This window comes from Periplaneta americana, chromosome 5 (assembly GCF_040183065.1).
Source record: "Periplaneta americana isolate PAMFEO1 chromosome 5, P.americana_PAMFEO1_priV1, whole genome shotgun sequence".
Lineage (NCBI taxonomy): Eukaryota > Metazoa > Arthropoda > Insecta > Blattodea > Blattidae > Periplaneta > Periplaneta americana.
In genome coordinates, this window is record NC_091121.1 from 41,129,416 (window position 1) to 41,273,594 (window position 144,179).

The 144,179-nt window shown below is 35.5% G+C and overlaps 3 protein-coding genes across 11 annotated transcripts in view; all 3 read left to right on the top strand.

The window, feature by feature from the left end:
• grh (grainy head) overlaps positions 1–7,437 on the top strand; it is a 564,970-nt gene extending 557,533 nt beyond the window's left edge. For 5 of the 6 annotated variants that reach the window (XM_069825497.1, XM_069825500.1, XM_069825496.1 and 2 more), the window contains 2 exons: positions 308–372; positions 1,152–7,437. In XM_069825497.1, coding sequence (XP_069681598.1) covers positions 308–372; positions 1,152–1,281 — 195 coding nt within the window. In that variant the 3' untranslated portion in view covers positions 1,282–7,437. The remainder of the gene's footprint in view (positions 1–307; positions 373–1,151) is intronic. The other variant, XM_069825501.1, reaches the window with a different exon arrangement.
• An 8,348-nt stretch (positions 7,438–15,785) lies between these two features.
• On the top strand, positions 15,786–60,809 carry LOC138699536 (store-operated calcium entry regulator STIMATE-like). 3 transcript variants are annotated; one of them, XM_069825506.1, is made up of 6 exons: positions 15,786–15,910; positions 16,118–16,289; positions 19,067–19,211; positions 24,181–24,302; positions 25,958–26,154; positions 32,537–60,809. In XM_069825506.1, the coding sequence occupies exons 2-6, from the start codon at positions 16,172–16,174 to the stop codon at positions 32,759–32,761; spliced, it is 807 nt and encodes a 268-aa protein (XP_069681607.1). In that variant the 5' UTR covers positions 15,786–15,910; positions 16,118–16,171; the 3' UTR covers positions 32,762–60,809. The 3 variants fall into 3 exon arrangements, with proteins under 3 accessions (XP_069681607.1, XP_069681608.1, XP_069681606.1); XM_069825507.1 differs by having other exon boundaries at positions 15,787–16,018; XM_069825505.1 differs by having other exon boundaries at positions 15,793–16,036.
• Positions 60,810–75,713: 14,904 nt separating this feature from the next.
• On the top strand, positions 75,714–108,532 carry LOC138699535 (UDP-glucose 4-epimerase-like). 2 transcript variants are annotated; one of them, XM_069825503.1, is made up of 8 exons: positions 75,714–75,851; positions 79,628–79,878; positions 81,192–81,305; positions 83,397–83,573; positions 86,503–86,683; positions 89,861–89,949; positions 95,862–96,054; positions 107,901–108,532. In XM_069825503.1, exons 2-8 carry the CDS (start codon positions 79,636–79,638, stop codon positions 108,044–108,046), a joined length of 1,143 nt encoding a protein of 380 aa, XP_069681604.1. In that variant the 5' UTR covers positions 75,714–75,851; positions 79,628–79,635; the 3' UTR covers positions 108,047–108,532. The 2 variants fall into 2 exon arrangements, with proteins under 2 accessions (XP_069681604.1, XP_069681603.1); XM_069825502.1 differs by lacking the exon at positions 95,862–96,054 and adding an exon at positions 96,074–96,266.
• Positions 108,533–144,179: the final 35,647 nt, after the last annotated feature.

The window sequence follows — 144,179 nt, forward strand, 5'->3', positions numbered from 1 at the left end:
TCCCTCTTGATACATTTGCATGTGTGTGTGTGGATGGCCAATGTATGTTCGTGACTAACACCAGCAGAATTTGCATGCGTCTACTAGGTTTCATTACTGGGGACCCAGTCAATGGCTTTGGCAATTCCATCATGCTCTGGAAAACAAATAGGAACGACATAAAATTTCACTTGATTTAAAGTAAAAGAAAGAAAATTCAAATATCCAAATTCAATGTGAAAAAAGTAGGCCCATCCTTTGCCTTTATCAAATCCTGTTGCCTAAATTCATTACCAGTAACTATTAATCTGTTTTCCTTATTTTCCAGATTGAGAATAAGTACAAAATTTCTACTTCAAGCATTAGTAACTTGTATCGAAAAAACAAAAAAGGGTAAGTTTACTCTGAGGAATTGTCTATTTGTTTTCCCCTTCGTAGTTAAGTTATTGTAACTTATACAACAATATCACAGCACCGTATTCATAAGAAAAATGAACAACTATTCTTCAAGTAGAAATTTTGGACATCCAGGATGTACTAATATAATTAGGGTGACCATATGTCCCACTTAAATTGGAGCAGCCCTGCTTTAGAACTGCAACATGTACACCTTCTTGTTCTACTCCAGAATATCATTTGTTCCTAATGTTCGAACAAAGACAGCTTTTGCTTTACTGTCGATTGGGTTCCTTACCATTCATCTTATAACATAAATATTACTTGTATTACTTAATTTTCTACTACTTACTCGTAAATAAAAATGAAACTTTCTGTAATGCACCATAACCTGTTAATTTTTAGACAAACGGTATTATAGATGTTATTTTCGGAAGATATAAGAATGAAATTCGTCACTACTGTTCTCATTGTCAAAAATTATGGTCACCCTAAGACAATTATTTAACTTACCGTTAGACAAATAACAGCTTCTACTAACTTTTTAACAAAGCATTTGCACTAATCATTCATATGGTAGTTAGAGTGTAGAAATAAGTGATAGATGTTAGAATAGTCTTTGGAGCCTTATCACTTGGGCTTGTTGATATGCCGTAAAAGTAAATTAATTAAACTCATTTGCCTTAAATGGAATGATCTGCAAAACAAGAGTAGTGTAGTATTTGGATTAGCATTTTCGTGTAAGTTATTAAATCCTCTTTTACTTTCACTTTCAGGATTATAGCCAAAATTGATGATGATATGCTCAAGTACTACTGCAACGAAGACCTCTTTCTTCTGGAGATAAAGCAGGTGGAGGGAGATGATGCTTTTGAAGTCACGCTCATTGAAGTTTTGGATCACTAGCAGCAACATCTATTGCTGCTTCATCTATATCAGTCTTTCATTGCGATGCCATGGGGGCAAGTGTGTCATTGTATTCTCATTGTTCATTTGAGTATAACTACTACTATTACTACCACTATTATTACTATTACTACTACTGCTATATCATAATAATAATAATTATTGTTATCTTATGTTAGAGTGAAGAATAAAATATATGTTCTATTAAATTTATCATATTTGTCCTCTAGTAAGCAAGTGAATAAATGTGTTTTATTGACAACATTTAAGAGTGATGGTTATTGTTTATATTTATTTTTTATACAATGAAACCGTTATCAAAATACTGTAACAGTGTATATGAGACCAAGTTCAAGAAATGGATTTGAACAGCATCAAGTGCGTGAGTGAATGGTGAAAGAGTGAGCGAGCGTGTGTTATACATCTCCATTTCAGTGATGACTCAACTCTTCTGCAGTTTTGACTCTGTGAAGATAAGCGGATAAATGGACAACATGAAGTAATAATATGGGAACAGGTGTCGAGAAGAAATTCGTGAAATGGAGAGAGAATGTTTTGTAAAAAAAGAAAAACGAAAAAAATATGATAAAGATATATATACATATATAGATAAACTGCCCTGTTTGTAAAATTAGATCACATCTACTGCATTTGAATCTAAATTCATCTAACATTATCATCTTTCTGGGATGAGGATATAGTTATAGAATCATTGTGAGGTTTATGTTATATTTGTTGTGTTTTTAGTTTAAAAAGGACCTGTTTCAGGGTTTGTTGATCTCAAAATGTCAGAGAACATTAAAAAAAACGGAAGAAAGGCACAAATGAATACAGTTGAGTGTTACTCCCTGTTGATCAGACAAGAAAACGCCTTGTCTAGAGGTGAATAATAAAAACAGTCCTGCACAAGAATTGTGTGACGACATATGACACACCATCTTGAACACATTAGTTCTTTACAATATTGCGACATGAGAAGATAGAAGGTATATTTATTGTTAGGATGACCATTACATTCAAAACTTACTTTGGAATGATCAGACTTAACCTCACCCAAAAACATTCCCTTTTTTTATTTTTTGTCAAAATATTGATTCTCGATGAATACTCATGTAACTTCCTTTAATAATCTAAATAAGTTTAAAGTAGTGAATAATTCTCATGTTGAATTAAATAAACAATTTGAGAATCTATTGGAAGTGAAATGAAAGTTTTACTACCGGTACTTATTCAATAATTTCTAATTTTGAATTAGAACAAAAGAAAACTTTTATAGAAGAAAACCTATGGAATGAGTATAAACTGGACAGCTTTATTTAAAGTATAAGGGATGGTCATCCTACGTAGAATCTTTGTCCTGTCTGCAGCTGAAAATGAACCCCATTGTGACCAAGTTGCTATCATCACTTAAATGCAGAACTCTTGTAAGTAATCAACTATATATTACAGTTCACAAAGTGAAAAAATTATTGTTTTAGCAACTTGTTCACCATCCCCAAAAACTAGAGCTGGCGTTTTTAAAAGTGGCTGTATTATAAGTTACGTTTTTGAGTGACTACAGAAAACAACATTTAACTATAGCAGAGTTGGCAAACCTTATCACCACTTGGTACCAAAACAAGAACAGAAGTTATTTGAAATATGATCAGCCATATCTACTGCTGGTTACATAATATCAGTCGTAATTGTACCCTCTGTAAAGGGGGGGGTTTCTTAAATTGCATTTTCACTATATTCATACATGTGCAATCAAAAGTACTTGTACTTGTGAATATCAAACTTGATTAACTGCTTCACATGCAGTGAAGATTTATATAATTGCAGTTTACGGGAAAATATATCAGGTGCCAAGCTTGGCATAAATGCCAATGGTTTGCTATCCCTGTCCTATGGTAATTAATTACCTCCAACTGTTAAAATGTGTTGAGAAACACTTAATTAGCACAGAAGAAGTCATCATTTCAATGCAACATTATTGTCTGATAGTAAAAGCCATATACTTTTGACTGCTTGACGAAAAAAAGACTAACTCTGTCTTCCACTAATTATGTAATAGTTATTAGTAGGATATTGTTGTTATTTTAGAAGGTAGTTTCATAGATTGTTAATATACTAATAGGGAACCTTGTACTGGAGAAAATTTTGTGTGTTGTTACGTCACAATTTGATTTCTATTCAATAAAAGTAACACACAACATAAAGCAGACAATAATGTCACCAGTACGTAGGTCACTGTGATACACAAAAGACATTAAAATTACTATCAGAGCGATAGTGTTTGTTGCTAAATGGATGTAATCTTTTCCTCTTTGTAATAAGAGGAAATTGGGTTATGAAATGGGTACTTAAAACATAAACCAGGTATGAAGCTCAATACTTCAAGATAAATAAACGAAGAATTACATAAATGCTATGCTTAATTACTACTGGAACAACGACGTGTAACTTCCTTAATTCAAAATATTTAGATAAGAAGAGAAAAAGCATTTAATCTGGAACTTTGCATGTGTAATTAATTTTGGAAAGAGAAAAGAGCAGAACATCCATTTAAACCCCACTGATTGATTATTGCGTACCTGAGTTTCTGTTGTGTTTATTATAATCTTTTTAATTAAAATATCATTCAGTAGCATAAAAATAATTTCAAATAAAATAATGAAGAAAAACAATTTTTCTCAGAGGATTACCAAGTACGTAATAACAGTAATTTTCGTCATTTTATTGCTTTTTGTTTCTGTGTATTAACTAACAGCAAAACCTCAACATTATATGAATTTTAAAAGTGAAACTTTAAGATGTCATCATTTAAATATATATTTATATATTCTAGTGGTGATGGTGAAGGTTGTTGTGAACAAGGCCGGTCTCCAAAATCCGCGTTTGTGTTTTATATAAGTATAATAATATAAAGTTGTGCGAGTGCATGTGTTTTGTATATTAATTGTGCGTGCCCTAATTTATTGAGTAGTATTTTTGTTCCTCTTTGTGTGTTGCCCATTTTTAATTATTATAATAATTATTATTATTGTTATAAACATTTTGATACATTTATATGTCATTTAAGAAATCTTAGTATCAAGTATTTTCATGGGTAACATCAGAGATGTGATTGTATGTAATGTAATGTATCTCTCAAAAATATATTATTTAAGCGTATGGTATATTAAACTCAAGATTGTAGTGTAGACTCTTTGCTGATTATTTAAAACAACATGGCCTTGGCCTTTGCTTCTGAGCTGATGGAAGAACGTCAAAATTGTATAATTTAGTAGTTTAACAAATGGTGAAAATAAATTAAATAAGTAAATGGAACTTGATTGCAATATTTATGTGCCAAAAATAAATATTTGTGGTAGTGTTAGGTTTAAAAATAGACTAGAGCTATACAAAATTCCTGTATAAGTTTTGAAGATGGAAAGTCATGTTATGAGATATGTATTTGTTTTATCACATTTTGGTTAGATTTTTGAGAGGTGCATTGCTACTAATAATTGATCACTGTACATGGTATCAAATAAGTAAGTTTATTAACAATAGAAATGAATTCTCCCAGGGCTCTTTGTTTAATCCAGTTCTCTACCATTTTAGAGAAGTACCTGCCTTATGGCAGAATCTACCTACTAGCTGTTCCCTTTCCTATTGGTAGCAAAAGCCTAAAAATACTGAAAAAACATTTATTACTCAGGATCTTAGAGGAAGAGGATGGCATCTTATAAGGAAGAATTTGTTGCCACGTCTGTGCCTCCAAGCCTCTGATTTTTTTACATGATCCTGAAGCATAGAAAGCAGAGTTTGTAACGAGAATTGAATTACAGAAGAGACAATATAGAATATAGAGTTTTATTGTCATTAATAAAGATATTACAAAATTTTGTTAGAAACAGTCACTAAAAAGTAATCTCTACCATCCATTTTCATTTAATGAGCATATAATTTCTATGATACTTATAGATTAAAGAAAAACGCTATACCATAAAATAAATATACATACCAAGACTTGTTTCAGGTTGATAAAAATTAGTTGAGAACTTTTGAGGCATGTTAGTGTTATGTGATGTAGTTCTCTTTCAGAGATGATGAAATAAATGTCACTACCATATCATCTCTTTAACCTCTCGTGCATACGAACATTTTCTAATAATTTAGAAATTTTTTAACGCTGATAAAATAGTTTAATCTTTATTTTAAGTTGCATTTATAATACCTAAGTAATTTTATATTGAACGAACAAAGCATGTATGAGTTATTAAACACATTATTTCTCAATAATAAATACTGTATTTGTATAAAACTTTTTCCTTTTATCTATATAAAAATTATTGGCAACTTACTTTGATCATAAATTGAATAGGATGACCATATTAATTAGAACATAAAAACCACAACAAATTTTATTTCTTAAACATTTTCAAATAGTACAGTACTTGAATTGCAATACAGTTTTGCAACTAACATGGAATTTATGCAAATTACAGTTATTCCAGTGTTCCGGGATCTTTTTCTTGTATTTTTCATCATGGAACCGAGAAATGTGTTAATAATTATGTTTTTAATAACATTTTTCCTTGAATTTCACTTAGGCCTGGAAAGTCTTAAAGTTGGACGAAAATGAAATTAAAAACGACAAAATTCCCATGCTTTGGACAGCAATCATCTTCCTGTCTGCTATAATATACGTACAGAGTTCCACCACTCTTTCCTCCAGAAGAAAAGCACTGGATACTTTCATATTCTTTGCATTATTGTTAAAATATCCTCAGTAAATCTACATAATTTTCTTTTCTTATAACGTATGTATCAAAACTTTTATTAATGAGATTAGTTTAGTATTACAGAAATTACAGTTTTGCTCTTTGGTATTTTACAGAGGTAAATTTCAAACTATGGTTGGGGGATTGTTAATTCCAATAATTGGACATACCCTACCGGTAATCCAAAAGTAGACACATAGTGTACAAGATTTATCCAGACAAAAAGTTCAATTAATACATATCAATAAATTAATGTGAAACAATGTACCTTGCATTATGCAAAACGAGACACCCAGTCACCCTAGACATGAAAATTTAATACAAAATAGTACCACTATTACCCGTCAGAATACATTTAGTATTTATAAAATGCATTTGTTGTGTCATGATCTAGAAGTAGCATGTTATTTGGATACAATAATTCAATTCTCTATACAAACTCAGGACGTAATAACCATACTATAATATTCTGAACTATCTTCAATAATTTTAACTGCTCACGTTGAGTAATATCACATGACAGCAAAGAATTAGTTTAGGTTAAAAATCACTGTTTTGTACTATTGTAAATATTTCAACTTCTGCTCATATTATCTTCTTTGAATTTTAAAATAACCCAACAAAAGAACATGTAAACTTATGTGCCATCATGGTAGAATGCAAGTCAAGATCAAGCAATATAGAACAAAATTGCGAACGATCAGGGCTGCCAAGCAGCAAATGGATGTTCACCATGATGTTTGTTTCTTTAACGTTGAAAACAAAGTAATGTACAAATTTTTTTTCGTATGGAAATGAAACTATTTTTATAAAGTACGTATCAAAAGATATCTGTTACACTAAGTGATTCATCATTCAACAACAATCACTTCCATTATGTTTACATTTAGTAAGTTCTTGCATTAGAGCTAGTGTAATGACATCAATTCTTCCAAATATAAATGTCTTGCCATTGCCAGAGAAATTAACACTATCAAGCATCAAAATGTTTCCATGTGATAGAAAGAGGATATGTGAAAATTGTGTGCTGTGAATAATCTGTTTTCTTTTATGCATAATATGTGCCCCTCATGTACACGCTTTTTTCATTCATTAACGAGGCCTGTGTTATTAATATACAGTGTGAGACGAAATTATGTGAGCTTAACGAGACCTGTCGTGCTTTTTGATATACGGTACAGTACATACAATTTTATTATATAAACAATGTTTCTAGAATAAGGACCCATAATTTTGGCTCCACACAAATCAATCAAATGATTATGGGTTAATTTCATATGAAGGACTCAATCAAATTGTAATTACATGTTATGGTATTGTGGAAACCTTCGGTTGCTTTTTTTTTTTTTATTATAGTTATTTTTGTACCATGCTTAGGTGCAAAATAAAAAGTATATTAAACAGATTTATTGTGTAATCCTCATTTCTAATTAGCCTACTTTTATCCTTAAATTGAAATAATGTGTACATATAGCAGTGGCATAGCTAAAAAGCTCAGCTTCCCCAGTTAATAATAATTTCATAAAAAACCTGGAGTGTATGGACAAAATTATTTATTAATTTTAATAGAATTTATATATTGTGATGCGGCAGCTCAGGATGATTTGTGATGCAGCAGTAAACAAGAAGTCTGCACACACCAGCTTCCAAGCAGACTGGTTTCTTACTCTCATTCTTCTGTGTAACCCACCCCGCAGATTTTCCATCCCTTTCTAACTAAACTATCCTGGTCGTAAGGCTCGCAAGAAGCTAGCTTTGACATTGAAAATAAGTAGTTTCCGAGTTATCCCTTTTCATCAGTTATGTTCAGTTGAAGTGTTAGTGTGCATTGTAGCTGATATAATAAATAATGAGTGAAATAACAGTTCCTGACACCAATTTACTTGAATTTTTTAGGACAATTCTATTATCAAGACTGACTTACGAACAAAAGTGTGATCTAAAAAACAAATGACCGACTCCCTTGCTGTCAATGAAGGACACAACTGAGACAGACGCATACTTATGTAATGATACTAATACTGTATCTATTGACAGTTAATACTGTGATTACTCTAACTATGACAGGGAGTGAGCTAATGTTATACGTATACGTGTCTATTTGTTAGAGATATGTGTAAACCGTGAAATCGTATTTTACTATGTACCATTTGAGGTCATGCCTTATTGGTGTTACAAGGTTCCAACCAATCTTCGACTGCTGACTTGACATTGACTACTATTTATTTCAAGACTATATTTTTGTAATACGTTTTCTCATATTGCATGAAAGACAACTTGAATTAGCTTCCCCCGCTCAAAATTTCATGCTATGCCACTGACATATAGCAGTTTCAATTATACTGGAAGAATAAAGGAGAAAAGAAAAGGAGATCGAATATAGATTTTGGCCCCATTATTTTAAGTATTATAATGCTGGAGCAGCAAAAGGATCAAGCATCTACAAGGTGAAACAGGTAGAAGAGACAACCCTGCTAGTAGCATTTGGCTGTGGCTCAAGTGTTGTTACAGCAAGCATTTGATATGTGTGCGATTATTACTTGTGGGGAACTCTAAAATATAAGAATCTAGATGAGTAATCTCCACACTAAAAATGAGCTGCATGCAGTGCAAGGAATAACACAATGTGGACCGTAAAGACTGGCGAACATTAAGAAGCTATTAAAAATTCTATTCCTTTTTAAAATCCGTTTGAAAGGGATGAGAGCACTACTCAATTTACTGTAGGAGCACTGAAGGGCTACTACTAGTAGTAGTAGTAGTTGTTGTTGTTGCTATTGTCATTTAGTCCAGTGTTCCGCAATCTTTTTTTTACTCACGGCACACCCTAGACCAGCCTAGACTCAATATGGCGCACCAAAATGTTAATCCCCTCAAAAATAAAATATATGATGTGACTCTCTTAATATAATTATGTAATGCAATCACATTTACTATTATTATTATTATTATTATCATCATCATCATCATCATCATCGTCCTTGCAGGTATTAGGCCTAGTGGTCTGTTACGGTCTCCATCCATCTTTTCAGGGGGCGTCCCAAAGATCGTCTTCCATGTGGTATATAGCAGAGAATTTGTCTTGGGAATCTGGAACGGTCCATTCTATTGGCATGGTTAAGCCATTTTTGTCTATAGTAGTTGAGATGTTCATAAATAGGTGTAATTTTCAATTCTTTTGAAATTAGTTCATTCCTTTTGTGGTCAAGCAAGCTGTAGCTGGCAGTCCTCCTTAGAAATCTCATTTCCGCAGTTGTTAGGCGTTGAACATCTGAGTTTCGGACAGTCCAGGCCTCACTACCATACATGAGGACAGGTCTTGCTAGAACTTTATATGTTTTTAACCTGGTATGTTTTTGGGTTTTCGTGGTTGTGAAAACCTGGTTGATGGTTCTTAAGGCTCCATTAAAATGTTGAATATTTTCAGATACAGTATATCAGTAACAGGTAAATATGTCGAATTATAACCTAAATATTTAAATGAATTTACCTGTTCTAACATATGGTTTCCAAAGCAAATTTTACTCCTAACTGGCTGTTTACCCTTGGAACGCCATAATTTTTGTTTTGTTTGGGGAAATTTTCATACTGAAATTTTGTGCTATTATTAGTATTATTATTATTATTATTATTATTATTATTATTATTATTATTATCATCATTATTATAAAACAGAAATCGACTCTTGCATTTATTAACAGTTTGTGAACTTTAATTCACTGTAGAAAGTACACATTTCTATTACTAATATTAAAGTAAATAACTCTAGTCACACTTTCAATGTGATATTTGTACCTGCTTAGCTGCACATAAGTGGCTGATCCACGGCGGAATTGTTGACAGTGCAAGCCTGATTTCTTCATCTTCATTTCTTCATCATTTCTCCCTCTTTAATGTTTTAATTTCAGTTAACGTCAAGAAGCCCAGTCCACACATATATGTAGTTGAAAATGACAACATACTAACTTTCACTACTTCGTGGATCACAATTTTCAGAGGACATGGCAAAGACTCGCGGTGAATGAGACAGTGGTCGCTCCGTATGCTAGAATATACTTCACGTAATTTAGCCACGAATCCTTTCTTAGAAGCGGTTCCATCTGTAAAACGCTAATGCAATCCTCCAATGTAAATACATTACGGACCACATATTCATTAGTTTTACGAAATATTTCTTCACTGGTTGCTCGCTCAGGCACTTCTTTGCACAAAAAGAAAAAATGCAATTACATCCCCATAAATGTAACGAATGTAGGAAAGAAGTTGTGCGTGACTGTTAATATCGGTGGACTCGTCTATCTGAAGTGAGAACTCCTGACTGGTCTTTATTTTCTCCTCCGTAATGTCTTGGATGTCATTGGACATGTCACTAACTCGGCGGCTGAGAGAGGAATTTAATTTTATTAATTTTTTACAATAATAGGTAAAAGTTCACGTCACACCTTTCACCTTGAGGAGGCACACCCGTTGCGGAACACTGGTTTAGTCGACTGTCCGAAGAGAGGACTGAACCTCACAAGTGATACCAAGAAGGCACCACTTTTAAGGCGACTAGGCCAGGAGATAATGGGATAGAGTGGCCAGTTCCTTTCCCCCTCCATTGCATACATCGCCAATTAGCCACATATTATATTAGTCAGACTAAAGATGCACACGAACAAATGTTCTTCCTCTGGGTCCACACCTGTGGAGTAACAGTCAGCACGTCTGGCCGTGAAACCAGGTGGCCCGAGTTCGAATCCCGGTCAGGGCAAGTTACCTGGTTGAGGTTTTTTCCGGGGTTTTCCCTCAACCCAATACGAGCAAATGCTGGGTAACTTTCGGTGCTGGACCCCGGACTCATTTCACCGGCATTATCACCTTCATTTCATTCAGACGCTAAATAACCTGGATGTTGATACAGCATCATAAATAACCCAATAAAATAAAAAATAATAAAACAAATAAAATAAATCTTCCTCTGACACAAATTGTCATGTGAGATGATGCCTGATAATAGATGTACATATCAGCCAGAATCTCAATCAGAGAATGGGCTACTAGTAACCAGCAAAAATATTGAGCTCCTTCGTTGCCTCTAACAATATTTATGTGAGATCAAAATTTTTAAGTCTATCAAAACTGGCCGGAAATACTATTATAATTGTGTAATCCATTAGTGAGGCATGGTGCTGAATTAGATATTGTCAAAATGGATGACAAAGGTTCAACTTCTGAAAATCTTTACAAATGAAGTAATAAGTTACTGTAGCAACAATGCTAGTGCAATTATAAATACAGATTGATCTTTTGCCACATACTTTCAGAAAGGAAATTCAGAAATTGTAATAATGTCGAGCATATGCCATTCGGCTCATCTAAATTAGGATTAGTGGCAGTGATAGCATAAGGTTAGTTACATTGACAGTAATTAGAGTAACTGGACATCACATTATAACTGCAGACATTTCTAATATATAAATATCAGGAACTAACAGCATTGTAGATGTTTTCTTTCTTTAAAAATATGTTACCCGTATCCCATTCTATTGTGTTAATCATGTCGCTATCGTCACTAATTTCAATAACCCTCAGGGGAGCCTGTAACCCCTTGCGTCCCCAGGGGCCTGTTTCTCAAAAATACTAGTTTAGTAGTTCACCAGTTACTAGTTACCAGAGTATATTTCATCAGCTCTAGTAGATTCTGTTTCTCAAACTATTTTACCAGTCTAGTAACTTGTGACAATTTTTCACTAGTCACATGATCTATTTCACTAGTCAGCTGATTGAGTTCATTTGTTTATAGCCATTGGTAGGTATTGTTATTTGAGTTTAGAAGGCTAAGTTGTTTGTGTTTTGGTTCTTACTTCTCTCTTCTCTTGAAATTCCATCAATTGAAAGCAAATTAACTATACTCAATATGATTAATGAATCAAAGGATATATTATTTGGTGCTTTTTCAAGCATAATAACAAAAAATGATAAAGTAAACGAATGGACAAAAAAATTTGTAATATGTGAGGCTATGGAACTGATACCTCAGAACAAAGATTATGCTTACGTTAGGGACACTTATTGGCCCAACATTAAGAAAGCAACTTTGATGAGTACCAATTCAAGTTCACAGTATCATAATATGAACACATTATGTAGCTAGTGGGTCTACTGGCGACATGAATGCTACTTATGACTTGAAAAATTCGCAATTTTTTTTTTTTCAGTTTTACATTTGATCTACTCGTAAATTGGTGTCGTTTTGTACTTAATTTGTAGGCTAAAGTTGACAATGTCAGAAGAACTGGCAGTGGAGGAGGAAAGCCAGCAAAAATTACTGCAGTTGATGAATTGGTATCAGATTATTAGGAAAAAAATTCTGCATGTGTTGCTGGTCTAGGGCAGAAAAACCAGATGGCATTGGAAAATAATCAACATCCCGATTTGTAGAGCAATTTGTATTTGAAGCTTTGCTGACAATGCATGACTTCTATTTGTTTGTCTTGTTTTGGCAGGTCCCACTATATTGAACAACTCTCCAAGCTTTTCAGCACTTTATTTAAACAATGCTCCCGTAAAGGAATAATAATTGTTCTTTCTCGATATAGTTTTAGCTCTTCTCACAACAACTTCTTTACTACTTCAATCGGTATCACTAAACCACATATTAAAAAAATAACTACAATATTTTGTTTTGATTATCTGAGAAAGATTGCCACTGGTAACTGATAATATAGAAATCACCAGTCTTTAGAGTCTTGTAGGAATATTCCTGTTGAATACTAGTATAATCAACTAGATTAGCATTTTGAGAAACAGAATCTCTTATGAACTGGTGAAATCGACCAATATTACTAGTCTGTGAACTGGTAACTACTACTTAACCCTTGTAGTTTCTAGAAACACAGACTTGTAAAACAAACTATTATTACTACTGTACAGACTAGTATTACTAGTCCGTGAGTTTTGAGAAACAGGCCCCAGGTGGCAGTTGGGGAATACTTCTCAGAAATGGGTGGTAGGAGGAAAATGAAATACCTCCTGTGGACCAATAGATCATTGTCTACACTGGCCTGTCACGACACAGGAGTGTCCCACAGGTGACAGAGGTGGGAATAGTTGATGGATACAATGAAGTCCTCTCAGCTAGGTCCTATGGACCAGCGGACCAAAGACAGGGGTTACCCTCAATCCTTATCAGGAGTTGAGTCTGAACATACAACCGCCAACTCTTAAAACCAGTATGTCCTCAAATAAAATGGTTGTAATTTGCTCATGCATGTTGCGTTAATCTAGCAAATTGCGAATCTCTTGAGACTTGCGTGGATCTTACGTCCAAATATTGGGAAGCAAGAAGGAAGATAACTTGATTGTTAAATCCTTAGCATTACAAACACACACACCAGTTTCAATAAACAAAATACAGTTGCAGAATTATTTACCTATAACATTCCATATTCTAACAGTGCACGATATTAAACAGATTTATCTTAAGGAATTCTGACAAGGTGAGTATGCCTGAATGCATAGCATTTAATGATAATTAATGATCATGTGCTCATTGTCACCTTATATGAAAAAGGTCTAACACAAAAGTATATTACTCTTCATGTTATTGTTAGACCTTTCCTAGAGGGACCCCCCCTCGCTGTTTGATAAAATTTTCCCGCCAAAAAAGACTATATATATTCACACACACTATATGCGTCTTATATAGTGACAGCAGAGGTGATGGTGCTTCATAAATTGCAAGTTGATCAATGAGTGCCTTTATTTCTAAGTCCTGCTTATAGCGAACTCTGGTGTAGAAAGTATACACTATATAAGCAACATTGCAGAACTCTGTAATGGCATTGGAACTTCGGACTACCCATTTTACGATATAGGTCTATGGGAAATAGTTCATTTGTGATGAAGTAGGGAGGGAATAAGTCACACAATGTGTAAAGTCTACCCTAAAAAAAATTGTGCTCTCCTCCCAAGCAAAAACTGAAATAATACCCCTATTAAATTCTCTTATAGGTTTTAAGTGGCTTAATTGCTGCCTCTCCTTTTTCTAACATTGCCACTTACCTGTGTCTAAAATTTATTTCCATTTCGCAGTTTGTATTTTGTTTAACATTAGAATTACGTTTTTACAGATCTTCCTGGAGAGGAGAAAAGATTTTTTAAACAGTTTCCTAGGTTGAAACAGCTAGAAAATGCAGCAATTAAAATGAATAACATCGAGAAATGTTTCTACACAATTATTCACCCAAGAAACACACTAACACAAATTAATTATGCACAAAGTATTTAAATTAATTAAAAATTATAAAATGTCTGCTGTTTTCCTCGCTTACAACAATGGAATCTGCATTTTCTTAATGACAGGCAATAGAATGTGTTTGCATAACAACTACAATTAGTTACTATCATTGCTACTAAGATTTATTTAAATTTATCCTTCCTCAAGAGAAGTTGACCACTGGGATCCGGAATTATAAGCAGCAAAAAATAAAGAGAAATGAAACAAGTAAAACAATTATTCGATTTGTACATTAAAACAAAAATTGATGTGTTAAATGTAAATGATAGTGTAGAATTTGAAGAGAGGCCTTCAGAATTTCCATCACTATCTTCTGAACCTCATAAAAGGGAAGTTTAAAAGATTTAAGGATATTACTTGTAAATTTTGGTAAACAACCCTTCACTCCAAATAGTAAGCTGTAACATCCCAATTGTAAAGCAAAATGCTATATTTTTCACCAAGGTAAGGAAGACAAGGTACATATTTAGCTCGCTTGTCATCATTTATCTGCATTGCCTGATTCGTGCCTTGCTCAAAGCATATCATAGGGTCTAAGACCATTGCTTTCTGAGTTCTTCTATTGATGGCAATTATATCCACCCTTCTATGAGAATCATCTTCAGACACACAATGAATCTCCTCATGTAGTTCCCATCCTCTGTTTCTTAGTAGGTTGGCAATTGCTGTATGGCTGTGGGAGCTGGCAACATGACTGGAATGATTGCTTTCTGAGAATGTCTCTGAGATGTTTTCCTGGAGTTTGAGGATCAATCTTCAGGCACATGAGAGATGTTTTCTTTTCCTCTTTAGATTTCTCATGTGATGTAGATGTGCATCACTCATCAGTGCCAGTTGCCTACAGATGTTATAGTGTTGAATACTGGCTTTCCATTCAACTTTCAGAATTCCAAGACCTCTTACGTTATTCGATGCATACAGCATAGCATCTGGGAGGGACAATATTTCCTTGATTACACCTACACGAACACTTACATATACACAGAACAAGACATAACACTCCACAGATATACATCATGTACAGCATGGCCTGCCGGAGTGGTGTGCAACTACAAAAATGGGTCACAGTCCTGCCATCTATCCGCAACATGCGGAACCAGAACATAATAGTGCAGTCAGGGACCCAAGAAGTCCGATACTGCATCAAAATCAAAGAAGAATTTGAAAAAAAAAGTGGGTGATACATACATACATACATACATTAGAATGCGTTTGATACGATAGTGCCTATTTCAGTCTGAGTTAGCCAGAAATGTGTAACAATATGGCTGATTTAATATCTATACTTCTATCTAATTAATTTACGAAACTTACCACCAGAGCTCCCTGCCTACCTATCTACCAACCTGAGAGGATAAAAAGAACGAACTCTACTCTAGGACTCTCTAGTTTCGGTGTAACATCTTTGATTGTGTATCGTCAGTGTTTGTGACATACATACTTCTTTTCTTTTCCCAGCCGCTTGAGTGACATCTGTTGGAGTGTTCCGATACTGTTACGGTGTAAACTGCAGTGTTTTCTCATGGGAAGCGATTGACATAATTATAATTATATTGTATATGTGTTTGTCGAGACGTCAGTTCTTCGTACTTCGTTCGTGAGTCAGAGTACTTTCCCCATGGGAAACCACTTGTTATAATTTTATAATATAAACTAGTTTTTGTAGTGGAACATATGATACATATATCGCACAACGAAATTAGCGGTATGATAATGTGTCAAGGTGTGAAATTTAATATATGATATATTTATTGCAAGACGAGAGTACGTATATTGATGACACGGAAATAAAATTGTTTTTCAGGGTCATGTGAGATGTCTGTTTCTACTTTGAAGTAATATAATTTACATTGCCTCGATGAATTCATCTATTTTTGAGGGCCATAGACACGATGGATTCCCTTGTAATATTACTGATATGTTTGGATGGTTCTTGCAAGTCTTGCTGGCCGCTTTGGCATTTACTTGCCTAATATGTAAGTAGTAGGATAAATTCATTGCAGTCATTTTTTCAATTTGATATAAGAAGTTAAATGTTATAATTTTACTCTCAATTCTCGTAATCTTTTGGTGATATTAAAGCTTTTCGTATAATTAACTTCCTAGTACAATGCTAAAAGAGCTCGGAAGATCTGGCTGATTATCTGGTTGTTAGGTATCCTTATTAAATTAGTTACTATTAGAAAGTACTTGGAATAAACACCAATTTAGCCCTTACAAATTTTGTTATGTAACAATACGTGGAGTTTATTGCCCAAAGATAATTTAATTAATTGACCAATATTTTATTTACACTAAGTTTTTAATGGTTAAGTTCTGAATTTGAAAAGCAAATGATTTGCAGGCTTATACCAGTAGTTAGATTGAGGTATCTATATTTATAGGCCTAGTTGTGTAAGACTAATATTTTATTACACTTGAGATTATATATGCAACACTCACATGAAATTAAATTAAGATTCAAGTAAAGATGTTCAATTCGCTTTTTTTGTATATATATAAAATATTTCGGGATGAATAAACTAGTTCGTGTGGTTTTATGAGAAGAGCATAAATGTAAGAAGTAATTTTGTAGGTGACCCACAATCGTTTGGAAACGAGGTAGCATACTGACCCATATTTGTTTTTCTAAGTGAATTTTGTTTTATTATCGCCTTAGAACAACTTTTTAAGGATAGGCAAAATCATAACTGAGGTAAATTCACTCCTGTGCATAAGTAGTGACAGTTTTCATGCAAGCTCCATAGGTCGTGGGCAACCTCTGGTGATTTCGTGGAATATTGACGGTTACCAGCCTTCTGTATTGGTCATCACGTAAAGCACCCATCCCTCCTTAAAGTGGGTAGAATAAGCCAATTTTATTTATTATTTTTAAATAAAACTTCAGTGGTAAACGAAAATAAAAAATAAGTTGCAGTTCACGTTGTCAATCTGTATAATATATCAGCATTAAGTGATATAATGCTTGGACATAAATTTATTCTCGCCACTTATTAAATAATTTAACAACACACTGTTTCTGTAATTGTGTAGCATCTGGAAAACGCTGCCAAAACTTGTGTAAACACAACTTGTACTACTACTTCTTCAGTATCAGTAGATACGTTTTAATGAGGAAAATGTGTTGTTGTACTGTACCAGTAGGCCTGTATCTACTGTGGTTAAAAATAATTCTTACTCATCCTGCTCCTCCCTGAATTTATAACTTGTCTTGGGCAAGTCTATTGTTCAGACAATAGAGAGGTTTTCTCCAGGTAGTCCGGTTTTCCTTGATGTTATTAAACTTTGCAGGGAAAGTAATAGCACACAATAGAAATGCTGTATACAAATAATGATGTAAGTTATTGGAAAGAATATAAGTATGTAGCTCCATGTGTGAATGCAACGTTTATTCTGATATAGAGTTCCAGTTATTATTAACTTCTTTTAAAAAAATAATAGCTGTCTGTGGCGAAATTCAAACGTTCTCCCTGTTACTTCAGCATTAAGGATACAGTCAGATGAAATTTAAATATTCTTAACCCTTTGAGCTAGACCTTTGAAAATGTATAGGCTACACACATCATGCTGTATTTAAATAGCCACTGTACAAAAATTTCATATCATTTGGTTCAAAATTAATTATATGAAGTATTAATATTTTTGTAAATTTAAATTATATTTTGAAAATCACTACTACTCCTACAAATTTGAACATTTTTACCCGGAATTTGCTCCACATATCTTCCAAACTCCTTGAAACATAACTTGCTGTTTACTTTATTCTTCAAGAGCTATGAAAAAACTATTTTGTATAGTATTTTTTTTTTGTAATGGCAGGTACCGGTACTTGATTGTTCGTCATTCATTTATATGAAGCCAGTTGTGTAGACCAATTTACCGACAGAGTCATTGCCCAGGTTGCACTATAGGAGACTGGTCTATGCTACAGCCACAATGAGATGAGATGACGATGGAGAGTTCTTAGGAATTACCACAGGGAAATCAGAGCTCTTAGAGAAAACCCCTTTGTTACATGGATCATGGCTTGCCCAACACAAGATATAAATCGGGGGTATGCTGGGAATCGAACATGGACCACAGAATTATAAGTACCATAAACTTGATCACTGGGGTAAATTTGACCACAAAAGAAATTTAAATCATGATATCAAGCCCTAATTATGACTTAGAATTATAAAAAAAAATACTTGAGAAATGGAGGAAAAAATACTGAACTTTAAAAATATATTCAGTGCATTTGATATCACGATATTTTTTTTCCTTTGTGGTTAAGTTTATCCCAGTTTACAGTGTATAGTTTAATATAAAAACAGGTGAAAATTGTGAAGTCTAGAAAAAAAAAAAAAAAAAAAAAAGAAATTCTCCCGAAAATGTTGAGGTTTAAGGAAAACCCTGAGACGTTTTCTTAAGCACATCTTTAAGGAGACCTACAAAAATCATGGACGTAGCAGAAAATTTGGAGGAGTAGCATTTTTAGTAAAGCTGTATGTAAGAAAAATGCAAATGGAGAAAATTGAGTTTAAAAGTTTAAAGGGCCACTCAGAGTGTGCAATGTTTTAATTAAATGTCAGCCGATTGAAGGGGCCTAATCTGCATGAACATTTGTGGAGAGATTCTATGAACCATACATAAAATTTTTAGTGGTATTAAAAACGAAATGGAATTTTTAAAATCAAATGTCACCTCATTGTATCATTATATTTGATCATTGAAATACAATCTTAATTTTTTTTTTCTGGATGTTTTTCAGTGAAAAGGTTCTGTGAGCCTCGGTATGAACGCCGGCCATGGCTGATATGGTTCTATGATACCTCTAAGCAAGGCATGGGAGCTCTAGTTATTCATTTAGCAAATGTTTACTTGGCTACAACATTTCAGGGAGATCCATGCACTTGGTGAGTGTCAGAACGCCTTGCATTGTTTTAGTACGGTAACGATTAAAATGTGTTATAATTTTACATTATTAATAGTAAATTATGTTAAACATTGTTTTAAATTAAGGTTATTGTATGAAAACACAGAGGGTTTGGAATTGAACGGGTTACATCATCTGCCTGCTTATGCGGATGACATGAATATGTTAGGAGAAATCCACAAACATTTAGGGAAAACACGGGAATTTTACTTGAAGCAAGTAAGGAGATAGGTTTGAAATTAAACCCCGAAAAAACAAAGTCGGTATATGATGTCTCGTGACCAGAACTTAGTATGAAGTGGAAATATAAAAATTGGAAATTTATCCTTTGAAGAGAAGGAAATATTCAAGTACCTTGTAGCAATAGTAACAAATATAAATGACACTCGAGAGGAAATTAAACACAGAATAAATATGGGAAATGTCTGTTATTATTTGGTTGAGAACCTTTTATCATCCTGTCTGCTCTCGAAAAAATTGAAAGTTAGAATTTATAAAACAGTTATATTACCAGCTGTTCTGTATGGTTGTGAAACTTGGACTCTTACTTTGAGAGAGGAACAGAGGTTAAGGGTGTTTGAGAATAAGATGCTTAGGAAAATATTTGGGGCTGAGAGGGATGAAGTTACAGAAGAATGGAGAAAGTTACATAATGCAGAATTGCACGCATTGTATTCTTCACCTAACATAATTAAATCCACACATTTGAGATGGGCAGGGCATGTACCACATATGAGTAATCCAGATATGCATATAAAGTGTTAATTGGAAGACCAGAGGGAAAAAGACCTTTGGAGAGGCCAAGACGTAGATGGAAGGATAATATTAAAATGAATTTGAGGGAGATGGGATAAGATGGTAGGGACTGAATTAATCTTGCTCAGGATAGAGACCGATGGCTTATATGAGGGTGGCAATGAACCTCCGGGTTATTTAAAAGCCATTTGTATGTAAGTATAGGTGATGAATCGGCGTTTATATTCAAAGGTGGAAGGACAGTTGGAAGAAGAGCAGTTTAGCTTCAGGAAAGGAAAAAGTCAGAGATATGCAATTGGACTGTTGTGGACAATTGGCGATAGATATCTCGAGAAGAATAAAGAAGTTTATGTAGTATTTGTGGACCTTGAAAAGGCATTTGACATAGTGGATTGGAATAAACTGATGGGGATCTTGAAGAAAATTGATGTGGATTAGAAAGAGAGAAGGCTGTAACCTTTATATGAAACGAGTCAAAGTCAGGATAGGAGAAGAAATGTGAGAAGGAAGTAAAATAGGGAGAGGAGCATGACGAGGATGCCTTTATCACCTACCCTGTTCAACATCTACTTGGAAGATTTAATGAAGAACTGTTTTCAGAATGTAGGAGGAGTCATAGGAGGAAGAAGAATAAAGTGCATAAGATTTGCTGGTGATATGGCGTTGTTAGCAGAAGAGGAGATGATACTAAGAGATATGCTGCTGGAGCTAAATGACAGCTGTGAGCAGTGTGGGATGAAGATAAATGCAAACAAGACGAAGACCATGGTTATCGCAAGAAAACCAAAGAAGGTAAACTTGCGAATTCGAAATGAGGCAGTGAAACAAGTGGACAGCTTGAAATACTTGGGTGTGCTGTAAATAGTAACATGAGCTGTTGCCAGGAAGTCAAAAGTAGGATAGTAGTGGCAAGGGAAGCTTTTAATAGAGAAAGGAGCATCTTCTGCGGACCTCTGGAAAAAGAACTAAGAAAGAAACTAGTGAAGTGCTTTATGTGGAGTGTGATATTGTATGGAGCAGAAACATGGACAATACGACGAAGTGAAGAGAAACGACTAAAAGGATTTGAAATGTGGATATGGAAAAGAATGCCCTGCACCGTGGCATCGTGGTCTAAGGCATCCTGTCTAGGACTTGCGTTAAGGAATGTGCGCTGATTCGAATCCCCATGGAGAAGAAATTTTCTCATGAAATTTCGGCCAGTGTATGGGACCCAGCATCGTGATGCACTTGGGAACCTGCAATAAGTAGCTAAAATCCAGTTTCGCAAACCAGCTATAACAGTTGGGGGGGGGGGGATCATCGTGCTAACCACACGATACCTCCATTCTGGTTGGATGATCGTCCACGTTGCTTCGGTATGTGGACATGAGGCCAGCAGCCGGCTGGTCAGTCTTGGCCCTTCATGGGCTGTAGTGCCATGGATATGGAAAAGAATGGAGCATGGGAAATGGACAGACAGAATAAGAAATGAAGCTGTGTTGTAAAAACAATGGGTGAATAGTTCTACATTATTCTGTGGAAGGTATTGGGTACTTAAAAGTACAGTCACATGTTTAGTACTTTATATGCAATTGTAAAAGAAAGAATGGTGCTTCCTTTGGTCTAGTTCTTCTGTAGAATTACCTATTTTTATCATAACCACCTTTAATTAATGATCATCATTATTGTTTCTTGTTCTTTTCGATGTCCTTCAATATATTATGAATTATGATTGTTTACATAGTTAATTTTAAAAACATTATTGCTGTTGATTTATAAATTTTCACTTTGTGAACTATCGCTCCTTTATTCAAATTTTGGTTTGATTGAATTTCATTAATAAATTTATAAATTTTACTACTATCTTTCTGTGGTCTGTTTATAGATATAAGTCTTGAAATTATTTGTTTTAGTTGCAGTGCATTTTTTTTTTTTTTTTAGAGTTACTGCTCTCCTTCTCCAGTCCTGAATATCTTATTCTTATTCATTTTTGATTACACTATTCTAACACTTGTATATCAATAAAAAACTGTTAAGTTATTTAAATACCGTAAACAAATTTCAATGTGATTTGCATCATTTCTGAATTCTAGTAATTAAGGTAAAATACCAACATAGTTTAATATTAACATAGTGAAGTAGTTGATTAATGAAATAACTTAAGCGTTTTGTAGTGATCTTATTGCTGTTTTGATGTTCCCAAATTCTTCTTCTTGCTTCATTTAGACCTATTATCTTATCACACCTAGATATTTGAATGCATTCCTGGTAATGAAGCAGCAGATGTTGCAGCAAGAGATGGTGCTATGAATGGCTCTCAAGTGATTGACGCAAGATGTGGCAAGACATTCAAAATTACTTGAAATATAAAATATGGTGACAGTGGGAAGAAGAATGATCTGCACAAGAGGGAAATATCAAGAATACTGTTCGAGTTTGGGATTCGTCCACAAGTGTGTCATGACACGAAAAAGTTTTACTAACCTGGTTGAGGGTTGGCCGCTGTTGTCTGACACATGGCCATCTCCTATGTGGCAAGCTTCAACTGTAGTGTGAGATATGTTATGTACCACTTACGGTCGAACATATTTTACTGCATTGCAGGAAATATGACTGTGTCCGTGGACAATACACAATTCAGCCAAATCTATGTAACACGTTTGGAAATGATTTTAATTCTGCAAATACAGTTCTGAGATTTTTATCCAGTAGAGGACTTGACAGGGTGATTTAGTTTTTATTGACCCATTGTTGCTTACCCTCCGGACCCTTTACATCCGGAGGTTATTACCAGGCTTCAAGACTTTGGACCCAATAGAGCAGTTCAGTGGGAAATCCGCATAACAATGTACTGAGTATAGTGGTAAAGCGTACAGTGGGTGGGGGTACTGTAGAACGAATGCCAACAAATACGCAAAGAAAAATGCTCTGAATATGAAGGTTTTGACGAATAATTTGGTTTTCATACAAATCCATTGTCAAACTGTGTCTGAAACTATTACACGGTTAGATAAGTCAGAGCAAGAGATGCCGGAAGCCCTCAAAATTAGTTTAGGAAATTACATAGAGAATTAATGAGACACCAAGTACACCGGTTACTTAACATGTAAAACAGAAGTGGAAATCAATTTTATGTAAAAATAACGGATATGGAACATTGTGTAATATAAACAGCAAATTATTGGACATAGAGTCACCCGAGAATAAAGGAATGTCTCTTAGAGACTGCAATGATGTTAGGTTTTTTCGTTTTGTTCCTATCACGTCATGCGACGTAGAATGTAGCTTTTCACAGTACCGAAAAAGATTTACGTTTGAGACACTGAAAATGTATATTGTAGTACATTGCAATTCGGTACTGTCACTGCAATTCCTAAAGACGATCAATAGGATAAATGAAGAAATTAAAATTGCTACATGTTTATTTCCACCATTAACACTGTGTATAATTAAACAAAAATGCTTATAAAAGACAGGAGAATAAATGCTTTCCACATTCTTTTGACATTATCATTGTGTAATGTATATTTACTTTCAGAATGTACATACTTATGTGTGTTTCCCTGTACTACCGTACTCTACTCTAAATAGCAACGTTGTTACCTCAACACATCTTTACCTTTCACTACCTGTAGCGAGTCATCAACCTATAGTACATGCACAGTAAACTTATTGTATCAGGTCCAAAGTCTCGAAGCCTGGTTATTACTTATACTTGACATTTCGGACCTTGGACCTTATACATCCGATTATTTTATAGAATTTTATTGTTTTGAATTCCGCCAAATAATTTCTTTCTGGTGGTATTTGTTGTATTATTTTATTGTTTCTTTTTTAAACACTGCCTTGGGTCAAAGAACTGCTCATTTTTTATAATCTTTTTACGAATTGCCTTGTTGCTAATGTATTTGTGTACCTCTGATTTTTAATGTGGCAACATTTTTAGTTCATATTTAAATTCAGCTTATGGTATTGTGTTTTTTAAAAAATGTTAGATAAGGGCGCAAATAGCCATAGTAGTTGACGCACCCTTTTTTTAAACTCCATTAACTAATTATTTGAATGCTACATTTGAGATAGTCACTGATGAAAATTAAGATTTTCCTTGGTCTAGTCATGAATTAAATCTTTGCTCTGCAATAATATGCTTGAATATAGGTATATAGTAAATTTGGAGAATGTTTCTTAATTCCATCCGTTTTCATTTGCAGGTACATTATAAATTTCTTATTAGATTCGTCGATTGGTCTTGGCATCATTTATGTAGGGATCCGACTATCTCAGTATTTATCTAGGGTGAAGAGGTGGGAAGCAATCAACTTTGGTGAATATGGTTAGTATTGCAGACAGTGAGTTTCTGTTACCACTCCACTATCTTTGTTACAGCTTTCATTTGACAGCCAGTCCCTGACCTTGTCTCCAGTCACTTGCTGATTGTACTTCTTATCAACTGGTGATTAGATTTTACTTTGTGTCACGACAGCAGAGGATAGACGTTGAAATGAGTTGCTATTGTTGTATTTGAGGGCACTTAAACACAAACATGAATAATGTAATGTTTTCCTAAAATCATTCTATGCTCTGTATATTGAAAAGTATAGCTTGAATGGAAATATTGGATACAGATTAAATCTTTATAGCTTAAGAATTTCATTTATACTAACTGAAAAGTTCTGTAAAATTGTTTTTGTGTGTGTGTGCGTGCATGTGTGTTGTTTTTTTTTTTTGATACTAATATGATATGATATGATATGATATGATATATATTTCTCAAAATCTTCGGTCCTGCTGGCCCTTCACATTTCTGTATTTGGGCCAGCATTCCCTTACTTGCACTATTTACAATTTTAAACAAGACGTATTTTGACCCTTGAAGCCTGTTCTTACCGTGTCTTTCATGTCCCTTCACTTTTACTTGACCATCCTTTTACTTTATCCACTATTATTCTACTTCCCTTCTCTTATTCTCAATTCCCTTAAAAATAATTTCTCCCTCCATAACTAACTTAATACTTTAAATAACAATGCACATAACTTATTTAATATATAAGACCTAACCCTTGTTGACTATTTCACTACAAACTTGAACTAATATTATATTCACTGTCTAAACTCTTCTCACAGCACACATTAGCGCTCGTATCCTAGCAACATTGCTTTCACTTTATTTATAACACTATGTAACACTGAAAAAAAAAGAACAACAGCTCACCTCCATTTATCCATTACCTAGCTAACCTACTATTATTTCATCCCACTGATGCACCATTTCCTCAGATTATTATAGACAGGTTTTTCTCCACTATTGCTCCCTCTTTTCTCACTCCTGGCACGCTTTACACACTCACTACTTCCTCTTCTATTCCCCGCACTTATTTCGCTTCCTCGTTCACCAGTCTCTTCTTTCGTCGGTTCAGCATTCCTCTCTCTCCCCTTCTACCTTTCTCCACTTCTGTTGCCATCTGATACTATGCTTGTTCCGCTGGCTTGGCCTTGGGGTGACGTCATTGCTGGTCGTCTACCAGATGGTGCAGCCGCTGCCTTTAGAGTTCATCGCCTGAATGGAATTTGTTGATGCTGGGTTCTTTCGACATTCTTCCCTTGCAATAACCTGAGTCACTGCCCTCATGTCTTCCGCAACTTTACCTTTTCTATTTCTTCCATTATTATTAACAATCTTTCTAACTCTCTCCTTTATCTCTAATCTTTTACTTTCGTCAATATTCTCTCCATTTTCCGATGCATTCAAGTTTTCCGCTAATGATACTAATATGACACTGCATAGGGCCATAGGAACACTGCTATTGATCTCATTTTCTGTCTTCTACTCACTTGGTAATGTTTTTGTTGAATAACCCTTCAGCATAGACATGTTTACTTCTGTGATAATATGTCACCTATAAATGGCTTAACCGAACTTATTTTCCTGTATAATTACATTTTTGTTTATGGTGTTTTAATGGAATACAAACATGTTTTTATTAACAGGTAAACCACCATCAGTGAACGCCTGGCTGGCACAATGCTGCCTATATGTATTGCTCATGGTTATTGTAAAGATTTGCATCACATTGCTCATCCAGCTGGATTTCTGGGATGAAGTCAGAGACTTCATTCTTTCGCCTATTACAGATCCGAAAGTTGAAGTAGTCATAGTCATGCTTATCATTCCATTCTTCATAAACGTGAGTATAAATGAATGTTATTAAAACGGTGTGTTGCTTCTCAGAACTTTGTATGTCATGATTAGACCTTGGATTTTTAGGCACTTCAAAACTAACTTTTAGACACCTACTTTAATGTATTCTATTGCAGTGGTGTTCAATCTTTTTTGTTGATGTACCCCCAAAGTACATTTTTTTTTTTTACTTTGTACCCCAAACTGCATTGCAATTATGTAAGAAATAACAAGAGACTATGATGTTGTATGCAAAAGAAATTATCATCATCATCGTCATCGTCATCATCATTGTTATACATACAGTACTTAGCTGATGCAATAATAATAGTAATGAATTACGTAAAATGTTACTGAAGCAAGGAAAAACAAGAGTTGATATTGTAGAAGTTCCCGTGTGGTGACCGAGATTAAAGAATTGTCCCACTGTATCCCTTGCATGTCGTAAAAGGTGACTAAATGGGAACCCAGTGCCTGGGGGTATAGCTGGGCCACCCAGTCCCTGGGGTTATAAATGAGGGACCTGGTCCTCCAGGTTGGGGGTTGGGCGTGGGGTTGACGGCCCCACACCGTAAAAAACATCTTGTTACGGAACCTGAAGAAGTAATTGCCGGACGGACATATTCAAGACGACATAGTAAACGACTAAAGGATTTAAGATTTGGATCGTGGAATGTGCTGTCATTATACCAACCTGGTGCCTTGAAGAAACTTTTGGAACAGCTGGATTGTTATAAATTAGATGTTACCGCTATTCAGGAACTGAGATGGACGGGATCTGGAGTTATGGAGAAGAAGAAACGTGATTTTTTATAGTTGTCAGAAGAAAATCCATATGTTTGGAACAGGTTTCGTTGTAAATAAAAGACAGAAACATTTGATTATGGATTTTCATGCAAAATCTTATAGAATATGCAGACTATGTCTCAGAGGGCGTTTTTTTCAATTATAGTATTATTTGTGCACATGCACGACTGAAGAAAAAAGTGAAGAAGAGAAAGATTCCTTTTATGACGAATTAGACGAAATTTATAATGAATGCTCAAGAGCAGATTGTAAGATTATTATGGGAGAGATGCATGCAAAAATTGGTAGAGAAGATATGTATGTATGTATGTATTTATTCACACTGCAATGGGTATATACCTGGTGGCAGTGGTAACTAATTACACTCAATAATGACAATAATAAACTTGTTAATTAAAAATACACTTAATAATAATAATACCAATAATTAATACAAATAATTAATACTAACAATAATTTATAATAATAATAATAATAATAATAATAATAATAATAATAATAATAATAATAATAATAGGGAATATCCTAAATTAAATGAAGCATGATCACTTAAAATAACATTTAAAATAAATCTAATTTGTATCTTAAATCTAAGTTCGAACTAAAACCCACGAGTATGATATGTTCATATCTGCACAAGTACCTTTCCACATTACACTCATTTCGCTGTCAACTCACTCACTGCACTGGAACTGCGATACATTTCACTGATTCTATCCTGATTTCACTAACAGTTCAAAAACATTTCACTGTTCAAATACTTTGCACTGCCACTATAAACTATAAAGCTTCCCTAACAGGAACACGTTTCACTGACACAACATAATTCTTCACTGATACAACACTTAAATAACAGAATATCATTTACATCCTTTACATACTGTGTATAATTATCGTCTATTATAAAGTCATTAAGCCTATTTTTAAATACGTTTTTGGTTGTTGGTAAAGCCTTTAGTAAGTCTGCAGGTAAAGCATTCCAGTCCCTGATAGTACGATTGAGAAAAGAAAACTTTCCAGTGTCCGTCCTCTGTCTTCTTTCCCTCAATTTATATGAGTGGTCGTTCATTGAAGAGTAATTTGGCAGTTGCAACCTATTTTTTATTTCTCTCCAGGCAGGCTCACCTCTATATAGATCAGTTATTGGAAGTAATAGTTTGCACAGCGAATCGGACGATAATGGAATCAGACTGATTAATTTTGCCTCTTCAAGAAATATGATAGTTGGAAGTACAATTTTTGAGCATAAGGACATCCATAAAATGACGTGGAAATCTCCTAATGAAAACACTTTTAATCAAATTGACCACCTCGTTATTGATGCAAGGCATGGATCTAATTTAATGGACCTCAGGAGTTATCATGGTGCCAATATTGACTCTGATCACTATTTAATTATAGCTAAAATCAGAAGTCGTATATCGAACATATGTAAGTTAACTGGAGTCAAGATTAGGAAGTTTGATTTGGATGGATTGAAGAACTCTGAGAATGCAGCTAGATATAGAAGTATTATTGATAAACACTTGACAGACCTTTCTAACAGTGAGAGGGTTGGTCAGGTCTGGAAGGACTTGAAGGAGGTAGTAACTAATGCTGCAAATGAGGCCCTGGGAAGGGTGGGTAACTCAGAATATGTTGTTGTTTTCTAATGCCAGGCGTTTGACAATAAAGTCATTTGACCTCTTGCACTCCAATATTTTTCAAAGATATTATCATGGTCAGCCACTGAAGCACAGATTTTGAGGTGTTCCGAATCCATTTCTTGGTTTGAGTTGCACAATGGGCAGTTAGGGGACTGATATATTCCAATTCTATGCAGGTGTTTGGCCAAACAATCATGGCCTGTTGCCAATCTAAATGCAGCTACAGACGATTTTCGTGGTAAATCGGGAATTAACTGTGGATTATGATGCAGAGAGTTCCATTTTTTCCCTTGTGATTGTGTTATCAAATTTTGTTTGTTGAAGTCTAAGTATAACTGGTTTGACTAGGAGTGTGAACTAATGACAATGGAAAAAAATAAAGCTTACAGGAAAATACTGCAAAAGAATCATACTAGAAGGGCAGTAGAAGAATATCGTGAAGCCAGAAGAGAAGAAAAGAATGTGCATAAAAAGAAGAAACGAGAATTTGCTCAGGCAAGACTGGTAGAACTGGAACAGTTAAGGGATATGAACGAGACCAGAGCCTTCTTCAAAAAATTAAATAACATGCGGAAAGATTTCCAACCCAGAACGACAATGTGTAAGGATAAAAAGAGTGTTATTTTAGGTGATGACAAATTAATACTTGAAAGATGGGCTCAACATTTTGATGAGTTATGGAATATTGAAGCCTTTGGTAATCTGGATGGAGGGAATGAGGTGGAATCTTCTGAAACACATCTGCTATCAGTGAAGTGGAATGGCGGTAGAAAAACTAAAAAAAATAATAAGGCACTTGGTTTGGATCTTATTCAGTCTGAGTTGGTGAAGCATGGAGGCTCAGAATTTATTAAACACTTGCATCAATTGATTAGGATATGGACAGAAGAAACTATACCTGAGGAATGGAATTTAAGTGTTATTTGCCCCATACATAAAAAGGGGGATACTATGGTATGTTCAAATTATAGAGGAATTAGCCTGTTGTGTACTGCATATAAAATCTTTTCCAATACTTTATTTGATAGACTTGTCCCATTTGTAGAGGACACTATTGGTGATTATCAGTGCGGATTCCGTTGGGGTAGATCCACTAACGATCAAATTTTTACAATACGACAGTTGAGTAGCTTAATATCAAAGACGGACATCTGTCATCTCCATAGTTTTGATTTAGAGGCAATTTTTTAATTCACAGTTTTCTTTGTAATATTTAACACAATTTATTTTATAAATTTAGTGTTAGAGTTTCCATATGGTTTCACTATAACTGGAAAGAGCATGAAAAATTGTATAAAAACCACAGCTATCTAAATTTCGAGTGAGGTCATATGTCCGTCTTTGATATTAAGCTAATCAGTTACTTGAAAAGTGCAAAGAGTTTGGAATCGAGACCCATCATGTTTTTGTTGATTTTGAGCAGCCTATGATACCATAAATAGAGAAAAACTCTATGCTGCAATGGAGGAATTGAAGATCCCAAGAAAATTGATCTCTCTGGTGAAAGCTACGATGACAAATACCAAGTGCATAATTAAAATTCAAAACATGATGTCTAACCCTGTTTCTACTAGGTGTGGCGTCCGACAAGGAGATTCACTAGCTTGTCTCCTTTTTAATATAGCACTGATTCTAAAGCAGCATTATATGCAATAAATTCATATAAAATGATGTCAATCCAAATTAAAGAATGTCACAAAATGATCCAACAACTTCAAAAACTACAGAAAAGAATTCAATTGCAATGGATACCTGCACATTGCGGAATTGCTGGAAGTGAAACTGCTGACTTTCTTCCCAAAAAAGGATCCAATTTAATTCAGAATACAAATACAAGCCTACCTTTTACATCCATCAAAAGACTAATTAAAAATAAATATAAAATCAAGCAAAACCAAGCACTATGTACTAAAGCCAAAGATAAAAAATGGAGCATTTTAATAAAAAAACCAGAAATTGTTCCAGAAATCCCACGTAAATCTGCAGTAGCAAAATTCAGATTGCTTACAGAACACGATTATTTGGCCAAACACTTGAATAAAATAGGAATTTACACAAATCCAAATTGCCCTCTATCCAACAAAGAAGAAGAAATGACTGAAGATCATCTCATAACCTGTGAAGTTCTACCTGATGGATCCACCACAGAGAAATATTGGAGTGCAAGAACGCTAATGGCTTCGTTGCCAAAAGCCCGGCATTAGATAACAACAACAACATATAGCACTGGAGAAAGTCATGAGGGATTCACGTATTAATACTAGGGGAACTATTTTCTATAAGTCGATTCAGGTGCTGGCTTAAGCTGACGACTTAGATATCATAGGAAGAAGTCAGGCAGCAATGAAAGAGGCCTTTATTAAGCTGGAAAAGGCAGCAAGAAGGGTGCATTACAAGTTAATGAAGAAAAAACAAAGTATATGCCAGTCACGAGAGCTAATATAAATGGACCCCCTTACTTGGAAATAGGCTCTTTTAAATTTGAAACTGTCCATAGTTTTATCTATCTTGGCTCTGAAATTAATAACAAAAATAATGTTAGTTCTGAAATAAAAAAAACTAATATTATCTGCCAATAGGTGCTTTTATGGTCTTAGAAGACATATGAAATCTCAAATTATATTTAGGAATACAAAAATTATGATGTATAAAATTCTTATAAGGTCTGTACTATCTTACGCATCTGAGACTTGGCCATTGTCAAGTCAGATGCGACATTATTATGTACGTTTTGTAGTTATTCTACAACATCTACATAATAAAATGCAAACCCAACAAACACACTTGCTGCCAGTTCCTTGTGTACAGGGAGTTTCTTCTCTTGCCTTATATTCTTTGGAGAAAATACTGAATGGCGATGTTCAAGGAAGCAAAGAAACGAGGAAAACAAATCTTTTACAGAAAGGTGTCATGGTAATTTCCGAATTATAATATTCATTAGGGTCGACCAGCCTCATGGTCTAGTAGTCAGAGCTTCTGGCTATAGTTCATGAGGTCCCGGGTTCGATTCCCGGTTAGAGCACAGGAATTTTTCCTCGTCCATGGTCTGGAATTTAGGTTAGGTTTAGATTTAAGACCTCTCCTGGCACCACATTATCATACTCATCCTATCACATCATCGGGGTAATGTAACTCCGCCTTCCAGGCGCCCCAACCTCAGAAGTGGGTTACAACTAAGCCACGGCCAGGAGAGAAGACCAGAAATGTCGAAAGACAACCTGGTGGCATTGGATTAAAACATTTGAAAGAAAGATTCTTAGGCAAATCTTTGGACCAGTTAGAGAAAACGGAACATGGAGAAGAAGATATAATTTCGAACTGTACAGATTATATAATGAGCCAGACATTGTTAAATTCATAAAAATAAGAAGATTGGATTGGGCCGGGCATGTTGTGAGAATGCAAGATGATAGAGTTGCGAAGAGAATTTTTAAATTTATTCCGGAGGAAAGAAGGAAGATTGGGAGACCAAGATTGAGATGGGAAGACTGTGTGATGGATGACATCAAGACTTTGGGTGTTAGAAATTGGAGAAGTTTGGCATTGGATAGGGAGGAATGGCGAAAACTTCTGAAGAAGGCCAGGGCCCATGAAGGGCTGTCGTGCCATTGATAATGATGATGATGATATTGTAAAAGAAATAAACTGCAATAATTATCAAAAATAGCAATAAAATAAATATGTCAACATTTTTACATATGTGGTCAGTGGGATGCTTACCTCTTGAGATAACCCTGTGTATCCCCGGAGGTATGCACACCATACATTGAATATCACTGTTCTATTGCCCCCTTCAGTCTGCACAGTTATATCACTTCCACCCTTTATAATGTCAAGGGTATTTCTGTATACTCTAGATTTTTTTTTTTTTTTAATTCAGATTAATAGTTTGTTAGTCACCTAACATGTTGAATAACTATGATTTGTGTTGAACAGGCGCTCATGTTCTGGGTCACCGACAACTTCCTCATGAGGAAAAGCAGTCGTAAGGTTCGGCCTGCAGATGCCAGTCTCTTACAGCGAGTTAAGGTTCGCTATCGGAAGATCAAACGAGAGAAACGTGATGACTCAGAGTCTGATGTTCTTCTGTCTGCTGACGAGGAGTTGCTTGGAACAAATGAAAGTCTGCAGCAGAGACTGCCGGGCGTGATGATCACATAGGGTTTTGTATCCTTTGTAAAGGCCTCGTTATAAACTGTACTTGTGAAATCTTTGTATAGAAATATCATATCTTCATTTCCAACACTCCATCCATTTGTAATTTTTTATAAAATGGATTGTGACATATTTATAAAACTTGTGTAAGTTCATTTTGATAGGAATAGCTATTTTTTTAACATGGTTTGATATGAGAAGAGTGTTCACTGCTACAGATTACATGAACAGTAGTAATAATAATACTCATGTGCACTCTCCAAGCAAGGCTGATGATGTTTCGGAATTTTGAAATTGTGTTCTCAATATTTAGTCATGTATTTGGATGAGTATTTCACTTTCAGGGCTGTAATAATTGTATATACCTGAAAAATTAATAGTTTAAATGACTGATAATTTATTGTTATTATTTATGACAACAGTATTTCCTTGCTGTTAGATATAGTCTTATAGGTTTCTGAATTAATATAAAAATAAAAAGGTCATCTTAATTTTGCTGATGTGAACATTGTGAAAGTAAAAGGAATGAAAAATAAGTCTGTAATTTTACAAATATCTGATTTGAAGTTAAATGTGTGATTATACGAGTATTAAGAAAATAATTAAGATTTGCCTCATTGTTAGTTAATGAGAAAGTGAGAAGAGAATTAAAAATTTCGTACTTCCTGATCATTAAATTGCTGATACTCACTTCCGGTGTTGGTATTCCAGTACCTTTCCAGATATGAGAATTTATATTTTCCCTCCTTTAACCTGCCATGAAATATGTTTTTGTATATTCGTCCATGTTTTACATCCTTCCATTTGCAAGTAAGAATTTTTGTTATGGTAAATTGAAGTGAATTGAGACATAAATGACAAAAATGAGGAATCTTAATGAGAGAATTGGAACAATGTATGAACTTATATATAAATATTGGAATTTGTATGTTCTTAATTTCAAAGAAACAAAATTTAATTGTACAGGGTGATTCACGACTAATGACCTGCGTTTTAGGACTCAGTTCTGTAGGCTCTTTTGAGCATAAAATATCATGAACATTGGTCCGATTGTCAACCGTTAAGGAGTTACAGCTGATTGAATTCTGCGAAAGTAGCAGTGGTTTTGAGCAGAACTGAGAATTACTCAAAATATACATACATATTAATTCAAAATACTATATTATTCATAAAATAAAACATGTCTCAGTTTGGAAGCAGATTTTAAATATTACACTTTCAATGTACTTGGCTGCATGGATGTGAATGGCGCACCCGTACCTCATCACGGCTGTCTCTGATGAGCACAGCAGTGAACACAATATGGGCAGGCCTATCTTCCCCATATTTCATGTCACAGTGCAACCCTCTTTTTGGTTTACATTCCAGTGTTTGTATGATATGATATATTTGATGTCAGCATTTACAACCATGTAATGTGGACTCACAATTTTTGTATCCGGTGCCGCAACTACATTCGTTACAGATATACCTTATGTAGACTCTCTTATACTTGACTTTCGACCCCATTTATATTGATCAGTATTCTTCCTTTAAATCCTAACAACTTAATTTAGATCATTCAAAATTTACACTTTTATGACCCTGTTCTTGATTTTCAGTAAACTTATATCGTATACACACTGTTTCAATAATACTTGATACTAAAACGTACTGGGCGGCCAGGTAGCTCAGAGCTCAGTTGGTAGAGCAGCTGGCTACGGACTGGAAGGTCCGGGGTTCGATCCCAGGTGGTGACAGGATTTTTTTCTCGTTGCCAAACTTTCAGAACGGCCCCAAGGTTCACTCAGCCTCCTATAAAATTGAGTACCGGGTCCTTCCCGGGGGTAAAAGGTGGTCAGAGCGTGGTGCTGACCACACCACCTCATTCTAGTGCCGAGGTCATGGAAAGCATGGTGCTCTACCTCCATGCCCCCCAAGTGCCTTCATGGCATGTTACGGGGATACCTTTACCTTTACCTTTTACTAAAACGTACTATACCATTGTCCAATAAGTTCGTTATTATGTCTGTTTCTTGTGTACATTTCATTTTCAGATTCCACTAGTTTTCTACATATTATACTTCGCTATCCTAGCTAGCCTCCCCCGCCATACTCCTCACCTATTTTCATTATCTCTATCGTTTTACTTAATTCCTATTACTCTACTCTAGTTCATTCACAATTGACACTTTATCACTCTGTTCTTGATTTTCAGTTCACTCAGACTATATCGAGGACACCCTGTTTCTAATAATACTTGTTACTAAAACACAGTGTTTGTATTGTGATGCAAGCAATTGCAAAGCCTGATTCACAGTATGACATTTGGATTTTTACGAATAATATACAGACTAATGATAATGGAACACATGTTCATATGACTTTTGTGCTCGAAGTGGCCTATAGAACTGATTCCTAAAGTATGGGTTGTTAGTTGTGACTCACCCTGTATAATTCTTATAACATTTCAACGAGTTTCATCTATGCTTGCAGACCATTTTGACTTCCTTGTCAGCAAGACATGTTGAAATTTATTGAGTCATGTAGTAACAATAATCTTAAGGTTATATATTCTTGATATAAATTATGTTGAAAGTATCTTGTTTACATATGTCCAGTGAAGAAGATCTGTAATCTTATTAAAATTAGGAGGTTAGCTATTTAATGTTGCCAACATTTTTCTTTAAAAATATTTAACAGTATTAAAATATGTTACCAATAATAAAATGTATCATTGTATTTCGTTCTTGTAAGAACAATTATGTAGAAGAGCTAAGTTTCAGCATGTATGTGACAAAACAGAAAATTGAATTGTAACGTGTAATTAAGATAGTTTTATTTTTTCTTTTACACATAATTTATATTTTAGTGCCATCTTCACTCCATACTTTCATTCATCTGCCTGCCTCTTGTTTAATGTACTACTGCACGCCAATATTATTTTCTTATCTGGCAGTTAAAAATACTTTCAAGATCCCTTTGTTCGTGTTTGAATTTCCTAAACCAATATTTATAATTAGTCATTTAAACATTTAAATAATAGTACCACAGTCTAGTACATACAGTCACGAAGCTTGAGGTAATTTTTTGCATTTCTCGTGATACAATGCTCCAAGCGGTTAGCAACTGAGAGTACTAGGAACAATAGACTGTGCGATAGTAGCAATCCTAGTGGCTAGCAACTGTCATTGGATGCATATTCCCTACGTATTGAGCTTCGTGACTGTATGTACTAGACTGTAGTAGTACTGTTAACAGAACATTATTGGTGAAGTTGTTATGCAACTCCTGTTTTTAGTTTGTAAATATAATAAAATCTAAATATACTCAAAATTCTATCAGATATTTCAATCCCAATTTAAGTCGAAGACTGTAGAATAAAATTAACTCATCTTGTGCCTTTTGAGAATAACTTACGAAAATGTGGTAAAATTTTTCCTGAAATTTGAGAAAATGAACGAGGTAATCATTATTATGTGCTATTGTTTATAACTTTGAAATATGGAAATTTAAGCCCTTAGTGTTATTTAAAGTGAACTTGTTGGCAACTTTAATAGGTATGTGGACTGAAATTTTTTTTCTGATTTGGTTGACTGTTCTGCAGTTATTAGATTTATGACACCTCCAGATGTGCCTAAGGGAAGAACCAAATGTGCATTTTGTTGCTTTATCAAATGGAATTTATTTAATATATGTTACATTAGTACTATATTTACCTGAACCAGACATGTTAAGTTTCTTAATAGACGAGCAATTCAGATTTGAACTGCAGGTTGTTTGTGAACTCTAATTAATATACTTATATTTATAGTTCTGTCGTCTGGCTGAAGCAATTATTATGTAACAGAAGATAAATGGATAATATTAACTTGTCATTTCCTTCAAAGAAGTATATATATCTTAGTTTTATATTAAGATAATTGAGGGTATTACTCCTTTCACCTTTACTGAGGCATGTAGACGTGAGTCAGCAGTCTGCTAATCAGCCTTGACCCTCTGTGTGTTGTACTAACTAACAAAATAAAACAATTAATATTTATATTCCCATCCATATAATCATCACTATACAAAATAACCAAAGAAGAAATAAAAAATACAAATCCTATAAATATTAAAGATATTCAATCAAATAATGCTATAATAATAGATCTTGAACTGAAACAAATTTAATTTTAATTTTATAGGATAACACTGGTTTGATTTAATGTTATTTCTATAGCATAACATGATATTAATTAATACCAAACTTCACGAATTTTGGCTAATGCAATATGAAGAAACAAAGATTTTGGATCTCCAACTTTCTATGAGAAAGAGGAGTTTGTTTTTACTATCTTTCTAGTGTTTAATTTTTTAATTGAATTAGCCAAACTTGTATGTAACTTATAATTTATGGTACAGTTTTGTACAGTTTGGGCGGCCGGGTAGCTCAGTTGGTAGAGCAGCTGGCTACAGACTGAAAGGTCCGGGGTTCGATCCCCGGTGGTGACAGGATTTTTTCTCGTTGCCAAACTTTCAGAACGGCCCCAAGGTTCACTCAGCCTTCTATAAAATTGAGTACCGGGTCTTTCCTGGGGGTAAAAGGCGGTCAGAGCGTGGTGCCGACCACACCACCTCATTCTAGTGCCGAGGTCATGGAAAGCATGGGGCTCTACCTCCATGCCCCCCCCAAGTGCCTTCATGGCATGTTACGGGGATACCTTTACCTTTTTACCTTTACAGTTTTGTTAGAATTGTTTCATTACTTAATGAATTAATTTGGTGCTCATTAAAACATACACGAGCATCCTCTGGTGTGTTTTCAGGAAAGGGGCTTGATTCTTTTCTTTTTCTTTTTTCAATTATGTAGCGCTAGTATTATTTTATTTATCATTATGTTACATATATTTTTAAAAAATGAAACATAACAGACTCTTTTTCTTCATTAATTTTTTGGCCTAAACTTGTGTATTTATTCCTGCAGAATTTCGCATTGAGTTTTAATCAAATGTGAAACATCTGTTACAAGACTTCACTTACAATTCCGTATTTACAAATATGTGTAGACATTGTAAAACATGAGAAAAAAAATTGTACCCATTTATCGCCTCTTTACAATTTTTAAATGTCTCTTCTCCCTCTGTTCCCCACCAAGTTTTTGGAGCGATTTGGTTGCATTATATACTCTACTACATTCATTTGTTTGTGTTTGACATTCTGATGCGTCATGTATTTACCATTCATCTGCCCCACTAACACTGATCACTGCCTAAGTAATATTAATTCTTAGTTTGCTTTTCAGTGTTTGTTGACATTTCTGTGTTCTGGAAACTTTTTAGATATTCTGCTATCATTTTTCACATTTTCTAATTTAACGAGTTGTTTTGAAATGCCCAAGATTTGGTTGGTGTTGCAGCCATTAACATTCATTTTAATGATTAGCCTTCCTGCTTTGTTGTTATTTTACGTCAATATTCATACATTGCGTTGCCATAGAAGCTGATGCTGGATTTTTTATTTTTACTAAATTTGTGTTCCATACTTGTCATTTATTTACAGAAATATGACAGCTAACAGAAATGGCATTTTTCTAAAGAATTCACAATGTTATTAATATGGAACTCTGTTTCTCGTCACGATTTTTCATGTATTTTCAGAACTTTCAGACAATAATGTGATCTGTGTTTGCTAAGGTAAATATAGTACAGATTTTTATGGATTGTGTAATTGTGATAGTAAAAGTAAGTAAAGAATTCTCATAGATATGACGGGAAAAACCTACTATAATATAACAACCAATAAAGCATGGACTCAGGACCGACCAAAGGAACAGTAGCATCAGTGTTTTTTCTTTTGATGGTTAGGTGCCACAAATGTTTAAAATTCTCAGAGTTTAATTTCAAAGTAATAATACTGGTAAATAAAAATTATTTGATTTTTGTACAGGTAGAATTAATGAATAGCCTATATTTTTTACGTGTAGCACATGACTATAAAGAGTAAATTTGACAGTGATTTATTACATATATGTATTAATACAAAATACTCAAATTATATAATAAAATTTATGACATTTTTAATTAATTAAAATTTGTCAGAATGCTGCCAAAGCAAATTTTGCAACTAAAACTTCTACTTTTGGTCGGTACTGCATAAAAGAGTAACTTTTATCCATGCTACTGAACATTTTTTTGCATAGGTTGTAATGGTCACCACAGAACTTACGTTGTTATATACAGGATGTTTCATAATATGTTAGCTCCATTACAAGGGATGGATTCAGACTAAAACAATTTTAAAAATTGATACAAAACTATGTCTGATATTGCTTCAATTCAAGTTATATTTGCTTTTATGTTCTAGCAACAATATGTTTCCTTACAAGAAAAGTCTTTCTCCATGTTGCAGAGTTGGCAGTAAACTGCAATAGTGCGTCTCTTTGATAATAACATGAAAGCTGAGAAATCCAGTATATTTATATGAACATTAAAAAAATGAGTCCATGTGTTACAACTTCATCCCATGAGAAACACAGGTGAACAAAATTGATCTCCAGCACATTTACTGAAAGATGACCAATACTATTAATCGAAATTAATATGCTTGTAGTGGAAAGAGCAGATATGTAGAATATATATTTTTTTTTCGTCTATTTCTAGCAATGATAGTAACGTAAGCAATGGTTTATATAACATCAAAATTAATTGAAATGACTCATAGACTGAGTCGCCATAACAAATAGCAAGATCTTACACAAACTCTATCCTTCTTTATCTTCCTTTTTGAGCTAAAAGTTTTGGTCTTCCCAACAGTATCCTTCCATTTCTCTGTCCTTCATTCAGCTCTTAACTTTCATGTCCTTAGGTCATTTATTATGTCGCCCTCCATCTCTTTCGATCTCCCTTGTCGTTATGTATCCATTTGTAAATCTTCTTAACTATCCTTCATTCTGGCATTGTATGGCCAAACCATCTTAAGGCGCATCTCCACTATTAAACATTTAACAACAACATGTTGAATTTAACATGTATATGGACATTTCAAGTCTCCATTGACTTAACATGTTAACTAAGTATGTTGAATTTAACACTTTTAACATGTTGGCGTGTTTTCCAGCAGAAATGGAAAACATGTCAAGTCAATTCATTTGCTCGTGCAGCATCGGTACTGTTCGGCAAAGTTCGTACAGTTTCCATAGCAACAACTATAAGTTCCGATTTTGTGGCGTGTATCTTGATCGTTTTTATACTATCATTGGTCCTTTGTGTTGGCTGTAATTTGTTCGAAGTAATGGAGTGGACGAAAGAAAATACATTAGAATAAAATTAATGCACTGATGGAAAGGCCTTGTTTGTGGGATGTGTCTGCAAAAGAATACACGGGCAAAACTAAGAAGGCCGACTGTTTTAGAGAACTGGAATTATTATTTAACTGTTCTCGAGAATGCAATAGAGAGTTTTCGCACTCTCATCATACGCTAAACGTTAATGCTATGTTCACGTCAGTAATGATCGTATTTGGTAATGTATGTTAACGTTTGTAAAACTTCGGAAAGAATAATTATACGATATTACCTGCTCCTTTAACATCTATCATGTCGTAGGTCCTATGATGGTCAGTCAATCGTGCTGTAATGTTTTTAATTGAGATGAAATGGCTGCTCTTAAATTGTGTATTTCTTTGATGTAACAGGAAGTATTTTTGCAGCACTATATTAAAATCGTGTTCTGACATTCTCAGCAAGTTTTTGAATCCTAATTGATACTGTATTCAACTTCAAGTTCATTTAGAATGTATCCTGCATAGTGTCTTTTACTAAGATTTTGCCACATCCACATTCTCATTTTCTTCCTTTTCAAAGCCTTGTAACAAGCAATAGAGGCAATTACAAAAGTCATATCATCATCTGAGTCCATTCTCCAAGGTTTGAAAATAAAACACTATCTATATTAAAATCTCATAGACTGTTTATGGTGCACTACGCAAAGAAAGTCAAGTTTAACATGTTTAACAGTGTGGACAAAGTGTTAAATGAAATTAGCATTAAAATGTTCAATCAACATGTTAGGATGTTAACGGTAAACAATTTAACATTTAACATGTTGTTGTTAAATGTTTAATAGCGGATACGAGCCTTTAGTCTTGGAACTTGATAAAGTTTATCATGTTTTTATTTCGAAATATTCTGCAGGTGCCATTTATTTCTTTAGTGGATCCAGATATTCATAATATTGTCCTTTTAAATACAATAATTTTTGTTGTGTAGCTCCTTTAAATACCTATGTTTTGTGACCATAAGTTACAGCTAGTCTATCACTGCTAAGCAGTTTTCATTTTCTCATGTTTGGAGAATAATTTGCCTAGAGTAATTCTCTGTTTTGTTTCATCCTCTTATTGAATTATTACCATTTATGATTGAACCAATCTTGTTAAAGCAGTAAATTTGTTTCATACAAGTACACATAATTAATATCAACTCAACTCATTTCTTGATATTCACATTCATGCATTAGTTGTTAATAGACTTGTATGTAAGTTTCTGACACTGTCAAAGTCTTAAAGCTACATAAAATCTTACAATTAAAATTTAGTAACACTACATTAAAACTATACACAATAACTACTACTACTACTACTACTACTACTACTACTACTACTACTACTACTACTACTTACTGGCTTTTAAGGAACCTGAAGATTCATTGCCGCCCTCACATAAGCCCGCCATTGGTCCCTATCCTGAGCAAGATTAATCCCTTCTTCACCTCCCTCAAATCCATTTTAATATCTTCCCATCTACGTCTCGGCCTCCCCAAAGGTCAATTTCCCTCCGGCCTTCCATCTAACACACTATATGCATTTCTGGATTCGCCCATACGTGCTATATGCCCTGCCCATCTCAAACGTCTGGATTTAATGTTCCTAATTATGTCAGGTGAAGAATACAATGCGTGCAGTTCTGTGTTGTGTAACTTCCTCCGTTCTCCTGTAACTTCATCCCTTTTAGCTCCTAATATTTTCCTACGAACCTTATTCTCAAACACGCTTTACCTATGTTCCTCTCTCAAAGTGAGAGTTCAAGTTTCACAACCATACAGAACAGCTGGTAATATAACTGTTTTATGAATTCTAACTTTCAGATTTTTTTGACAGCAGACTGGATGATAAAAGCTTCTCAACCGAATAATAACAGGCATTTCCCATATTTATTCTGTGTTTAATTTCCTCCAGAGTATCATTCATATTTGTTACTGTTGCTCCAAGATATTTGAACTTCTCCACCTCTTCAAAAGACAAATTTCCAATTTTTATATTTCAATTTCGTACAATATTCTCGTCACGAGACATCATATATTTTGTCTTTTCGGGATTTACTTCCAAACCTATTTCTTTACTTGCTTCCAGTAAAATTCCCGTGTTTTCCCTAATCGTTGTGGATTTTCTCCTAACATATTCACGTCATCCGCATAGACAAGCAGCTGATGTAACCCATTCAATTCCAAACCCTCACTGTTATCTTGGACTTTCCTAATGGCATACTCTAGAGCAAAGTTAAAAAGTAAAGGTGATAGTGCATCTCCTTGCTTTAGCCCACAGTGAATTGGAAATGCATCTGACAGAAACTCACCTATACGAACTCTGCTGTACGTTTCACTGAGACACATTTTAATTAATCGAACTAGTTTCTTTGGAATACCAAATTTAATAAGAATATCATATAAAACTTCTCTCTTAACCGAGTCCATATTACATTGAATAACAATGACTGAGAATCATAACTATTTACAGTGAACTATACATATATTGGTATTTTACATGATAACTGAAAGTAATAATTCATGTCCGCTTATTGCGTCCTGTAGTCATAGATAGGGGTGTAAATTCTAACGACGGAATTCTTCATACTCCAGACAATGACGTGCAACATGCAGGAACACCACCCCTGAATTTAGTGTTCATTTAAATACTCCTGTAATGAATAATAACATTTTTGCTGTAAATTTCGAATAACTGCAATTTGAAGCCAGTACATGTAAAACTTTTTTCATACAGTAAAGTTTTATGTGAGAAAGAGAACAGGTCGTTTTTTTGTTTTTTGTGTTGTATGAATGTATTCTAGAATTTTTCTGGAAGCCAGACAGGTTTGTTTTTATGTAGACAAGGGTCTCTAAGATGTAAACACAAGAAAGTGGTAGAATATGTAATTTTTTTTAAATTTGCCTGTAACTGCTTGCTTTCATAAGTATTCTCAAAGTAATTAATTGATGAACTAGTGGACTTACTCGTGTTAAATATGTAATATTTGTCCGGCTTACAGCTGTTTCAGTGCTACGCGCACCATCATCAGAGCCTGCTAGATCACGACGTCATCTCGAACTTCTCTGCCTGTTAAGAGGGTGTGTTTTATTGTTGGAAGGTGTTGAAGTGTGGAGTCGAATAGTGTGTGTGTACTGAAATTGATCTGTGTGTTGAGGATTTGATCGGGGTGTGTTTTAGTGTGTTTGTATATTTCATATTGTTCTAGTGTGTTGAGTTTTTGGTTCTTGGGTTGTGTGTGTAGGATTTCCATGTCCGTATTTATGTTATTGTATGTATGGTTAGTATTGGTTATGTGATCGGCGCATGTAGATATATTGTGTCCTCCGGTTATAGCTTTAATGTGTTCTTTGTAGTGTGTTTGGAATGATCTGCCTGTCTGTCCTATGTAGAACTTGTCGCAACTATTATTCTTGTGATGTGTTGTTATCTGTGAGCATTTGTTTTAGTATCTGTAATGTGTCCTGTATTGGTATATTAGTGTATAAGTTGTTGATATCGAATGATGCTAGTGTTGCACAGTGCGGTATGTGTTGTTGTTTTGTTTTGTTTTGTTGACGAGGTCTATAGTGTTCTTTATGAATTTTATGTTGTTTCTGATGATTTTGTCCATGTGTGTGGCTAGTTTGTGTGCTGGTGCCTGTCTGTAGTTGATATAAAACACACCCTCTTAACAGGCAGAGAAGTTCGAGATGACGCCGCGATCTAGTAGGCTCTGATGATGGTGCGCATAGCACTGAAACAGCTGTAAGCCGGACAAATATTATATATTTAACACGAGTAAGTCCACTAGTTCATCAATTAATTATATTCAAGTGTTAAAAGTGGTGTACGCAAGATTCAAAATGGATTATTCTCAAAGTCCTCTTCTGTAATTTTGGTTGAGTTCCCCCAGAATATCATGAGGGAATGAAAGCAGACATAATAGAGAGATTGAGCAGAATTTAGACCTGTATTTTAGTTACTGAACGTGAAGCAAAACATATTTAATTTTTTTTTTTTTTTGGGCCAATAGTTCTATATGTTTTTGCCAATTTAAATGTTGATCTACCCAAACATTCAGGAATTTAGTTTCATGTATGTATTCTATTGTTGTATCCTGGTAAATGATGCTATATTGATTTATATTTTTGTTTTGAGGCAATTGAAAAGAGATTGCTACAGTTTTTGTCTTTGTTTACTATTAGACTATTTGTTTTGTACCACTTAACTAATTTCATCATCATCCTTAGCTCGACAACCCATCATGGGTCCTGGCTGTCCATAGGAGTTTCTGCCATTCATCCCTATTTCTAGCAACACTCATCCAGTTTTTAACTCCAATAGTTCTGGCATCCTCCCTGATGCCATCCTCCCATCTGACCTTTGGTCTTCCTCTTCATCTACTTTCCCTGGTTCATATCAGAGGACTCTGATGGCTGGTCTCAAGTCCTCTAATCTCATTATATGACCAGCCCATCTCAGGCGTTCCATTTTTATAAATGATGTTATATTGGGTTCGCTGAATAGTTCATATAATTCATGATTATACCGGGCTCTCCAATCATTATCTACATTGACTGGCGCAAAGATCGACCTTAAAACCTTCCGTTCAAAAATGTTTAATCTATGTATATCCTTTTTTGTCAATGTCCAGGCTTCTGAGGCATAAGTGAGGACTGGTCTTATCAAAGTTTTATATATCCTAATTTTGCTTTGGGGGGTTAATATTTTAGATCTAATATGTCTCATGAGACCATAGTAGCATCTATTAGCGAGGAAGATTCTTTTACCAATTTCAAGGCTCATATCATTATCCTGAACTTAACTGATTTATCCATCATATATTTTATGTTGAATTCAGTATTATTTTTATTTTCTCCAGTCATGAAAATACTATTGTCATCAGCAAAAAAAAAAAGTTAATTTTGTATGAGTGGAATGGAAGTCTAAATAATTTATATATATTAAGAACATTATTGGTCCATTTTTAATGACGCTGTTTGTCATCAGTTGAATAATCATAGTTGGTAACTGAATTCATTGAAAGAATTGCTGGAACATAATTATAATTTGAAATGAAAGCAACTTGTGTATGAGTTTATATTAACTTTTTTTATCATCCTTCATTCCTGAGTCCCACGTGTTGTGAAACACCCTGTGTTTGTATATGTGTATTCAGGAAAATATGACATCTCTTGTCATCACATCACCAACAATGCAGAGAAATGGGAATTAATAATAAAGGATTAGGAGTTCAAAGATGCGATAATGACACATTGATCTTACTTACAAGGTCATTTACAATGCAAAATATTATTTATTGATATTTTTGTAGGCATTGTGAACTTAAATATGAAAATTCAATCTTAATGAAAGGTTAATATTACTTATTGTTGGAAAGTCCTGGTTCCTTTAGAGTATTGCTGTTAATATTTTCTGAGTTTTACATTTTCCCATCTTGCAGCTGTAATTTACTATTTCATTTTTTCTCATTAATATGAGCTGAACCGTTTATTCTTTCCCATTTGAGTATTGTACTTGGTGGTGTTCTTTCTTATATCAAGAACAATGAACAATGATACAGACTTAATAACAGATATGTACAGATTGTATAAATACAGAAAGCGAATGTATTGTCATGTGAAGTACATAGATTTTAACATAATGTTGCACTGAAGACTGTATGGTTAATTTCGAGAGGAGTAAATAATGCAGTACTGTCTGGCACAGGTTATAAGAGGTCACTTACTATGTCATAGTGTTGACTTTATAGATTTTTTAAATTCAAATCTTGAGAATGTGACCAAACTGAACACTACTGTATGTTGATAAACTGGAGACCTTAATTTTAAGAACTTGCCCTTGAATCTACTCGAATCATTTATGTAATGAAAATAATTTTTAAAATGTAAGTGAATAATATAGAAGTGGATACTATTTATAATAATCCAAGTGTGACGTGGAGGTAAAGTATATTTCATAAACATATGTTATTTCACTCTTACAGTAGGTACTGAATACCCAGAATTTAAAGGAATAAGAGGACGAACTTTAGAGAAACTGCCATTTCAATTTGATAAAATATTAAATTCAACTGATGGAATATTGTGAACTTCAGAGGACCATGCTACTGTCCTGAGGACAGGAATCAAGTGCCTGATGCAATACAATTGTTAGGATTAGAAATTACATTTCGTGGAATTAATCAGAGATACCGATTTTCGTTGTGAAAAGGGATAAGAATTAACAGTTCGTCTGTCAGCACTTCAGTTCTCAATAAAACTGTATTTATGCACATGTAAGGTAGTCATACCTGTATTTTCATCAAATGGCTTTTGAAGGAAATAATGAACTGTAAGAATGTTGGTGGTGCTAGGTTTTCTAATTTTCTCACCGTGTCATAGATGCAAAACATTAATTTTGAAGCTACTTATGGGCTCCATTGCCAAAATCTGTTCTTCAGGGCAGTCCGAAAATGTCGCACGAAGCTGAACAAGTGAAAGTCTAAAATATGTTTTATGAATGAGTCACCAGGAGCTCTACTTATTGAAAAGAGAACAACTTTCGTAATCCTTTTTTTGTAAGAAGGCTATTCAAAAGCAGAACATTTTAAAAAAAGTTGGGACACCGGGACATAGGATCAGAAAATGGGACTGTCACGGGGAAAAATGGGATGAATGGGAATCCTACACAATTGTCACATGTTGGTTGGGGTTCGGGCAATATTTAGCCCAATGACCAAATTTGAAACATTGTATACACTGACTAATAGGTGGGGTATATAACTCTACATTAGAAGAAGTATAAAAGACAAATACTTTAGTAGGTAACTGTTGTGCCACGAACGTCATTTTAACCGTTTGTGTAGGGACGTATTTCACCGTGTCCGATTCTGTAAAATCGATAGGCCTGAATAATTTTGAACCCTTCTATAGTTTTTCCATGACAAGTAATGTCTTCATTAGAAATCTCCACGGGAATGCCTCGAATTACTCCAATAACCTGAACATACAGCCATGGGATCACTGCCTTAATATCCAAGGTTTTCAATATATCGTGATTTGAGAAATTTATTTGCCTCAGTTGCCAATTATTCCTATTAACTTTCTGCATTTGGTTGATTTGAAACTCTCTGGTCTGATAAAGCTGCTTTCCTAGCTTCATAGGATGAAGATTGCCTGTGTTCTTGTTATTTCCCATATGGCTCCAAATGCCAACTCGAATATTCTGCTGGAGGAATATCAATTGGTCTTTCTTTTTGAGGCTCAGATTGGTTGGAATCTATGACGGGGGAGAGGGCTACTGTCGACTTTTCTCAAGTCTATATTATCCAGATCCATGTTCTCACTATTGAAAAAACGGATAAATCGCAATATAGCGAACGCCAGTAGGAGAAGTTATCCCCATCCACATGAAATGTGCATTCTACACAACACTCGCCCATCACGTAGAGTGTCTGTTGAGCTAGTAGGGGAAAAGTGGAAGGGGTCATGGGCAGAGCTTCTACGTTCGCTATATTGCGATTTGCCCGAAAAAACAAAACACTTCACCAACTAGGAACATATATGGATAACTTAACAAATTGAAATAATTCACAGAAAAAGAAAAAACTATATACCTGAATATAAACTGATCTAACATCCATAAGAACAAACACTCAGTCACAACAATTTATGTCTTTTTTTCACTCGCTATTAGTGAAGAATTGCGATATCCATTCCATAAAACATAGACCTTACATAGACTATAGACAGTGTTTCCAACCTCTTTAGACTAAAATCCCTCGTACTTTTTTTCCCTAGATTCCAATAAAAAAATCCCTAAATTCAAAATAGAATTTCAAATAATTGATATAATTGGCGATCTCCGGATACGCCGCACTCGCCAGGAAGCTCCCACAGTTGCGGACACACTCAAGTCGAACTCCGATCTCGAAGCTGGCTTCACTGCTGCTACACAAGACTGACTGGCTTGCTGTCCAAAAACTGAACTCGCTTCTCTTCGCGTCCTCTATTTATTACTAAATTACACGCTCTCGTCTTTTCGATTTCTAGACGTTTCATTACCAATCGGCTCATGTAACTTTTCGAAACTTCTAGCTTCCCCTCTTGCTTCGCGCCGGCCAGTCTTCCTTCACATCCATCGCTGTCAGTTTTCTCCCACCTCTCGGCATGCAGATGTTCCCCTTACGTCCGTCCCCTCCAGACCTGCGCGGCTGCAGCCTCCTTACCCTTTCACCACACCTCCTGCGCTCCCTCGCGCCCTGCCCCCCGTGGGACGCGTGATCGATTCCTGGCTGTCACAATATATATAAAAATTAAAATAGGAGATAAAATGAAAGAAAAGATTTAATTTAAGAGGAAAATCAATTAATCCCTAGAAACAATGAATTTAGCATAAATTATCTCTGTATACCCAGAAGACGCTAACATTTTCTAGAACTAGGGATAAATCCCAGGGTTCGCAACACTGATTACAGACAAAACACCAATTATTCTCAAGGTAAGAAGCAGGAGGATTCAGATTTAGACAGTGATCATAAGAGCAGGTTGTAATTTTTTGTGTCTACTAATTTCTTTACAGTGGCGTGGTTCTCCGTCATTTTCACAGAAGGCACGTTTTCGAGAGATGATCCCTCCACGGACAGATGACAGGCCTGTCACAGTAGATGTTATGACAGTGTATGAGAAATGATGGTGAAGGAGGTGGATCAGGCCTTTCTATTGGCATTATCAAATCGTTCACCTGGAGGGACTTACAGAAATTCGTTTCTGTTTAGTAGTAAGATTTTCTCAGGAAGGAATAATCAAATTGTTTTATATGTCTCAGAGGTTGGTACACCACCTGATCAAAAGTAACCAGAAACTTGCCCATTCACCTCTACTTTATAATACAAAAGGGGTGTAGAACCATGAAAGAAAAAATATTCTAAAATGGGAGTACTGTTGAAGAAATCTTATACACATTATTGTTTGCATATGGGTGGGATGATAGTAGGAGGAAGAAGAATAATGTGCATAAGATTTGCTGATGATATGGCACTGTTAGCAGAAGAGGAAATGATACCAAGGAATGTGCTACTGGAGCTAAATGACAGTTGTGAGCAGTATGGGATGAAGATAAATGCAAACAAGACGAAGACCATGGTTATCAGAAGAAAAATAAAAAAGGTAAACATGCGAATTCTAAATGAGACAGTAGAATAAGTGGACAGCTTCAAATACTTTGGGTTGCTGTAATCAGTAACATGAGTTGCTGCCAGGAAGTCAAAAGGGGGCTAGCAATGACAAAGCTTTTAATAGAAAAAGGATCATCTGCGGACCTCTGGAAAAGAAACTAAGGAAGATACTAGTGAAGTGCTTTGTGTGGAGTGTGGCATTGTAAGGAGCAGAAACATGGACATTACAACGAAGCGAAGAGAAGCATTTGAAATGTGGATATGGAGAAGGATGAAGCGTGTGAAATGGATAGACAGAATAAGAAATGAAGATATGTTGGAAAGAGTTGGTGAAGAAATAATGATGCTGAAACTGATCAGGAAGATAAAAAAAAGAATTGGTTGGGTCACTGACTGAGAAGAAACTGCCTACTGAAGGATGCACTGGAAGGGAGAAGAGTCCAAGGCAGAAGAAGATATCAGATGATAGACGACATTGAGATATATGGGTCATATGCGGAGGCTGAGAGGAAGGCAGAAAATAGGAAAGATTGGAGAATGCTGGGTTTGCAGTGAAAGACCTGCCTTTGAGCAGAAAACTATGAATGAAAGGAATGATGAAAGTAGTAATAGCACTAGAATATGAAGATACAGAATTTATGATTAGAAAATCGTTAGAAGAATATGACAAATGGGGATTAACAGTAAACTTGATAAAAAAAATTATATAGGATATGGTGAAAATACTAGTGTTTTATTTTTGCAAGATGGAAAAGGTCTCATTAAAGGATGTAAGCTAGTCAAGATTATATTAAACAGGGTAAATAAAGGTATAAATAAATAGATAAGTTTAGAAACAGACAAATAAATTGTATATATAATTAATAGTTAATCACAGAGCTTATCTGATGTTCCCAATATTAATTGTAAAATAAATAAAGGGAGCTCAGAAACAGTGATGTTAAATGGGATATTATGGTACAAAAATATATTTGAAGACCAAAACTGGGAGATAAGAGGTTGTCAAAGCGAGTACCAGTACTAGAATGGATTCTGTATGGAAGAAGAGGAAGAAGTAGACCTCGAAATAAAGGATGAAGGAAGTCGAGAAAGCAGTGTGTGAAAAGAGGTTACAGGAACGAAAATGAAGAGCTAGGAAGGTTGGAGGAAGAACACAAGAGAGTAGATTTTAGACAGAGGAAGATGCTGTTAGTGCATTATAAACGTGTATAATAATAATAATAATAATTATTATTATTATTATTATTATTATTATTATTATTATTATTATTATTATTATTATTAACATGAACTTAATCCATTTTTTGGTGGTGTAACAGTCATAATTCAAGAAAGCTTGCTACTAGATGTTGATGGGTTACTGTGAGAACACCATTCTATTCTTCCCTGAGTTGTAATGAGATCTGATGTTCGTGTATGCAATTCGTCCTGACTTGAATTTGCTTTCCATGTGATCCCAAACGTGTTCAATTGAGTTGAGGTCAGGACTGTGGAGCTTGGTCTAACCACTCCTGTACAAACCTCTTACTTTGTGGATAAGGCATTGTCTTGTTGATAGGGAAGAGAGTTCTCACAGAACTGTTCCCATGAAGTTGGTTAAGCAGAATTGTGTAAAATGTCATTGCAGGCCACAGTGTTAAGGTTTCCCATCCTAATCCACGAAAAACATTACTAGACCATGATGCCTCCTCCATTAAACTTCACACTGCCCAAATAGGTACTTATTATTAGGGAGCGGATTTTTATGTGCTAAAAAATGTAAATATATTTATTTTTTATGTGCTAAAAAGTATGAAAATATTTGCTAAAAATAAAAAAATATTCCTTTCAAATATGACAAAAATACCTTACTTAGCTTGAAAAAAAAAAATGTTACTAGGTACTCACCTACCACACTTGAGTGCTAGTAGTTGGCCGAGAATTGCAGTGAACAACAAAGGTCATCTCCAAATTCTCCATCACAAATGCTTCCGATTATCTCTGAACAACGACTTATACTGTGAAAACGATCTTTCCACATCACAGGACGTCAGACATGTATATTTAAAGAGAGGAATGTCACAAACACAAAAACCGTCAATTTCACCTACAGGCACACCCTCCAATACTTGAGCAACTTTACACATTTTTTTATATCCACTGTTTTTCCCAAACACATTCTGGAATTTGTCCCTTAGTACTTGTACTTCTGAACCTGGTAGCGAGTCTAGTTTAATTTCCACGGCATGCACCTCCTTGTTTCAGACAACAGGTTTTTGGATGTTTCGAGTTTTTTTTTATGGTGTCACACAAACAGCTTAGATTTTCTAATAGGCAAGGCAAATCGTTTTTTAAACAACCATCTTTCAGTATATCTTGAAGGATATCGATTGATGAAGCCAATAACAGGGAATCACAACAAGATATATTGCCATACTCGATAGACATGAGCGAGAGATGAGAGATATGTTTAAATTAAATAATGTTCATACCCGAGCTCTTATCTGTTGTGTTGCACAAACAAAGCATGGAATGAAATCATCTTCAGCAACAATAAACATTCCTAATTATGTGTTGCAAGATCTCTCCTCCTTGTCCATGTTAATTTATTCTCTAATAATAACACTGATATGCTGCCTAGCAGTTCTCAGAACTTGAGGCGATACTATTACAAAAATGGATCACGGATACACCACACAGCGCTTAGAAACACGAAGCAACCAAGAATTCTTAAAAAGATAACGTACTTCTGAGTGACATAATTTGTTTTAGTTTTAAAATATTTAAAAGTTCTTGTAAAAAAATTATTTAAGTAAAAAAACTCCAAGATTTGTGTGTTTATAATAGATTTCCTGAAAATATGTATTTACATAATTTTTTGTGAAAATATGTGTTTTTATGTGAAATAAAATTCGGGTTTTAAACTTGAAACTTCATGTTCGGAATTCTTAACTTTGTTTTATCACACTCACTCAAAAATAATATTTAATTACATAGGAATCCGCTCCTTACTTATTATCAGGCAGTTCATTCTTGAAGTTTAAAAGTAACGTTGTTACATCTCTCAGTATTGGTACTTTTTTAAAATGAATAATGTGTTGCGTAATTTTACGTAATTAATGAGTGGTTACCTCTGATTGAGCCTCTGGCTGATATGTACATCTATTATCAGGCAGTACATCTCACTTGACAATATGTGTCAGAGGAAGAACTTATTGTTTGTGTGCCTCTGAAGTCTGATTAGTGTAATATATTACTAGTCAGTGATGTATGCAATGGAGGGGAAAAGGAACTGGCCACCCTACCCCATTATCTCCTCGCTTAGTTGCGTCATAATTGATGTCTTATTGGTGTCACTTATGAGGTTCCAGCCAGTCTTCGAACTGTTGACTAAACTTACAAAAACCAGTGGCGAAACTCATGAGACTTAGCCTATCCAAAAAATGTGAGTTATTATTCCTAGTAACAGCAGGCCTATAAGTTTGTAATAACGATATATTGTAACACTTGGTTTCACTACGATCCTTCCATATATTAAGCTCACTGTTGATAGTCATTCCAGTATGGAGAGAGCAGTATGAGCAGCAAGGCTTAAGGCAAAAAGCCTCTAAAGGCATGGCTACGACCTTGACTCGCAAGCTTGAGGGGGGACCGGGGAGTGGGAATCGATTCTCTACATCTCTATACAGAATGAAGCTAGCCTTCCATCACAAAATTATGTCGCGCTATATTATTGGTGTTCTCTGAAAATGCTGTGTTGTTGAGTTTACTTTCATTAAAAGTGTGTGTGTGTGCGTGCGTGCGTGCGCGCGCGCGTGTTTTTTTTTTTTACATATTAATTTTGTGTAAAATGGATCTTGCTGAGAGAACATTGAGGTCATTATTTGTAGAATTAAAAGAGAAACCATTTTCAAGTTGGACATATGAAACAAAATGTGCTTACAAATATAGGAGATCAACACCACATTTACGTATTAAAATAGTGGATCAAGGAAGACAAAATAGGAAATTTCAGTTTACATGTCATAAGAAATATCTTTGGCTAACAGGGTGCTCTGAGACAAATAAGTTATATTGTTTTACCTGTATTCTGTTTGGGGATGAAAATGAGTGATCATCATCTTCTTGTGGAGGTCTGTGTCACAAAAAATTGTAATAGAAAATCTAATAAACATTTGCTGTTTAAAAAGATACAAGGTAAGCAGAATTTTTCAGCCTACCCAGTATTTACACCTTAGCTTCGCCACTGATAAAAGCAGTGAGTTGTTAGGTTATTTTTAGTGGGTTATTTAAAACGCATGTATATTACATCTGCATCTTAAGGAAGAGGAAACTTATTAAATTGCTATCTCTCACTGTTTTAGGAGTTAGTTTGTAATTCTCTATTTCTAACTGGAGGTGTGGAATGTTTGGTCGCAAGAAATCTAGATTATTGTGTTGTCATGTTCTTGAATATTTTAGCCAATTACATGACATGCTAAGTGACCTTGTCTGTATATATGTATGCACAGATGAGAATTGTTAATTTTATATGCAGGGAGCACTGGAACCAGTTCAGATTAACTCTTTGCTGTCACTGGGATAATGCTTGCTTGGCACTGATCTAGAAGATATTTGTGGCAGTTACGTTAACAGTGTTGATTTAAAGATCCAGGAGAATGTTTAAGATCAGAAAAGTTTTATTTTCCTTCTTTGAATGCAGAAAGCTGAATATTATAACTGTGAAGCAAAATTAATATTAATACATTACGATTGAATAGACAAAATGTTATGAAGGTTGCAGTAGTATTGTTTTCATGGTTTTAAATAGTTTCAACTGCAGAAGGGTGTTGGTTTATAAAGAATACATTTTATTCGAATAACTAGGAAGAAAGTAACAGGTTACTTGTAAATCCGTTTTTAAAGTTCTTGAATAAAATTTATGAAGTATTCTAAAAGACTTGACCAAATATTTGGTCAAAATTCTGTTCGACACATAATATTCACAAAAGATGGAAGTTTTGTTATACATTTTTCACATGTACACCATTTGTTGCTACGACAATAACCTGCTGATACTCGATTTCTGTCTGTATGCACATCAGTATGTCTCTGTAGCTATGGCATCTGTGATTCTGTGACAGAAGTCCAGGAGATTTCTAAGAGGTTTCTGTAAGCCAGGTTTTTACATAACTACAAAGCTCCTTCTTGTTGAAAGATGTATCTGAAACTGAGATCGAACGAATTTTCATCTTTTATGAATATTATTTAGCAAACAGAGACACATCTCTGAATATTATAATGTTTTGTGAACTCAACACCCTGTTGTAATTGAATTGCTTTTAAACGTACATGAACAAGAACTGTGGAATAACTTGTGTTGTCTGTTACCTTCTGATGATCCTGTTGAAAGCGGTGTTGTTTAGTTTCATCAAACTTAGGAAGGGATTTTAGTAATAATTAATTGTATTACCCATACATCTACAAAACTTCTTCAGTTACCATTACTGTATGAAAGAGTATGTAGTTTAATATATACTGTATATTAACTTACAGCAAAATATTTATTTTTATAAGATCTGTTATATGGATTATCACATTTATATCTGACTATTTTCCTTTAGAGTAACCTACAAGTACAAATGTATAGCCATCATGTTCAGTCATGGCACTAATTAATTTTACATTATTACGTAGATGTTTCACGCCATTTGGAAACTGTTTCTTCTGTAACTGTGAAACAGTATCAATATTTAAAATACACAGGTGCTTGTGAAAATTTGGTACAATATAACGTAGAATTCAAAACTCCCTTAGAAATAATAATGCAAGGATGATTTAGATTTATTAAAAATTTCAGACTTTTCTATACTCTTATATAAAGATGATTTTTTTTACTTAACTCACTTTCACATGCATCTGGAGATATTGTATCCAGTTTTAATTGGATGTATGTAATCAATTTTTATAAAGTAGACATATGCTATGTTTTCTGGGTAATAACCATCGTGGTGAGTCAGTCATACAAGTTACAAGGTCACAAGGCTCATTTTTAATGGTATTATTGGTAGAGAATTTTTAAATCCACAATTTCTTAGTTGCACATATCCCACTGGTTCAGAATGACTTTGCAGTAGAACAGGCTAAATTAAGTAACAGATTTGAGCAGCTGGAGGAGAGTGTAGAAAATTATCCATTTATTTTAATCTTCATTCATTCATAGTTTTCTGCCCAAGGGCAGTTCTTTCACTGCAAATTCATCCAGCATTCTCCAATCTTTCCTATTTTCTATCTTCCTCTTACTCTCCACATTTGAGCGATGTATCTTCTTCTGTCCCAAGCTTTTCTCTCGTCGCCATTCTTTCTAATGCATCCTTTAGTAGGTAGTGTCTTCTTAGCCAGTGACCCAGCAAATTCCCCTCTTCTCTTCCTGATCAGTTGTAGTATTATTCTTTCTTCACCCACTCTTTTTAACATTGCATAATTTCTAACTCTGCCTGTCCATTTCACACACTCCATTCTTTTCTGTATCCACATTTCAAATGCTTCTAGTCGTTTCTCTTCACTTCGTCGTAAAGTTCATCTTTCTACTCCATACAATGTTTAAAATATGTAGGTGCTTACGAAAATTTGGCGCAATGTAAAGTTTAATGTCGTAATGACAGTCAAGTCTAACCTCACATGTGTTTGTCACTGATTAAAGAAAATTAAATATTAGTGGTTGAAGTTTAACTGTCAGTTTTGACGAACTAATACATACTCATGATAAGTAAAATGTCAAGTGTTTAATAGAATGTAATAACAGTTGACAGAATGTGCAATTTCCTTTATCTGTCCACTTTTATTTTGTGGCAATCAATGGATATATCATATTATCTGATATGAGGTTTTTTTACATTAAAACCGCCATTTGAAAACTGTACTCGTATTGTAATAATAGCCCTTTTCAATGTAAAGGAAGTCTACTTTATAGGATGAGTGGATTGTACCAGCTGATCACATCCTCTTCTAACACTAGGACGTAATTGCTCTTTAGGAAGATCTTTTTTTTCTTCCTGTATAAGGGTGTAGTCTTCTATTAAAGCACTTAGGCATGAATGACCCATTGTGCTCCCCATAAACTGAACCAACTTTGCGATTCTACTAGTTTTTACTCGTATTTCCTGAAATTCTTTGAGAGAAAACATGTGTTCTCCAAGATAACAATGCCTGATGTGGCTTAGACTTGGACAATTCAGCAAAATGTGAGGAGATGACTGAACATCCATCCCACATTTTCTACAAGTTGGGTCATCAGTGAGGGCCAATGTATGTAGCTGCTTATCTTAGGAAGGATATGCTCTGACCCCAACAGAAAAATAAAAGAAGAAGAAGAAGAAATGTTCTGGGAGGATTACTAGTCTGAAGAAGAATTCAGTTCCTGTTCAGAAGATGAAGTTCTTCCATTCTACAACATTTGCAACCAATCTGTCAGTTACAAGTAAAGAAATAACTGATAGAAAATTATACAACACGTGATGAAACTTAACAAAAGGGTAGGTTTTTCAGTGGGTACCAGCACACTGTGGCTTATCTGATAATGAAGCTGCTGACCATCTTATGATAAAAAAAAAGAGAAGTAATTTCTTACAAAACCCCATATTTCCAATATTTAAAAGATTCTTACAAGTGCATCTGCAAGGGACCAAAGTCCTATAACACAAAGCAGTTGTCGTAATTTTAAAATATCCTCAGCTTTTTTCATAATGGAAAACAGTGTTCTATAAAGTGCAAATTGATGTTTTACCTCATATAGTAATGTTAGAAAACAACGTGATATAGCTATATTTAGTAATGATGCATCATTTTGGAAGTCAGACATTGTGGTGCGGTAGAAACTCTTCGTCATGTGTTAGGGAACTGTTCTCAGGGAGAATTCCTAAGAATAAAACGCCACATCATCATCTGAAGTACTCAGGCAAATTTTCTACTTGATAAAGGTCTAGAGGTGTATGAAGAAGTGTTTTGTCTCTGTGAGGTGGATAGCAACAGAAGAATTGATATAATAGCTATCACCAGAAAGAAATAATTGCTCCTACAGTCAGATTTGAGATCTCGACTAAACAACTACATGAGGTAGATGTAGAGAAGAAGAAAATATACAAGTCAACAAATTACAAATTATTTTTTGGAAAAATATAAACTAAAACTATGGAAAGTCACTGGCTTATTCTTTGGTGCATGCGGTACAATTACAAAATTGTTTGTACAATGGAGAGGAACATACAAAATTAGTAAAGATGTGCAAGAACAAATTTTTATTGTCCACACCTGTGGAGTAACGGTCAGCGCGTCTGACCGCGAAACCAGGTGGCCCAGGTTCGAATCCCAGTCGGGGCAAGTTACCTGGTTGAGGTTTTTTCCGGGGTTTTCCCTCAACCCAATACGAGCAAATGCTGGGTAACTTTCAGTGCTGGACCCCGGACTCATTTCACCGGCATTATCACCTTCATTTCATTCAGACGCTAAATAACCTAGATGTTGATACAGCATCATAAAATAACCCAATAAAATAAAAACAAATTATTATTAATGTAATTAAATACTCGACAGTTAACCTAAAAAACCATTTATACAGAATCAACAACAATTTAATCTGAATATAATCATAATATAATTATATTATAAATTCGTATTATATTATTGTTTAATTCATCATTTTACGCTTACATATGTTGAACGATATGTATATACTATACACTATATGTTATACATATTCTTCCTTCCTTTTCCTGTCTTAACAATTGAAACATTTTCCAATGATGTACTTTATTTTGTATAATATTCAGTGTTCTAGCAAGCTTAATGTGAGTATAGAAAGTTACTTCCCGAATAAAACCTTAAGTTGTCACAGATCTTAATTTTGAATGAAAGTTTTGATCATTTTCATAATTTCAAAACTTTTAAAGTTTTCATATTACGCATGCAGCCACCTGAGATTTCACATCATTCACAAATTAAATTGCTTCAATCAAGTTAACGTTCCACTACAATGAGGGAAAGTATGTTGTACGAATTCCCTGAATTGCCCCTATTGCAGATTTTAATAATTCGTTACATAATGAGCCTAGTGAACTTGACTTTAAAGTGGCAGTTCATACTCGTAGATATGTGTGCAACTCTGGCAGACGATCTCGTGGCTTTTTCTAGTCACTTCGAACAAGTGAACTGGTTGCAAGATGCTCTCCTGCAAGGTACCTAAGGTGTAAAATAGTCTTATTAATGTTTGTGTCCAGAAAGAAAGTTGAGAAAGATGAAACCACTTTATTTTATTTGACAAAGATTTGTACATGTTACATCACTACTTCATCCATGATGACTAGAATTGATACACGTTTATATTTTCGAGGAAGGTAAACAAGTCTCTGGCAGTTTCTTGACGTCTTATTTGTGTAATAATTTAATTTACTCTGTAACCAAATAAACTTTTATCCTGCAGAAGGACAGCCGTACCATGTGTGTCAAGTAATTCAAGGTCAGTTTAACTCACAGTCTTAATATGATGCAGGGATGCCCAACCTTGTAAGCAGATGTTCTAGTTCAATGTAAAACATATTTATGTGAACTTTGTATATATAAATAATGTGACCAGAATTTCTGAAACTAAAACTAGACACTTAATACAGCTTCACAGGGAACTCCCTCTCCTATTCATACATCATTTGGTACAGGAAATAGAAATTTAATTATTTAATTTTACAATAATTTGAAGACAATGTAGACATTAACTGTGTAAACAACATTACAAAAAGGAAGAAAATTACGTCACTTATAACACACAATTACAGCTTACTCTCAACACTCCTATTGGGCGTAATATGTTTTTGGTGAATAAATTTCCATAAGAAGTTTATTATTTTTCTTCAAAAAATTGAAGAAGTCAAAGAAACTGTAGCTTATTTGAAATGAACTGTGGTAATTAATAATGCCTTCAATGTGTCAACCTTCAATTTTGTTCTTTCTGACATCCATATTTTGTTCATTCTGACAAAAATTCTTCCTACAGGAGCATTGGTTCCAGGGAGGGATAAACCAAATTCTATAATTTAGCAATGATTGTGAATGACAATTGTTGATAGAAGAAATGCTGGAACATTGCTACGCATCTCATATGGACTTTTTTCTCTTCTATATTCCATTGAGTGACTTTATCTGCATAGAAAATTGCTTCACATACAGAATCTCACTGAGCATAGCTTTGTCATCAATGTTTGAATTACCAGAAACGTTTTTAATGGTATCTATACACATTTCAACATCATTCCTTACAGGATATTGTTCAGCAAGACTTCCCCCCCCCCCCAACAAAACCGGGACTAATAGGTGTTTCAAGAAAAACTGTCGGGACACCGGGATGGAATGTCTAAAAATGGAACATCTGGTCACATTAAAATAAACAGAATAGCATGAAGATGAGCTTAAGGAGCTAGGCATTTGTTATGTTTTTATGTTTTAGTAATATATCCCCGTCTTCCAGGAAGACACTGCCTCTAGAATATAATGTAATGTTGAACATAATTACTGCTTTCATATATTTTGCAAACGCCTGGATTATAATGTACATTTTTAAAAGGAAAGTTAGAGAGGGTGTGTTTTTATAACTGTGTTATTACTATTAGTTAGGCCTACTTTATATTATGTTGCCTTCATACTGTTATGATATTGGTTTGTTGGCTACATCGAACCATGTATGTTGATGATTTGTCTGATTTTAATTTTTTAAAACTAGAGTAATAATATACAGGAATTCTTGAATTTAAAAAATGTTAAAAACATAAAATTGTTTAGTCACACGTTAAAAAGTGTTAAAATTTTTAAAAAAGGTATATACCTTGGACAGAAGGCCTGTTTCGACGTGATGTTACGTCTTCATCAGTGTCTCCTGAACTACTGGTGATTTTGAATTCTGCGATGTACATTTGTCATTTGTAGGGGTGGGGGTGTGTTGCTCTTATGGTGGGGGCTGGTTGTTTGTGTGTTATGACGTATACAAGATTAATGAACATATTAAAGCTATAACCACACCCTACATCGCATCAAATTACTCAGAACACATTATCAACAATAATCATGGCTACAATAATATAGAAACAGATATGGAAATTTTACACATCACACCAAAAAGTTCACAGTTAAATATCTTAGAACAATACGAAATATATAAACATACAATAACATACTCACAACATATACTTAATACACAATTACAGTTCAATACCCACACATTATTCGATGTCATGATACGTCATAACACACAAACAACCAGCCCCCACTATAAGAGCTACACACCCCCACCCCTACAACCGACAAATGCACATCACAGAATTCAAGATCACCAGTAGTTCAGGAGACACTGATGAAGACGTAACATCACGTCGAAACGGGCCTTCTGTCCAAGGTATATACCTTTTTTAAAAATTTTAACACTTTTTAACGTATGACTAAACAATTTTATGTTTTTAACAAACAAAGTGTTAACGTGAACTATAATCAGTGTAAAAAATGTCATACAATACATGTGCTAAGAAGAGCAATGCTGTTAAAATACTAAGACGTCTAAAAGTCCATATTGTGAATAATCCATTATTGTATAAATTTCAGAACATTATTTTTTTTTTTTCCATTTGAAATTACTGTGGTTCACTAGATCTAATTGCAAGCAGAAGATAGCCAAAATTATTTTTTATATTCTTTCTATTTCCCTTTCGATTCTAATTTCTATATTGGTAATAATTTATAACACTTTCTCGCATGCATTATTTCAAATTCTAGAGTGTACACAACAGAAATTGTAAGAGTTATTTTTTGTCATTTTTTATGGTTGTCGAAACAGGTTGTAGGTATAAAGCCTGATGACCTGCAACAATCATATGTTGAAATTCGAAGTGGAAATAGGCCCTAGTTAAAGTATGCAAATTACATGTCATCTGTAGTAGATGATTTGGATGGAGAAAAATGTTTTTTTGCCGTTCCTGAAAAATTTTGTTCTGTAGATTTACAACTTTTGTTGTATACACTCTTCAGTTACGTTTCTGTATTGATATAGAGAGACTGTATACTTCCCTTTACCTCGATTTTCATATTCGGAGGGAATGTTTTTATTTCGCTTGTTTAGTTCCACTTTCCATCTGTGTAGGCTACTCCTGATTACAGATTCTAGTGACATCACTGTTGTGGGCTGACTTTATAATAGGTTTGTAATTGTGAAGAAATACCAACATAAGAGTCTATAAGTATTATCTTCTGTATTACTTAAATATGATTTCATTTCTAAGTTACCGGTACTGCTCCTGCATTTAATCACATTTCCCGGTGAAACAGATAGTATTTCTCTGGTTTACCTACGTCGTCTTTGATGGCCTAATGCTTATCATTCTTTCATCCGAGATTTTCGGGTTTAAACCCGACATGACAATGGAGATGTTTTAAAGAATAATGTAAGTCTGAACATGACTTCCTTTAGAAAGGAAATAAACTTGACAGGCTTGTATGGTACATCAAAGAACCCTGTCCCCCAAATGAGAGGGCTTCAGCAAAATTTACCTATCATTTCTCACACACATCCTGTATATAATGTGTTTCATGTTTTGTAGGGCCATTCAATTCATCTGCCCAGTCATGCTATTCACTGTAATGTATTATATTAATCTATGTAATGTGCTGCATGGTTGTAGATTGCAGACTTAAAAAGATGAGATGAGAAAACAATTACAAAGTCCAGTTCATTGTACATTATATTCCAGGGTTTTACTTAAATTACCAGAGCATTTGTTTACCTTTCATGCCTAGATTTTGATCATCATCAGCATTCTACCTTAGTTGTCCGTGTAATGCACATTTGCACCTGTCAACATACGTATTTATTCCAAAAAGACTGCAGAAAGTAGAAAAAAATTAAGCTCCAGATGTGGCAGTTCTTTCTGATGAATGTTTGTACATTTATGGCAATAATCCTGCCAGATATTTATACACTTAAGCTAGTGATAGTTCCTACTTCCCCATGACAAGTGTGTTATAATGATCTCTACATTTTGTAAATGGCCAGTTATAACAACCAAAATATGGGTGCAGATGAAGGAACATATCTGTAATAGGCCTCAGTTTTATTGTATTTACATGTATGTGTGAAGGTGGAGGAAAGCACTGTTCTTACATTAAAGAAATTTAAAGAAAATATCAGTTTCTTATTTAAGACCAAGACTATTTTGTATCCATACGAACATATCTCTTTGATAACATGTGAAGAACCTCAGTGCTCTTTATTTAGTAGGTACAAAGATATTCCTTGAACCTTGGGAACCAGTGTGTGTGTTTGCCAGTACAGCCGTAAGTCTCTTAACATAGTGTATTTATTATGGAGAGAGCATATTATACTTGTTTTTTTGAAAGATGGGCCATGATAGGAGCGTTGCGATCGGAAAAACAACTGAATGTCACATAGCGTGGTAGGCCTGTTGCTATGGTAACAACAGTTGAGTTGCCAAACTTAGTTTCCACGTGGCAAGTGCTTAATAGGTCTCTCGGCGACATTTATTATAGGTAGGTAGGTAGGTAGGTAGATAGATAGATATTTTATTAACCGTTGGAATACAATTATTCATGGCATCGTCAACATTGATACAATAAATATTACAGTCATCTTAATCTATGGTAACATGTCACATGCTTATTCAATAGAATACTAGTTACTTAGAATATAATGTATTTAATTACTAAGCAAATAACGTACTACTAATACTACTGATTCAGTCAGTAATGCATAACACACTAGAATAGTTACTTGTAAATAAGATGTTGAATTTATTTTAAGAGATACATAATTAATATTGTGCACATAGTGTTAGCATTGGTACGTTTCGTCTGTGATCCTCTGTCAATTTTTCTATTGTTTTCTTACCTTCGCGTCAATTGTCAATGAATGTTTTAACGTCTGCCATCTTAACTACAACTGCTAGCTTCCATCAGCTGGCAGCGTGGTAATCCATATTGGCAACATGGCACTGTAGTTCCAAGCTCGGCCGCTAAACTGTCATGTCCCATCTTTAAAAAAAAAACAAGTATAGTAAGCACATTTTTTTTACATTGTATGACCTACACAAAGTAAATAGAGTTTCCTACATATTGCATAATTATATTTCCTGACAACTTAGTCTTTATATATAACCAGTTATATTCCTGCTTATATATTTTTTTCTTTGTAATTCAGAAGATATAAATATTTACTCTGCACTCAGATGAAAAGTTGCACATCATACCCTGGATTACAAGAAAAATAGTTATTTACAATACAAGTGTTAAAAATGACATTTTATTTCGAGTTGTTTGCAAAACGAGGTCACAGGCCAAGTGAAGCAACCCTACGAACAATTACACTGATTTTAGACAGCCATTTGTCTGTGCTGATATAGAGATAATTTCCCCGATTTGTTCATTGCTGTATTCCCCCTCATTATAATAGTGAAACTATGTCACATTAAAACCAAGTGGTGGTAAGTATAGCTCAATGGTAGAGCATTTCACTGGTTCAAATCCAAATGCCCCCTAATTTTTATAATTAAATTTAATTCTTAATTTGTTTCATATAGTTATCAATAAAATAACTGAAGCAATGTATTTAATTTGTATACATTTCATACCTTAAGACAGTAATTTTTAAAAGTAGGTCTGTAATTGTTTTAACCACGTTATTGATTGGTTGTGATTGCTAATCTGTTATATCTGGTGGGAAACAATTGACATTAGGCGCAAACTGTTGAAAATCAATCTTAAAAATTCTTTTTGCTTGCTTCACATGTTAATTTTAACATGCTTGCCTAGTATTAAAAGATAAATTTTTTGGAATAGCTGTCTAAAAAGCATTTTATAGTCCATAATAGTAAGACATGTACCTACTCCACTTATAAATTGTATTGCTTAAGTAGTTGTATGTAATGTAATTAATTTTGCTATTTATTATTGTAAATATGACAATGATATGATAATATTATTGTCATCAGTATCTATACCAGTTGTGATGTACCACCACATTCCTGTATATTATAAATGCAAACTGTTGAAAATCAGTCTTAAAAATTCTTTTTTGCATGCTTCACATGTCAATTTTTAACATGCTTGCCTAGTATTAAAAGATAAATTTTTAGGATTAGCTGTCTAAATAGTATTTTATAGTGCATAATAGTAAGACATGGACTCACTTATAAATTATTTTGCTTAAGTAGATGTATGTAATGTAACATTAATTTTGCTGTTTCTTATTGTAAATATGATAATGATATGATAATATTATTGTCATCAATATCAATACCAGTTATGATATACTACCACATTCTTGTATATTATAAATGCAGCACATTGTTAGCCAAATGCCTAGAGCATCAGCTTTCCACGCTGGTAAGCCAGGTTCAAATGCCAGTAGGTCCAAATGGAATTTTTTTATGAACAAAGGCAGTGCTTGGTAATAGTTTTCGTGGGGAACTCCTGATCCTTCTGCCAGGTTTAGATCGTTAACCCATTAATATTATCATACTGATGCACTGTAGACCATTCCCCATGGTGCACAACAGGTAGTGCTTTACAGTGACAAAAAATAATATCATGTAGGCCTACAATATTGTTAAAACTTAGTCTCTGGTATTCATGTGTTGCTAAGCAAGAGAAATAGTTTTTGTGCAAGTAAAGGTTTATACAGGGTGTTCGCAACTTAATGCCCGACAATGCAGGAGGGTATTCCTTGATTCATTCTACAGCGATATTACCTAACATGTCCTAATCAAAAATCTAATAATTTCCGAGTTACAAGAACTTATAAGTCGGAACTTTGGACAACATTTTTGTAAGTAGTAAATGTGTCATTAAGGAAATAAAAGCAGAAGACATTGAGAACTAATCTGTTCTTTTATTACACGTACAAATCCTACACAGATCTGCTTACTTGGACGTGAAAATATCATTACAAACTTAACCAACACAGTCAGGTCTTCATAAGGTTCCATCAATTTGTTGCATTACAAGAGACAAAAAAAAAGTAAATAAATACAAAATTGCATTATACTGTACCAAACTACAGGTGAATCTGTGCACTGTTATTGCAGGTGGGGCTCGAAATGCATTCCTTGAGCATCCCTACACCAGACAGTTCTACGTAATAGTGAATGTGTGGCATTCGCAATAATGGCGGGATGAAGTCTGATGTGGTCTGCAGCACCATTGATGCTGATTAGTTGTGGATGGGCTATCGGCCAGTTACAGAGGAGGATCTCCGGGTTCTAGGTTCTGCACAAAATTATCATGATATCTCGTAGTATGTGCCAAACTGTGGTGTGCAGCAATTCGTCGTGTACTTATCCGTGGAGTTTCATTTATGATGTCAATAACTGCAGGCCTTAGGTCTTCAATTCAGTCTGGCTGCACTTCTTCGTGTTGTGCATGTAGGCTTGGGACATTTCCACGTTCAGCTAAATGGTGATATGTACGTGCAAATAATCCTGGATCTGGCTGTCTACGATCTGGAAACCATATCCGATATTCTCGCAACATTACCGACGCACAATCCATAAATGAACACAATATCAGCGTATTCTTGATGAGAATACACGAACGGCATTTTCACGATCACTGGGCACTGATAGCCCTGCACGACAAACTGCACTGCGAGCTGTTTACTGTCTCTAGTGGACCTTTTGCGATCGCTGCCTCACATAGTCTGATGTTCATAGTGCTTGGTGCCGCAAGAAGAGCCGGATATTCACAAGCCATTAACTTCTTAATGCTTCAATTTAATATAGGGGTATGCTAGGTTATATCGCTGTGGAATGAATCGAGGAATATGCTCCTGCATTGTCGGGCATTAAGTTGCGAATGCCCTGTATATATTCTACCTTCTCTAAAGCCAACACTAAAAATTATGAATATAACTGTGAACTTTTTTATGCTGCAGATCTATTTTTTGCTGTAATTGGAGACTAACTCCACGACTCTGACTACGAAACTATTGGGCCTGAGTTTAAATTCTGGTTGTGATAAGTTGCCTGATTTGTTTTTTCCTCAAGCAATGCGAAACAAATACCAAACAACTTTCAGCATTGAACTGTCGCCATCATTAAATTAAACTACATTTATCATTATGCAATAGTTTCAGGTCAACAAAGGATGCAGCAGGACATAGCACTGTTGACTTGTACACAGATGACATCATTCTGAGAATGTTGCAGAGCTCTCAGGGAAACGAGGAGTGTTAAACGCGGACTTTGTCCAAACTGAGTGCTGTGTAAACTGGATTGATAAATGGTACCAAATAATGAATCACTATACTCACAGGAATGCAGTCCTACAGACTAGAAACAATCATCCCTGCGATAGGAGTGGTAAACGCAATAAGCTTCGGCCTGTGATGTTAGTCTTCAGGGTCCTCCCGCATAGGGAGGAAGTGGGAAATTGGATACTAAGTATTATATATCTATCTATTTTCTTTATTTTAAAGAACTATAATCATTTGGGCGGCCGGGTAGCTCAGTTGGTAGAGCAGCTGGCTACGGACTGGAAGGTCCGGAGTTCGATCCCAGGTGGTGACAGGATTTTTTCTCGTTGCCAAACTTTCAAAACGGCCCCAAGGTTCACTCAGCCTTCTATAAAATTGAGTACCGGGTCTTTCCCGGGGGTAAAAGGCGGTCAGAGCATGGTGCCAACCACACCACCTCATTCTAGTGCCAAGGTCATGGAAAGCATGGGGCTCTACCTCCATGCCCCCCAAGTGCCTTCATGGCATGTTACGGGGATACCTTTTTACTATAATCATTATTAATTTAACTTTATTCTTGAGATGCAATGAATGCAATTTATCTATCCTATATCAAAATCATTAACTTCTTTCGGTATTGAAGATTGTATTATATATTTTTCAAAATCTTTTACATTCTATCCATTGATCATATATGATTTATTGTCCACACCTGTGGAGTAACGGTTAGCACGTCTAGCCGCGAAACCAGGTGGCCCGGGTTCGATTCCCGGTCGGGGCAAGTTGCCTGGTTGAGGTTTTTTCCGGGGTTTTCCCTCAACCCAATATGAGCAAATGCTGGGTAACTTTCGGTGTTGGACCCCGGAATCATTTCACCGGTATTATCACCTTCATCTCATTCAGACGCTAAATAACCTAAGCTGTTGATAAAGCGTCGTAAAATAACCTACTAAAAAAATATATGATTTATTCCCGGATTTGTTTATTCTTTTAGGCATATATATATATATATATATATATATATATATATATATATATATATACGTGTCAGTACATAAAATAATGTAATAGAAATATACAGCAATAACTTTGAAATCAATGAACATATTTTTATTGTTTGTTTTGTGAGAATTGTGTTGGAGTTTAGTTAACATAGTTACACAGTCTAGTATATACAGTCGCGAAGCTCTATACGTAGTAAATATGGAAACATTAGATAGTTGCTCACCCCTAGGATCGCTAATATCGCCTCATTACAGGCAATGCAAAATAGTACCGTCACAGTCTATTGTTCCTAGCACCCTCAAAACTCAAGCTTCGTGACTGTATATAGTAGACTGTGATAGTTACATAGTTTCCATAGTGTCTTTTGTTGGTCTCATGATGTCTAATCAGTATTCAGTTTTGGTCCAATTTTTTAAGCATACCTTGTCTGACTCTTTATATTATATTTCTGTTTCTTTCATGTAAGACCTGAAGATTCCTTACAGGCATTCTGTAGTCATTATCCTTTAGATATTCCCATGTAAAAAAATTAGCAGTGTTAAATCTGATGACCGCAGGGAGCAAGAAATCTCGCTTCATCAGAAAACAGCACTTGGCAAGAAATTGTTGTGTTGGTCCGGTCTAATCAACACATCCACGAGAAAATTAATTATTTTTTTCTTATCCTCTGCTTTTAAAGTCTACAAAGTTTCCACTGTGTATGGATAAAATTTAAGTGGATGGTTGATTGTGGAATTTGCAACTTGAGCTTCAGGTACACTGGATCTTCCTGGGCATGATGCCTTTTCTAAGCTACCAGTACCAGTTTCCATAAAACACTCATACCATAGTTTAATATGACGTCTAGAGGGTGCATGTAGACTCTTCTGAAGTTTCGTTGCACCTGTGTTATGGAGTTTGTCTGAATTAGTCACTCTATACAACGAGGATTTTGTTTCATACCTGTAATTTTTAAAATTGAAAATGACGCATACAGTTGACAGCAATGCTTAATTACCGCCAATTCATAAAATTTCCCAGCTTTTGTTGGCATGCTACAAAAAACAGAATTAAATTATTCTTATTAGCTTATTAGATTGTATTATTTTGTTACATTATTTTATGTATGCTGTATAAATCAGTATACCATTATGTTTAATCTTCACCTCAAACATACTTTTATATACTGTACCAATAAACACATTTACTATAAGATGTCGAACCTAATAAATCCCACTTTTTACACAGTCTTAAGCACTTTGCTATGAATTAAGTATAATATTCAAACCAATTTTATTATTTTCTTTACAGAGTTGAAATGCGCTTGAAGACTGAAAGAAAAACTGCATACTTGACTGATGCTATAAAAGGTATTTCTCTTTAAAAAAAATAGAAACAAACAGAATCTTACAAGTTCCACATACTGGATTTGGATTGTATAGGTCTGTTTTAATCATTTATTAACTATATCATTTGCTTAGTTATGTAGCACTTATGGAATTATAGTAAGATGTTTTTTATTTTACTTGGTTATCAACTACTAGGTTATTTAGCGTCGATAGAATTAGTGATAGCGGCGAGATTGTATTTGGCGAGATGAGGCCGAGGTATTGCCATAGATTACCTGACATATGCTTTACGGTTGGGAGAAACCTCAGAAAAAACCCAACCAGAATCAGCCCAAGTGGGAATCAAACCCATGCCCGAGTACAACTCTGGATCAGGAGGCAAACACTCTACTGCCTGAGCTACGCCAGTTGCTAGTAAGATGATATTTTTGTGGGATGAGCTCGCGGATTTGCCTAACATCTTCCGCAATTGGGAAAAATCTCGGAAAAAAACCCACCAGGTCAGGGGTTCCCAACTTTTTCAGACTATGCCACTCTTCACATGTCACATTTTCCATGCAATGCCTCTGTACTCAAAATTTAAAATTAAAAAAAATAATCTATTTTTAATTGTCGTTTACATTACAGGTTTTTAATCTTTTAAATGTAAACAAAATAGGAATAAAATTATATAACTGACAGAACTTAACAAATAACAAGAAATTGATGAAATAGGCTCTTTTTTTTTTGACCTCATGTGTACCATTTTTTCATAATGGCGAAACATTTTATCGTGTATTTATGATTTCATTTTCACTTTTTCACTAATATTTAAAAATGAGACATATAATAATAATAATAATAATAATAATAATAATAATAATAATAATAATAATAAATAATCTGTGGCGCTACAGCCCGTGAAGGGCCTAGACCGACCAGACGGCTTCTGGCCTCACGCCCACATGCCGAAGCAGAGGTGGACGATCATCCAACCAGAATGGAGGTATCGTGTGGTTAGCACGATGATCCCCCCCCAGCCGTTATAGCTGGTATTCACAACCGGATTTCGCTACCTATCGTAGCTCCCCAAGTGCATCACGATGCTGGGTGGGCACCGGTCCCATACACTGGCCGAAATTTCATGAGAAAATTTCTTCCTCCATGAGGAACCGAACCAACGCGCATTCTGTAACGCGAGTCCTAGGCGGGATGCCTTAGACCGCGACGCCACGGCGTGGGACAAATGAGACATATTCATACATGAAACCTGTTCTGGATTTTGTTTTATCTCCTCTGTTGTAGGACTTACACACCAGTTTCTGTAGGGGAAGGGTTGATTCTATGGACCACAAACATTAGACATGGACATGAGCCTCCCCTAGCCTGGAGTTAACAGAGTGTAGGGGTCTCCACATACACACACAGGACAGAATATTAACGAAAGACATCCATCCATGTCCGAGGTAGGATTCGAACTCACGAGCCTTCAGACCATGTCGCCTATTGGGATACTCCTTCGTTCTGAAAGTGTCATTAAATAAAATAAATGCTGCTACCACCATCATCACCTCTCTCTCTCTCTCTCTCTCTCTCTCTCTCTCTCTCTCTCTCTCTCTCTCTCTCTCTCTCTCTCTCTGTTTCTTGCAGCTCAAGTCAGACGAATTCGAATTTCGCATAATGAGGATTGATATTCCCAACCAAAAGTAAACAAGTTATAGAATAACCTCGAGAGTAGGGATGGCAACACGAGGGTTGGAGCTTTGGTGGCCTAGTGCGCATTCTTCTGCCTTTCTCCTTTATTCAACGTAAATATTCATAGTGCAATTAAAACTCATTTCAAAACACTACAAACCCAATTTACTCATCATTTTATTATTTCGGAATATGTATGATAAGAACTTTCTGTGTTAAATTTTTACATACATACTAATACTATACAAAGGAATCAAAAGACAGATCCAAAACCTACATCAACACATAAACAAAATACATCCAAAGCTACACTACACATTAGAAATTGAAAACAACAAATCCATAAATTTTCTAGACATCACAGTAACAAAAGTAGACAACAAACACACATTCAAAGTATATAGAAAACCCACAACAACAACAACACACATACACAACAAATCCAACCACCCCACACAACGCAAACAAGCTGCATTCCGAACAATGGTACACAGACTACTCAACATACCAATGAACCAACAGGATTACAACGAAGAACTAAACACAATCAAATACATAGCACAAGAAAACGGATACAACCCTAACATAATAGACAACATAATACGTAAGACAAAACAAAACCACAAAAAAAAACAGAAGAATACAACACAAACACAAGAACACAAAAAATACATCATACTAACATACGAAAACAAAAACACACATAAAATTGCAACCTCATTCAAGAAATTAAATTACAACATCGCATACAGAACAAATAACACTCTACAAAAATATCTCAACACACAAACAACACAAACAAACAAATACAACCACACAGGCGTATACAAACTCAAATGTAACACCTGCAACAACTTCTACATAGGACAGACAGGCAGATCATTTCAAACACGTTACAAAGAACACATCACAGCCATAACAAAATTACAAAACACCTCCACATATGCAGAACACATCACAAATGCCAACCACACCTACAGAGACATCAACACAGACATGGAAATACTGAACATCCAACCAAAAAGCCAGAAACTCAACACACTAGAATAATATGAAATTTACAGACACACGAAAACACACCCCAACGAAATTCTCAACACACAACTCAATTTCAAAACACATACACTCTTTGGCTATACACTAAGAACGCACCCTCACAGGAAACAAGAGGCGCCAAGACCAACAACGACCATTTCTGAAGATGACCCAAAATAGGTCGAAACATGTTAACAAGGTACGTTAAAATTTAACACAGAAAGTTCTTATCATACATATTCCGAAGTGATACAGTGTTAAAAGTTGTGTAATCAAGTTGTATTTTATTATTCTTATACTTAGCTCAAATTTTCTTTAGCAAAGCATTTGTTATTGCTATGCATAAACTAACAATACTCACGTTTTAATTTGTTAAATCTGGCGTGTTTTAACTTCGCGTATAGGTTAATCAGTATGCCTACTGTTATTCGAATTAGAAGTATGTTATCTGTGATAACAGAACAGTTCTAGTGCTGTGGGACACAAACAAGGAGGGTTCCCCACCTGACTGCCCTCAAATTTAAATTCCTAGTGCCGCTACTATTTCGTACTTGTTAAAAATGGAAATGGGCGTAATTTGTACCAAAGAATCTGAACTGTGAGCATTGTCGTTTACTCAACCAGTTAGGCTAATTATAAGATTGATAAATGAAGGAAAGAGTTTTGAATTCATTAATCACCTGTCTGTAACACCTGAACAAATTGTGACTTGTATTTCATTGTGATGTATAGCCTATTTTTCTTCACCTTCAGAAGGTCAAAGTAAAGGAAAAGTGTTCCTGAAACTGTTTCTTGTTTCATCTTTAGGAGGAATGTCATGCCTTCCTAGAAGAAAATTTATAGCTGTGATATTACCAGTATTGCAATTTTTGTCCACTCTTAATTTCGACGAATAGATTGGCAATATGAACTATGTACTCTTCAAGATATTTAGCCTGCAAAGATTTAAATAAAAACGGGTTTAATCACAACTACACTTTCTATTGTTACTATGGCCGAACCAATTTTGGGTTCTTTCTTCGGAAATGTTATTATCGAACTTAATTCCTTTATTGCTAAATTGAATTCCTAATATAAATTTTGTCAATTATTTTTTGGCGTCTCAGCATACATAATAATGTGTTTCTTCGCTTAGGTCTAAATTTCAGCGTTACTAATGCGGGAAAAGTTGTTTTTTTTTGGGGGGGGGGGCTTTTGGCGTGTTGTCTTCTGCCTATACTCGTTAGATGCTGCTGCTGCAGTTCCCGCAAAATGGAAAGGCACCTTTTTAAAAGGATCTCGAAATTTCCTGATTTAATTAATTTATATTTTAGTTCTCACTTTATTGTATTCTGGGATTGTTGTTGCAGTGACTTAGACATATATATACATTAGTGATTCAAAATACTCCAAGAGATGACTGTAGGAAGGGTAAATCCCTTTTTTTTCCTCCGGCCTCCAACTACCACTCTATATACATTTCTGGATTCATCCATAAGTGCTACATGCCCTGCCCATCTCAAACATCTGGATTTAATGTTTCTAATTTTCAGGTAAAGAATACACTGTGTGCAGTCCTGCATTGTGTAACTTTCTCCATTCTCCTGTAACTTCATCCTGTTTAGCCCCAAATATTTTCCTAAGCACCTTATTCTCATACACTCTTAGCCTCTGTTTCTCTCTCAAAGTGAGAGTTCAAGTTTCACAACCATACAGAACAACCGGTAATATAACTTTTATAAATTCTAACTTTCAATTTTTTTTAGAGCAAACTGGATGACAAAAGCTTCTCAGTTGAATAATAACAGGCATTTCCTGTATTTATTCTGCGTTTAATTTCTTCTCGATTGTCATTTATATTTGTTACTGTTATTCCAAGATATTTGAATTTTTCCACCTTTTCGAATGATAAATTTCCAATTGTTATATTTTCATTTTGTACTATGTTCTGGTCACGAGACATAATCATATACTTTGTCTTTTCGGGATTTACTTCCACTCCTATATCATTACTTGCTTCAAGTAAAATTCCCGTGTTTTGCCAAATCGTGTGTGGATTTTCTCCTAACATATTCACGTCATCCGCATAAACCTGTGTATGAATATTACAACCATATGAAAAACTGAATTTGAGAAAAATTTGACTTGTGAGGTTTCTGCAATTCACGATTAAAATATTATCGAGAGATAAACAAACGCAGATGAGTTGTAAGGATTAAAATAAATCCTCAATTCAGCCAATGTCAGAAGTAACAGCGAGAAAGTTAAAGAAACCCAAAACATGTGACATGAATAAAGGCGCCGCGTAAAATAATAGAGACTGATTGAATTTCAATTGATCTGGATTGGTTGAATGAAAGTGAAAATGACCAGTACTCTCAAATAAGTAGGTAGCAAAAGTAGTGCGCACAGCTGACAGAGGAGGAGGATTAAGATGAATCAGTGACAAACGCAATGTTCGTGAATGAATTTATACTTCCATACCCATGTTATATACAGGATGTTTAAAAAATAGAGGGCATAATTTCAGGTATGTATTCCCCATATCTAGATAATACAAAAAGTTCATTACAACATGTGTCCGGAAATGCTTGGTTCCCGAGTTATGCATGGCCTTCAAAACAGTGATATTCATCAGAATGTTTTTCTTCCCGCAGGCAGTTGCCTTTACAGCAGATGTCCAAAATGTCCACCTCCTGCTTGAATACAGGCTTCACATCGATGTCCCATGGACTTGCGAACACGATCCCAAATTGCAGGAGTATTGCGTATTTCCTCACAACCTGCCACAATTCGATTCCGAAGGGATTCCATGCCAAACACTGGAGACGAATACACCAAAATGGCCCCACAAGTAGAAATCGATAGGGTTGAAATCAGGTGAGTATGGAGGCCAAGCAATTGGACCACCTCTACCTATCCATCGATCAGGGTACCTCTCCTGGTACAAACGACGAGCCAGCGCAGCATTGCCGTCCGCCTTACCGTACATGAAGTTCACTTCTGTCAGCTTCTGATTTGAGTACATGTCGCACAGTACAACGCCAAACACAACACTCAATGTACCCTTTTCCTCGGAATTAACTGTCAGAGTGTCCTCTGTTAATACCTGCTGTAAAGGCAATTATCTGCAGGTAGAAAAACGTTCCGACGAATATCACTGTTTTGAAGGCCATAACTCGGAAACCAACCATTTCCGGACACATGTTGTAATGAACTTTTTGTATTGTCTACATATGGGGAATACATACCTGAAATTATGCCCTCTATTTTCGAAACACTCTGTATATTAGCATTATTTTGTTAATGTGTATTAGTTTTAGAACTGTTTTTAGTATTAATTTGACGTGTCCAACATCATCCTGTACGATCATTAGGACGAAATAAAATACATATACATACATACATACATACATACATACATACATACATACATATTTCGTTCTTCTTTGGAGTTAATAAATTTGAGAAACCTCATAACTCATGAACTTCATGACCGCTGTCATACAATCATAGTGCATATCTATTTCCCGACCATGATAAATACAATATTCTTATATTTATGTTATATTCATTTAAATATATTAAATCAAATATAGTACTGTAATTTTATAAACAAGTTTGTTTGCGTTATGTATTTACTTGTCACTCGGATACAAGATATAATCGGACATCACAGATGTGTTCAATGACATCTGCTGGCAACTATTTGCCCATTTCTGAGGGTTTATTGTATATAAATTGGACTTTAAACTTTCCGTTATATAAATGTTGCTTCCATCTAAATGTGTATTCATATTAAAAAAAAAATACAATAAAAACTACCGGTATTGAAAGTAGTACCTTAAGATTAATAGCGTGCAATGTCTGCAGTAAAACTAGTTCGCTTCGTCTGAAACAATAACCGCAGGCATGTTACATTTTTGTTGTGTTACTGACACTTCTCTGAGAAGAGAAGTACTGTATAGCCTATAATGTGAATTAAGGCGCCCGTCATTTAGAAGTCTGGAAGTGTACTAGGGGGAAAGAGTTTCATAGTCTCTAAAGCTGAATTTAGTTAAGTTATATTAAGAGGGGTGATAAATGTAGGATTAGAAATGTAACGTTTAGCAATGTAATAAAAACTGTGTAATGAAATTGTACCGATTTTTGTCTGCCGTAGTTCGAAGTCCCATTGGTGTTCCTGTCGCTTTACGTACGCTCAAGGCTATTCCCTGCCACATTACAAGGAACCTGATTTTTTGCTCTCGCTATATTAAACGGAAATGCAACATGGCAACATCGCCCGGTGATGTGCTGGAGTGGGAACCATAAAGCTAGCAAGAAGACACGGCGCCTCTTCGCAGGATTCTCCAGTGCCTCTCCAGCTCTTGGATAGAGAGGACGGACGTCGCAACACGGACGGTGAGTTTTATATCACGTCGTAAGTCATACGAAAGAGAAAGGACAAATTGTGGGTGTGAAGGCTGGAGGAAAGACTGTGGCTTGTTTTCAGTAAAGTGAACTCATGCAGTGTATGACATTTGCAGATTGTACTGTAGTGACTGCATTTTGCTGTCATCGTGAATCGAACAGTACGTCATAATACGCCGAGAAAGTGTCCTTCGTTACGTAAAGATACTACATGAGTAATTAGTGATTAATAAACGTCCTTCATCGCTTCATTTTCAATATTAGCACAGGAGACTAAACAGAAACATCAGATCATCAATTACGAAAGCGCTGGCTGGCACTGCGTCATCCCCTAGTTGCCAAACGTGGGGGAATTGCGTAAAAAATAAATTTCGTGTTGCGCATGGAAATTGGTCGTGCAGTCACGTTACGGAGATATGAATGACGGGCGTAGAGACGACCTCCTTTTTTTATTACAGCAATTGCCTAATGAAATGCTTTCATTTTCGCAAATGTCTTTTACAGTCCGTTAAATTGATACCTTAAAGTGTGCAATTTTAAGAACGACAGTCTGCATAAATAACCGGAGGACGTGTCCAGTTCCCGTGTTCTTCACTATTGACTACCTAATAAATTACGAATCTCGCCTGCGGGCATTTGGATATCGGCCTATGAAACAGTCAAGGTCATTCCTCCGAAGCCAAGGGCAGTGCCCCCAATTACCCGTCTGCCACATAACAATGTTGACATAGTCATTTTGAATTCTTTTAAGCCAGTAATGATTTCGCTACACTTAATGTTATTTGTGCCTAATTTTGTAATTACTGAGTAACTTGTGTTGCAAATAATTTTGTTAATAGAATAATATTTATTGCATGTTACTGCTCATAGATGTAAGTTAGATATATATTGAGTTATCAATAATTCGTTAATAATCATTTTCATTCTTCAGTCACTGTTTTTACATTTATCATTTTAATGTTTTGCGAAGTTCTTTTGTTTCAGTACATTTCATGATATTAGATTAAGTAATCAGCCTTCCTGTGTTTAAAGGAACAGGTTCGCATTTGAATATTTTGTCCCATACATTTTAAACGGCCAAAAAACAATGCGTAGGCCGTGTTTGTTCCTTGTTTTATTATGATCCATAAATAACTTATCATGTTTTAGAAATTAAATAATAGTTGAGTCAATAAATAGCCTAAAGGCTATTAAAGGTTCTATAGCTATTTTTAGACATCATTCGTATAGCCAGATATAATGTTTTATTTCAGTGGTTTTAACATTTTTGTTATATATTTATGCATAATGCTTTATTGTTTTGTAATTGCTACTTTATTTTTGCTCAGGTTAACATATTCATTTTATTAATTTCCTTCTTTTTTTACACCTTTTGTTCATTATTCTGTGTCTTCATGGCAACTTCTCCTTGTAGAAGAAGAAGAATAAAATAATAATAATAATAATAATAATAATAATAATAATAATTGTAATCAACCATAATGATTGATCTTATCACAATGCGCTATCTTTAAGGGAATTTATTGAGCTTTCCAATTCCAGTGCACATTTGGTCCTCTTGTGCACAGTCCTTCAGATCTCTTTTATAGATAAAACTTTTCTGGATTCAGTTGTTTGGAGCAGTCAGACATAATGAGCCCCAAAAAGTAGGCGACCCTCTGGTTATACTTATTTGCCCTGATGAGGGAACCTGTATGTAGTTCCGAAACGGAAATGTCGAGTTTCAGGATATGGTGGATTACCCAAAAGTCTATTTCTGAGTGTTATTTTTATTTTCAGTAAAAAAAAAAAAAAAAAAAAAAAAAAAAAAAAAAAAAAAAAAATCTTGGGCTTTTCTCCCCCAAACAAACAATTTTAATGATGCCTCTGCTATAACTCCCTTAATAATAATAATAATAATTATTATTATTATTATTATTATTATTATTATTATTATATAAATAATAAAAGTAAGTTAAACTATACTCAAGAATTTGAAGAGGACAATCTGAAGTAATGTAGCCTACACAGAGTTAAATACATCTAAATAAAAAGTGCATTATTATGATTTTATTATGTAAATAAAGGAATAGTGCAGTGTGAAATGGATAGATAACATCAATTTTAAAATTGGCTATATAAAGAGTTCTCTTTATAGTGGTCATACCAATAAATGCGTGGAGAAAATAATCGTAATTATTAACATTATAAAACTTCTCTACATGACTGTGCTTTCAAACTGAACCAATTTTATCATGAACTACATAATTATTCTACAATAAAACGTAACCGGTATTAAACAGTAGTCCTACTCTTCTTTCCACACCACTCATTCGATGGATTGCGTACTATAACAGTACATTAATAATTATGTAGCAATAGTCTGCAATTTACACTCTTAGCACATTACGTTCCTCTCTTGGGAAGAAGATTAAAATTAAATTAATTTCACTTAACGATCCCTTGGTATTACTGTACTTCTATTCTGCACGAAATCGTTGCTTCTTTGTCATTGTTACCTGCATCTCATGATTGCTCTTACTCTGTACAGTTCTTCCAGATTGTAAGTACGGTATTCATTCATTCATTCATTCATTCATTTTATTCCATAGATCTTACATGAGCAACGAAGCTTTAAGATGTGGAAGAAGTCAAAATTGTACAATATTACAATTACAATTTTTACAAATTTTTATAGTTTTACAATTTAGTAATTTTCTACAATTTTTACAATTTTGTGCAATTTTTTACAATATTTTGGCGAGATGTAGTGAGATGAGGTGAGATCCGAGGATTCGCCAAAATATTACCCGGCATTTGCCTTTTGGTTTGGGGAAAACCTCGGAAAAACCCAACCAGGTAATCAAATCAAAGGGGGGTAATCTAATCAGAGGGGTATACATTTGTTGACTTTGAAGTATACGTATTACACATTGGAAAGGAATGTTCTGAAGCACTATCAACAAATTTTATTCTCACAAATCAACTTATTTGAACAGCCTTTCTGAAACTAACATTTTTCCCAATGAATGCCGTCTTCTAAATTAGTGCTTCAATAGCTTTTCATTCTCATATTCTCTTTTCACCTTTTTCGAAACTAATTCACCCACCATTCATCAGTAACAAAAATTAAACTCAAAATTAAATCTTAATACACTTAAGTTAATTCTTATTATTTTTCTTCGAGCATTGGTAGTCTGTTGGAGCTGCAATTGTTCAAGCTATTTTTTCTTTGGTCATCTCATTTCTCCATCCTTTTAGTCTGTAATTAAAAATCTGATGTGAGGTTTTTCGGTATTTACACTGTCAGCTCTGAGCTTCATTATCAGGAAAGGCAGGGACATGGGGACACTTAATTTATTGGCTCCATTACTAAGAGCTATTTCCTAAGACAAAGTTCGGATGAAGTAAAAGACAAATCCTGGCAAATTTTATTGATTAATCCCAAGATAATCCCTCAAAAGCCACGTAAATCTGCTGTTTTGATGTTCAGGTTGATAACCATCTGCACAGGATAGGAATTTCCCATAAATCCGCCTGTGTATTGTGTGATGTAAATGAGGAGATGAAGATGGAACACATCAAAAGATGCACATCTTTGTGTTTTAATAAATTAAACAATTTATATTTTTGTTCTATTCAATCTTTGCTCCTGAATAGGCACATAAAATTGTTTTCAAAAACACAATTTCATTTCTTTTCTTTTATATTTTAGCGTTCTCTTAAAAATGCCACACATGTGATTTAATTTTGAATTTGATTTTTATATATTCTTTTTTCTGTTCCAGGTAACACCATGTCGAACTGGAAAACTGTGTTTGTCACGGGAGGTGCGGGGTACATTGGCAGTCACTGTATTGTGGAGCTGCTGGAGGCAGGCTATGACGTCATCACTGTTGACAACTTCGCCAACTCTGTGAATGGTGAGCAAGGAGAGGCACCAAGTCTGAAGCGGGTGGAAAACATCACTGGGAAAAATGTCACATTTTACAAATGTGATCTTCTTGACAAGCCACACCTCATCAAGATTTTCAGCGAAGTAAGTATACTTAAAATCCTTGTGTGTGTGTTTTTATTTATGTAATGTTTTTTTATTTCATTTATTATTATTATTTGGTTGCAGTCTGTTACAATGTTGAATGACAGCTATGACTTCCAGTCATATACCGGTAGCTATCATTCGCTTGTTGATGTATACAATTTTATACATACATAGCTAGGTCTACTTACATTACATACACACATTTTAAAATTTATTTACATTTCTTTTAACTTATTTATTTCTCACATTCACTTTTTTTTGTACTTTTCAAAACTATGTTTCTAGGGATTTTTTTTTTTGTCTGTTCATTTGTAATTCTTTATATTTTGGCTAATACATTCATTACTAAAATGCGGTCATTCCTTTTTCATAAAACTATGTTCACTCCAGTCTATCTTAACACATTTTAATAATATATTTCGCCACATAATGTACATGTCATTTTCTATATTATCACTAAAACCTTTCATTTTCCACACTTCTAACATAATCTAGCATTTCTATTGCATATTGTTAGAGACACCCGATTTTCGTGAATGGATTTTTTCACGAATTTCTGCCAATTGAGTAAAGAGAGTTAAAATTGTTATAGGTATGAACAAGACTCGTTCTGCAATTTTGTAGTAAAGTTTTGATTTTCATGTAACTAAACAGTTGTTGTTTTTCTGTATCAGTACACCTTTATCTTATACAAAATATTGTTTTCACTTTCATGATTTTTTCTCCACAGCTGTGCCAGTCCAGTTTTATCAAGTTCATTTTTTAAGTGCTAGCCCAATTTATTTTATTGCCATTCATTACCACATATCTATAACAAAACTTAACAATCTGGTTATTTTCTATTTTTTAAATCCTATTTTCTATTTTGTGACTTTATTTCTTCATTAGCTGTTTGTCATATAGATCTTGTAATTCTGTATTTGCTTTTATAAAACTCTAGGTATATAATAGAATAGTGTTCTTTATTGAATAAAAGGAAAAATTGTGACGGTGTCGTGTATAGTTCCTTGGGTAGCTCAGTCGGAAGAGCGTTCGCGCGCTAAGCGAAGGGTCCCGGGATCGATACCCGGCCCCGTAACAATTTTTCCTTGAAATTATTCAAACCTGCTTTACAGGGAGCTACTACTTGAAAGCCAGATTTGTATAAAGTGTTCTTTATTGTTTAGTAATTTATTGTAAAATGGATTTTAAATAAATAAAATTGTAGTACTTATTATTTTCTGTAATATATCTTTGTGCCAGTAATTTTAACAAGTTTTTGAAGATTTCTTGAATGTGTTTCTGATTGGTGTGTGTTCTATCCATTTCAGCACAAGATTGATTGTGTAATCCATTTCGCAGCAATGAAAGCAGTTGGAGAATCGATGCAAGATCCTCTTCTGTACTACAAGAATAATCTCGTAGGAACCATAAACTTGCTAGAGGTACGTACATTGTCATTCCATTAATGAGACTGTTGCATCATAAATGGATTGCAATTACATTGCATTACATCTCTTTTTTTAGTGTGTACCGTAAACTGGGGTTACTTTGAACATAGAGGAAACTTTGACCATTTTTAACAAGTGCAGCATGTAGAAACTTAAATATGATTTTCTGAAAAAATGGTCAAAGTTTCCTCTGTGTTCAAAGTAACCCCAGTTTATGGTACCATATTTTCTGAATATTTCGCTTTATCGAATAAGCCACACACCCCAATTCTGAAAAGAAAAGAAGCAAAGAAAAAAACTTTCAACAATTATATTCACGAGAAATTAAAAACAATTAAACACAAATACAGTTAAGTTGACAATAAATTTTATTTTGGAACAGAACTCATTTCAGACCCATTCTATGCGTATGTACTGCACACATGTCAGTTGTCTTTCTTAATCAGCTGTATAAATGATATCCTGCACCATTAATAACACGCATCAGTAAATTAAATACCTTCATTTTGTATGATACTGAAAGTTTATTTCAGGTCAAGATGCTATTTATGATTTACTTCAGCATTTGAGCTTTATTTTAAATTTTTATTTTGCTTGTAATTTCTTTTATTAAAGGATTCTTACGACTAGTTTATAAGGAGTAAATTAATCAGCCAATCAATCAATCAATCAATCAATCAATCAAGAGGAATGTGTTGAACTACTTTTGTCTTTAGCATTCTTAGACTATATTTCTCTTAGACTATGAGAAGCTACTATCAGATACTAAAATGCAGTCTTAAGTTATTTTGTTTTACTGGTGAAAATGACAGAAAAAAAACAAGGAAACATTCTCTCTGACTTTATCTTTTTACTTTAGTCATGGTTTTAATTATTATTATTATTATTATTATTATTATTATTATTATTATTATTATTATTATTATTATTATTATGTTTCTATTTTTTAGCAGTTTCCTCAATTGTGAAGTTTTGCTCAGTAGAAAAAGATACAAATTCAAAATTGCAAATGTAATTAGGAAAGACAAATTTCTGCTAAAAATGTATTCATTCATAATGTTAATGCCCAAGGGCAGGTCTTTCACTGCAAACTCAATTTTTTCTATTTTCTGCCTTCCTGTTAGTTTCCACATATTATGGTCCATGCATCTTAATGTTGTCTATCATCTGATATCTTCTTCTGCCCCAAACTTTCCTTCCATTCACCATTCCTTCCAGTGCATCCTTCAGTAGGCAGTTTCTCCTTAGCCAGTGACCCAGTCAATTTCTTTTCCTCTTCCTGATCAGTTTCAGCATTATTTTTTCTTCGCCCTCTCTTTCCAACATAGCTTCATTTCTTATTCTCTCCATTTCACAAGCTCCATTCTTCTCCATATCCACATTTCAAATGCTACTAGTCGTTCCTCTTCACTATGTCGTAATGTCTATGTTTCTGCCCCATACAATATCACTCTCCACAGAAAGCACTTCACTAGTCTCTTCCGTAGTTCTTTTTCCTGAGGTCCGCAGAAGATGCTCCTTTTTCTGTTAAAAGTTTCCTTTGCCATTGCTGTCCTCCTTTTCACTTCTTGGTAGCAGCTCATGTTACTGCTTATAGTACACCCCAAGTATTGCAAGGTGTCCACTTGTTCTACTGCCTCATTTCGAATTCGCAAGTTTACCTTTTTTGGTTTTTTTCTGATAACCATGATCTTCGTCTAGTTTGGATTTATCTTCACCCCATACTGCTCACAGCTGTCAGTTAGCTCCAGTAGCATGTCTCTTAGTATCGTCCCCTTTTCTGCTGACAATGCCATATCATCAGCAAATCTTATGCACTTCATTCTTCTTCTTCCTCCTGTCATCCCCTCCCATGTTCAGAAAACAGTTCTTCACTAAATCCTCCAAGTAGATGTAGGTGATAAAGGACATCGTTGTCATACTCCTCTCCCTGTTCCACTTTCCTTTGACATTTCTTCTCCTATCCTGGCTCTAATCAAGAATGTGTTATTTTATTTAATTCATATAGAGGCTTGTATTTGACTCCAATACATTTGCAAGTGTCTTTATTACAGTTTTGTCTGTAGGATTTTTCTTTGCATACAGGTAATGAAAATGCATGGCTGCTACCAACTAGTGTTCTCCAGCTCCTGCACTGTATACGGTAATCCAGATGTCCTCCCTATCACAGAGGATCACCCTACAGGCAATGTCACTAATGTATATGGTCGTACCAAGTTCTTCATTGAGGAAATGTTGAAAGACATATCCGCAGCAGAAAAGGTATGTCATTAATTCATTATACAGATTATACCATTGGTGTTTGCTTCTTGTCATGCTGTAAAAAGAAACCACATTCTTTAAATTTTAAGTACCGTGACTATTTCTGTAAATGCCCTTCAATCATATTAATTAATGCACACTTTACAATGTAGACTTTTTATTAAATAATGATAATAAATAATAATAATAATAATAATAATAATGATAATAATAATAATAATAATAATAATAATAATAATAATAATAATAATAATAATAATAATAGCTAATAATCTATTCTAATAATAAATCTGTAGCCGAAATTTTTCTGGTAATTTTCGATTTTCCAAAAATAATTGGTCCTAACATATATAATTAACCACCCTGAAACCGAAAATCGATTTTTTGAAATTTTTGTTTGTATGTCTGTCTGTCTGTCTGTATGTTTGTTTGTTACCTTTTCACGCGATAATGGCTGAACGGATTTCGATGAAAATTGGACTATAAATTAAGTTCGTTGTAACTTAGATTTAAGCCAATATGGCATTCAAAATACATTATTTAAAATGGGGGCTTATAAGGGGGCCTGAATTAAATAAATCGAAATATCTCGCTTATTATTGATTTTTGTGAAAAATGTTACATAACAAACGTTTCTTTAAAAATAATTTGCGATAAGTTTTATTCCTTGAAAAATTTTGATAGGACTGATATTTAATGAGATAAATGAGTTTTAAAATTAAAATAACTGCCATCTAAGGCCGTGTAATGAATTAAAAAACAAATGACTTCGTCTATAAGGGGCCTTGGACAGCAACAATCGAAAGCTATGAAAGATAGCCTACAGAGAATGTTTCTGTGTTTGTATGAAGTAATATCGGAAGTTAAATTAAGCGATTTGTATAATTAATTGGAAAGTGTAGTTTCTCTAGATGGGCATAATGCTATAATGTTATTACAGTAACTTCTGATAAAATATAATATAATATAATATAATATAATATAATATAATATAATATAATATAATATAATATAATATAATATAATATAATATGTAATATTATATAATATAATTTAAGTTATTTGAAGGGTTCAGAACCATAGTGGGCCAAGCGCCATTTACTGAATACGTAGAAAACAAGGGTTAAAATTAAGTTATTACCATAATTCAATGGAAACCTAGAACAAGTAAAATAAAATATACACATTAAATCTAAATGATGTCAATCTTCATTAAACTATGGTTGCATGTAATAAAAATTAAGAAACATGTTAAAGGAATTGTCATTGCACCAAATGAGTGTCTCTGGACCAAAATGATCGCATTTTAATTATTTGGATGCAATTTAAATTAAGTAACATATTAAACGAGAGAATTCAATATCCAATACAATGGCCAACACCTTCCTAGGACTTATGAATCCAAATATCTTGGAGTTATTTTCCATAGTAAGTTAACATGGAGCAACCATTTGAAATACATTTCTGAAAAAGCTCGTAAAAGATTCTCCCTTCTAAAAAGACTAGCAGGAAAGAAATGGGGATGCTCTAGGAATACTTTGAACACTACATACAAAATGTTTATACAGCCAGTGCTGACATACTGCGGAGAAATTTTAATTACTTCACCTTTCATAAACGACATAGAATATGTTCAAAACCAAGCTCTCAGACTCATTACTGGTGGAATCAAAACAACGCCAATAGATTCTATGAGATTCCTCACTAATATTAACAGCATCAAAATGACAATAGAAGAAAAAGCACTGATTCAATATGAAAAACTTATCAGATTACCAGGTAACAACTGGCATTCATACAGTCCTCTTTGTAGATTGAAAATTCAAAAAAGTTTCATATCCATGAAATCAATATCCCGAATTTAAAAGAAAACTTACAAATTAAACCAAACCCTTTAACTCTATTAAATATTGAATATAATCTAAATTTAACAGAATAAATACTGAAATCAGAAGTAAACACTGAAATACTGAAACAATTGTCTTTAGAGACAATTAATATTAGGTATCCTCCACAAAACTGGCTTCATTTATACACCAATGGATCCTTGATCTCCAGGGAACAAGGTGCAGGTGCAGGTGTTACGTGCTGTCTCTTCTCACTTTATAGATCTCTTGGCTATGGAACAACAAGTTTTGATGGAGAAATCACTGCAATAAGTGAAAGTCTCAGGAATCTTCTCTGCCACATTAATAAATTTAAAAATGCAGTTATATTGTCAGACTCCAAAGCAGCTATTCTATCAATAGTCTCTAGACACACACCTTCATCTCAAATAGCAGAAATAAATCAAATGCTCTCTCAACTAATAACACTCAATAAAAGAATTGTATTCCAATGGATACCATCCCATTGTGGAATCCTGGGAAACGAGAATGCGGATGCTTTAGCAAAGAAGGGCAGCACTGCTACTTACAGACCTGTTACTAAATCTACGTATTACTCTGTGAAGAGATTTATTAAATCTACATACTTAGACTTCAACAAACAAAATTTGATAACACAATCTCAAGGGAAAAAATGGAAATCTTTGCATCAAAATCCACAGTTAATTCCCGATTTACCACGAAAATCGTCTGTAGCTGCATTTAGATTGGCAACAGGCCATGATTGTTTGGCCAAACACCTGCATAGAATTGGAATATATCAGTCCCCTAAGTGCCCATTGTGCAACTCAAACCAAGAAATGGATTCGGAACACCTCAAAATCTGTGCTTCAGTGGCTGGCCATGATAATATGTTTGAAAAATATTGGAGTGCAAGAGATCAAATGACTTTATTGTCAAACACCTGGCATTAGAAAACAACAACAACATATTATTATTATTATTATTATTATTATTATGATTATTATTAAGTATTATTATTATTATTATTATTATTATTCCACAACATTTTGTAACCCTTTACTGTACCACTCATTTTCCAGAATTGGAACATCATTTCTCTGCGATATTTCAATCCTGTGGGAGCTCATCCATCTGGACTCATTGGTGAGGACCCCACCAAGGCATTCACAAACCTGATGCCCTACATGGCACAGGTTGCTATAGGCAACCGACCCAGTCTTACTATTTTCGGTGGTGATTATGACACCGTGGATGGAACAGGTAAGCAGTAAAATATACTGGGTGTTCATTTCAAAGTGTGTCATGACGTCACTGTTGATGAGTCAGCGATTTGAAGCGAGTTCCAGCTTTTGTGTCAGAGAAGTTGCCTATTAATCAAGGCGTTCAATCTGAACTTGAGAACGTGTACGGTATAACTTGAACGTCGTAGCAAGAGATGGCGATCTGTACAGTCTGTATGCTACCATAACCTCTTTCGAACTGTGTTTTGCGCGGCCAAGTCGTACGCAGGGTATTTGTTATCATCAGTTGCGTACGGCAAAATTCCACAATACAAATCAAATACTCCGTGTCCATGTTGACTGTCGAAGTTAATGTCAACAAATACGTAAGTAATCGTCTTAACCCTCTCCCCATATCCCAACAGTAAGAAAAAACTCCCCTCAGTACATGTTTCGAAACATTTCACATTCCTGCCATTACCAGCGTTACCATACATATCGGTAAGTACTCTTCTGAATGAATGCCGTACTTGCTAGGCAACTTCTCTGGCAGATAAGTAATACATCTCTGCGGAAGTGTAGGAAGATTGAATTCACTAGGCTCATCGACTAGCCACGTGACGGCATACAGCGAGTCATGACACACTTTGAACTGAACACCCAGTATATATATATATATATATATATATATATATATATATATATATATATATATCAGTCGTTCTTCGTACATAAGAATGGCACGCTTTACAACAATTTTACAGAAATTAAACCAAACAATTAAAAGCTGCCATAAAAAATAGATAGATACATTTATATTTTAAATTTGAACTTTGTATGGGTCTCCATTATTTAACAGAAAACTAAGTGGGTTATGCCTTGCTCTAAAGTTACTTGGTGGTTGAATACAGTTATAGAAATGTGTTGGGAAAGAAACAAGCTAGATCGCAGGCCAGAACAGTAATTTTCACAGCCTGGTTAGAGTCGAAGTGCTTAACAACAAAGATTTCTTTTGTGACCACCATACCTTAACTTTCTTGACATTCCAAGTGCTGTCATTTTGATAACTATTTTTACAAAGATATTTCAAAGAACAGTAACTGAAATTTGCTAACTATACAGAAATGAAATGATCTTCACGTGTAAATAAAACATAATTAATAAGTTATTGGTTATTGACTATAGTTAATGTGACCAGAATTTCAGAAAATCAAAACAGGACACTTACTGCAGCTGTGCAGAAAATTTCCTCTCTCAGTCGTACAACATTCAGGACTACAAATAGAAATTTAATTCTTTAATTATTTTAAAATAATGTGAACACAATGTGGGCATTAACTGTTTAAGATATATTTATATACTCATAACGCAAAACACAAAATTACAGCCTACTTATTGGGTATATGTTTTTGGTGAATTAATTTCCATAACACGTCTCCTATTCTCCTTCAAGAAATTGAAAAAGTCAAGGACACTGTACTTGAAATTAACTTCAGTAATTAACAATGCCTTCAAAATGTGTTACCAGTACCTCTGATGTCCATTATTTATTATTATTATTTTTTTTTTTTTTTCATTCTGACAAAACTCTTTCTAAAGGAGTAGAGGGAAGCCAAATTCTACAATTTTATCAACGTTTCTGAATGACAGTATTGTTGATAAGAGAAATGTTGGAACATTTCTACTTGTATGGACTTATTTCTCCTCTTTATTCCACTCAGTGACTTTGCATTAGCAAATTGCTTCACATAAAAAAAATTCACTAAACATGGCTTTGTCATCATTGTTGGAATCGCCAGAAATGTTTGCAATGGTATCAGAGTTTTGGGTGTAAAAAGATGGAGAATAGTGGCAGAAGATAGAGAAGAATAGCACAGAATTGTAGGGAGGCACATATTGAAACAGAAGCAAATTAAATTACTGATCTAGGGAAACAGCTGGAAGTGTCTGAGGTCAGGAGCATAGACAAGACTACTGGAGGAAATGCAAGAGAAGACATGTGAAAAACAAGTGAAGGAATGAAGCGACTACCAGATATTAGTGATTGTGAGGACAGAATAGATAGGGCTTTGGAGAGGTTATTAGCGAAGAAGAAGAGTGCTAAAAAGTGAGTGCAAGAAAGTTAGGGGTGGCAAAAGTGTAGGAAAAGGAACAGAGAAGAAAGTGTTAAGTGTAAGAAGATAGGGTAAGAGTGGAATAAGATAGACTATCAAACAATGAATACAAAAATGTGAAGTGGAATGAGAGAGAAATTGCAAGTGTAATTAAGTGAATTAGATATTTCAATTTTTCAATGTTATGGGTTGGGAGTAGTATCAGGGGTACTACAACCGTAGGAGTGTTATAGAAATAAATATATGGAAAGAGGTAATAAAATAGGAAATTTAGGAGTGAAGCGAAAAGAAAGAGATAAATATGTAAATAAACAGAGGATAGAAAAAAAAAGTGATGTAAATGTTGTAAAATAGAGTAAACGGAAAAGTCAGCAAGTAATGTAGGAGAAAATAGCTGGAAAACAATGATTAAGAATAGGTAGGATTTGAGGGTAGAGAAGAAAATAAATAAATAACGCAAATTATTAAGGAAGGAATATGCAATATTTAATAGGTGAGCGAGAAATGGAAGGGAGACAGTCTAGGTAGGAGGGAGAGAATAGAAGAGGATAGAGGGGGAAGGACATATAGCAATTCAGTCTTAACTGAACAGTAGAAAGTACTCAAGAAATTCTCGGCAAAGAATACATTAATAGAAAAGAGTTATATGTATTAAAGGGATGGTGGATCAAAAAACAGAAATGTGAAGGTCCACCATAACTGTGAATTGTAAAGTTGATTGACAAATAAATACCATATCATATATCATATCATATCATATCATATCATATCATATCATATCATATCATATCATATCATATCATATCAAATTACTGATTTGTTCTATGAGATTTCTGTCAAAGATTGTAATAATTCCAGTTTACCTAGAAATGTATATAATGTCTTACAAATGTGGCAACCATCAAAATGGACTTATTAGTGAAGTACCTGCTTTACTTCAGTTCAGAACTTTCCTTTTTTGCTAATAACTTTGTAAGTTCTCGCTCCTGGTTCCACAAAAACATTTGCCGCTATAATTTTTTTCTCCTATTAATTAGAGGCGAATGTTTATATTGTATTTGTGTGCTCTCAAGGGTGTCAGCAGTACCTTGTTGATTTCTCAGGTGTACGTGACTATATTCATGTCATGGATCTGGCTTCAGGACACGTGGCCGCTCTTAATAAGCTGAAATCAGAACATCTGCGTTTGAAGGTATGTTACAGCTTAAAATAAAATCTAACTCATATTTGAGGTGGAATTTCCCGTAGATGGTGGTAAAATTCCTTTTGTGATACATTGTTGTTAACTAATGCTGAGTTCTTGGCAATAAAGCCATTGACTCTTTTGCTGTCTAATATTTCTCACACACATCAAAAGCTAATATTGTCTCAGTAAATGTTAACAACATTTAGGTGCAATGAAACATGAAAAAGAAAGTAATACTGGTGACAGACTACAGACATTAATCGCGATTATCGACCTAATCGTGATCGGGTTTGTAGTGTGTCACCATCCCGATCGCGATCAGGAGGCTATTAAAAATAAATCCAGAACAAGATAATCGCGCTGAGGCACGGCCCAGTGGACGAAAGTAACATTTTAGTAATCTTTGGTTTCGAATCACCTTGATTTATATTATTTAGGAAGTCGTGACAGCTTCTGCTGTGGAATTTTGTTACCCCTTTCATTGTATTATATGAAATAGAAACGAAAATGAATGGCTAGAAAATTAATTTGGCTCCTATTAGAAGTAGTGGAGAAATTTAATGCAGATGTGAAAAAAGTAAAAAGAAATATATTAACAAATGACAGAAGAATTATTCATATATACTATATATATATATATATATATATATATATATATATATATATATATATATATATATATAGAGAGAGAGAGAGAGAGAGAGAGAGAGAGAGAGAGAGGGTGAGTGAGAGTGAGTGAGTGAGAGCAATAGAACTCTGCTAAAAGATGTTTCATTTCAATAAATAATGGATTACAAACTGGAACTAGTTTCTTTTTCAGATTTTGAATTTCAGTCTCCATTACGACACTATCGTTGAGGTTAGGGTTGATTTTAAAAGTATGTTTTATTACAAAATAATATAAATTTTGGCATGATGATATACATTTTATAGGTTATAAAATCTCTTTTGAAAATAATATAAATAGTAATGATATAAATTGTATCAGTTTACATTGTAAAGCATATAAAAATATTTTAACAAATAAATTCCCATATCACGCTGCAAGAAACAACAAAAAAAGAAAAAAAAAACAATGAACAAACATCAAAAGAAAGTATGAACTTTAGGTGTTGTCCAGGGGGAAACAAATATACGTATGTATATAGAGAAAATTATTTCCTCTATGGTAATTCAGCTGTTGACCAGACGGGACCAAGTGTGACCTAGTGTGTCACCACATTTTCGGTTATCACAATCAGGCCTGATTGCGATAAGTGCTAATCGCGATTAGTACTGTAGTCTGTCACCAGTATAACCACTTGAATTCATGTGTCACATTGAACTTTTATTATTCTAATAATTATTTGACAGAAATTATTAAGACCACAGTCACACATAGATACTAATTAGTATTTTAGTTACATTGATATAGTACAGTCGGTCTTGTGTTGCCATTTTCTTTTGGTGTTAATTATGAAATACTTGCTATCGCACATTGTTGTTGTTACAAAACACTTTTGCTAACAGATGAACATGTTTAGATTTTTATAATGAAGGGTTATTTAAACGTCAGGATACTTTTGAAATTGCTGAAATACAGATAAAAAATGAGTCTTATGAAAGTGATACATACATTCTTATTATATTATATTTTATGCGATTTGCGTTTCTTCATAAAATTAAAAATAGAAAAGCTGCTTTCTGCAGTGCTAAGTTCAATAACAATGCAATGGTAGACAAGAAACAAAGAACTCCTTCAATACCAGTATTAGTAAACTGATCAATCATTGGGATAAATGCGTCAATAAATTTGCAAAATATGTGGAGAAGTACCTAGTTCATGTTCACTTCTTTCTTGTTATATAATTTAAACTTCCTTTATTAAGGATTTTCGATAACTGTAACCCTTCCTTTCTGAAAACTCTTATTGTATTGTATTGTATTGTATTTATTAACATTCCATGGTATTCATACATGCTTACAGCTAGAATATGGAACAAGTCAAAAAACTTAATACTATTATCATCATCATCATCTTCACTTCATGGTTTAGGCTTAGTGCCTGTTCCGTCTTCACATTTTATTCAGTTCCACCTCTTCCTAGGACGTCCGACATCTCTTTTGCCTTTAGGTTGGTATTGTTGTATCAGTGCTGGAATTCTTTCATTATCCATTCGAGACAGGTGTTCTTTCCACTTTCCTTTATAATCTTCAACTTTATCGTTTATGTTGTATATATTTAATTCTTTACGGATATCCTCATTTCTTATCAGATCCCTTCTTGTACATCCCTTTACTCTGCGAAGAAACCTCATCTCTGCAGCCTGTAATTTACTTTTATCTCGTTCTTTAATTATCCATGATTCGCTTCCATATGTCAACACAGGTACTGCCATAGTTTTATAGAACTTTAGTTTTGTTTCTTTTCTAGTTTTATTTTTTAGTGTTCTATTTATTGTTCCGCATATCCACTGAAATTTGCTTATTTTGTTGTTAATATCTCTATCTACATCATAAGTTATGTTACAACCTAAATAATCAAAATGAGATACTTGTTCTATGGGCTTATTATCAACTATTATTTTTGTACGAATTGGAAATTTACCACTGTGGGCCATTACTTTAGTTTTATGAGTTGATATGCTCAAATTATAGTCTTCTTTTCCTAGTAGGTGTAGTTTGTGAATGGCATATTGCAATTTTTCTTCACTGTCTTGTATTAATGTTACATCATCGGCAAACATTAGAATATTTAAAAATGTATCTTTACTAATCTTTATACCTGGATTCACCTCCATTTTCCATTTTTTAATTAAGTCATCTAGATATATGTTGAAGAGACTAGGTGATAGGCTACAACCTTGTCTGAGTCCTTGATTTATTCTTATTTCTTCTGTTTTCGATGTTCCTGTGTTTATTATTATCTTTGTATCTGTGTAGAGGCATTTTATTATTTCTATCAAATGTGGAGGGTAACCTTTATTATACATTATTTTCCATAATATGGATCGTTCTACACAATCAAAAGCTTTATCGAAGTCAACGAAAGCTATGTGCGTTTCTAGATTGACTTCTCGTCGTTTCTCTAAAATTCTATAATACTATTATAAAATCTTAATTTATAGTCACAGTCTAGATGAAATACGAGGCCTGTCTAAAAAGTATCCGACCTTTAGCCAGAAAAAATATTTCAAATACCTGACGGGGTTGGGACCCTAATCCCCTTCAAAGTAGGCCCCTTATGCTTGCACACACTTAGCCCACCGATCCTTCCACTGCCAGAAACACCTCTGGAAGTCTTCTTTTGGAATGGTGTTCAGCTCCGTCGTCGCGTTCCGCATTATCTCTTCTCTGCTCTCAAAACGGGATCCTTTCAGTGGTGTCTTCAATTTTGGAAACAACCAGAAGTCGCAAGGAGCCAGGTCTGGAGAGTAGGGAGGTTGGCGAACGGTTGTAATTCCATGTTTGGCCAAGAAAGTGTGGATCAATTGGGATGAATGTGCGGGGGCGTTGTCGTGATGCAAGTGCCAGTTGTTCGCCGTCCACATGTCTGGTCTTTTGCGCCGAACTGCATCACGGAGTCGCAGGAGAACATCGTGATAGTACTCCTTTGTCACAGTTTGTCCTTCCGTTGCGTATTCGTGATGCACAATTCCACGGACATCAAAGAAAACAGTCAGCATCACCTTGATTTTGCTTCGCACCTGCCACGCTTTCTTCGGCCTTGGAGACTCGGGATGCTTCCATTGCGACGACTGTCTTTTTGTTTCTGGGTCGTGCCCATACACCCATGACTCATCTCCAGTTATCACGGTGTTCAGAAACCCAGGATCAGCGTTGGCAGTGTCCAGAAGGTCCTTTGCAACGTCACGACGGAGGTCTTTTTGTTCCGGGGACAACAACGAATTTCGCAGCCACTCGGTTCATGTTCAAATCATCACGCAAAATTGCATGTGCAGAATCTTTACTCACTCCAACCTCTTCGGCAATCTCCCGCACGGTCAAATGACGATCTGCCATCACCAAATTTCGCACCCTCTCAACAACAGCTGCACTTCGAGCAGTTTGGGGCCTGCCACAACACTGCTCACTCTCCGCTGATGTGCGGCCATCTTTGAATCGGTTGAACCACTCCTTAATTTGTGTTACACCCATCGCATCTTCCCCAAACACCTGCTGAATCTTACTAATTGTTTGACTTTGAGAATCACCGAGCTTTTGACAAAATTTGATGCAGTATCTTTGCTCAATTCATTCAGTCATCTTGTGAGAAAACTAAATCCGACAAACACTTAGAACAGCACCTTACTTGGCGACCACCAGCCAGTGATTGGCACAAGCGAATGCGGTGAAAAAATTCAAGCATGCGCATTACGGTTCCTCCTTCCACCGTGCACAGTGGTGCCGCCTTAGAATCACTACTTTGCGCGGGAAAATTTAAGGTCGGATACTTTTTAGACAGACCTCGTATATATAGACGAGATTTACAATACAGTCTACTAGTACAACACAAAGTTTTAGTATCAATTTCATGAAGTGTCATTGAATGTCATGAATTCGCCTACAGAATAGAAGGCGTGAGAAATTAGGTACTTCTTTAATTTGTCCCTAAATAATTTTATGTTTTGAGTTTCATTTTTTATATCGATAGGGAGGCTATTAAAAATTTTTACTGCCATATAACGCACTCCTTTTTGATAGCACGATAGACTTGCCGATGGAGTATGAAAGTCATTTTTTTGACGTGTATTTATGCTATATACAGAGTGAAAAAAAGTTGGAGGACACTCCACACCATATGGGTTTTAGAGAAAATAAAGATACTTGTATTTACATATATTTCAAATTTCGCATAATTTTATAAAAAGAAAATATAATTAAATTAGAATTGAGGATGTGAAAACACTTTATATATTCTGTTATTGATGTTATTTCTAGGAGTATAATAATCCATCTTCTTTAAAATTATCAATTAATGGTTTACGTATTATATAAAATTAAAGTATATAAACTTGGATAAAATGTATTACACTTCTCTTAATTTAATAATAATAGTAATAATAATAATAATAATAATAATAATAATAATAATAATAATAATAATAATAATATCAAATAACTAACAATTTTAGGTCTCTTTTGATTCGTCATCACATACAAATCATTTTATTCATCTTATTTCAGAAGAAGCCAATGTGAATGCACAAATTTAAAATTGAGTTTCAAGTTGAACCAAATCAGATTATTGCAGTAATCCTGAAATGTCTTCAGAATTATCTCAAACATTTGTAATTTTATTCGTGTATGTTTATTTATTATTATTTTTTTTAATTTTCAGGTAACAGTTTATATATTATATAAATTAGAGAATATTCTGAACTGACATAAAATGTATTACCGTACATTTGTATTTGTCTTAGTTTAATGATGATGATGATAACATATTTAGGTCTCATGTGATTTGCTGAATACAAATGATTTTATTTCAGAAAAGCTGATGTGAATGCAAAAAATTTAAAATTCAGTTTTAAGTTAAACCAAATCATAATTATTATTTCAATAATCTTGAAATGTCTGCAATTTCATTTGTGTCTGTTTAAAATGACTAATTAACGGCATATGGAATTGAACCCGCTTCCTCAGCTCCATAAGCCAGAAGCAGCTGAGCTGAAAACTCCTTGTTGAACAGACATCATCTGAGTGTATTTATAGTGTTGCAATATCATCTAACATTTCAATCTTTTATTTTGTGAAAAATACGCAATATTAAAATATTGATGTAAATAGAAGAGTGTCTTGATTTTCGCCAAAGTTGTCAATAGCAGAGTGTCTGTCTGCCAGTTTTTCTCCACCCCTGCATAAGTCTGGGAGTGAATCGCATTGAAATTTATTGAATTCAATACATCGAAACTCAACTGTCACTTGTGTTCACATAGGTATATAATCTCGGTTTGGGAACGGGACTGTCAGTATTGGAACTCATCCGAGTGTTCGAAGAGGTGTCGTGTGAGTCCATTCCCTACGCACTGGGTCCCAGACGAGTCGGAGATGTTGACAGTCTGGTTTGCGATGCAGGGCGAGCCCTCTCTGAGCTGGACTGGCAGCCCAAGTATGACGTAAAGACCATGTGTAAGTGTTTTCATTGCAGACGTACAACCTGGGGACAGGGGAAGGCGTGTCAGTCCTCCAACTGCTCCGAACTTTCGAGGCAGTAACAAAGACCATGGTGCCTTTTGAGATACAGGCTCGCCGCACCGGGGACATTGTCTCCATGTATGCCAACACGTCTCTAGCAGAGCGTGAACTAGGCTGGAAAGCAAAGTACACTTTGGAACAGATGTGTAAGTGCTATGGAATGCTACAGTGGCATGGTGGAGGATCTGACTTAGCACAGCACGCTGTAGTGGGTTGTTGGAGCACTAACTGAAGCAATGTTGCTGAAGGAAAATTGCTTATTTCACAACCAAATTTTATGTTTTGTATTAAGTATTTGTTGGTAATTACCTGACACACTCTATGACCAAATTTAAGACTTCGACATCATTGCTTCATTGTATTTTAGTTGTATATTAGAAGAAGAACATTTTAGGATCATTCTCAGTTACTTACACTCAAGGATATGTATGTATGTATGTATGTATTTATTTATTCACACCGCAAATGGGTGTATACCCGGTGGCAGTGGTAACTAATTACACTCAATAATGACAATTAATAATAAACACAGCTAATAAAAAACAGTAATTAATAATAATAATAATAATAATAATAATAATAATAATAATAATAATAATAAAATAATAATAACAAGGAGCATCCTAAATTAAATGAAGCATGGTCACTTAAAATAACATTTAAAGTAAATCTAATTTGTATCTTAACCCTAAGTTCGAACTAAGACCCACGAGTGTGACAGGTTCATACCTGCAAAAGTACCTTTCGGAACTACACTTACTTCGCTGTCAACTCACTCACTGCACTGATTCTACCTGATTTCACTAACACTTCTAACCAATTCACTGTTCAAATATTTTGCACAGCCACTTCACTGACACCAACACACTTCACTTACACAATAGACTTCACTGACACAACACACTTCCTCACTGATAGAATACTTCAAATAACAAGATATCAATTACACCCTTTAAGTAGTGTGTAGGCCTATAATATACTACCGTCTATTAGTAAAGTCCTTAAGCCTATTTTTAAATACATTTTTGGTTATTGGTAAAGCCTTTAGTAAGTCTGCAGGTAAAGCATTCCAGTCCCTGATAGTACGATTGAGTGATAGTACAATTGCGCTACTGAGTTTTAAAACTTCCACAATTTCTATTTAATTTCAATGAAATTTTAATCACTAATTCCTTTCATTAATATTATCTCTGATTGAGGTTATGGCTGATATATATGATATATACATATATTATCAGGCAGTACATCTCACTTGAAAATATGTGTCAGAGAAAGAAAAATTGTTTGTATGCATCTGAAGTCTGATTAGTGTAATATGTAGCTAGTCAGCGATGAATAGAATGGAGGGGGGAAAGGAACTTGCCTCCTTACTCCAATATCTCCTGGCTTAGTTGCCTCATGAGTGATGCCTTATTGGTGTCACTTATGAAGTTTAAACCTGTGTTCGGGCAATTGACTAAATAACAATATTAGATAATGTTGAAATTTTCGGATTTTTTTTGGTTTGTAAATTTGGTTCATGAAAAAAAAATTGAAATAAAAAAATTCATATCTTACCAATAAATCAGATTACACATAAATGAATAAATATTTTTTCTAGTTTCATGGCTTGTAAATGAATAATTGAGTAATGGAATTGTGTATTTGATTTTTATTATCATTTGTGGTTTAGAATAAAACATTTATTGTTGAAAAATTTTTTGAAATATTTTTCTTATGGTCATGCATAAAAATTATATTGACTATATTTTTCAGTGACATAAAAAATACAATATTTAAAATGTGCAGTAAAAATGTCATTGCATTATAAATTACTCCTATACATATCATATAAATAAAAAAAAATGTAAGAATAAATAAAAAAGTAGTTTTTGAGAAAACTGACTTCCTAGATTGAAAAATGTAAAAAAAAAAAAAAAATTCATATCCAGGAAACTGCATTTAAAGGTAAACTACCTGATAATCTTGTTAGCTTATGGTCCTTTAAAAGAATCAATATTTAGGTCACCTACAGTTATTCGAATAATGGTAAAAATTGAAATGTTTCATCAGAACTAAGTAGCACATATCCTTAAGAAAATATGTTATACAATAAAATTAAAAGTTTCCTAAAAAATGAAAGGGAATTTACAGATTCAGATATGTTACACTATTAAGAAAGTATGCTACACAATTAAAACTTTTCTTAAAAATGGAACTAGAATTTGCATGGCACATGATTGTAAAAGTCTAATATTATTACGATGAAGGAGTAAGAAGGATATTACAAATTGAATTTTAGACTGTTGAATATACTTCTTCATACCATATCTCAAGACTGCTTTTGTTGGACTTTCTTTCAAATAAAAATATTTGTATAATATTGACATATAAAGCTGCAATGGGCAAATAGAGAAATAGAGATTGAAGTGAAGTTTAAATTATAGTAGATAAGTAAATATCATCTTTGTTGTTGTCGTCATCATCATCAACAGCAACACAACCGACACCAACACTAATGTTTATCATCAGTAATGCTTTCAGAGTATTTTCCTTGAGGGCAGAAAAGATAAACTAGTTTAAGATTAGAGTCTATTTAGAGTTAATACGTTTTTGCGTGTTTCAATATGGGAATGCTTTGCACTTCCCATTTGGACACCACCACCACCATCAGTGGTGCTAGGTTCTTGGGTATTTGCACCAAATTGTAAACACAGAAACATCAAATGTTTCTAGCCCGACTTGTAAGAAACTATACATTTTTTGTGCAATGGCAGAGCCGTTAACTTGTCACTACTTACCCTGATTCCGTAAGTGTGGCAGCGCTCTGAGCTATCAAAAGACAAGTCGTCAAATAGAACACACATTTCATCAGCATGCTGCTGTTTGTTATTTGCCAATTCTTATTTTTTCTTTATGAAATTATTTCCCTCCTTTGAAACCTGAATGATATGTATTAACACTTCATTTCTTATTGCAAGTTGAATGAATCACTCGTAAATGTTTGCACGTTTTTTGCATGCTTGGAAAAACGGATGACTATGCATTTCAATGTCTGCTATACTTTTGATGGCACTGTTATTTTGAAATGGTACAATTTATGTACAGCATGCTCTACAGTGTTGTACTACAATGCACGCATAATGTGTCTGTAGTTTATGTCTATATGAGCTACTACTGAATTGCAAGATAATATTTATTGGTCCTTTTAACCCCTAAGTACTGATGTAGAGTTGCAAGAACGTCCATTAACGTTAATAGTTTGCTAAAAAGTTCTCTAACTTATAGATCTGATTTTGGTGCTCTAAGAAATTAATGCTTGTTTAGTATTCCATAAATAAAATATCAACTTTCAGAAAAAAAGAAAGCTTGGATTCCTTATATTTCTTTGTTAGCTAGGAAACAAATTGACATTTAAGGATAAGTGTTAAAATTAATTACAGTATATTGCCATCATACATGTGTACAGAAATTGTATATTTACATAAAAAAAAATAAGGTTATTTACGTGCTTATTAAATAACTTAAGAGTGTAGTTGAGTGGATATGATGTCCGTTAGGATGGTTTTTAAGCCTGATTCACAAGACTCTGAAATGTAATAATAGACAACTTAGTCTTAAGGACTAGACAACGCATCTTGTAAACTGCATACCGATTTGTGTCAGGAGTGTTAAAGACCATTAACAGTACCAAAGGAAATACTGAATGATAAGAATGCCATCTAAAGGAGTGGGGGGTGTGGCTTGTATGTTCATACCATGTAAAAAACACTTATCACTATAGGTGGCCAAATATGGACAGATAATACTCATATCTAGTAGCGAAACTGATAAATAATAACTCCAAGACAGTCTACTGTTTTGCAGGATTAACCAGATCTAATTTGATAGAAACGTATGAGAATATTGATTTGTTTTGTCGGTTTAGGCTATTAAAAGTTAAGTTTGTGAACATTTTGCATTAATTTTGACATTCATGAAGGTGCCCTCTCTCGTGGAATTTGTGTAAGTGACTGTAGTTGGCAATATTGGCTTGCTCGAAATACAGAATTAAATGACTAATTGAACAATAACTACAGTCCATTAAATGTCATTCAGTGCTCTGCAATTCAGTGCCCCAGTGACAAACTACAAAGATTCATTTCCTATTCATTGCTTTGTTTTCTTGCATTCCAGCATTAATGTCCTTATTTATGGTAGGCCTTTGTGATGTTAAATTATCCTGAAATTATCATAGTTTTATACGAGGCGCATCCAGAAAGTAAGTTTCCCGATTTTTTCCCGTTGAAAGTAAACTTAATTAGCCTTGTCAATTGCGCATGCGTAACAGATCTATGACGTATCAATCATATGCCAGCCGGACAGGTCCCGCCTGGTGCCAGTAGCGTGGCAGCAGTGGTCCGAAATGGAAGCTCTTATTCCTTCTCCTGCCGCCGCATTGTGCCAATTGAAATTCATCGGTAGCTCTGTCAGGTCTATGGGCCGAACATCATGAGTAAGCAGATGGTGTGTCGCTGGTGTAGGCAGTTTTCCGAAGGTCGTCAAAGTGTCCATGATGAAGAGCGCTGTGGGCGATTGTCCCTCATCAATGATGATCGTGTTGAGCTGGTGTGCAGTGCATCATGGAGAACTGTCACTTCACGATTACGGAGCTGAGCAGCCATTTTCCGCAGATATCGCGATCCTTGTTGCATGAGATTGTCACTAAGCACCTACTGTTCAAAAAAGTGTGTGCGAGGTGGGTGACGAAAAACCTGACACCCGAACACAAAATGCAATGTTTAGGAGCAGCACTGACATTTCTGCAATGGTATCACGATGACGGCGACGAGTTTTTCGACAGGATCGTCACAGGCGATGAGACTTGGATTTCGCACTTCACCCCGGAAACCAAGCAGCAGTCAATGCATTGGCGGCATAGTGGATCTCCGGTCAGGACGAAATTCAAACAGATGCTGTCGGTACGGAAAGTGATGTGCACGGTGTTCTGGGACAGGAAGGGCATTCTGCTCATTGACTTCCTTCTAAGAGGTGAAACAGTGAACGCTGACCATTACTGTGAAACACTACGAAAATTGCGACGTTCCATTCAAAACAAGAGGCGTGGAATGCTTACTGCAGGTGTTGTGCTTCTCCATGACAATGCTCGTCCACATACGGCTCGGCGCACAGCAGCTGTTGTGACGGAATTTGGCTGGGAGTTGTTTGATCATCCACCCTACAGTCCTGATCTTGCTCCCAGCGATTTTCACGTTTTCTTGCACCTCAAGAAATTCCTGTCCTCCAGTGAGCATTTTGGCAACGACGAAGAGCTGAAGACGTCTATCACATGCTGGTTCCATTCACAGGCGGCAGAGTTCTACAACAGAGGGATACAAAAGTTGATCCCACGATACGACAAGTGTCTCAAGTCTGATGGTGGCTATGTTGAAAAATAGCTGAAACATTGCTGCACCTGTTGCCAATAAATGTTTTCCTGAAAGTGTGTGTTCTTTTTTTTTTTTAAATAGGGAAACTTACTTTCTGGATGCGCCTCGTATTTTCAACTTGTCTGAAATTAGGAGAAGAAAAAGTAATGAAGAGAATTCCAATTTAGTTATTTTTGGAGCAAGAAGTCAATTGCTACATATTTATATTCATTTGTATATAGTGTAGTGTTCCTAGATGTGAGTTACAACAAACATTCTGGCCTGAAACTAGAAGTTGATGATAACTGTAGTAGTTGTTAGGATACGAGTATTTAAGACTGTATATTAGTAATAGATGAAATATGAAAGTCTTTGCTTGTATATGCAAGCCTACTATAAATTTTTCATTGGTATACCTTACTCTTAAATAGTTAGATTATTTCTATGTCACCACTGTTGGTGTTTGTGTGCTGTTGTGGTTTATTCTATTGCTTTGAAAGGTTCGTGGTAATATTGCATGGTTTTTAATATTGATTGCTCCACTTCTCTAACATTTAATGTTACCTGCTATTTTATTGGTCTGTGTTTGTATCCTGTCGGCCATTAGTTTGATTCTTGTGATTTGTCGATGGCTATTAACACGCATAGTATGCATTCATATCGAGTGCCTTAATTTGAATAGTTTCAAATTTATTAATGGTTTGAGCTTTATTGTAAGTAAATATAGTAAACTACTTTATAAATAAAATTGTACAAGATTATAATTAATATAATTAATAGAGCTATTATGTTAAATATTAATCAGTAGGCATATGGAAAGTCAGAATAAGGAATAGATACTTTTGATCATTTTGTTGTAACAACTTATATTGGCATTAACTTATGAAAAAACTCTGGCGTTTTTTATGTTCTTATATGAAATACCATCTCTGATTGAGGTTTTAGCTGATACATTTATTATCAGGCAATACATCTCACTTGACGAAATGCGTCAGAGGAAGGACAGTTGTTGCATACATCTCAGGTCTGACTAGTGAACTATGTTACTTGTCAGCAGTGTATGTAATGGATGGGAAAAGAAACTGGCCACCCTACCCCATTATCTTCTGACCTAGTTGCCTAACGAATGATACTTTATTGGTGTCAGGAGGTTCCAATCTGCCTTCAGAATGCTGACTATACGTATATATGAAATATAGAGAAGAATACTGTACCGGTAATGCTAGAGATAATCAATTTCTTTATGCTCGACCATGCCGAAATGTAGTAATTATACACCTGGTAGTAGCCCTTTAATGCACCTCATTAAAGTACACCTATTCATTATAGTTCAGTTGTTCAGCCAATGAGAAATAACCATTGTAGCATTATAAAACCACAAGTATAGATTATTCTCGGATATGCAATCGAAAGACAACTAGCAAAACGTCACGGAGGCTGGAAATCCAATACTGTCGCAGAAGGTTATGTTCTGTTACTATAATAATTAGTGTTAATTGTAAATAATATTCAATTAAATTCAATTTGTCATCTCGTTTTTCAGTTCTAAATTAATTTCCAGGTTATATCAAGATTAATGTTCATGTTATTCTCTAGATTATATCAAGGTCAATGACATTCGTTCCTCGGAAAAAATCAATACTTTTGCGTCTGCACACATATCACAATTTAGAAGGTCAGTTCCGCTCCTCACTTACATAACCATGACATTAATACTTATGAATAATTTCAAGTTAGAAATATGGTCGAGCATAAAAAGTCGTATGAAACTTGCCTGTAATGGTAAGTAAGACGCTCGTATGAAAATTATGAAACTCGCTTGTGCTCGTTTCATAAACAAACATACTCACGTCTTTATTACTACCATTATAGGCTCGTTGCATAATGTACTATTATTATCATGGAAGTACAGGTTTTATACACACACAATCCTGAGAAGATGGCTTTTGCCAAGTGAGGTGATAAGACACTAGATTCACTTTCAGGAGGTTCCGAGTTCAAATCCCTGGGCAGGCCAATCGAATTATAGTTTTTAGTGGTTTCTTCGATCATAAGTAACTAGAAATCTAGTTATTTCAAAAGACAAATGCTGGATTGGTTCCCATTTCACAACAACAAAGATAAAAAATACTGATTCCCAAGGGCTAACTATCTATATATTATCACTAAGCAATTTAAATGCTTTTGAAAACCAAATATATATATATATATATATATATATATATATATATATATATATATATATATATATATATATATATATATTTTTCAATTATGAAAATTTGTAGAGCATTTTGTTTGGCTAGACAGGGTTTACATAAGTGAAGAAGTATTTAAGATATATTAATGAAATTTTGCATCCGTATGTAGTTCTCCCACATGAACATCATGCAGTAAACTCTTTAATGTAATATATAGTTCATATTTAAAAAAAATTATATTAATAAAAAAAATAGTATACAATTTTAAACGATGAAAACAATACTTTTTTTAACTCACATGTTAGGGATTTTACTGTATTGTATTTATTTACATTCCATGGTATTCATACATCGATTCACAACTAGAATATGAAACATGTCAAAAAAATCTTAATAGTATTACAAAGTCTTGATTATAGTCGCAGTCTAGTTGAAATATATACGGTACAAAAGAGTTTTGCAATATATTAGTACAACACAAGGGATTAATAGCGATACTTAATACAAGACAGAAACATTCATGCAGTGTTGTTGAATGTCATAAATTCGCTAACATAATAGAAAGCGTAGATATATTTCTTAAAAGTAGCTCAAAACAATAATTAGGTAGGGCTTACATCAAAATTAAAATATTTAAGTAATCTATCATATAAACGTCCAGTGAAACAAAATACTCCACAAATTTTCATAATTAAAAAAAAAAAACAACTACAGTATTAGGCTTTCAAAACTTTAAAATTTCTTAGTTATGTACGGATAGTTTATATGAAGTATTCCAATTTTTATTTCCAGAGAACCTATAAATTCTGAGGAAAAATATTAAAATGTAAAATTATATAGCAAGAGGTGTACCTCCCTCCTCAGTGTGACTAGAAATAAAATTATAAATAGAAAAAATGGCTTTTGCCCAATTGTCTCTCTGTTCATCTATATTTGTTCTATTTTTTTTCGTATTAATTATGAGTAATTTTATCAGAGAATAATGGACATGAGATAAAATTATTTTCACTGAAAACTTATATGTTACTTTTAAAAATAACACAAAATTATTATTTATTGAAAATGAGCTTTAAATATGTTGTTCTATATTTCTTAAGATAAACTACAAAACGAAATATTATACATCATTAGTCTCCAAAAATATTTGTTTCAAGATAAATTTCACTTATCTACATAATTATCAGTGGCGTAGCGTCAATGTAAACTAAAAAGCTCAGCTTCCCACTTTACGAGGGGGATCCAGGAAATAACGACCGTTCGCGCATACCCGCCGCGCAGCTGACTCCCCTTCCTTGTTTGAAGGTCAACTGGCTTCCTTAACATGTGTTCTCATAATGTTGTGAGTACTGGTTGCAACAAGTCGCCATTGTGCATTTTGTGTTACTTCAAAATGAACGATGTGATTGATAATCCCGCCGACTATGAGGTGAGGAGTGTGATTCGATTTTTGAATGCCCGACATTTGAAACCTGCAGAAATTTACCGGCAATTGAAAGAAGTGTATGGTGATACTATAATGAATGAAAGAAATGTGAGAAAATGGTGCGAAATGTTCAACAATGGGCGAACAAATGTCCACGATGAAACTCGACCCGGACGCCCATCACTCATCACAGAAGACCTGAAGACTAAAGTGAACGACAGAATCTTGCAAGACAGGCGCATATTACTCGACGAATTGCATATTGCCTTTCCTGACATTTCTCGTTCTTTGCTTGGTGAAATTGTGTCGCATCATCTTGGCTACCACAAAATCTGTGCACGATGGGTTCCACAGCAACTGAGTGACCAACACAAAACTCAGAGAATGGCCTCAGCATTGACATTCTTGATGCGATATCACACAGATGGAGACGCCTTTCTTGATCAAATTGTGACTGGTGATGAGACCTGGGTGTCTCACAACACCCCAGAGACCAAGCGCCAATCACGTCAGTGGCATCATCCCTCATCACCCAAGAAACCGAGAAAATTCAAACAGACTCTCTCAACACAAAAAGTCATGGCTACTGTCTTTTGGGATCGCAAAGGTGTTCTTTTGCTAGATTTCATGCCAAAAGGCACTACGATCAATGCAAATCGTTATTGTGAGACTTTACGAAAACTACGGCGAGCCATCCAAAACAAGAGGCAAGGAATGCTTTCGAGAGGAGTTGTGCTTCTTCACGACAACGCCCGCCCGCACACTGCTGCTTCAACTCGAGAATTGGTGGATCAATTCGGTTGGGAAATCTTTGATCATCTGCCCTATAGTCCAGACCTTGCTCCTAACGATTTTCACCTTTTCACTAAGCTGAAAGACTTTCTGGGTGGTACGCGTTTTGGAAGTGATGAAGAGTTGAAGAAGACAGTGAACACCTGGCTTAATGAACTGGCGGCAGAGGAGTATAACACGGGAATTCTAAAGCTAGTGAACAGATACGACAAATGTTTAAATGTAGGTGGTGATTATGTAGAGAAGTAAAGGAAGCTTCAGTTATGTAACAGACTTTGTTTTTTCAAATAAATATTTTTTTTTTAAACTATTACAACAAAACGGTCGTTATTTCCTGGATCCCCCTCGTAATAATAATTTCATAATAAATCTGCAGTTTATGAACAAAATTATTTATTAATTTTAATAGAGTTTATATTTAAGTTATGCGTTAAATATTGTGATGCGGCAGCTCAGGATGATTCGTGATGCAGCAGTAAACAAGAAGCCTGCACCCACGAACTTCCAAGCAGACCGGTTTCTTTCACTCATTCTTTTGTGCAGATTTTTCATCCCTTTCTAACTGAACTACCCTGGTCGCAAGGCTCGCAAGAAGCTAGCTTTTACATTAAAAATAATTTAGTTTCCGAGTTATCCCTTTCGTGAGTTGTGTTCAGTTGAAGTGTTGGTGTGCATTGTGGCTGATATAATAAATAATGAGTGAAATAACAGTTCCTGACACCAATTTACTTGAATTTTTTTAGGACAACTCTATTATCAAGACTGACTTTAGAACAAAAGTGTAATTTAGAAAACAAATGACCGACTCCCTTGCTGTCAATGAAGGACATACTCAAAATACAGACGCATACTTACGTAATGATACTAATACTGTATCTATTGACCATTAATATTGTGATTTCTCTAAGTATGACCGGGAGTGAGCGAATGTTATACGTGTCTATTTGTTAGAGATATGTGTAAACCGTGAAATCATATTTTACTACGTACCATTTGAGGTCATGCCTTTTTGGTGTTACTTACGAGGTTCCAACCAATCTTCGGACTGCTGACTTGACATTGACTACTATTTATTTTAAGACTATATTTTTGTAATACGTTTTTTCATATGTACATGAAAGACAACTTGAGTTAGCTTCCCCTGCCCAAAATTTCATGCTATGCCACTGATAATTATGTTTCCAATCGAAAACTTAAGACGAAACATTGAGGTCTGAAAGACATCTACATGAATTTAGTAGCTTGAAAAATTACTGTAACTAGTTTCTAGGAAGATTGGAACGTGAAGTGACGTATGTGCACTATAGCAATAAAAAAAACCTCTTATTCATACCCTTCACCCTCCAACCGTGGGTTGATCTGGTTGGCGAGTTGGTATAGCGCTGGCCTTCTATGCCCAAGGTTGCTGGTTCGATCCCGGGCCAGGTCGATGGCATTTAAGTGTGCTTAAATGCGACAGGCTCAAGTCAGTAGATTTACTGGCATGTAAAAGAACTCCTGCGGGACAAAATTCCGGCACATTCGGCGACGCTGATATAACCTCTGCAGTTGCAAGCGTCGTTAAATAAAACATAACATTTTCCAACCGTGACGATGTACCATGATACACTGATGTATTTTTTATTTATTTTAGTAGGTTATTTTACGACGCTTTATCAACAGCTTAGGTTATTTAGCATCTGAATAAGATGAAGGTGATAATGCTGATGAAATGAGTCCGGGGTCCAGCACCGAAAGTTACCCAGCATTTGCTTATCTTGGGTTGAGGGAAAACCCCGGAAAAAACCTCAACCAGGTAACTTGCCCCGACTGGGAATCGAACCCAGGCCACCTGGTTTCATGGCCAGACACGCTGACCGTTACTCCATAGGTGTGGACCTACACTGATGTACTAGAAAATGCATTTATTAGATTTGTAAATTATTGATAATTTGGAGACAAATAGTACAGTAATGTAAATGATAAATGTTATTATAGGTGAAGATTTCTGGCGCTGGCAGTCCATGAACCCTGATGGTTACCGAGGCAATAGCAACAAGAGTGGCAGTGGAGAAGCAGATCCAGCCAAACTGAATGGCAGAACATCTGTCATCATGAACGGATCCCATGTGAATGGACATTGAACCAAGTTTCGATACAGTTACTGTCATCACTTTCATTTCTAACCATTGTGCAACTTGCAGTAAAAATCAGCTTTAACGTGGTTGAAATGCCGGTATTGCAACAAGTGAGTTCTTGTCCAGCCTTAGAAAAAAGTTTTGTCGCACAGATACTTTATAAGTTGCAGAAAGGAGGCAGTGCACATGATCAGACATACAACGAAACAAAACTAATTTTATTATTTCAACTAGTCGTTCTCTTGTGAACCAGGTCACTCATCCTCTGATCATGTGCACCGCCTCCTTTCTGGGACTTATGCAGTATCTGTATGACAAAACTTTTTTCTAAGACTATACATATATAAAAAAGAATGGACATACATCTGGAACATTTACAGTCTGTACTCCTGAAAAGTGCTACAAATTTGAAAAAGGAATGTGTTCTATATGAAAATGTGTAAGAAAAAATTGTCTTACATTGAAAATACATCTACTGTGAACTGTCTTAAAGTCACTTTGTCATTTTGTAGCAAGTTCAGACCTCTCCTCCGAATCCTCTTTGAAGATAGATAAGTTTAGTTCCAAAGTCGAAAATATTGTAACTTTATTTTAAACAAGAATGTAACTTCTATTCAAAACAACAATAATTACTTTCTATAATTGAATGTAAACACTTCCGTCAACAATGGGATTTCCACTCCACACAGTAACACAGTACTCGTTATTGCACTCCACAGACGACAGTGACAATTTACTTGGATTATTGAGAACAACAATGAACTGTTAATCTTAACTAATGTTCATAAAGCACTATTTACAAAACAGAGTTGTCAGTTCTCAGTTCACAGTTCGTTTGCCTAGGCTAGTTCTTCTAGCTCAGTCACTCAAGTTCACAGTATCTCGAACCCCAGACTTTCAGAGACAGTCCACTGAACTTCGAACTCAGGTCCCCCAACTGTGGTCCACTGCACTCGAACTCCAGACTTCCGGCGACAGTCCACTGGCCTGGATGCTCACACAGCTGCGGACACACTCAAGTCGAACTCCGGTCTCGAAGCTGGCTTCACTGTTGCACAAGACTAACTGGCTTGCTGTCCAAATCTGAACTCCTCTCGGAGGCTGGCTTCCTTTCATTTGCTAGGCAATGCTTTGCTGGCCTTCTGGACGTTTCTGTTACTGGACAATTCATTTTCGAGAATAATCTGTCACGCTGCTTCTTCTCCCCCTTCCTCGCGCCGCAGTTGGCTTTCTTCCCCTCTCAACATGCACCAGCGTGCCGTCCTTCCCCTTACGTCGCGCCCCTCTAGTTTGCGTGGCTGCAGCTTCCTTCGCCACGTCGCCTATCCTTCCATGCGCACCTTGCCCTCTGTGGGAAGCGTTATCGAGTCTCGACGGGGTTGTCACAATATTACAAACAAAATTATTGGCTCTTGTCGACTGGTCTTGATGAGTTGATACCCACTTACATTTTCAGTTGGACTAGCCAGCCCGGGTTCGATTCCCGGCAGGGTCAGAAGTTTGCATGTAAAATTTCTACCTCGGGACTAGGAGATACATTACCTACTACATGGCGACAAGGGTGAATGCTCACCATTAGTAATATACAATTCTGAGCTCGTTTGTAATATACTGGGTGTTCATTTCAAAGTGTGTCATGACGTCACTGTTGTGAGTCAGCAATTTGAAGCGAGTTTCAGCTTTTATGTCAGAGAAGTTTCCTATTAATCAAGGGGTTCAATCTGAACTTGAGAACGTGTACGGTATAACTTGAACGTTGTAGCAACAGATGGCGGTCTGTGCAGTCTGTGTGCTACCATAACCTCTTTTGAACTGTGTTTTGCGCAGGCAAGTCGTACGCAGGCTATTTGTTATCATCGGTTGCGTACCGCAACATTCCATAACATAAATCAAATGCTCTGTATCCATGTTGACCGTCCAAGTTAATGTCTACAAATACTGTACGTAAGTAATCGTCCTAATCCTCTCCCCATATCCCGACAGTAAGAAAAAAACTCACCTCAGTACGTGTTTCCAAACAGTTCACATTCCTGCCACTACCAGCGTTACCGTACGTATCGGTAAGTTCTCTTCTGAATGAACGCCGTACTTGGTAGGCAACTTCTCTAGCACATAGGTAATATACCTCTGCGAAAGTGTAGGAAGACTGAATTCTCTAGGCTCATCGGCTAGCCATATGACGACATACAGCAAGCCATGACACACTTTGAACTGAACACCCAGTATATGTATGTATAATTTTACAGTTATTTAAAACTAAACTTTTGTCCCTTTGCTTCGACTATATTTTACTCTATGATGGTGTGTACCTACATAAATGTTGTTAGTTAAAGGTCTAAAGCACCAAAAACTCTTGTATATCTAAACATTAACTATACGAGGTTTTGTTAACAGATGTGCTATCATTCGAATGTACGGTACCGTACTTAGTTTTGTATTTTATCATTTGCGGAAAATATATTGTTCGTTTTCTATAACCATTGAGGATCGATATTTTGCAACCATTAAGCCTATAACCTCGATTTCAGTAGTGTTCGGATTGTTGTTGTTTTCTAATGCCAGGCGTTTGACAATAAAGTCATTTGACCTCTTGCACTCCAATATTTTTCAAAGATATTATCATGACCAGCCACTGAAGCACAGATTTTGAGGTGTTCCGAATCCATTTCTTGGTTTGAGTTGCACAATGGACAGTTAGGGGACTGATATATTCCAATTCTATGCAGGGTTAAATGGCAAGTTGTAGCCGATTTAAATGAACACCATATTTTAACGTTTTGGTGGCTACATCATTCACACACAACCCCCAGAATGTCTGGAGGACCACACCTGCTGTTGGTCGACGGATCCAATGGACCTAGCTGGGAGATCTTGTTGATCACCAGCCTTCCCTCCGTAAGCCACTGGAGGACGATTTTAGTGCCATAGCAGGTCAGCACTAGGAACAGAAAAGTAGAAAGAGGAGGAAGGGAAAGGAAATGAACCCCTGGCCTCGAATGCTCTAATGCTGTCGGGGTCGAAAAAAGTAAGAGTTCAGTCAGAGAACTGGATAGGAAAGGGTAAAGAGGGAATTAGGTATTGAATATTATACCAAATTCAGTCATTAACTCATCACGCTGACCAATGCTAATTGATGAGTAGCCTCTCGCTTTAGTTCAGTTTGTAAAATTATGCTTACTAACAGCTGCACCACGGGAAGGTAGGGATGGGACATTGGGTATTTGTCCAGGTTGGTTCCTTAAGGCATTCAATGGGAAGGATTAATGGCTCTCCCCCCTGTATCCGAAAGATACCCTTTTGCAGCCAGAACCTTGTGTTCGGATTTAGGAAGTTATGGAATAACAGCAATGATATGAATGTTCTAGGTTTATCATCATGCATTATAATCCATACACACACACACATATACATATACATACGAGGGTTGTTCAATATGGACTGATCATGATTTTTTTATCAGCATAGATTTCACGAAAGAAAGGATAGTAATTTTTCTTTTATGTTGTCATGGCACAGATTAAAAGATTGTGTTGGTAATGAGCAATTCAATTAGAACATGCATAAGATTATACGATGAAAGAGTAATGGAACGGAGAAAAATTCTTTCCGGTGCCGGGATTTGAACCCGGGTTTTCAGCTCTACGTGCTGACGCTTTATCCGCTAAGCCACACTGGATTCCACCCCGGCGTCGGAAGAATCGTCTCAGTTTTAAGTTTCAACTCTTGGGTTCCCTCTAGTGGCCGCCCTCTGCACTACATCATAAATATCTATGAACCTAGGACCGAAGTCCACACATGTGCTGAAGTGCACTCGTAATGAATGACTGGTTGGCCGGGATCCGACGGAATAAGCGCCGGAAAGTATTTTTCTCTGTTCCATTACTCTTTCATTGTAAGATGACGCAGAATATCTGCATGGAAATATCATATGTACTTCGGTACATTATAATAATATATATGCATAAGATTGTTTAGGGTGTAGTATAGGCAGTAAGATGTCTTAACATTTTGCATGCATCGTAAAAAATTCCTTCTGTGGCTTATTCACTGTTAAAGGGGCGTAACAGAGAATCTTTTCTTTTTCTCAGTATTTCCAGGGGTGACATATGGTACAGTTTGGAGGTATCAGTCAATAATAAACAATGATAGAGTTGAACTTTGTTGAGAATCTTTGGTGAATTTCTGTAGAAGGAATGCAATGAATATTGGAAATACATTATTCCAGCAACATAAAAGAAGAAGGTACACATGGACATGTCCAAATGACGAAAAGAGGTATCAGATAGACTATGTACTGGTACAGGAAAGAGTCCGAAATTGCTTAAAAAATGCAAAGACTTTACCAAGAGTGGATTTTAACTCAAATCATGTCTTGCTGATAGCGGAGTAGAAAAAATTTAAATTATGGTTTATTTAACAACGCTCGCAACTGCCAAGTTATATCAGCATCACCAGTGTGCCGGAATTTTATCCCACAGGAGTTCTTTTACATGCAGTAAATCTACTGGCATGAGCCTGTCGCATTTAAGCACACTTAAATTCCATTGACCTGCGCTGGGATCGAACCCGCAACCTCGAGCATAGAAAGCCAGCGCTATACCAACTGCGCTACCGAGGCTGACTGGCAAAGTAGATATTCGTCTGAAGATAAGAGGAAGACAGGTGACAAAGAAATTGGACATGGAAGAAGAAAGAAGAAAACTTGAAGCAAATTTTCAAGAGAAACCACCACAGTAGAATTCACATTTGAAAATAGTAATGAGTACTGTACTCATATAAAAAGCTGTGTACATATAACAGCGGAAGAAACGATAGGATACAGAGAAGATGTGAGAAAATAAATAGAAGAAGGAGCGTCTTCTGCGAACCTCTGGAAAAAAACTAAGGAAGAGACTAGTGAAGTGTTTATGTGCATACACACTTAGCAAACGAACAACGAACAACGAACTAACGACAAACGAACGCATTCGCTGATTTAAATCGGAACGTGTGTACGTCGCATCAAAGACAAACAGATCATTTGGTTTGCCTTCGGAAGTGATCCGTCGCTTGTCGGTATATCAAAGGAAGTTGGTATTCGTTGTGGACGGGATTTGCCACTAGCTTGTAGTTCGTAGCAGAACGCAGCGCTTAGTTCAATTTCACCAACGGGATGTCGCAACTGGAGTGGATGGAAGACGCTGTTATAGATCTTATTATAATGCATGTAGGGAGCAGGAAACGTTATGGAATCCCAAGCATCCTACTTACCACAATAAAGTAAGAAAACATTATGTTTGGGAAGCTATTGAAAAGATGTTCAGCTGTAAAGTAGGCGAGTCAAACACGTGCAAAATTTGAAAATTATTTTTGTTTATTTATTTTCAGTGGGTACCGGTACATATTTTTTGTTTATTGTAGGGAGCAGAAGTCAAAAAGAAAACTGAGTCCCTACTGACATCATTCCGGAGGGAAAGACAGAAGTCCACAAAAAGATCTGAAATGGGGAGTGATGAAGTGGAACTTGGTTCACGTATATGTCGTTCCTTTTGGACAAATTGACGCCCAGAAAAAAAACAAAGCTCCAATCTTGTGCATTGTGCACACAAAATTAATTATTGGCACTGAAAAGTGCCTTTTTGTAAGCATGATGCGCATTTGACAAACACAGACAAATCTCTCTTTTTAGAATTTTAAGATAATTATCATCAGTGAGGTATCCGTATATTGAAACTTTCCCCTGTCTTGCAGTCGTACCTTAATAAAATCTTCCAGTTCCTCAATTATAGTTGTACATACTTCTGGAACAATCCTGGTAATCAGCTGTTTCGACACTTTGAATAAATACATTAAACTTGTATACGAATCTCCTGTAGCAAGATATCGAAGTGTTAATACTAGCCTTTCCTGAATAGGTTTTGCTTTTCGTCATCCTTGGAAATTTTTGGCCCTATTTTGCACAGTAATATTTCGAAGTCTGTTTCTGAAATGCGACAGAAGTTGTGAAACTGTCCCGATTCCATTCGACGTAAATCATGAAGCAAGTCAGTGCCTCTATATTGATTGCGACTTTCGTAGAGTGGCATCTGCCACCATCGCCTTTTGTTTTTTAACTTTCTATTTATTAAACTGCCTATAATAACAACGGCTGCACTTGCTATAATTATATTTTCGTCTGCCATTATTGCGGATAATCAGCGAACGTGAATGTTTTCTGACCATTCGCTGATTATTTGTACGTTGCTCCAAATAGCGAACAAACAACGAAATTTCCCTTCATCATTCGTTCGTTGTTCCTTCGCTAAGTGTTTACGCACCTTTGTATCGGGCAGAAATATGAACATTACGACGAGGTGAAGAGAAGCGACTAGAAGCATTGGAAATGTGGATATGGAGAAGAATATGTGTGAAATGGACAAAGAGAATAAGAAATGAAACTGTGGTAAAAAGGAGTGGGTGAAGAAAGAATGATGCTGAAACTGATCAGGAAGAGAAAAAGGAATTGGCTGGGTCATTGGCTAAGAAGAAATTGCCTGCTGAAGGATGCACTGGAAGGAATGTGAATGGAAGAAAAGTTTGGGGCAGAAGAAGATATCAGATGATAGACAGCATTAAGATATATGGATCATATGCAGAGACTTAGAGGAAGGCAGAAAATAAGAAAGATTGGAGAATCTGGGTTTGCAGTGAAAGACCTGCCCTTGGGCACAACACTATGAATGACTGAATGAATGTGTGGACATCTACTGCAACTTGTGTGGTGCCTAACTCTTGTCTTGGTGTCCAACCTTATATTCGTATGTCTTTTTAATAGCAGGAGATAAATATTAGAGTAGAGATTGCGTTGTCAATTTGATTATACATATAACAAAATAAATTTGACCGATTAAGCCATACTTCGCTAATCCGGCCCTCAATTATCCGGCTCTTGTAATGTACTTACACTGATGCCATTGTTATACTGTGTTTACCAGATTTTGTGTTAACAGAATAAAGCACCAAAAACTCTTGTATACCTAAACATAAGTGGCGGCTGATTGACTGAGGTATGTGAGGCCGGGCCTCAGTCACTTAGCTTAACTGAAATCAAATTTTGTGTTTTCATATAATGTATTAATTATTTGAATGAAGCATATATCGCTGTAGAAGTATTTGAAAACTATATGATGTATATAGACCTGTTTCGCAGGCCGGATCACTCGTGTCGGGTCTGGCTTGTGATGTATATAGACCTGTTTTGCAGTAAAATTTGTTCCTGAGGCCAGAATCGCTCGTGCCGGGTCTAGCTTCTGAATTTCCTGTATTTTTGCTGGCTTTGAGCTTGCGCTTAAAACGTTGTAGCTGAGGCACAATTCGTCTGGCCTTGTGGCCTGGTCAGGTTTCACTCCTCCCATCCAGGGGCCGGCCTCAAGAGTAGTGTGGGGTGGGAATAGCAATGGTGACTTGTCTTCCTAAATAGACCATAAATAACACAAACTCCAGCTCTTTGGCAGGCAGAGACCCACACTATTCCCTCCCCTTATGTCTTAGTTTATGACTTAAGCGAGGGTGTTGTACTATTGTATTTCGTAGTACAGTAGTGAATCTGGCCAATGCTCTTATGTATTTCGGGAAAATATAAACAGAAATAAATGCGAGAAATAATGCTGGTGCAGTTAATTCATTGTTAGAGTGTCCTTTTTCGAGAAGAAATAATATTGAAAGAAAGGAAATTTTAAATAAAGAGAGAGTCTACCGAGATACGACATCGCTGACAATTTTTCTGACAGATAATCTTAAAACGCGAGTTTCTATTGCATCCTGGTAAGGGCAACATAAATGGTTAAGTGGTAATGTGGTGCAAAATAAACTTCTCTGTTGGCCTTGTTCGTTGCTGTCAAGGGGAAAAAAATAAAAATAAAAAGAAAGAAAGGGGATTTTCAACACATAATATGGGTTGCTTCATCACACTGAAACAATCACTGAAACTCACAGCATAACAGCTTCTTTGGTGAGTGAAATTATTATTTTTCGTTAATAGTAGGCTAATAATAATATACTAATAATAATAATAATAATAATAATAATAATAATAATAATACAGTACTAATGATATTAATAATATAATAACAATAATAATTAATATCATGAATAAACATTTCCTATCGGAGGCACTTAAACTAGTTGCATCTGGCCTCACCGAGGATTTTGATCACCGGCCGCTACTGCTGAACATTAACTATACGAAGTTTTGTTAGCAGATGTGCTATCATTCGACTAATTCTTGAAACTCAGAAATTTTGTGGGAAGCTTTTAACGTCTGAGTAAATAAAATTATTAGGATATATTCAGTGGCGAAGAGTCCATAGACGCGCTGGAAGCGGCGTTTCCTCTTCTGCTTTGTAATACTGACGATTTTATTTAATTTATTTTTATTTTATGTTTTGTCCAATAACATAGATTTCAAAAAAGCGTATGACTCGGTTAAGAGAGAAGTTTTATATAATATTCTTATTGAATTTGGTATTCCCAAGAAACTAGTTCGATTAATTAAAATGTGTCTTAGTGAAACTTACAGCAGAGTCCGTATAGGCCATTTTCTATCTGATGCTTTTCCAATTCACTGCGGGCTAAAGCAGGGAGATGCACTATCACCTTTACTTTTTAACTTCGCTCTAGAATATGCCATTAGGAAAGTTCAGGATAACACAGAGGGTTTGGAATTGAACGGGTTACATCAGCTTCTTGTCTATGCGGATGACGTGAATATGTTAGGAGAAAATCCACAAACAATTAGGGAAAACGCGGAAATTCTTGTTGAAGCAAGTAGAGCGATAGGATTGGAAGTAAATCCCGAAAAGACTAAGTATATGATTATGTCTCGTGACCAGAATATTGTACGAAATGGAACTATAAAAATTGAAGATTTATCCTTCGAAGAGGTGGAAAAATTCAAATATCTTGGAGCAACAGTAACAAATATAAATGACACTCGGGAGGAAATTAAACGCAGAATAAATATGGGAAATGCCTGTTATTATTCGGTTGAGAAGCTTTTGTCATCTAGTCTTCTGTCAAAAAGTCTGAAAGTTAGAATTTATAAAACAGTTATATTACCGGTTGTTCTGTATGGTTGTGAAACTTGGACTCTCACTTTGAGAGAGGAACAGAGTTTAAGGGTGTTTGAGAATAAGGTTCTTAGGAAAATATTTGGGGCTAAGAGGAATGAAGTTACAGGAGAATGGAGAAAGTTACACAACGCAGAGCTGCACGCATTGTATACTTCCTGACAAAATTAGGAACATAAAATCCAGACGTTTGAGATGGGCAGGACATGTAGCACGTATGGGCGAATCCAGAAATGCATATAGAGTGTTAGTTGGGAGGCCGGAGGGAAAAAGACCTTTGGGGAGGCCGAGACGTAGATGGGAAGATAATATTAAAATGGATTTGAGGGAGGTAGGATATGATGGTAGAGACTGGATTAATCTTGCTCAGGATAGGGACCATGGCGGGCTTATGTGAGGGCGGCAATGAACCTACAGGTTCCTTAAGAGCCAGTAAGTTAGTAAGTAAGTAACATAATTCTCTCATTGTGGAATTGCGTCTATTTCCGTTAAATATGAATTTCGTTCGCGGAATAGAATCTAGATTGAGACCGGTAAGTTAGCCGAGTAGCCACTTTTAATCTAGCCCACACTCCACTGCCGGCGTCTCCTTGCATTTCCACTATTCCACACTGCTTATCAACCTCACTTCTCTACTGCCCGCGTCTGCCTACTTGGAGACGCTACACAAAGCAGAGAGTCCCCATTCGCAGTGGCCAGTTGACGTGTTGGTGCTATGTAAAGTGTTATTTTGTGTGGTTATTTAGATGTTTGCGTGTTGAAGTTAAGAACTTTGTATTAATATTATTTCACCTGTTCCATCCATATCGTAGTATTGACTGAAGTTCTTCTGAATTCATTTATGAGTGATCATAGTGTTGTTTGATATGGAGGCAGGAAGCTCAGATGTCGGCCGCATGCTTCCAGCATGTAAAAACTCTCTTCCCCCTCTCACTTCGCCTTCCACTCCCTTCTGTTCAGTTGACCATCTTATTGAGCAGAAGAGTTTCAGTTCATTATGTTACCAAGATAAAGTGAATATTATTCAAAGTGGTAGGCCCTTGGGTAATCTTAAGCTAGAATTTCAACAAAAAGGACGTAAAGTATTTACACGCCACTTTAATATAAAAATGTACGATTCAACATAGTGGTTAGCCTATGTGGTTGTAGTTTTAGTAAGTTATTTTACGACGCTTTATCAACAGCTTAGGTTATTTAGCGTCTGAATGAGATCAAGGTGATTCCGAAAGTTACCCTTATCCAGCATTTGCTCATCTTGGGTTGAGGGAAAACCACGGAAAAAACCTCAACAAGGTAACTTGTCCCGACCGGGAATCGAACCCGGGCCACCTGGTTTCGCGGCCAGACGCGCTGACCGTTACTCCACAGGTGTGGACGTGGTTGTAGTAAATTACAAAAGTTGTTTTGCTGGCCCTGTCTATTGTTTTCCAATGATAAAAATGTTTGGTCTAAAGCAGGTTTCGATGACCTGACTAATTTTCATAAAGCTCAAAAAAGACATACACTTTCTCAAAGTCATATACAAGCTCAAATCCAGTTAAAACAGTTCGGAAAAGTACGAATAGAATGTAGCTTGAATGAACACTTACGTTCGTCAATTGAGGCCCACAATGAAACTGTTAGATAAAACAGGAGATTAATTACTCATTTTATTAAAGTTGCGTGTTTCTTGGGGAAACAAGAACTAGCTTTTCGCGGCCACGATGAGTCAGCAAACTCTATAAATAGTTGAAATTATGTTGAATTATTACACGAAAGGGCAGAGATGGATCCCGAACTACAAGCTCAATTAAATAATCCAACAGTTTTTTCAGGATTGTCAAGTGATATTCAGAATATCATATCATCCATTTCAGAATACATGTATCCAGCGGCGGTTCCTCTATATGAGCACAGGAGCACGTGAACACCTTAAAAACCAACAATAGGCCTAATTAATCATACATATTACTGTATTAATATTATTACATCTATTACTTTCCAAAGTGCAATGACGTACCTACATTTATCGTCTCGAGAGAATGCCCCGTTCGTGTGCCGTGTGTCTTTAAATCTCCATTGGACAGGTTGACAGCAGCTCGCACAATTTTTCTTTAGCAGGTGAAATAGCCTGAGGCGAGAATATTTTCTGGTTTGTTACAATGGTTACAATAGCTCTGCTCGCACAGGTCTTAACGTGCTAGTGACAGAGAAACAGAGATGCTCCATCTCCCTTGGGTCTGGCATCCTGTTCCTTTCTCCCTCTTTCCTCGTTTTCTCTCTTTACTCTTTCTTTTCGAAATACTGTTACGCGCGGGAGCTGATTCTGTTGTCTTTTGTTCAGCAAAGTAAGGAAAATACAAGCTGCAATGGTGCGTATTGAAAGTTGAAACAGTAACACTTGAAGTTTGGAGACGGACGTGTGTGAAATTGTGTGTTAAATTAAAGGGGGATTAAAACATTCCTCCGCCCCATGACAGAAGACCGATTACGTACAGTGGCTATGTTGGCAGTGGGGGGGGGGGGAACTTGTTAACGACATTAGAGACTTCAATAATAAAGTTATTGATAAATTTGCATCTCTCAAAACTATGCGCATGGAGTTTCACTACAAATAAATCTAGATCTTCAACACCATCTACAACAGCAGTGAAGGTGAGTCCTATGAATTAATTTTACTCTACTCTTGTTTAATCAGGGGCGGCCCGTCCATAAGAGCTGCGGAGCTGCAGGACTTCCTGCTTTGACAGGAAAATAAAAATAATATTTACTTTAATTTGTAGAAGAATTGTTACAGCTTTTATTGGTAAATTGCTTTATATTTCATCTGGCCGGGAATATGTACTATTATCTGATGCATAATCTTTTTGCGCGTCGACTATATTGGAATTGACACTGCATTCAAAGTAGTGATGGGCGAAGTTGTTCTTTTCCCGGAACAGTTCCGACGGTTCCGGTTCCGAAAAAATACTATGTTCCAAATAACAGTTCCGAAATAACAGTCACCAGTGGTGATGAGTCGGAGTCGTTGAGTCGTTCAAACGAACGGTACAGTACCCTCCCTCTTTACCATAGACAAATAACACCATGCAGCTCACACTGGAGCACTCATAGGCATGACATAGTACACATTCTTATCTATAGATGGCACTGCAATGCACATTCGAATCGATTTTGGAAAATTGCTGTGCATGCGGACAGAACGCAAAAGCTTAATGTTAGTAATTACACAGCTGTTGACTACAAGGACAGAATACAACACTTTGTTTTCGTACATAAAGTTATAAAGATATGGTAGCCAACTAAAAAAAAAAAAAATCATTAATTTTTATTTTTACTTTTCTTAATGCACAGTTATAATAATAATAATAATAATAATAATAATAATAATAATAAATATTACAATTTCATAAATAAAAAATGATATATATTGGCAGTACTGAAACCTGGAAACCCCGCAGTGGGTTAGTAAAATGTTGGAATCGCATCTTTACCAAAGTGTAATTTAAACTTCGCATTAAACATCGCTCTCCAAATCAGTACTTATATGGGTAGTTTCCAACAAATAATGCTACAACATTTTTGTCGTTCTTTGATAACAGAGAAGATAGCACAAAAACTTGTGCTTGTCAGACTTAACCTCAACAAACGACATACAGACATTGTAACTAAACCACTCATTACCATTTACGACTTTAACCTTTGTATAGAATCAGCTGATCAATGAATTAATAATAGTATGCGTACTTTATGACTTTGTAGAATGTTTATAAAACAGAATTAGTCAACTAATGGTGAAATAAACCATAAAGCGGGAATGAATATTACAGATTATTAAATACTTACTATAACATTACAGATGATTGGCCAGTCTTAACAAATGTTGATATTAAAAGTTCGCGCCACCGCAAGGATTTCAATTTCCATGCGCCCCCCTCCAACCACGTGAGAGTTTCAAATACCAACTTCATCCAACGAAGTTCCAAGTACAACATAAAGAACAACGAGAACAGTGGAACTGCTGCTGTCGTTGGTTCATCGGAACAAGCTCCGACGTTCCGACTGTTATCTCGGAGTCGGAACATACCTTGTGCAACGCGGTACTGCGAGCCCGCAACAGCTGGGCAAGTGAGCAGCTCGGAGTCGGAACACTGTTATTTCGGAACAGGAGGTTCCGACCTACTGTTCATTTTTGCAACAGTTCCGAGACCGGAACAGTTCCAAAATAACTGTTGTGTTATTTTTTACCCATCTCTAATTCAAAGTCGTCCTGGGATTTGCAGGGTGGGACAGCTCATAGAGTGTGTTTCTTGCATGGTCAGGGGGTAGAGATGTGAAGGGAAGCAGAGGGAAACTGCCGCAGCGTTGCCAATCTGAACACGAGCGAGTCGGCTACAAACATCTCGAAATTCAGCTACAAAGTTTAAAATTAAGCTACGCTCAAAACTTGAAGAATTTGCGTATACTGTATGTTGTTCAATGTGCTGCGTTTAACGATGATTTCATTGCCCTTTATATTAATTTATTATTATTATTATTAGTATTATTATTATATTAATGGGGTTCCTTACAAACCGAAAAATCAACACATGGCCTAAGCATCAACACACTTCTATAGTTTTGGTAAAGCATTGCTCAACCCAGTCACAAAGCATGAGGCAATATAACAAAGGGAAAGTATTTATTCTCACCTAATGAAATGTAGTTGATCCTTGTGATAACACTTGCTAACACATATACAAAAAAAAGTCCACGTATTTATACATATTTGTCTACGTATTTATAGGTACATATTTACAGAAAAAATTTTGGAAACACGTTGAAGAAGCCATCAGCCTCTTCTTCTTTCTGTTGTTCGTCACTTGGTCCTGGCTGCCTTAGGATATAACACTGACTTGTTATTGATCTTAGCATGCGATGATAAAAGGAGACCAATCAGTGTGTCCGTAGCAAGCTTATTACGTAGATTAATTTCTATGCGGCAGGCTTTTCTTCCTCGTGGATGGTTGGCACTCACTGTCAGATGTATCAGAACTCAAGATGACATCACAACACACTACACTAAACTGCACACAAAAGTTACATTTACTAAGTAGGTTCTATCTCAGCGGAACTCGACTGACTGGAAATCAGACATATGTAAGACTGTTTTCCTTAATTTCCAGTATACTGACGGGGGAAATAAACAACAATGAAACATAAGACTCGCACATTTTAAAAATGCCCTCCTGGCCTTCCCACTCATATCTATCTCACTGTCAATTTGTTGCGACATTTTGTGTAAAACACTGTGTCGTCAGAAGACCATTCGTAAAGTACGGTATGTATGAAGATAGTTTAGATTTTAGAACTTTATAGAGATAGCTCTTATTCTTGAGTAATAAATACTGTAGAACCGACGATCAATGTTATGATGTTTACATTGTTTTGCACAAAGTGTCGCAACAAGTGGACAATGAGATAGATATGCCAGTTTTTAAAATCTAAGAGGCTTATGTTTCATTTTTATTTCAAGTCGGAGTACTGTTATTTTTGGGCAGTAGGCGATCCCAAATAAAAACTCTGCTGTGTGCTGGGAAGTTCACAAATAGAGGAACTGTCAGGTTACTGGTTTCTTTTGTTGGGTAGGCGACCCCTAATAAACCGCCTGACGAGTGTCTGCAAATTCATGAGTACAAAAATTGTGAGTTAGGTATAGGCGCTATGAGAACGCATTGTTCAGAATTCTGTGACACAAAATTTCTACCGTTATGTTTTCGTAGTTTTGTTGAGGAAGTGAGGAAATTCTGGTGGGTATTAATATGAGAAAATAAATTTGTTAAAAGAAAGTGTTTATACATGGAAGTAAAGTATTCACAGATGGTCGCTCAATCGAGTCTCAATTCGGCTACGACCATTCTGCTACAAGCTAGGGTAAACCATACAGTTATTGGCCACCTTACAGTTATTGCCACTTGAACTTTGATGTGTTATTATAAGACAGGATGTGCAAATAATTAATTAATATTTTGCCATATGGTAGCAGCATGTTTTCTTATTTGGTAGTTACTTTAATTTTCAACAACAGATAGCACTGTGAGATGAAAAAGATGTTTCTGCAAAACATACGTTCCCAGGCTTTGGTTTCTTGTGAAATTCTTAAGAACTGTGTTGTGGTTGAGTCGTAATAATTGCTGTTTCTTTTAACTGGTATTCATTATTATTCCAATTATGAGGTAAGTACATCTCTATTTTGACTTTACACTTATAAAACGTAATAAAATACAATCCCTAAATTTTGAAAATTGACTGGCTAATAACTGTTTAATTATAACGCATTTTTCAGTTATTGGCCACCCCGGCCAATAACTGTAATTATAAAATAATTTTAAAAACCAATTATTTTCCTTCATTTAACTTATTACATTCCACTATTTCACTAGTATTTTTATTTTCAGTCCATTAAATGTGTGCATAGTTATTAGCCACGTGGCCAATAACTGTCTTAATGGGTGGCCAATAACTATTCTTATTTATTTTATACCCTGGTTAGGTTATTTTTAAGATTCCAAAATGGACTGACTATAAGCCAAAGGCGATAAAGGTAACATTGGAAGGATTGGAAACACACAGGACTTCACTTACTGTCATTGCTAAAAAGTACGGTGTTCCTAAAGCAATCCTAAAAATCAAAATAAAGAATGCTAAAACGGAAAGGTGATTTGAATCTTATAGCTTAGGAGGAAACCGTGTTCTGAAAATGTCATTTCATATCGAACACTGGATGCAGACAAGTCTACAGGGTTGTTTCCGATTTCTGATAACGAATTTGAATGACATGATGTGCGTCAGGAGTCACAAGACAGCTGAATTGTGGCGCAAGGTGACAAACCAGTTGTGAGTGATCTCATAGTCAGAGTGCACGGCGACTCTCAACAGAAATTTCCAAGAAAATCGAGCCTTTTTGGGAGGGGTACATAACAACCCTTTCCGATGTCAAGTACAGTTCAGTGAAAATAAAAGAAGCTTGCAATAAACGAGGTTTTGTTATTTCCAAGAAAGGCATCTTCTGTATAGGCCTACTTAATAAGATTGGTAAAGCTCGAATGGAATTAGTTTGTATCATCTCTTGGGGTGCGGCGACTTATGACGGGGGGGTGGATTTGCTTGCTTTTTCCACTCTGGAATTAATCCCATCCGAGCTTTGCCAGTCTTACTAAGTACACATAAGATGTCTTTCTTGGAAATAATGAAACCACATATTTTGCAGGCTCCTACGATTTTCATGTAACTGTACTTGGCATCGGAAAGAGTTGTTATGTACCCCTGCCAGAAAGGTTAAATTTTCTTGGGCGTTGCTACTGTGATACACCGTGCACTCTGATTATGAAATCACTCACTACTGGTCTGTCACTTCTCGCTGCAATTTAGCTGGCGTGTGATTCCTGACGCACATGAAGTCATTCAAATTCGTTATCAGAGATCGGAAACAACCCTGTACTCAACAAGAAGTTTTGGCTGACAATATTGACAATTACACCTATTATAAAATGCAAGGGATGAACCCCGGAATGTGACTCTCCATGACAATTTTTTATATTGTATTTTTTGTTGTCTATTTAACAACGCTGTATCAACTACTAGGTTATTCAGCGTCGATGTGATTGGCGATAGCGAGATGGTATTTGACGAGATGAGGCCCAGGATTCGCCATAGTTTACCTGACATTTTCCTTACAATTGGGGAAAACATCGGAAAAACTTAACCAAATGATCATCTCAAGCGAGAATGAACCCACGCCAGGGCACAAGTCTGGATCGGCAGGCAAGTGCCTCAGCCGACTGAACTACGCCAGTGGCCGACTCCCCATGACAATCTGTACATCAACAAGTGTGGATTCAGGTTGCAGTAGTCAACATTCTCGTTGTGGTAACATATGTAAGTGAGAGCCACCGGCGTAGTTCGGTCAGTTAAGGCGCTTGCCTGCCGATCTGGAGTTGCGTTCGGGTGCGGGTTCGATTCCTGGTTGGGTTTTTTCCAAGGTTTTCCCCAATCGTAAGGGAAATGTCAGGTAATCTATGGCGAATATTCGGCCTCATCTCGCTATCACCAATCCCATCGATGCTAAATAACCTCGTAGTTGATAGAGCGTCGTTAAATAACCAAGTAAAAAGAACATAATTGAGAAAATATCTTCCATACTCAAAAGAGTCAAGAATACATCAATCGGCAAGTTTCTGGTGTGGCCAGAGACACCTAAAAGAGAAGGCAAACATGATATAGAAATATTATCGTTTTCGATATCACAGAGCTACCAGGATATGCATAGAAAGAAGCGCGAACAGAAAGTTTCCAAGAAAAGAAAAAAGAAAGAGAAAACGTAAAGTTGCGACAGAAAAAAGAAAACGAACACTCTTCAGAGAATTGCAAAATGAATCAAGTCCAATTTGTGACATTTGCAAGAAGCTTCCAGTGAAATTTGATGTGAAGATTGTAAAAAAGTATTTTATCTAAATTATAATTCACGTAAACACAGACAACACATTCCTGAAAAAGATGGTTATATCTCCCTGTGTCACTCATTTTTATAAAGGAGAAGATTCACATAACAGTATGGATCTTAAGGGTAGTTCGGAGGATGATGATTACCTTGAAAAACTTGATAAACTAGCAACATATAAATAAGGGTCTATACAGTAAAGAGACATGTGGATTTATATTTTACATAAAACTGGTATTAGGGCAGTGCAATGCATGTGTAAATAACTAATAAAAATGATAGCAACAGTTTAAAATAATATTTGCAGCCAAAACAAAAATAAATGTCTGTTAGAGTTGATAATTGTGAAGTGGCCAATAACTATGCAATCAGTGGCCAATAACTGTCAAGAAGTGGCCAATAACTATAATTTCACACATATCAATTTTAATTGGTCACTAGTATCACACAGTATTATTGATTCCATTTTTGTAATAGTGATTTGAATAAAGAAATAATTGACAATTACAGATGCACAAACAGTTACTTCTTACAATACAATGCATTGAAATCCTCGACGTTCAAACATAAAATTTTCCTTAAATGGCCAATAACTCTATGGTTTACCCTACATGACTAAAAATTAAGCTACGTTTAGCCGAATTCGGCCACGGTTGGCAACGAGTGCCGCTGTTTAAAACCCATATTTCGCTGCAGTGGCTTGCAGAGTCAGGCCACAAGAGATCTTTCCTCCACTCCCACACTGCTATTGTAATGCTACGTCAAATGGATTCTCTATTGCCTTGAAACTTAATGACAACATTTTTAATTTCTCTTCACATACTTACTGTTGTAGAATCTTATCGAGTTAATATAACGAAATAAATATTCTCTTTTGCCTTATTATTACGTATATACCCAGCCTCCAGCAGAACCTAATATTTGCCTTAACTCAAAATGATTGCACGAGTAGAATCCTTTTAATATAGCACGTAAAATACGAAAGAGACTTCTTTTCCAGTTTTAGAACATTGTTGACCATCAGTATATCTGAGTGTTGCTTTGGTGTGACGTCTTAGTACCGTAACTTAACCAGTGCAAATGTGCACGCATGAGTGTGCGTGAATTACAGAATATTAATTTTATTTTTCTCAACTTTCCCTTGCGGAGAAGATTGATGTAATGAAGTGAAATTAAATGGTCGTCCGTTACCCGACTTAAATCTTATTCAAGCTTCATCCAGCCGAAATAGTGCATATATGTAAGGAAGTATAACAATCAAATTTACGCTAAGCATTTGTGGTTACGTGGATGTGAACAAAAAAAATCTGTATTTTGTTTTCTTTGCCTCCTCTTCAGTGGTGATACTGCAAAGACTAGGTGTGGTGTGACAGATTTAGGACATTTGCTCTTAAAAATTAAAAATCACGAATCTTCGCTGTGTCACCTGAAAAATGTTGTTTCATTGGCAATGTTAGGCAAAGCTAATATTGCTGCGCAACTAAGTGAGGCGAACAGAACAAACATTCTCAAACATAATCAAGAAATGAGAAAAAATCGTGAAATTATTTAAAAAATATTGATTTTGTGGCCAATATGAACTTCCCCTTAGGGGACATGATGAAAAAACGATTCGGAAAACCCTGGTGTATTTCGTGGGTTGCTACAGTTCGTGAGTAATCTAAACGAGCTTCTCAAAAATCGTTTGGAACATGCCACTGTTTAAAGGTAGTTCTAAAACAATTCAGAATGAACTGGTAGATTGCATGTTGAGTGTCTGCCGATCTAAAATTAAGACTGAAATCGATGGTATTAATTTTTTTAGCGATTATAGCAAATGATGCCACAGACATCTCCCAACTAAGTCAGGAAGTTTTGATTTTTCGATATGTAGGGCATTTATTTTTGCCCTATACTTATTAATAATGATATCAAGAAGTGAAATTTGTATGTACCGAAATATACTGCAGCTCCCCTAATCCACAAATTCACGAGCCGCCACTGTGTTTAATGGTTTTAATTTTGGTTTATATACGTAGATTTGGTACATGCATATTAGAACTGGTTTATCTCAGACGTGTGACTCAGCTATACGAGAATAAATCAGTGTGTTCATTACTCATTATTTTTGTGAACACTCATCCAAGAAAGGCACGAGCCGCCACTGCTGATGTATCGAGAAATTAAGAAAGATTTGTCGCTGTTATCTTGAATGAAACGACAGATATCAGTACAAAATCACAACTGTCGACCGTAATTCGGTATGTGAACATTGACGGTAGTATTGAGGAAAGATTTCTAGGTTTTAGGAACAAAAGTGAGGACCGTTCCGCCAATGCCCTAGCTCAGCATGTTTTCAATACTTTGATGGACTTCGATTGTGAGAAAAAGTTAGTTGCTCAGACTTACGATGGAGCAGCCGTTACTGCAGGACAACACAGCGGGCTTCAAGTTCGGGTGGGCGAAAAATGTCCCCAAGCAATTTTTGTGCATTGCTGCGCCCATAGATTGAACTTGGTTCTATCACAAGCTGTTAGTTACATCAAACAGTGTAAGATATTTTTCATCACTCTCCTAGGTTTCGGGACATTCTTTTCTAAATCTAAAAAGAGGACAGAAGCACTAGTTATTGAAATAAGAAAACGATTTCCCAGTTTAGCTCCCACAAGACTAACAACAGACTCCTGGAAACTGTGTATGAATACAAAATGGAATTACGCAATTTATTTATGTCCATAAATGAAAATTCCGACAAATGGGATTCTGATACGATTATTTCAGCTGCAGGCCTGCTTTCAAAATTGCAAGACTTTGATTTCAACTTCCTTCTTGTAGTATTCGCTTCAATTTTCCCCTACTCTGATGCACTCTTTCAAGTTCTTCAAAAAAAAAAAATCTTGATATTAGTTTCTGCATAAAGAGCATTCAGGGACGTCGCTAGGTGGGTGCGAAAGAGTGCGCAAGCACCCCATAAAAATCGGAGCACCTCTTTCCGCACCCCAAAGGTTATTTAAAGCCCTGATTTTGGCAATTTATTAAAATATACTAGGTCTAAGTTATTTTGAAGAAAAAAAAAGAACATATTCCTGTAAGCGTGTAAAACAAATTTCATTAAATGCAAGAAATAAAAACTAGTCATTATTCAAACAGTTGACATTTTACACGATTCACAGTTAAACTCAAATCAACGTTAATCTTGTTTTTATTCCATCACTAAATAGCGTTACATCTGCATGAACGCAGTTAGCATCAATATGTATCGGTGCAATACAGTCGACTCGACAATGAACAGTCCCGGATGTCAGACTCATTATTGGTAAACCTATACGTTATATTAATTATAATTTTTCAATATATTTAACATTTTTATTAAATGAAATTAACGTGACTATAATCTACGTAGAACAACAAGATTGTATGTGAAGTTTCAGAAAGATTAAATTAATTTTAATTTTCATATGACGTCATATTAGCTATGTTACGAACTGAGCGCGTATCATGACAATAATGTACCTATGAGGAAATCTTCCATCATTGCGACAGTGCAGTATATAACATAGTGAGTGTGTTCTTACGAGCTACTTTTTTTTTTAGTAGGTTATTTTATGACGCTTTATCAACATCTAGGATATTTAACGTCTGAATGAGATGAAGGTGAAATGCTGGTGAAATGAGTCCGGGGTCCAACACCGAGAGTTAACCAGCATTTGCTGATATTGGGTTGAGGGAAAACCCCGGAAAAAACCTCAACCAGGTAACTTGCCCCAACCGGGAATCGAACCCGGGCCACCTGGTTTCGAGTTACTAGTTTAAATAATATTTTGTTCATAATTATAAGATATAACTGATTTGGTTATAAAAAGACAAATTCTACAGTCTGTTGTAATATCTACCGGGCAAAAACGTAATAATTCGGACTTCTTTTAAAACAATTACGCAGAAACAAAGAAAAGTAAGTGAAGTGAAAGCGACAGAGTATAATGTACTCGCGCTTAATGAGAGTGAAAAGGGCTTCCTTCTCGTTATAGCTGAATCAGTTTCCGACTATCCGCCCTATCTCCCGACACAGAGATAAAAAACATGAAAGTGTTGAATCACATAAGAAAAGTTGTGCTGCATGGGAAGAATACCTACGCAACAAAATAAGAGTTTCACAAACATCTGTTGGGACCTTGATAAGTAAGCATTCAGTGAATCAATTTAATATTGGGCCAATGTCGCACTACCACTTCGTAGGTCTTTATTTTACATCAGTTAATTTCTTTGGTTGACCTGTTTGTGGTATACTCTCTATCCTATCCTATCCTATCCTATCCTATCCTATCCTATCCTATCCTATCCTATCCTATCCTATCTTTTCCTATCCTATCCTACCCTACCCTACCCTAACCTACCCTATCCTATCATACTCTATCCTACCCTATCCTACCCTACCCTACCCTATCCTATCCTATCCTACCCTTCCCTACCTTATCCTATCCTACCCTACCCTATCCTACCCTATCCTATCCTACCCTATCCTATCCCACCCTATCCTATCCTACCCTATTCTACCCTACCCTACCCTATCCTATCCTACCCTACCCTATCCTATCCTACCCTACCCTATCCTAACCTATTGTACCCTATCCTATCCTATTCTACCCTTTTCTGCCCTATCCATTCCTACCCTATCCTACCCTATCCTATCCTACCTTATCCTATCCTATCCTATCCTATCCTATCCTATCCTATCCTATCCTATCCTATCCTATCCACTTTTTCGAATCGTCTTATAATATTTCCAACATTACTCTTGGGTAAATTTAGCATATTGCCTATTTGTATTTGATTTTTACTTCTTGCACCATGGTACAGTACAGTATGAATATTTCAAAGCGGTTTTATGGTTCTTAAAAATGCCTATTTTTAAGGTTTTAGAGCTAAAATTGTCCGTTTCTCTTTGTTACGTAGGCCTATATATTTTTAAATTTTCGTGTAGCATGAAAAGAAAGTTTTGAATGTGATGGAGTATGTATCCTGTAACAGTTTGGTTGTAGGAAAGAAGAAATTCCTGGAAGGACTGGTTTTGTTTAACATTTGAACAGACAGTAGAAATGTGAAGAATAGGGAGGGTGTAGTTCTCCCTAAAGAAATCAGCATGGTAAATATTTAAATAGGTATCAATTGCTTCAGTATCATTGAGAAGCATGTTTTCCATTATAAAATAGTTCTAAGAAAAGGCAAAGTTTGACGATAGAAAATTAGAAAAAAAAAACGTAATTATGTATTGAAATGCCAATTATGAATAATGTGTTAACTGTAAATTCATTGGTAAATTAATTAATTTAATTGTAATATAAGCACTTATGTATTAGCAGCCTTAGAACACGGAGGCCGATGAATTATTTAAAAATTATGTACCGGTATTCAGAATTTAAGACTTAACAGAAATCAAGTTTCTAACCGCAATATTGTTCTTACTGTTTTGTCACTGTATACCGTAATATTCAATATTCACTAATTAATTGCATTTTTATAGTTACTGTAGTTCGTGTGGTCGTGTGGCTAGAAATTACATTTTAGGCTGCATAAAATAGTAATTTTAGCTACTTGAAATTGTATTTTTAGTTGCCTAAATCCATGTTTTTAGTGCCTAATTTGATCAATTCAGGACCTATTTTAGGTGCCTAAAAGTCAGTTTTTAAATGGCTAAAAATCCGAGATCTACTCATCATTCTGTGGGAAAAATTAGGGCTTAATGTCACTAATATCCTCTCTATTCGGTGAGGGTGAGGATGGTGTTGCACTGCGATGGTCGTCGAATTCAGTCGCTGCCGAGAATTGTGTCTCGTCTGGATTACCAGGAGCTACAGACACTTTGCTCAAATTCCCTGGGCTTCACTACATGTTAAGGAACTTCATAGCTACAAAAATGTGATAATTTTACTGTATGATCGCTGCAGTTACCAGGATCTCTACATCGAGAAGGTGGAATTTTCCCACGTTTGATGGCAAATTGTTTATTGTTTAGTTAACTGTACGAAGACACATATAAACCTCATTAAGTAACACCAATAAGATATCACTCATGAGTCAACTAAGCTAGAAGATAAAGGGATAGGGTGGACAGTTCGTTTTCCCATCCTTTGCATACATCGCTAACTAGAAACATATTACATTAATGGACTGCAAACTAATCTCTTATAGTAGCCTATAATTCCACATCATCCTCAGCTTTGTTTCTAAGAAGAGTACTATAAATGAGAATTAATTAGCTCTAATGTAGCATTTCGTAAGCAATCAAATCAACAACCGAAGTGTTGGAAGATAAAAGTTATCAACTTAATCGATAAGATTTTTCAGAAAACATTTTAAAAACGTAATCCCATCTTACCTACAGAAAAAAATGTTTGTAAAATATGTTTAAGAAATTCCCCATTTAAAGGTTTCTAATAGTCTGCTTAGTCTAATTTCCCCATTAGGATCATATAAACCTTTTAAAAATAAATTTTTGTGACGTGATGTTTAATCTGGAAACCCCTCAATTATTTTGAAACATTTTCTATTCTTATCTTTAGATATTTTACTTACTGTCCTGCTTCATTTCTGCACTTATCCCTTTCCAACAACTTTATTCTTCACTAATCGGCGATGTATGCAATGGAGGGGGAAAGGAACTGGCCACCCTACCCCATTATCACCTGGCCTAGTTGCCTCATAAATGATGCTTTTCGTATCACTTGTGAGGTTCAGACCTGTCTTCGGACAGTTGACTAAACAATTACTACATTCCTTTTGCTATGATACTTGTCTTTTTTATTCCATACCGCAGGATTGTTATAAACAGCAGCAATTAATGCATTACTATTCATTTTACTTTCTCCTGTGTACCTACTTATATTACAGAATACAGGCGTCAACAACCAGCGAGCAGGAATTAAAGATTCATTCCGGTAAACTTGTAGGCGCTTGTTGCACGCGTTGACAAGTACGAACCTGTATCCTTTCTGTTCAGACCTCATTAGTTAACATGCAGAAATTCTTGGCGCGGGTAAGCGCGTGTCGGCACCGGCAACCTGAAAGCGGGAAACCAGCGTTCTTTGTGTGCGTACCATTCCGGAAACTTGTAGGCGCTTGTTGCACGCGTTGACAAGTACGAACCTGCTTCCTTTCTGTTCGGACCTCATTAGCTAACACTTGAAACTTCTTGGCGCTGATAAGCGCATGTCAGCGCCGGCAACCTGAAAGCAGGAAACCTGCTTCCTTTGTGTGCGTACCCTAAGATACATTGTCAATTTACAATCTACCGGTACCAGTTCATTCTGAATTGTCTTAAAATAACCTTTAAACAGTGGCTGTTCGAAATGATTTTTGAGAGGCTCGTTTAGATTACTCACGAACTGTAGCAACCCACAAAACACATCAGGGTTCTTCGAATCGTTTTTTCATCATGTCCCCTAAGGGGAAGTTCATATTGGCCTCAAAATCAATATTTTTTAAATAATTTCACGATTTTTCTCATTTCTTGATTATGTTTGAGAATGTTTGTTCTATTCGCTTCACTTAGTTGCGCAGCAATATTAGTTTTGCCTAACATTGCCAATGAAACAACATTTTTCAGGTGAGACAGCGAAGATTCGTGATTTTTAATTTTTAGGAGCAAATGTCCTAAATCTGTCGCACCACTCCTAGTCTATGCAGTATCACCATCGAAGAAGAGGCAAGGAAAACAAAATACAGATTTTTTTTGTTCACATCCACGTAACCACAAATGGTTAGCGTAAATTTCATTGTTATACTTCCTTACATATATGCACTATTTCGGCTGGATGAAGCTTGAATAAGATTTAAGTCGGGTAACGGACGACCATTTAATTTCACTTCATTACATCAATCTTCTCCGCGAGGGAAAGTTGAGAAAAATAAAATTAATATTCTGTAATTCACACACACTCATGCGTGCACATTTGCACTGGTTAAGTTACGGTACTAAGACGTCACACCAAAGCAACACTCAGATATACTGATGGTCAACAATGTTCTAAAAGTGGAAAAGAGGTTTCTTTCGTATTTTACGTGCTATATCAAAAGGATTCTAAACGTGCAATCATTTTGAGTTAAGGCAAATATTAGGTTCTGCTGGAGGCTGGGTATATACGTAATAATAAGGCAAAAGAGAATATTAATTTCATTATATTAACTCGATAAGATTCTACAACAGTAAGTATGTGAAAAGAAAATAAAAATTTTGTCATTAAGTTTCAAGGGAATAGAGAATCCATTTGACGCAGCATTACAATAGCGGTATGGGACTGGAGGAAAGATCCCTTGTGGCCTGACTCTGCAAGCAACTGCAGCGAAATATGGGTTTTAAAAAGCGGCAGTTTCCCTCTGCTTCCCTTCACCTCTCTACCCCTTGACCAAGCAAGACACACTCTCTATGAGCTGCCTACCCTGCAGATCCCAGGAGGACTTTGAATGCAGTGTAAATTCTAATACAGTCGACGCGCAAAAAAGATTATGCATAAGATCATAGTACATATTCCCGGCCAGATGAAATATAAAGCAATTTACCAATAAAAGCTGTAACAATTCTTCTAAAAATTAAAATAAATATTATTTTTATTTTCCTGTCAAAGCAGGGAGTGCTGCAGCTCCGTAGCTCTTATGGATGGGCCGCCCTGGCGGGGGCTGCGGAGCTGCAGCATCCCCAGATATTTGTGGCTCTTGTATCGTTTTATGTTGTGAAATACATTTATTATACAGTGTCTATTTAGCGGCTCGAATTTTTAAAAATCGTAAATGAAGTCACTTCCTCCCCGTGTGCTGCCGGAGCGAAACGAGAGACAAGGACGGATTGGTGAAGCCACTTCCTCCCCTGGAGCTGCCAGTCTCGTCTCGGATGCTTTGCGCGTTAGTTTTACCCCTCCCCCTGCTGCCCCTCGCCGTGAATCCAGAGTTTCCAGGCGCTGCAAAATTTGCAGCAGTTTGTCAGTAGCGTGCAGTTTTAAATACATGTTCTTTAATGTTGTGAGTATAACAAGTGCAACAATGCTTAATTCTGTACAATATTTACAGTCCATTCAGTTCAGTACCTTAACAATTCAGGACAAATATGAAATTAAGTGCCCGTCAGTTGAATCTCATAATGAAAAGAGCCGCTAAACAAAATAGCCTACAAATCTCGCATATTTTTTGCTAATTTATCCAGTATCCCTGCGTTCTTCTCTCGATCTCCACACACACACACACACACACACACAGTCTGTATTAGATTAATGTGTTCCAAAGACAATTCCATCAGCTGGGACAACAAGATGGAGTTTTAAAATAAGAACAGTAAATGTTGTTCATGAGAAGAAGGAGCCATTGCTAGAATGTTTTCAAACCATAATGGAATCTGAAACATCTACAGTAACAACATCACAATAAATGAAGCATGCGTTCTGGTGTGTACTCTTGAAGATCCTGAATTCAATTTCTGGCTGTTTTTTTTTAACTTTTTTTTTATTGATGTATCATGTAGATATATAACTAACTACAACATCGCCAGTTAGATATTTCTAAGGTTCAAATCTGCATATTAAAAACTTAAATTATGGTTTATTTCACGACACTCGCAACAGCAGGGGTTATATCAGCGTCGCCGGTGTGCCGGAATTTTGTCCCGCAGGATTTAAAAGAGTTCAGATATCGGGGCAACAGTAACAAATATAAATGACACTCGGGAGGAAATTAAACGCAGAATAAATATAGAAAATGCCTGTTATTATTCCATTGAGGAGCTTTTAACATCCAGTCTGCTGTCAAAAAATCTGAAAATTTGAATTTATAAAACAGTTATATTACCGGTTGTCCTGTATGGTTGTGAAACTTGCCAGTAAATCTACTGACATGAGCCTGTCTCATTTAAACACACTTAAATGCCATCGACCTGGGCCGGGATCGAACCCGCAACCGACTATGCTACCGAGACCGATCCTGCATACCAAGCTTTGTTAATGCCATACAGACAATACGGAACAGTGCACAGTTGAGCAGCGAGCTCTGTGAAAATGAAAACCCTAACAAGCGTCGTAAAGTCGAAGGGATTCAGATAAGGGTTGCGACAGCCAAGGAAGTGTGTGACCTTATTTTCACACAAACTAACACCCGATTCCAGTTCATAGATCATCTTATATTATCTTCTCTTCTGTGTCAAGAAAAATTTGAATGCTGCAAAAGCTCATTTCCTGACAATGACCTAAATGTATGTGTGAAGCTTTTTCCAATGTTCGATAAAGACAAACTAAAAACGGAACTCACTGTGTTGTATCAGAGACAAGAATTCAGAAATATCAGTGACGCAGTCAAACTCTTGCAGTTTCTTCTATCTGAGAACTTGCAGGCTTTATTTTCAGAAGTTGTGGGACTACCACGCATAGCTATCGCCATACCAGTGACAACTTCCGAATCAGAACGTTGCTTTTCATGTTTGAAGAGAGTAAAATCCTATTTCAGAAATACGATGAGAGAAGAGAGACTGATCGCATTAGCTATGTTTTCCATTGTAAAGACTATGTTAATACGAAATGGAACTATAAAAATTGGAGATTTATCCTTTGAAGAGGTGGAAAAATTCAGATATCGGGGCAACAGTAACAAATATAAATGACATTCGGGAGGAAATTAAACGCAGAATAAATATAGGAAATGCCTGTTATTATTCCATTGAGAAGCTTTTATCATCCAGTCTGCTGTCAAAAAATCTGAAAATTAGAATTTATAAAACAGTTATATTACCGGTTGTCCTGTATGGTTGTGAAACTTGGACTCTCACTTTGAGAGAGGAACAGAGATTAAGGGTGTTTGTGAATAAGGTTCTTAGGAAAATATTTGGGGCTAAGAGGGATGAAGTTACAGGAGAATGGAGAAAGTTACACAACGCAGAGCTACACGCATTGTATTCTCCACCTGACATAATTAGGAACATAAAATCCAGACGTTTGAGATGGGCAGGACATGTAGCACGTATGGGCGATTCCAGAAATGCATACAGAGTGTTAGTTGGGAGGCCGGAGAGAAAAAGACCTTTGGGGAGGCCGAGACGTAAATGGGAGAATAATATTAAAATGGATTTGAGGAAGGTAGGATATGATGGTAGGGACTGGATTAATCTTGCTCAGGATAGGGACCAATGGTGGCTTATGTGAGGGCGGCAATGAACCTCCGGGTTCCTTAAAAGCCAGTAAGTAAGTAAGTAAAGACTATGCTAAACGACATATCGGATTTTAATAAGAAGATGATTCTAAAGTTTGCAACCTACAGGACAAGGCGCATGGAACTAATCTTTAAATAAAGTAAATTGCATGGTTTATTTTTGTATGCAGCCCCCCTGAATTCAATACCCATGAGCCGCCACTGAAGTTGAGTGTCTGCCGATCTGAAATTCCGACTGAAATCGATGGTATTAGTTTTTTAAAGCGATTATGGCAAATGATGCCACAGACATCTCTCAACTAAGTCAGGAAGTTTTGATTTTTCGATATGTAGTGCATTTATTTTTGTCCTATACTTATTAGTAACTAGCCGTACCCGTGCGCTCCGCTGCACCCGTTAAAAATAAATATAGAGCAATTACATAATTAAAATAGGACATTTGATCCAGGGAACATTCGTGTTTTATAGAAGGATAAATCGTTTAATATGTTACTTAATTTAAATTGCATCCAAATAATTAAAATGCGATCATTTTGGTCCAGAGACCACTCAATGGTGCAATGACAATTCCTTTAACATGTTTCTAATTTTTATTACATGCAACCATAGTTTAATGAACACTGACATCACTTAGATTTAATGTGTATACTTTATTTTACTTGTTATAGGTTTCCATTGAATTATGGTAATAACTTAATTTTAACCCTTGTTTTTTACGTATTCAGTAAATGGCGTTTGGCCTACTATGGTTCTGAACCCTTCAAATAACTTAAATTATATTATATAATATTACATTACATATATAATATTATATTATATTATATTATATTATATTATATTATATTATATTATATTATATTATATTATATTATATTATATTATATTATATTATATTATATTATATTACATTATATTACATCAGAAGTTACTGTAATAACATTATAGCATTATGTCCATCTAGAGAAACTACACTTTCCAACGATGAAATAATAATTAATTATACAGATCGGTTAATTTAGCTTTCGATATTACTTCATACAAACACAGAAACATTCTCTGTAGGCTATCTTTCATAGCTTTCGATTGTTGCTATCCAAGGCCCCTTATAGACCAAGTCATTTGTTTTTTATTTCATTATACGGCCTTAGATGGCAGTTATTTTAATTTTAAAACTCTTTTATCTCATTAAATATCAGTCCTATCAAAATGTTTCAAGGAATAAAACGTATCGCAAATTATTTTTAAAGAAACTTTTGTTATGTAACATTTTTCACAAAAATGAATAATAAGCGAGATATTTCGATTTATTTAATTCAGGCCCCTTATAAGCCCCCTTTTAAATAATGTATTTTGAATGCCATATAGCCTAAAATCTAAGTTACGACGAACATAATTTATATTCCAATTTTCATCGAAATCCGTTCATCCATTATCGCGTGAAAAGGTAACAAACATACAGATAGACAGACATACAAACAAAAATTTCAAAAAAGCGATTTTGGTTTTGAGAGTGGTTAATTATATATGTTAGGAGCAATTAGTTTTGGAAAATCGAAAATTACCAGAAAAATTTTGGCTACAGATTTATTAGTAGTATATGATATCAAGAAGTGAAATTTGTATGTACCAAAATTTACTGCAGCTCCCCCAATCCACAAATTAACGAGACACCACTGATTATACTTGAGTAATGCGTAATGTTAAAGTATTTAGAGCCCTATCAGCTTCTGAAGTCACATCCAAGAAGTCTTCAGATTTCATTGAAGTCACTTTGAATGATTTTTTAATTCTGGCCGACCTTACAATGTCCTACATCTCATTAGGAACCATGGCTTTACAAACCCTCTCACTTGGCAGTTGTGTATGGCTTCCCGTGCTGCCGTAGTTTCCTATTTTCTACACACTTCTTTGCCTTAGATACTTTTATAGTTGCCTGTTATTATCCATGATAAATGTTACAAAAGCGCTACATTCACTGCAGATCAACACAGCGAGTAACCCTCCACAGAACATAATAATAATAATAATAATAATAATAATAATAATAATAATAATAATAATAGTAATAATAATAATAATTATTATTATTTATTTTAGCTGGCAGAGTTAAGGCCGTAAGGCCTTCTCTTCCACTCAACCAGCAAAAAGTGTATATACATATGCATGAACTTACAAAAAATTCAACAATTTGATCAAGTGAGAGTTACATGTATACAAGAGTTATATACGAATTAAACAACAAAATACTATGAACTATTAATTAGACACTGAAATAAACTGTGTAGCAGAATTAAGCTAAAATACATAGAATGTTAATATATTTCAAATAATATTAGATGATAGAGATTATTATGAGAAAATTTTGAAAATACAGCACTATCACTAGGTGGCACTTATATTTTTCATCAGGACTATGCTACGGGACTTAGTATATCAAGTATCATCTAGAATGCACTCGTTTGACTATATGGAAGGATATTTGGCACATATTTCCATTACTATGACATTGGCGCTGCTACATATATCACATTCCGTGACAAAAATGGACAATAAAACAATAAAAATAGGCATTTATATATTACAGCAAAGTCATCAAGGTAGTAATTTCATATAGGTTACTTAATAATACTGTATCATATTTTAGTAGGTACTTATCCTTAATTTTCTTGGTTACATGTAACAAAATATTTTTTTAGTTCATAATTATTATAGCCACCTAACAGAGAGAACATTTTTGAGCATGGAAAATGATCGTCCTCCTTCGACTGAACTGATTGTAGTAACATATTTAAAATGTAACATTGTGGATGAGTTTATATCAGTAATAACAGAACTTTCACCTTTCAAAACATCACGAATGTATTTAAGGCTTTTTAGGTCACTAACAGCCAACCCATTGCTTCTCAGTACTTCCAGTAAATTACCTACAGTATCTTCAACGATTGCCATGGATGAAACCAGCGTCGCGACCATTTTCTCAAACTTCGTACTTGTTTCGTGAAAAGCACCGTAACTGCTGATTTCATGTTAGCACAGGAGGTTTTTTCACCTCGCGAACTGAAGCAGCTCCTTCGGATATAGCGTCGCTCTCGACCAGCTGGTAGCTTAAGCCTAGCCGTCCACTGGCACCGTGAACGGCCGAATATTTGTTAGGCCGTATACGGCCGAATGCCGGACAACCGGCAGAAGAGAAGATCGAATGTCCACCGACACTTCGGCCGTCAATTACCAGTTGTATGTCCTCGTGGTGCTACATGCTTATACTTAATACATACATACAAACATACATACATACATACATACATACATACATACATACATATTGTACATACATAGGCCCCTACATACAGCCACCGACGTGGCTTAGTCGGTTAAGCCTAGCCGTCCACTGGCACCGTGAACGGCCGAATATTTGTTAGGCCGTATACGGCCGAATGCCGGACAACCGGCAGAAGAGAAGATCGAATGTCCACCGACACTTCGGCCGTCAATTACCAGTTGTATGTCCTCGTGGTGCTACATGCTTATACTTAATACATACATACATACATACATACATACATACATACATACATACATACATACATACATACATACATACATACATACATACATACATACATACATACATATTGTACATACATAGGCCCCTACATACAGCCACCGACGTGGCTTAGTCGGTTAAGCCTAGCCGTCCACTGGCACCGTGAACGGCCGGATATTTGTTAGGCCGTATACGGCCGAATGCCGGACAACCGGCAGAAGAGCCGATCGATCGTCCACTGGAGCCGACACTTCGGCCGTCAATTACCAGTTGTATGTCCTCGTGCTACATGCTTATACATACATACATACATACATACATACATACATACATACATACATACATACATACATACATACATACATACATACATACATACTGTACATACATATATACAACCACCGACGTGGCTTAGTCGGTTAAGCCTAGCCTTCCACTGGCACCGTGAACGGCCGAATATTTGTTAGGCCGTATACGGCCAAATGCCGGACAACCGGCAGAAGAGCCGATCGATCGTCCACTGGAGCCGACACTTCGGCCGTCAATTACCACTTGTATGTCCTCGTGCTACATGCTTATACATACATACATACATACATACATACATACATACATACATACATACATACATACATACATACAGCCACCGGGGTGGCTCAGTCGGTTAAGGCGCTTGTCTGCCAATCTCAAGTTGCGCTCGAGCGCGGGTTCGACCCTCGCTTGAGCTGATTACCTGGTTGGGCTTTTTCCGAGGTTTTTCCCAACCGTAAGTTGAATGCCAGGTAATGTATGGCAAATCCTCGGCTTATCTCGCCAAATATCATCTCGCTATCACCAATCTCATCGGCGCTAAATAGCCTCGTAGTTGATATAGCGTCGTTAAATAACCAACTAAAAAGTAAATACTTATATACAAATGGCTTTTAAGGAACCCACAGGTTCATTGTCGCTATCACATAAGCCCGCCATCGGTCCCTCTCCTGTGCAAGATTAATTCAGTTTCTATCATCAAATCCCACCTCCCTCAAATCTTTTAATATTATTCTCCTATTTACGTCTCGGCCTCCCTAAAGGTCTTTTTCCCTCCGGCCTCCCAACTAACACTCTATATGCATTTCTGGATTCGCCCATACGTGATACATGCCCTGCCCATCTCAAACGTCTGGATTTAATGTTCCTAATTATGTCAGGTGAAGAATACAGCGTGCAGTTCTGCGTTGTGTAACTATCTCCATGGGTAAGTTTCATCATCTACACCTACACAATAAACTTCTAGAAGATAGTGCTAAGTTTTTCGATTACTATCGGATGAATGTTGATACAATTCAATATATTTTAATGTAATTCGTCCATCAATCTCAAAATGGTCAAATTTCAAAGAAGTTGTACCACCTGAGAAACGTTTGTCAGTGATATTAAAGTAAGTAGTACATGAATAATAATTTGTTAAGCCTTAAAAGTTTTAGTTCACTTGTTTAATGAAAAGAAAAATACAAGATCTAATTAATTTTTCGGCGTTCATGGCGAAATTTATGGAAACAGTGACCACGTGTTGCTATGTTCGGCCGAATGAGACCGGAAAATCCCATCTGAATTAGGCTGGCCGTCCACTGGAACCGCATTCGGCCGAATAACAACTCGGCCGCTTACAGTCGTACACGGCCGAATGATCCCACGGAGTAACGGTCAGCGCGTCTGGCCACGAAACCAGGTGGCCCGGGTTCGAATCCCGGTCGGGGCAAGTTATGTGGTTGAGGTTTTTTCCGGGGTTTTCCCTCAACCCAATAGGAGCAAATGCTGGGTAACTTTCGGTGCTGGACCCCGGATTCATTTCACCGGCCTTATCACTTTCATTTCATCCAGACGCTAAATAACCTAGATGTTGATACAGCGTCGTAAAATAACCCAATTAAAAAAAAAACAAGAGAATGCATTAGCGCGCGTCCATTACACTCGCCACATTCGGCCATTTGCGGCCGAAGACACCCGAATGCTGGTTCGAACCAATTCAGATGGGATTTTCCGGTCTAATTCGGCCGAACAGAGCAACACATGGTGACTGGTTCCATAAATTTCGCCATAAACACCGAAAAATTAATTAGTTCTTGTGTTGTTTTCGTTAAACAAGTGAAACAAAATTTTTAAGGCTTAACAAATTACTATTCACATACTACTTACCTTAAGATCACTGGCAAACGTTTCTTAGGTGGTACAACTTCTCTGAAATTTGACCATTTTGAGATTGATGGACGAATTACATTTAATATATAGCTATTGAAATGTATCAACATTCATCCGATAGTAATCGAAAAAAAAACATAGCACTATCCTCTAGAAGTTTATTGTGTAGGCGTAGATGATGAAACTTACCCAGGCGACACCTTTCTCTAAGCATCGGATATACCCTATATTTTCGTCGTTTCGCCCTCCATCTCCTCATAAGGTAGGGACTGATCAATAATAGTAACATGTCCTCTACATTCATTCTAATAATAGTACTAATAATAATAATAATAATAATAATAATAATAATAATAATAATAATAATAATAATAATAATAATAATAATAATAAGGAAATTGTACCAGAACAGTGGAAGGAGTCCATTAATAATAATAATAATAATAATAATAATAATAATAATAATAATAATAATAATAATAAGGAAATTGTACCAGAACAGTGGAAGGAGTCCATAATTTCACCTATTTTTAAGGAGACAAGACTGACTGTAGTAACTTTCGAGGAATACCACTTTTGTTGCCGTCGTACAAAATTTTGTCCAATATTCTTTTGAGAAAGTTAACTCCATATGTAGATGAAATTATTGGGGATCAACACTGCGGTTTTAGACTAATAGATCGACTATTGATCAGATTCTTTGTATTCGACAGATATTGGAGAAAAAATGGGAGTAGGTCTATAAGGGTACAGTACATTAGTTATTCATAGATTTCAAAAAGGCGTATGACTCGGTTAAGAGAGAAGTTTTATATAATATTTTTATTGAATTTGGTATTCCCAAGAAACTAGTTCGATTAATTAAAATGTGTCTCAGTGAAACTTACAGCAGAGTCCGTATACGCTAGTCATTAGGAAAGTTCAGGATAACAGAGAGGGTTTGGAATTGAACGGGTTACATCAGCTTCTTGTGTATGCGGATGACGTGAATATGTTAGGAGAAAATCCACAAACGATTAGGGAAAACATGGAAATTTTACTTGAAGCAAATAAACCGATAGATTTGAAAGTAAATCCCGAAAAGACAAAGTATATGATTATGTCTCGTGACCAGAATATTGTACGAAATGGAACTATAAAAAATTGGAGATCTATTCTTCGAAGAGGTGGAAAAATTCAAATATTTTGGAGCAACAGTAACAAATATAAATGACACTCGGGAGGAAATTAAACGCAGAATAAATATGGGAAATGCGTGTTTTTATTCGGTTGAGAAGCTTTTGTCATCCAGTCCGATCTGAAAAAATCTGAAACTTAGAATATATAAGGTAGTGTTATTACCGGTTGTTATGTATGGTTATGAAACTTGGATTCTCACTTTGAGAAAGGAACAGAGATCAAGGGTGTTTGAGAATAAGGTTCTTAGGAAATTATTTGGGGCTAAGAGAGATGAAGTTAAAGGAGAATGGAGAAAGTTACACAACGCAAAACCGCACGCATTGTATTCTTCACCTGACATAATTAGGAACATTAAATCCAGACATTTGAGATGGGCAGGGCATGTAGCACGTATGGGCGAATCCAAAAAATGCATATAGAGTGTTAGTTGGGAGGCCGGAGGGGAAAAAACCTTTGGGAAGGCCGAGACGTAAATGGGAGAATAATATAAAAATGGATTTGAGGGAAGTGGGATACGATGATAGAGACTGG

Coding starts and splice junctions, on each gene's coding strand:
- LOC138699535 (XM_069825503.1), top strand. CDS start 79,636: ATGTCGAACTGGAAAACTGTGTTTGTCACGGGAGGTGCGGGGTACATT. Junction 89,950..95,861: donor CAGAACATCTGCGTTTGAAG/GTATGTTACAGC, acceptor GTGTTCACATAG/GTATATAATCTCGGTTTGGG. Junction 96,055..107,900: donor GTATGACGTAAAGACCATGT/GTAAGTGTTTTC, acceptor ATGTTATTATAG/GTGAAGATTTCTGGCGCTGG.
- LOC138699536 (XM_069825506.1), top strand. CDS start 16,172: ATGAATTCATCTATTTTTGAGGGCCATAGACACGATGGATTCCCTTGT. Junction 19,212..24,180: donor CAGGGAGATCCATGCACTTG/GTGAGTGTCAGA, acceptor TTTCATTTGCAG/GTACATTATAAATTTCTTAT. Junction 24,303..25,957: donor AATCAACTTTGGTGAATATG/GTTAGTATTGCA, acceptor TTTTATTAACAG/GTAAACCACCATCAGTGAAC.